The sequence below is a fragment of the Stylophora pistillata genome, chromosome 14, assembly GCF_964205215.1.
Source record: "Stylophora pistillata chromosome 14, jaStyPist1.2, whole genome shotgun sequence".
NCBI lineage: Eukaryota > Metazoa > Cnidaria > Anthozoa > Scleractinia > Pocilloporidae > Stylophora > Stylophora pistillata.
The window spans coordinates 16,165,889-16,287,378 of NC_142532.1; the positions used below are offsets into that span (position 1 = coordinate 16,165,889).

General features: G+C 38.2%; 9 protein-coding genes, 1 long non-coding RNA gene, 1 other non-coding gene and 5 pseudogenes across 15 annotated transcripts in view; 10 read left to right on the forward strand and 6 right to left on the reverse strand.

Moving 5' to 3' along the window:
- Positions 1–5,175: 5,175 nt before the first annotated feature.
- LOC111345703 (tripartite motif-containing protein 3) lies at positions 5,176–15,243 on the forward strand. Of its 2 annotated transcripts, XM_088745867.1 has the most exons (4): positions 5,176–5,365; positions 5,441–5,536; positions 9,551–9,757; positions 11,154–15,243. In XM_088745867.1, the coding sequence occupies exons 3-4, from the start codon at positions 9,566–9,568 to the stop codon at positions 12,006–12,008; spliced, it is 1,047 nt and encodes a 348-aa protein (XP_088601993.1). In that variant the 5' UTR covers positions 5,176–5,365; positions 5,441–5,536; positions 9,551–9,565; the 3' UTR covers positions 12,009–15,243. The 2 variants fall into 2 exon arrangements, with proteins under 2 accessions (XP_088601993.1, XP_022808720.1); XM_022952985.2 differs by lacking the exon at positions 5,176–5,365 and having other exon boundaries at positions 5,373–5,536.
- Positions 15,244–16,860: 1,617 nt separating this feature from the next.
- Positions 16,861–18,110, reverse strand: LOC111345699 (uncharacterized; annotated as a pseudogene).
- A 750-nt stretch (positions 18,111–18,860) lies between these two features.
- LOC148716815 (uncharacterized) lies at positions 18,861–23,030 on the reverse strand (annotated as a pseudogene). Its single transcript, XR_015995193.1, has 7 exons — positions 23,009–23,030; positions 22,493–22,697; positions 21,855–21,989; positions 20,888–21,287; positions 20,504–20,716; positions 19,495–19,746; positions 18,861–18,974 (listed from the first exon to the last, which is right to left on the reverse strand). The product of XR_015995193.1 is annotated as an uncharacterized LOC148716815 (transcript).
- Positions 23,031–29,671: 6,641 nt separating this feature from the next.
- On the forward strand, positions 29,672–43,401 carry LOC111345704 (uncharacterized). The gene is given in 20 exon segments (XM_088745865.1): positions 29,672–29,831; positions 31,559–31,765; positions 32,543–35,688; positions 35,691–35,857; positions 35,963–36,065; positions 36,627–36,772; positions 36,774–36,854; positions 36,944–36,993; positions 37,486–37,567; positions 37,758–37,928; positions 38,039–38,184; positions 38,500–38,611; positions 39,410–39,493; positions 40,163–40,343; positions 40,579–40,668; positions 40,786–40,854; positions 40,940–41,000; positions 41,587–41,655; positions 41,787–41,974; positions 42,243–43,401. Coding segments are annotated over 18 exon segments (2,691 nt in total). The 5' UTR covers positions 29,672–29,831; positions 31,559–31,765; positions 32,543–35,423; the 3' UTR covers positions 42,869–43,401.
- A 1,201-nt stretch (positions 43,402–44,602) lies between these two features.
- On the forward strand, positions 44,603–45,860 carry LOC148716816 (uncharacterized). Its single transcript, XM_088745868.1, has 2 exons — positions 44,603–44,866; positions 44,955–45,860. Exons 1-2 carry the CDS (start codon positions 44,634–44,636, stop codon positions 45,274–45,276), a joined length of 555 nt encoding a protein of 184 aa, XP_088601994.1. The 5' UTR covers positions 44,603–44,633; the 3' UTR covers positions 45,277–45,860.
- Positions 45,861–45,864: 4 nt separating this feature from the next.
- Positions 45,865–47,703, reverse strand: LOC148716817 (uncharacterized). The gene has a single exon (XM_088745866.1). The coding sequence runs from the start codon at positions 47,510–47,512 to the stop codon at positions 45,938–45,940; it is 1,575 nt and encodes a 524-aa protein (XP_088601992.1). The 5' UTR covers positions 47,513–47,703; the 3' UTR covers positions 45,865–45,937.
- Positions 47,704–47,737: 34 nt separating this feature from the next.
- LOC148716818 (uncharacterized) lies at positions 47,738–53,045 on the forward strand. The gene is made up of 3 exons (XM_088745869.1): positions 47,738–48,973; positions 49,748–49,874; positions 50,033–53,045. Exons 1-3 carry the CDS (start codon positions 48,767–48,769, stop codon positions 50,050–50,052), a joined length of 354 nt encoding a protein of 117 aa, XP_088601995.1. The 5' UTR covers positions 47,738–48,766; the 3' UTR covers positions 50,053–53,045.
- On the reverse strand, positions 49,917–56,135 carry LOC148716819 (uncharacterized; annotated as a pseudogene). The gene is made up of 6 exons (XR_015995598.1): positions 55,832–56,135; positions 54,485–54,620; positions 53,558–53,748; positions 52,899–53,043; positions 52,619–52,678; positions 49,917–51,661 (listed from the first exon to the last, which is right to left on the reverse strand). The product of XR_015995598.1 is annotated as an uncharacterized LOC148716819 (transcript).
- Positions 56,136–62,441: 6,306 nt separating this feature from the next.
- Trnas-acu (transfer RNA serine (anticodon ACU)) lies at positions 62,442–62,514 on the forward strand. The gene has a single exon. It is a non-coding gene; the product is annotated as a tRNA-Ser (tRNA).
- Positions 62,515–65,107: 2,593 nt separating this feature from the next.
- LOC111332126 (uncharacterized) lies at positions 65,108–67,796 on the reverse strand. Of its 2 annotated transcripts, XM_088745871.1 has the most exons (4): positions 67,661–67,755; positions 67,140–67,234; positions 66,370–66,468; positions 65,108–65,727 (listed from the first exon to the last, which is right to left on the reverse strand). In XM_088745871.1, the coding sequence occupies exons 3-4, from the start codon at positions 66,461–66,463 to the stop codon at positions 65,486–65,488; spliced, it is 336 nt and encodes a 111-aa protein (XP_088601997.1). In that variant the 5' UTR covers positions 66,464–66,468; positions 67,140–67,234; positions 67,661–67,755; the 3' UTR covers positions 65,108–65,485. The 2 variants fall into 2 exon arrangements, with proteins under 2 accessions (XP_088601997.1, XP_088601996.1); XM_088745870.1 differs by lacking the exon at positions 67,140–67,234 and having other exon boundaries at positions 67,661–67,796.
- A 7,136-nt stretch (positions 67,797–74,932) lies between these two features.
- On the forward strand, positions 74,933–77,641 carry LOC148716821 (uncharacterized; annotated as a pseudogene).
- A 9,869-nt stretch (positions 77,642–87,510) lies between these two features.
- LOC111332100 (uncharacterized) lies at positions 87,511–96,758 on the forward strand. Its single transcript, XR_002694983.2, has 3 exons — positions 87,511–89,760; positions 95,054–95,192; positions 95,674–96,758. It is a non-coding gene; the product is annotated as an uncharacterized LOC111332100 (long non-coding RNA).
- A 2,642-nt stretch (positions 96,759–99,400) lies between these two features.
- LOC111332125 (tripartite motif-containing protein 2) lies at positions 99,401–103,232 on the forward strand. The gene is made up of 3 exons (XM_022937409.2): positions 99,401–99,784; positions 100,643–100,827; positions 101,491–103,232. The coding sequence occupies exons 2-3, from the start codon at positions 100,648–100,650 to the stop codon at positions 102,187–102,189; spliced, it is 879 nt and encodes a 292-aa protein (XP_022793144.1). The 5' UTR covers positions 99,401–99,784; positions 100,643–100,647; the 3' UTR covers positions 102,190–103,232.
- Positions 103,233–106,580: 3,348 nt separating this feature from the next.
- LOC148716822 (uncharacterized) lies at positions 106,581–108,196 on the forward strand (annotated as a pseudogene).
- A 2,682-nt stretch (positions 108,197–110,878) lies between these two features.
- LOC111332115 (uncharacterized) lies at positions 110,879–116,882 on the forward strand. The gene is made up of 5 exons (XM_022937389.2): positions 110,879–111,224; positions 112,328–112,399; positions 112,638–112,689; positions 113,340–113,376; positions 116,654–116,882. Exons 1-5 carry the CDS (start codon positions 110,970–110,972, stop codon positions 116,739–116,741), a joined length of 504 nt encoding a protein of 167 aa, XP_022793124.1. The 5' UTR covers positions 110,879–110,969; the 3' UTR covers positions 116,742–116,882.
- Positions 116,883–117,944: 1,062 nt separating this feature from the next.
- LOC111332116 (acylphosphatase-1) overlaps positions 117,945–121,490 on the reverse strand; it is a 5,349-nt gene continuing 1,803 nt past the window's right edge. The window contains exon 4 of the mRNA XM_022937390.2: positions 117,945–118,204. Coding sequence (XP_022793125.2) covers positions 118,090–118,204 — 115 coding nt within the window. The 3' untranslated portion in view covers positions 117,945–118,089. The remainder of the gene's footprint in view (positions 118,205–121,490) is intronic.

The following is a 121,490-nucleotide window of genomic DNA, read 5'->3' on the forward strand; positions in this document are numbered from 1 at the left end:
GCACCTCCGCCAATGTAATCTATTGCATAACTTGCACTTATTGCAAAAAGATATACATCGGCGAAACAGGCAGAAGACTAGGTGACCGATTCCGAGAACACCTTCGAGACGTGGAAAGGAATGACAAGGACACATCGAAACCAGTCGCCAGACAATTTAATTTACCCAATCATTCTAAGCAACACATGGCAATCTGCGGTCTTTCCTTGCACTTAGGTGGCACGGAAAGCCGTAAAAATCTTGAACAAAAGCTCATCTTTCAAACCGGCAGTCTAAATCCCACAGGGATCAACGAACGCTTTTCATTCCACTAATTTATTCATGTTTTTCTCGTTCCCACCAATAACGTAGCTCCATTTTCTGCCTTTAAAAGCACACATAACCCACAATTCCTCTATTCGCTCCGACGAAGGGCTAACGCTCGAAACGTCAGCTTTTGTAATCATTGCGGTGGCTAATTTACCATTTCAACTTTGTTGATATATCCATATTATTTCTTCCTCAGTATTATTCCCTCGACTTTGTTGCCCCATTTCGATTCTCTTCGCTTGTTTATCCGACAATTCCTGTGCTCTAGCGTAATCTAACGCCTCCTGAAGGCGAGTGCGGCTTACTGTGCAAGCGGCGTCTAACTATCTTCGATTTTCCCTTTTCAATTAGCTGCATTTGTATTTCAACTTCACGCTAACCCTCTGTAAATTCGCACGGAGCCGCTGCTTGCTTTAAACGCGTGGTGTAATCATCGTACGACTCCCCTTCCTCTTGGGCTAACTGCCGAAATTGGTATATGCTAAAAAGATGATGTCTTTTAGGCTCAAAATACTCTAGAAGTTTCTCTCCTGCGGTTTCGAAGTCTTCTCCCGTATCCTCTAGTGTGTCGAAGATGTCCTGTACTTTAGGACCAGCACAGAGTAAGAATAGTGCTCGTTTTCTCGCTTTTTCCTTTATATTCATCGCTACAGCGTATACTTTGAATCTTTCGAGAAATTTCCTGAATCGAGTGCCGACCGATGTCGGATCTAGGTCCGGGTCAAAAGGTCCGAAGTTGAGGTTTGTATCATATGCGGCCATTCGCAGAGATTTCTTAATCGAAACAATTCGATCGAACGCCAATGAGATGATCTTCGTCGCCAATGTAATGTTCTGGAGTTCGCTTATACAGTTCGCTTATCGTTCGCCTACTTTGTTCGTTATCAAAAATATCTCACCCCACGTTCTCACTTACAGCGCATAATAAATACTACGTCTCCTGGGGCCTTGGGCATGGACTTGGAGGCCTGGACACTACAAAAAGAAGACAGCCAGCATAGTTGCGTATGAGAATAACTTTGCCCCTTTGATCTTATTAACGGCCTGTCGAGAAAAAGTTGAGCATTCGAAGAAATTAGCTATCATTACGACGTTCGTAATATGCGATTGTCACTTTGGGGTAATGGATTTCATTGCATTTCACGCATACGTTAAATTGAAAGTAATTTTTTTCTTCTAGCTCCAACAAGATGGTGTCTCAAAGCTTCCTTCCAATTTCCTGATCGAGCAGCTCATGGAAGTAAGCCGCAATCATACCCAACGCGAACCGCACAGAAATTGTGAGAAACACCCGAGAGAACCAGTAGATCGTTACTGCGAATGTGGGGAAGTGATATGCAACGCCTGTACAGTGATAAATCATCGTTTCCACTCGCATAAAGGTATCGGCGAGGAATTTTCTTCAGCTATGTATGTAATAAATACACTTGTACAAAAAGCAAAACCGCAAATTTCTGCTCTTAAAGGAGAAATTACTTCCAGGGAGGGTATCGAAAAAGCATTACAACAAAACTGTTTAGATGTTAACGAACAAATTGACAGCTTCATCAATGCCAAAACTGCTCAATTGGAGAGTACAAGGGCAAGATTGAAGATGGATGTGAGAGAAAAGTCCGCATATCTACGCAGTAGCCTGAGAAACCAAAATAACGCTCTCCTTTTGCTTCTGTGTAAAGTGGAGAACGTTGAATCCATTCTCGAGAATAGCAGAGGACACAGAGGAGACGAGGCATATAGAGTGGAACTATTGCGTAGAAAAAAACAGTTCACCGAGAGCCTAAACGAAATAAGTTCAATTTCTCTTAATATAAAGCCTTGTAAAAAAGTTGCCCTCCAGCTTCAGGAAATCAACCCACTGACGATAATCCCTAACGGATCGGGCCAGCGGGATCAGGCAAAAATTCGAGTTCTAAATCCGTCTGTTAGACTATCTTTTTCAGATGTTTTCGCCAAAATTAATACCTGGCCGATCATTGCTTTCTTCCTAATGCTTGTAGGTTACTTTATTGGGTCTCTAAGGTGACTTAGGGAGCAAAAAATGCTACACCAAATTCAAATCCAAAGTCTAATATGTGGACATGTTTGCGCTAACGAGTGACGATTAAACTTGGAAGACACAAACAATATTTTGTGCCAGTATATACTAGTGGATATTTTTGAAGGCGCGCTCTTATTGGCTACTCAAACTCAACCTTGACCATGGCCAATTGGTTTTTCCAATGTTTTACGATTCAGCTGTTTCTAGAAATCTTGCTGGAAAAGAAAGGACAAAAGTGCACGCGACGATCTCGACAAGTAGTCTGGGTATCTGGTTGTAGAAAAATACGAGCGGACCCTTCTTTTCGGCGAAGTCCATCGCGCGAGTCCCAAAAACCAAGCGAAAACAAAATTGACGTCAATGCGCTGCGGGAGCTCTGTTAGTGATACGATAATTAAAGACTAAAAACACGGCTGAGTGATTTTCAGGCGTGAAATTTTAATCCCAATTCGGCGTAACTAGTAATATTCCTTATCCTAATTATCAGTTAGTCGTCATGTCATCGCAACGCACTGTTGATCTCTGATGCATAGTTAAACCATTTAAAATTTTGAGGCGCACAAGTAAGGATGAGTCTCACGAACAAAACTCCAAAGAAGATTATTAGATAGGACAGGCCGGTTAAGGAACCAGCATGGGACGACTTTTACCGTATGTGAGTGAAATTTGTCTCCAGAGATGGCATTTATGCAGTCTTTTTCCTGTTTTAATGAATAAACGACTGGACCACGATGCTGTTAAACGGTAAATCGGCGTCAATTTTTGTGGCTGTGGTTTTGGACTTACGTGACGCACTTCGCCGAAAAGAATAGACCGCTCGTAGTCTAGGTGGCAGCGATTGCCCTTGCATTTGGATGAATACGTGAATTAATAGATTATTTGTATTCATTAGATAGCACATATAACCGCAGTCACGTGATTATCGTTATATATCATTGTATACGATTAAGTCCGTGATATCCCATTAAAGCAGTTGTGTAGAGGTCTTGGTCTGATTCACGCACCACTCTATAATAGATAATCAATGAATTTTTCAATGAATCAAATGAATTAAATAATTGATCAAACCTGCTTTGCCTCGTCCTTAAAGTAACGTTTTCTCAGATTTCCCTGAGATCCTGGTTGAGGAACCGTGACCTGAAAACTACCCACAGTACATCTCGGAATTGCCCCTTCCCTATTTATGCTTTTGTGGCTCCTGTCTCCCATGGGAGGCAAGGCCACATATGTCTTCGAGATAAGTGAGTGAGTGAGTGTAACAATACAACTCTGATCTTGACCTAATTTTGAGCCGATGTTTCCCGGTAAATAGTGCACAAGGCGAACAATTTGATACATCATGGCCGTTACACATGCGAATCGCGTTACTTTGTGGACTTACATTGTAATTCGGCGCGTATAAAATCACATAGAAAACAGTGAAAACTGGACTTACCGTGGTCAAAAGCTTGCTTTCATAACTTATAGATAACACTTTTGTCAGGTTCCCAAATCCAGTTCAAGAGAATAATGTATCCCCTTGCCTTTGAGCAATGAGTCGACGGTTCCAAACACTTTTGAAATTTATTCCGACCTGTTCCAGAGAAAATCCGCCATACTTCTCCTCTATTTTGCCTTAAATTTGTCTGAACGTGCTACCTTAAAACCTTTCAGACAAGTTCTCTGTAGCTCATGTATGATGTCCCCAATTCTGCCACGAAATCACTGGCAAGCTTGCCAAATTTAATGTCTCTCTGCCTTGTGAGTAGGCACACTGGTGGTGTATATAATAAACCGCCACCTCAACTTTGTTCATTGAGTAAGCGAAAGTAGTTTACAATTCAATAGTTACGGTAGACACAATGTAAATGATACTGTTTTACTCTAATTAAAATGAGAAGTTAAGGATCCTGTAAATGCCAAAAACCAGCTGGCGTGTTGCTTTGCTGCTGCTGATATTGGGGATTCAGGTTGCACTGCTTATGCTGATTATGCTGAGGACTCTGCTGCATCGTCATCACCAGAATATTGAATCCATTCTGTATTATAACATAACCAAAGTAAAGCGCGCGCTCTGATTGGTCAATTTAGCGTCCCCCATTTGCCCATGGGTGTACGCTGCTGACGTGAGCAAATGCAAAGACTATTTTTCCGCGCGCGCTTGTTTTTTTCTGGTCGCGTAAGATTTGTTAAATAAAAGGGAACTCTTTAGCTACAATGTATCAATGTTATGTTATAAAACAAATGGTAAACACCACAGCGTACACTATTGAGTTATGGATGCACTTGGGAGGTTTGCTAAGCACTCAAGAAGCTAGAGTCGCTCGAGGCGATAGCCGAGAGCGACTCTTAGGCTTCTTTCGTGCTTAGCAACCTCCCGCGTGCATCCATAACTCAATAGTGTACGCTGTGGTGTTCACCATTTGTTAAATGTGTAACAGAAAAACTTTGCGTAATTTTGTTCCATGTAATCTTCCTCTGACTATTCAAGCTGATCGATCATCCTCTTTTTTAATTGAAGTTCTTCGTGTCTCGGGGCTAACATTTTTTTCTCTGTTGTGGTTTTTGTAAGCTTGGAATATTTTTACTCTTTCAATTTAGAAATGAAATTTTTCTTGCATCAACAGCTGCTAAACTGCATCGTTGGCGCTTTCATCCGAGGTAGTGATTTCACCAGTGTCATCTTCCCATGCAGCTTCATTTGCTGCCAAAGATATTAGCCCCGAGTCACTATCCACAGGATTTTTACCACCGGGTATCTCTTCTGCGGTCTCAATGCCATTATCCAAAGCTTCAACAGCCGGGCATCCAGACCATAGTTCCATTACATTGTAATGTTACCAGTCTCCCCCTCCGCTTCGTCTTTCAGCATTTATCATTTGCCAATAACCGAACTTTATCCTCTTCAACTTGACAATGATCTTGTCTTGGGAGAAGCAGTAGTGCTGTCTCCTTATCTCTCCAAGCTAAATATCGGTTATCCACACTCTAGATGCAATTTTGCACTTGGTTAGGCAGCGCTCTGCGCATGAGGAGAAGGTATAGCCAATGACAAATATCGAAAACTTCATTCTGTTAGCAATTCCATCTGAACAGAACAAATATTTCTCACAGTTCCGCGTGAACAGAGTGTCTAGTCAAAGATTCGTTCGCCAATTCGAGAACAACACAGTCGTTAGAGAAGAAAGACCCAGTATTTGAACAGCTAAGGTAAGTGTGCTTTGAGAATTTGAGCTTTTCACGCGTGGTTTGTTTGGATCAAACTTGAAATTAAGTTATTTTTACATTCACTCGGTTAAAGCGCCGAATCTATGACCCCATTCACACCAGTAGAACATGTTTAGTCAAATCGGCTTTAACTCATTAAAACCAGAAACAGACAACTGAAAGACTAAATTTATAATATACTTCAAGTAATGTGGTACATTTGAAGTTTGGCATTGGTTTAAGCAGCCTATATGAGGAAAAAAATTTACATCGTGTTTAACAAAACAGTTTTAAGACATGTTCGAGCTTTGGTGTAAATAGGGTATATGTCGTGGTAACTTAACTTACCCTACTTAACTTACTTAACTTAAGTTAACTTATCCTTGGATGTCAGCTAAATCAGTTGTATATATGCTGTAGCTTTTTCAGCATTTTCTCAATTAATTATCAATCATGAAACGGGAGGCTGGTCATTTTCTTAAATCATTATTCATAGTGACTGTTCTCGACTTTTTGGACATTTCATATCGGGTAACAGCAATAGGAAATCGCATATGAGATGAGTGTTGCAGATAACTATAACCTATCGACATACTCAGGAAAATGTGGTGCTTAAGTTATAGTGCTCAAGTTTGCCATAAACTGAATATTCAACTTGATAACTAGCGATGCATGTCATGTTTTCTTTAAGACACTAGCCACGGTTTGACGAAAAATTTGCATAATTCCGGCTAACCTATATAACTAAACTATTGATGCTCATCATGCATGTTGAAGTTTTAAAGCCCTCAGAGCACAGTTTTCGGTTTCTATGTTTCATTCTCATGTATGAAGACCCAGAATTTTTTTTTATGGATATGGCTGTTTAATTCCGAACGTGTCAATCGTGTTACATTAAGTGACGCTCGATGATCCTACTACTTGATTTAATTTTTTTAAAATCTAATTAACTCAACTTTAATTATACAGATCTTGATATATAAAATGTAGATAAATAAACAATTAAAATAAATAAAAAGCAAAAATTACAATGACAAGATCTGAATAATTAGGTCAGTCTATTCAGAAAACGAGGATTCCTTATAAAAATAAACTGCCTCAATATACATATATATATATATATATATATGTATATATTGTGGGAGGAAAAAGACAAGCAAACTACAAGTTCATCCCTACAAGCCTGTTTCGTGGTCGCCCACTCATCAGGGGATTTAATGAGAATAAATTTTACCATTGCTTATATACAATATAATTTGCATGATCTAACTAGTCTAATTTATGCAGCGCGAAATTGACAGTTTAGTTGTTGCGTCGGAGGGCTTTGCTTCTGTGGCGACAAGAAGACACGAGCTTATTACGTTTGTTTAGTGTTGATAGTTTGGGCCGGCAGATGATTAGGAATTTTTCTTTGAGGCAGAGGTTACATCTTTTACTTGAGCTGTACTTCGGGCCGGCAGATGATTAGGAATTTTTCTTTGAGGGAGAGGTTACATCTTTTACTTGAGCTGTTGTACGGCTCAAGTACAGCTCAAGTAAAAGATGTAACTTCTGCCTCAAAGAAAAATTCCTAATCATCTGCCGGCCCAAATTATCAACATTAAACAAACGTAATGAACTCGTGTCTTCTTGCTGCCACAGAAGCAAAGCCCTCCTACGCAACAACTAAACTGTCAATTTCGCGCTGCATAAATTAGACTAGTTAGATCATACAAATTATATTGTAGATAAGCAATGGTAAAGTTTATTCTCATTAAATCCCCTGATGAGTGGGCGACCACGAAACAGGCTTGTAGGGATGAACTTGTAGTTTACTTGTCTTTTTCCTCCCACAATATATACTTCGCTCTACTTCTATGTATTGAGCACTGTTCTACAAAAATCAAGTCACAATTTATATATATGTATATATGTACATAAAAAATTATACAAGTTTGCTCCAATAGTGTGAATATCATGACAATATATTGATAATCAATTATAAAAGTCTATTCTTATTTATGTTAAATTTATTAACATAAAATTTGTCAACACTGTTCTTAAATGATGGGAAATGTTCAACTGTTCTGATATCTAGTGGTAGGCAATTCCACAGGTCTACAATACAATTGACGAAAGAAAATTTAAAAGCATCAGTTTTGAAAAGGCCTTTCACTAGTGTAGCTTCTCTATTTCTGATGTTATATTTGGGTGTCTTAAAATTTACATATGACAAAACATTGAAATCAATATAACCTTTCAGGCTTAAGTCAGTTTTCAGGATAAATTTAGTTGCACGTCTTTGTACACGCTCAAGTGCAGTGATCTTTAATTTAGTGTAAGGTGACCAGACCTGTGAAGCATACTCCAGCTGTGATCGAACAAGTGATTGGTATAAAATTATCAAATGAATGTTTCCTGATCACATTCATTGGTACAAGTTCTTTTGATCATGCCCAGCATCTTGTTGGTAATACTGATGATGACGTCAATGATGTGATTATTCCAAGATAACTTGGTAGAAACATGCACACCATGGTCTTTCTCAGTTGAAACTTACATAATCTGTGAGCCATTAAGTGTATAGGTTTAATCGGCAATATTCTTTTTCCTTGTGATTCCAAGATATTTGCATTTGTTTGAGTTAAACTCCATGAAGTGATCAGCTGACCAATCGTTTAGATTTGACCAGTTACTTTGTATTGTTGAACATGATTTGGTGTTATCTCTGATTCTGAAGCATTTCACGTCATTAGCATACAGTTGTACAGTGGTGCTTGAGTGTATAGCTTTAGGAGCTGTATTCATATCAATTATGTACAAAAGTGGTCCTAAAATGGACCCCTGAGTTATGTTTATTCATAATGAGTAAATGATGGTATAATTAAATCGTCTCCCTTACAATGTAGTCTCTGCGAAAACCACAATAGCTAATTATATACGTACATGTAAAACTAGAGTAATCTTCTAAGTAGTTTTTAATACATGTTTCTATCTTTCAATCAAGCTAAGTAGTATTTTCAAGCGGGATTCTATACATTCATTAAACTGTCAGTTATGGCATGAACCGCCTCCCGGTTAGCTCAATTGGTATAGCGCCGGACTGTTGTGCGGGAGGTCGAGAGTTCAAATCCGGCCGGACCAACACTCAGGGTCTTTAAATAACTGAGTAGAAAGTGCTGCCTTTAAAAAATGTCTGCAAACGGTTAAACTGCCGCCTGATTAGCTCAATTGGGAGAGCGCCGGACTGCTGTGCGGGAGGTCGAGAAATCAATACCAGCCGGACCAACACTCAGGGTCTTAAAATTAATTGAGAAGAATATGCTTCCTTTCTTTAACATCAAGAAATGGTTAGATATTCTAGTCATCTCGAATAGGGACGAATAAATGGAGGTCCCTTCTCCTGCAGGGTTGGTGTAGGAGACGTTAATTTCCCACGCACGAGATTACTGTGTGATAGATGTCCTCCCTGGGGTGGGTTGGGTGGGTAGGTGAAATCGCTACGGACTAAACACGGCTGCCAGAGGCGCCTGTCTGATTTCAACCTTAAAAAAATTGTAACTAAACACGTATGTTGTTTAGAGAAATAGAGACCTTTACCTTTACCTTTGACTCTCTAGTATTCTCGGATAGGGACGATAAATGGAGGTCCCGTCTCAAAAGCCCTTATGTGTGATTTAAATTTGTGGGACGTTAAAGAACCTACACACTCCTTGAAAAGAGTAGGGCACGTAGTGCCCGGTGTTGTGGTCTATCCAGGGTGAATTTGAGGGAAGGGGTTGTGCCTCGCATGGACCTTGTGTTCCGTTCGCACCAACCCTTCCGGATCAAGTCACACCCGGTCAAGTCGTTAAAACAAAACAAAACAAAACAATAAAACATGAAGTAGCACTGTTTATCGTTTTTTATAATACCGCTATTGTGTGGAATCTGTATTAAGCAATCAACCTATGTTAAAGCGCCATTCACCTTGGGTGACTGTATTTGGTTTCTGGATCAAAGCTTCGTTGAACTTCATAAATGTTTTCCTCTGTTTAGAACAATCTGAAATAAATGGCTTCCTCGGTAGAAGACAGACTAGAGAAAAATCTGGAATGTGGAATTTGCTTGGAATCATTCCAAAAGCCTAGAATGTTGCGTTGTCATCACACCTATTGTGAACACTGCCTTCAACGAATTGTGTTTAGGGCTGCTGGTGGGCGTAAGCAGAAAATCACGTGTCCTGAATGCCGAGTGGAAACCAAGGTGAGCTATATGCACAATAGAGAGATTTAGCACCATGTTTACGTGAAACGTGAGCGGCAAGAGCGACCAAGTGACCTTGTTTTTCCCGCCTTTTTTTTCACGTTTGCCGGTTGTGCTTTGCCGTTTCTACGCACTTGAAAGTAACCTTTTCACACTAGCTGTGTACATTAGATTTTCTTCACTTTTTTCCTTAACAGAGTACAAGTTAATCGCCGGAAAAAGGGTACAAAAACTATTCCTTGTTAGTAATACCAGGGCGCTTTCAAATCCACTATAACGTGAACTCACGCGAAGCTAAAACAGCAAGGTTCATGCTATTCTACGAAAGGTCAAGCTGCCGTTTCACATAAACGCGACGCTGAATCTCTCTAATAGCCTCCGTTTGGCGCGAAAATATGCATGCACAGATATTTATTCGAGGCCACTTTAATTATCTGTTCCGAGATGCAGTCAGTTTCCAAGGGCGAGGCTCAAGGAGAACTGCATGTAAGCTTCGAGCATATTTTTGCATCACATGGGGGCTGTTGTGTCTATTATCCTTCAAATATTTTTCAACGCTCAGGATAAAATTTTATGAACAAAAAAGGTGTACTTTTTCTGTAACAACCGCACGACGCTTTCTCGTCTTGAATTAAATTTTAAAGCAGTCTCAGTATTGTACGAAAGTTTTGGAAATTGGGGAATTTTGGAAATTGTTTATCTAGGAATATCCCCCATTCAAGTTGGGTTGTACTCGACCATGTGATGTGCTTTGACCAATCGCGCGCGAGCTAAATAAGTTGTCGGAAAATATATATCTGAATTTCATACATATACATATTTATGTCCCATAAAATTTGCATAATAAGCGTGGCGGTAAATTTACATTCATGAAAAAAACATTTGTCTTACTGATTTGTCCAATATTCAGATATACCTCACTCTGCGAACGCATCGAGCACTCTACTGCAAGGATAGACTATAACCAAGAAATATATATATATATATACACATACACAAATTCACTATAATATATATATACATACATACATACATACATACATATATATATATTTTATATATATATTTGTGTATATATATATATATACACAAATTCATTATATTACGACGGGGCACTTAGAAAATGTAATGAAACAAACTGCGGTGTAAATGAGGATTGGGGGTAACTTTTCAGCACCATCGTCACATCAAAGGGCTACTGCACTTAAACAAAGCCGTTGTATTCTTACCGTAAACATTTAATTCAATACGCATGGAAGAATATTTTAGGACAACGTTTAGACCTTGATGTTAAGAAGTAATTGGGAAAGTAAGGAAATTAGCTTCCATTATGAAGACGAAAGAAAGAAAGAAGAGCAAACAATGTATGAAATTAGAGGTTAATTTTTTTTTCTAGCTGCAACAAGGTGGTGTCGAAAATCTTCCTTCCAATTTCCTAATCAAGCAGCTCTTGGAAGTTAACAATGACGCCCAACTTGATGCGCAAGTTAATTGTGAGAAACACGTGGAAGAACCAGTAGATCTTTATTGCTCATGCGATAAACCGATATGCAGAGCATGTACAGTGATAGACCACCGTTCCCACTTGAATCAACCTTTGAGTGGAGTATTTTCTCGTGAGAAAAAAAAGATAGGAAAACTGTTGGAAGAAGCAAAACCGCAGATGTCTGCACTTAAAGCAGAAATTACTTCTATAGAGGGTATCGAAGAAGCATTGCCACAAAACTTTTTGGAGGTCAAGAAACAAGTTGACAGCTTCATCGATAGTAAAATTTCACAATTGGATAGTGCAAGGGAAAGACTGAAGGAAGAGGTGAATGAAATGTCTACAGCTCTTGTCAATGACCTGAAAGAGAAAAGGGAGGCTCTACTTTTGTCAGTAAGCAAAGTAGAGACTGTTAAAGAAAGTTTCACCAGCTGTAGCCATAGTGGCGAAAAGAAAGTGGAATTCTTGCGTAAGAGAAGACAATTTGAGGAGCATCTAAAGGATCTAAGTTCAATTTCCCATGATATTCGACCTTGTAAAAAAGTTTCCCTCCAGCTTCTGAAAATCCACCCCGTAAACAGTGGCAGTGACCTTCAGAATCAGGCAAGAATTAGGCGTATCGAGTTTTCCGAATCTGAAAAACCTCCTTCAGTCAGTACTGATGACGTAACACTACCTAAAATAAGGATAGAGTTTGCTTTGCTTCTATTAGTGATGGGTTTGTTAATCGTGTTTCTTCTAGAGCAAAAGGTCAAAGTTCACTGAGAGGTACACAAATTTGTACCACGAGGTTTTTTCTTCAATTACTACGGCATTTTTAATTTGAAGACATGTTTGGGCTCATGAATCTCGATTTATCTTCAAAGACACAAGAAATGTCCTATACTCACCGAAAAAGCGTGTCCAAATAGATGTCACGGGTCCCTCCAAGAAAGAGTGAATTTTCGAGGAGGGTTTACTTCGATGAACGTAAAACTATTTAGATGAAATTTTGACTGAGGTCCAATCCAAGTTTAACAAAAATTCCTTAAGTGAACTTTACTTAAATCTAACTCATCTTAAGTGCATGGAAATATTTTTAAACCAATTATCCTAAAGACGTCTTTTTTAACTTGGAAAATACCACTGTCTTTTTTTTCCGGACCAAATTTGGACAACAAACCAAGTACTTAATGAACAAAGAAAACACAAACCTGGTGTAAGAAATGTGAAAACTGACGTAGAGAGTGTGGAAAATCTTAACTTTAAAGTGCACCTAAACCCAAAACTTTTTTTTTTTTCGCTTAACGAAATAAACTTATTTTTTGGAGTATTTCTGTACAAAATTTTTTTAATTTGCTCAAATCTTTAATTTTCTGTGCCCAGTCGAAATACGGAAAATCGGCCGCCATACTGCCCCACGACCGAGTTTAAAGAGGAATGGCTCTAGCGGATAATGTGACGTCAAATCGAGAACATGAAAGTCTACATTTCACACATTTTCACTTGTTTGGGGAGGTTGTCTTCGATATTGTTCCAAGTATGCCGACTAGGTGTATTGTATGAAGAATGTATGAAGCGCGATACCCTCTTGCAAATTTTGCACGTTACTACATCCTTCTACAACACACTCAGTTGGCATATTTTCGGACAATATCGACTACAAACTTCCCAAACAAGTGAAAATGTGTGAAATGCAGACTTTCGTGTTCTCGATTTGACGTCACATTACCCGCTAGAGCCATTCATCTTTAAACTCGGTCGTGGGGCAAGATGGCGGCCGATTTTCCATATTTCGACTGGGCATAGAAAATTAAAGATTTGAGCAAATTAAAAAAATTTTGTACAGAGATACTCCAAAAAAAAAACGCTTATTTCGTTAAGCGAAAAAAGTTTTTGGGTTTAGGTGCACTTTAAGCGAAGTTTTTCACAACGTTATGACATTGGTCAAGTTAAGAAAGTTTAGCTTAAATATGTTTTTCTCCCTATGGGGTCTTAAGGAAAACCCCCCTTTTGTTTCTGTGAATTGTGTTCAAATGCCCTTAATAAGACGGAATTGAAAAGAAAGACGTCTCAAAGATATTAAGCTAAAGAAGTCTGTTGGATATCATTATATCGAGGCAGAATTGTCACACAACAAACGTTTATATTCTGTTAACCTAACGTCCATAACAGGACAAAAACCACGCGTATACTTTGAGTACGTCCCATTAGTCCTCACACCAGTTCGGGCCATAACCATTTCTAGATATCGGTTTCGAGCTTCGTGATTGGGTGAGATCAAAACTAAAACAAAGCAAATTTGGCCGAGAGGTACTGGCAACAAGAGGAAGTTGAATTTTTCTATTTTTGTGGCGGCCATGTCTTAAGATGGTAGTAAGCCGAAACAGAATTCGCAAGTAAGGACTGGACGTAAGATATCATTAAAACGATTCATTTATTTCAAACATTCAACATGCATGCCCTCTACGTCCTCGCATTCTGGAAGAGTACAGTGGATTCAGTGTTTTCAAACAAGTTTTGCAATTACAGACAAGTCCCTCTCATGCTTGTAGACGAAAATTTCACACTCATCAGTCGGAGCGAAGGGCTAACGCTCGAAGGGCTAAGGCTCGAAACGTCAGCTTTTGTAATCATTACGGTGGCCAATTTACCATTTCAACTTTTGTTGATATATCCAAATTATAAGCTTGATAAGGTCCAATAAGTAATTATCCTTTTATTCTAAATTGCCCGGCCACAACGTATGGTTAAAATTTATGGCTTACGCGATACTCCGGCGATGGATCTGGACAAAGGGAATCCGCCTAGTAGTTTGCACAATAAAAGACTAGCTTTCAACATCCGTGCACTCGAACAAAAGCCTCGTGCACTCGAACAAAAACCTCGTGCACACGAACAAAAACCTCGTGCACTCGATTAAAATTTAGACAGATTGGAAGCAAATTTATTCTAGTTTTTAAAAAGATTTTTGTCAGGAATCCAAAAAAATGTTATATACCTGAAAACCTCAACTAAAGAGAGGTTACTCGTCAATCGAGCACTTCGCAACAAGCACCTCCACCCGACTTTTCATCTGAATTTTTCTGTCTCGTCATCGTGGCCGCCATCAATTCTTAGCTCGATGTGTATAATAGTTTGTCTTCAGTATTTTTGCAAAGTTTCATAGGATATGGCCAAGGAACAAAGTCGCTAGGGCTCGAATAAAGTAATTAATGGGTTTCCTCGAGGTCCCACCACGACACCTATATTGGTGACGTCATCAAGTATCCAGAAATGGCTATGGAATGGATGACCCGGACTGCACATTCTTAAAAAAAATGTGCAAGGGTTTATGAGGGACAGTGGGAGGTACTTACACCGTGAAATAAAATGAAATGAAATTGAAAAAAATAAACCTGAAGGCACTGAAATTAAGACAGATTTTTATCTTGGGCTTCTAAGGTCCAATTATATTTCAAGTCTTTTAAGTATATCCAGGCTATAGGAAGGAAATTAGTGTCGGGTTGGGATAGAGGACTAGCCTTTCATTTCAATTGCATATCGTTAATCTGTGTAAAATACTTCATGGTACTTAGTTTTATGTTTCATGTAATGAGAATCGGTATTATTACAGTTAGATCTTCTCGGTGTAAGGAATGAACTGTAATACAGCATCAATAATATAATGTGGAGAACTAATAGTAATGCGAAATGCTTATCAGTTGGTATCATTTTGCAAAAAGCGCACTTCGTAATAAAAATAAATACTCCTTGATACTTTTTTTTATGAATATCATATTATTATTGGAAGTTGTCCTTTCCGGGGTAATTTTTTTAATGGCATAATTGGTATGGAAAGGATCTACGTTCGTCCAAGGTGATGTCTTACAATCGTTTGCATGAACAATGCGTCTTTTTTTGCTTTCTAAATCATTTTGAATATTTACCTTTTAATTTAGTAGCAAATAAATCAATGGACGCATTACTTTTATAATAAAGTATATATTCACACAATTATTAAATCCTTAATCCATGAGAACGACTAGCATCTGATTCATCTTCGCTTCATCCCCCCTAGGGGTCACAAAATCAGGGGGAATAATCACTGAATAACGAAACTTCGGATTGTTAAACAAATTCTCCTTGTCAGCACCTTAGAAAATTTCTAGAGAACGCTATGAAGAATATGCGTACTTTTGTCAGGGTGTGAAGGTCTAATTTTCCTTTTTTTGTTTTGTTTTGACCAATGGAGTTTTTGAGGAATGGATCGACTAGTTAATCAATCTGGTTATCTGCGTGTTCTTGTTATTTACTAATTTGTAATCTTAAGGAACCATAGAGGCCCAGATGCGAAACATTGATATCATACACATCTGGCTGAAAAGATGGGCAAACTTGATAATAAATTAAACAGCTGTGCAAGAAAGAAATAAAAATTAACAGATGCAAAAGGAATAGCAATTTTAGAGAAATATTAGGGAAAGAAAAAGCTGATTTACTGAAAGTTTTGTTTCGTAAACTGCGGTATTTCAAATGATTTTCCAGCCCTGAGAAAAGTCGTAACTGCACCTGACACATATAAAATTACGATAACTTTTTCTTTGTGTTTGACCTCGGTAATAAGCTACTGACGCCTCATTTACATTTTGCACCACTCTGTCAGGTTGATGAATGCATGGCAATGCGTTCACCACCAATGCAGTTGACTTTTCTCTTCAGTAAAGGCCTACGGCGTTAATATTTACTTGTTTGCTTGTACATAAGGAAGCTCTCGGCTCTCATGTTGACCGCAATGTCTCGAACTCCCGAAGAAATCCCATTTTTTTACTTGAAGTATACAGCGAAATAGCCCTCGTTGCAATAATTTTCTCATCTTGCTTAGTTGACGTATTTGTTTTCAAATTCTGCTTACGGTACGGTTTCTCATTGACTACGAAAATTTGGATTTGATTTAGAGTAACAAACTGACAGATGCACACCCTGTCAATCTCATTATTGCCCAAGAGTTTTCTTTCTCTGAACGCTCGTGACAAACGCAACTGAATTCAACAAATTAACAATGGTTTAGCGTGGTCTGTGCTCTAATCTACAACGATATTCATCATCACAGTGATCAAAATGTTGTAGACTCACGGGATGCCGCACCAAATTTTGACCACTGTTATGACGAATGTCGTGGTTGATGGGGGTAAAGACCACGCTAAACCCCTGCCGATTTGTTATCGTTTTTTTTTTTTTTTTTCCCAGCTCCAACGTCGACCTCAAATGAAACGATTCTTTTAGTGCGTGACCCGTTGCATTACACGTTGACGCGAGTTGTGTTGTCTATACCTTAATCGGCAGCAGTAAATTGCCCAATCAGATTGGGACATTACTGCCAATTGTGGAAAAAGAGTAATTTTTAAACTCACAACCGAACTCAAGATTTATCTCTTCTTACCCTATCAAAAACATATTAAATGATTTCCAAACTAGCGTTTCGTGCAGTTGAATGCTACAAGTACAGTTGTGTTAAGACAATACACTGAGTGGTTTACAATGAAATGACATAAGATATAATGACTATGATTAGAACAGTGTCTCTTAATGAGGATTTTTAATTAACAACTTCTCATAAACATGCTATTTTCATTTTTCTTGACCAAATAGTGAGAAATTAACTAGATGCGGATCGGACCAGTGTTTCGACATCAAACGTACAGTCCTTGTACACAGTGATTTCAATGTAAATAATGGTGTACCGATCTCTCAGTGCTCTTAAAGCGATACAACTCGAAGGTCAGCCCCTGGCTGAGCTTAAGAGGATCTGAGTACCTGGAAACAATCTTGTGGCCTTCATGTATGGCACAGTAAGCAGATCCAAACATTTCGGTTGGGTTGAAAGTCAGCTCAAACTGGTCAGGGTTATTCTTTGAACTGGAAGAAACGGTCGCCGCGGCGGATTTCCCTTTCGTAAACGGTCGTTGCCATTTTGAAACGGTCGTTGCCATTTCCGATAACAGTCGATGCCATTCATTACAAAATGGCAACGACTGTTTGGACAAATGGCAACGACCGTTTCAAAATGGCAACGACCGTTTCAAAATAGCAACGACCGTTTCAAATGGCAGCGGCCGTTTACGAAAGGGAAAATTGCGTCGCCGCGACGTCTACATTTGGGTTTCGCAGCTCAGCTCTGGCGGACTCACATTCCATAGCTCGGTAAGGACCTAATGCGGAGTAATCGTGGTTGGGATCCAAGAGCTGAATTCCCACCGAAAGGTCCCCGTCGGATATCATGTAAGACATGGGATCACGGGCCTTCTAAGGCTCAGGTAAAACGACGCCGACCTTCATCTTGACAGTGATGTCTTCATTATAAGTCAACATGTCTCTGGGAAAGAGAGGAACCCTGAATACGTTCTCCCAGTTTGAGGAGTCGGGTAACGGTGTCGAGATTCAACCCATTCCCTTCCTTGGGGGAGTTCCACTCTGCAGTTTTACAGAGCCAGTCGGGGAGTATGAGGCGATGGTAGAGCAACTGGCAATGGTGGCGATTCTGAGGGTCAGCTGACTGAGTGGCTTGTCCAGCCATATACTTCTGAGCGTCTGCTGTCTTAGGGGCTTCCATGACTGTATTCTTCGTATTTTCTACTGCCTTACTGGCTTGCATGGTTGTGAACTATTTGCAAACCTCAGGAATAGAAGGAAACAATTCTCACAAAGCTTTTGCATCAGACGCCAGACAGACATGCAATTTTAAGTGTTTGGCAGAGGGTGTGGCTTTAATAGGTTTTACGTTAAAACAAAGGATTCTCTTTACAATTTACTGTTAATATTAACTTCGCGCAAATTGAAACCAGCCAAATTCAACTAATTAAACAACAAGACAAGAAAGCAGGCAATTAAGATCCAACAAGAACTAAGCTCTAGCCCAATCTGTTTTGCAGTCCACAAAGTAACTTCACATCATCAGACTGTTAAGAGCTGAGCAAAGAGTTTCCAGCAATCTGATTGGTCGAGCGGTTCCTTATATGACGCTATATAAACCGCTTATCATAAAGTGAGTCGTTGATTGGTTTTCCAAATGCCAGTAAAAGTACAGGCATGTTAAGTACCAAAGAAATCGCTTGGGGATTGAGTGCTAAGCTTGTTAGTGCACACGGAAACTCATCTGCCCATTGAGAAACCATTTTCTCCTCTTTCTCTCATCCCTTCCAGTTTTGTGCTGTCGTAATCTTTCTCATCGTTTCGGCTTTTGAAACCAAAAAGCCCCTCTATCACTACTTTCTGTTGGTATTATTAGTTTGTTAGTTCTGTCCAATAAATAAGAATTATGTTTGGTGGAAATTAGTGAATAGCAATCTCGAAATACAAAAAAATTAAAAAACAAAAAAAACAAAAACAAAATGAAAACAAAAACAAAGCCTAGGTTTAGTCCCAAACACTGGTTCATGATCGATTCACTTCTGGTTTTAAAACTGATTTAAGTGTAACTCTTGCCGCTGTTGAACAGTTATCATGGAAACTACACCTAAGATGTAATTAGCTAGACAAACAGTATTTTTCTTCACTTGACCTGTCTAGTCGACGGTCTGCCGATTTAGTACACGAAAGACAAATATATTTAGATTCGCATGTTTAGGTGTTCCGGAATTAAAAAGACGACTTTCGATAGTTTTTATAGCACGTTCAGTCAAGACGTATATTTTCCAAGTTTTCTAGGACCATCATTTTGATAGCCGTTATTCTTTATCGTCTTCGTGTGTTACTTCCCAAATGCTTCTGATCCTGCAAATCAAATACTTTGTCAGCATGGTTACTTCATTATTACTTCAATTTTACGTTTGGGTGTTCCTTATGATCTTAACAATTCTGACAAATTAATGGCACTGTAATTAATTCTATAGACAATGATATAACAATGGCTAAAGAATACCTTTGTGAATAACACAATACAGTAATTCCTCTTCAATGGTTTGCATAAATTTGTCAGTGCATTGATGTCAAAATCCAATTTTTGGTTCTGTCCTGGTGTACCGGTTCACAAGGGAATTACCATTGTTCTTTCTTTGTTTAGGAGTCATTAGTTAGCTGTTGTGTATTGTTCGGTCTTTTGTATCGGCTCTTGTGAACCGGTACACGAGGACAGAACCCAATTTTTCAAACCCATTTAAAACGAGGAGTAGAAAATGGGAAACTACATGCTTAGACTTTGTCCTTATTTTTATGTTATGTACTGCGGCATACAGTAACATATTAAAAAAAATAAACCAGTGTTATTGACTAACATCTAGACTTATATTCTCACCTTTTATAGTCCATGCTTTTGGTTTGGTAATTACTCCATGATAGCAGGCGTCAAATAGTCGTTTAGGAAGATTGGTGTGTATATTAATGACATGTGACAAAAATGAATGGAATTTAGCGACTTTCACATCGCCTAGTACTCCAGGAGTCGATATCACAGACCAATAAAAGTGGCATACACATGCCTTCCTGCATCTTCCGATTATTTCAGATCCTTTTTCTTTGCTCAATTTGATTAAAGTCTTCTGAATTTCTATGAGATAATGAAATGAGTACACTTAAAAAAAATGGGGGGGGGGCTTATTTTCAATGGTGTAGAGATGACAACTAAGTACATTTATACGTATGATGCACGATCCTCGCAGTAGATAGCGCTATTTAAGCAATAGCGAAGATCAGACCTGAGAAAAAGCAGGCCTGTACGGGACTCGAACCACTGACCTCTGCGATACTAGTGCAGCGCTCTACCAATTGAGCTAACAAGCCAACTGGGAGCAGGCCGTTAAGTTGATTCGTAATAAACCCGTGAAAGTGATAAATGAGATACAATGAATATATGAAGTTCATATATTTTGAACTGCGGTATTAGATACGTATGATGCACGATCCAAATATTCAAAATATATGAACTTCATATATTCATTATATCTCATTTATCACTTTCACGGGTTTATTACGAATCAACTTAACGGCCTGCTCCCAGTTGGCTTGTTAGCTCAATTGGTAGAGCGCTGCACTAGTATCGCAGAGGTCAGTGGTTCGAGTCCCGAACAGGCCTGATTTTTTTCAGGTCTGATTTTCGCTATTGCTTAAATAGCGCTATCTCCTGCGAGGATCGTGCATCATACGTATCTAATACCGCAGTTCAAAATATATGAAATTCATATATTCATTGTATCTTAAGTACATTTATACTAACATCTATTTCACAACGGAGCAGCTTGACACGAAAAAATTACAAGGAATGTGGATCAATGTTAGATCATTACTCTTACTTTTACCCGAATGACTTTTACCCGAATGCCATAGATCAAAGAAATGACGGACAATCGGTTTTCCTAATTCCCTGCAACGATTTGGTAACACCTCCCTCATCCATTTGGCAATGGATGCATGACGATCAGATACAAAGGTTAAGATAATCATGCCACTTGTCAGAAGAAACTCAAATGATCTTGGTGACCTAGAAACTCCATTACGGAACTACTTCCTGCCTCATTCGCCTGAAAACAACAATCATTTATTGGTTAACAGTAATTAATATCAGTGTGCGAAGTGTAACTGTGTGAACAAGCCCTAAAAATGAAACAACAGTTCCAGAAAATATATTATTACATTTTTTGATGTTGTTGTTGTTTTGTTTTTGTAACCCTTACTTGATGAAAATCACTAACCTGTACTAAAACCAGGTGAATTATAAGTCCCACTGTACAGCAATAAATGCTATAGGTTCCAAACTTTGCAGAATGGCTCATGCTATCATGGCGACCATCTCCTGCCAATATGACTTCTTTATCTTTCAGTGAGTGTAGTATTTTTGATTGCCACTCACGCCATAACTTAACAATAGATGGGATTAGCATTCTTCTTTGATTGTAATAATATGTAGCTTCATGATAAACAAGTATGTTCATATAATGAAATACGAGAAGTGTTTTCCTAACCGATGCTCCTGCACAAAGAATAGCAAAGCTAAGTAACAGATTTCCGACAGGGAATTTCATAAGCATGGGTTCACTTTGCCAGGTAAACATATTTTGGCATTTCCAGCATTTGTATTCCACATTCAGTATTGTTCCATGTCAAGTTCCCGATGCCGCACACACGTGGTGTTGGGCACCGGAGTTCGCCAGTATAACCAGTGTTGAACTTTAGACAAGTAGCAGCATCAAACTCTTCATTCACTTAAGCTGGCAGTCTTTGTACAGCACAGGCGGTAAAAACTATAGAACGGATACATGAAGGTTTGATATAAGGAAAACCGAAAGACTACGAAACTAGAAATGATAAAAATGAGGAATATTACAAGAGTAACTTACATCGGATCTTGACTCCGGGGTAGAGAACTCCTAAACTCTGTTCAGCTCCGAAATGGTTTCGCTACAGTGACTCCTCGCAACTGAACTACTTGCTAATAGAAGGCGAATTTAGTTCTTACACTTTGACGTAGGGGAAATAGAAATGAATAGTGCTTTGTGTAGCTAGCTTCGAGCGGATATTCGCTGGTCACGGAATAGAAATCAAACAAAGCGCGCTAACAAATTTAATAGAAAGTCATTTAGAGTTTCTTAGTGTCTTTTTGCTAAAAACGGAAGAGTTACATAAGTAAAAAAGATTAGAGCTCGTATCCGTAAACGTGATATTCCAACTTGGGAAACATCAACTTTAGGAATAGGTGCCAAACACTTGTTACAAAACTGGAAAAGCAGCAGGAGCTTAGATAAAAAGACAATTTCCTTTGGTTCCTCTCTTAGGTCTTTACCATCTACATTCAATCTGCAAATAGAAATCATATTGGTCAAAAATCTTGGAAGATATATTAAAAACATATGATAATTAACAATTGGTTCATGCATCAGCGTGCATTCATAGAGAATTCGACCACGCAGGAAGTTTGGAGAGCATGGAAGATGCCTCGAGCAACTCTTACCCATCTTTTACAAGCTATGCTATAGTAATAATTATTAAAAACTAGATCATTGGATAATGCAATTCAAGACTTTTTAGTGGCTTAGCCATTATGGTATATCAGCCAATATACCATAATCTACAAATATGGCAAGCAGGTGTCAGCTTAAAATTAAAAGGGAGCTAAAAATTTAATAAAATTTAATAATTTAAATGAACGTGTTTAATAAAACAATTATTCCACTCGCGCTTGTTGGATAGGAGATGATTATAGCCAACTCGGCGCTACGCGCCTCGTTGGCTATCTATCATGTCATATCCAACGCGCGCTCGTGGAATAATTGTTAAATAATAATAAAACAAGTACTTACCTTGAATTGTGACTTCCTCCGACATCATCATTCTTGTGGTGTTTATATTGCTCTTCAATATCTTCCTGAAATTTGGATGGCTTTGGTTGCTCGTTCTCCATCTTTGGGTTCCATGTTGGATCTTCATGGTCTGAGTCAGGGCAATCCATTTCTTCAGCTTCGGTAAGGGGATCCTCATCTTCAATAGTAGGTGCAGCTTGAACACCTACAAAATAGTGAAAAGGTTTTTATGCATATAATTTGCTTCAATATTTCAGATTTATAGTGAAGCAAACACATTGTACGACTATTTGGTAAGATCTACAATTTTTGCGTTACAAATAAAATTTATAACCTGTGGACTTTTTATTTGATTCTGTAAGTTGTTTGATTTACTTTTCCTTTTCCTGTAGGCGATCTTTAAGTCTTTTTATTTTGGTTGTCAGCGTGTCGATTGTTTTCTTCCGACTTCGGTTTTCGTCTCTCACAAACTTACACGCGTCGCAACTCTGGTGGAGGTATAAGAGAGTCTCTTACTAAATTGACCAAAATGGAGCATTTAATGATGCTATAATTTGACTCTGATACGTTGGAATTCCTTGACCTGACCATGTGTTGTTTATATGTACTGACACGATCGCGTGTGTTCGCATGAAAAATCTCTCTTCTTTTTACCTGGTAATGTATTGTTTCCTTGGCGGGAAACGAAGCCGCAAGCTCATCTGCTTCGAAATGAGAAACGGCAATTTCATCCGCGGAATTTCTCGTTAACTCTGAAGATGCTTCTTGATCCCTAGAAGCATCGTTATTCAAAGAACCAGAATCGGCAATGATTTCGGATCCGTTCGCGGAATCTGATGATGTAAATGTCGGTAGCTGCATGCAGAGATCACATAAGATCAATATGGACAGACACTGGTATTGTTTTAGAGACGACAACTTATAGTAGACAAAGCAACGTACAGCTGTGTACGTATAATGAGTTAAAATCAAACAGTTGAACATCACAATTACCTCTTTATCAAGTTCACTGTGAATACAATCAGTGATGTAATTTGCCGTGTTCCGCTCTGGACGCACTTCGCGTTCATGGTTTATCTCTATTACAGGGCTTGCCGCGCAGAGTGGCATCGCTGTCTTCGAATGAAATATCTCGTTCATAGCCTATATAGATCAATTAATATCATAAATTTTAATAAACATTTGATAAATACGAAGTTCGAATTTCGGTGGACAGTCACGTCTTTGCATTCTAATGAGTGGAAAGAACACCTCCACTTTGACAAACTGTCGAAGAACTATTTAGACAGATTTCCAGAATACTTAACTACAAGTTACAATAAACCAACGAACAACGAATGGTGAATGAAAGTTTGGAAAATTATACAGTTTTTGTGTTTTTTAGATATTTCCTACAGGTGTTGAATAGTTGAGAAAAATTGATTAGAATAGTCGACTCACCATGCGCCGATCCCTCGATGAAGTACTTGAGGTTTTCTCGTCATTACCGCGGCTTTCCCTCAAACTTTTCCAGATAATTGGTACTGATCCTGGTATCAATCTTCCCAATGCCCCTTTTAGATGGCATTTCCTTGAAAAACACGATTCTAAAAAATGCTCAGAGCAAATAACAAACCGGCCTTCGTGATCGAAGTTTTTTCTGTGGAGTCTGACAAAGTTCTTCCACTTCGCGGCAAGGTTTTTGTTAACGGGGGAGTTGTGTAGAGAGATTCCATCTTGTGGATTTGATCTATTGCTGCATCCCTGCACAGCGCATCGAGACGAAGGCATTATGATATGCCAGCTTTAAAATTAGAATCTTACTAAGATTCGAACTTTTCACGTTTCTTACTCGTATAAAAACCATCATATAAAACCATCGAAACAACACTCATGGCTTTGACAACTTTATGTCTTGGTTGATTGGATGACGTCACTCCCGGTCTCCCCATACTTCCTCGGCCAGGTTCAGTACATTCCAATCGGATTCAACAGCCTCGAGAAAGATCGCCCAAAAAATACTGCTTACCGTAGGAATTTAAACTCAAAAATCGATACACTCATTTCTTAACGTTTTGAGATCCCAAACACAAAATTTCATTGTGATCGGAGAAACTGACGTTTATCGTCACAGTCCCTCTTTAAAGATTCAAGCGAAATAAATTTGCATAGACAGACAGACAGACAGACATCTATATTTATACAGGATAGCCCCTTCAGTGTAGTAAACACTGGTATCAACGGGGGTCCTGTTACCCACCCAACCCACCCCAGGGGAGGACATCCATCACACAGTAATCTCGTGCGTGGGAAATTAACGTCTCCTGCCCCTAACCCTGCAGGAGACGGGACCTCCATTTATTCGTCCCTATCCGAGAAGACTAGAATATCTAACCAATTCTTGATGTTAAAGAAAGGAAGCATATTCTTCTCAGTTAATTTTAAGACCCTGAGTGTTGGTCCGGCCGGTATTGAACTCTCGACCTCCCGCACAGCAGTCCGGCGCTCTAGAGTCATACAGTCTATATAGTCAACTCGATCAGTGTTTTAACAAATTTTGTCGCAAAGAACACCAACACGTCGTATCAAGCACACAAGGAATACAAATTGCAAAGTTTAGACGTTTTCAGGAGCAGCCGTTTTGATCGAGCGGTGACATAAAGTGACGGTGCAGATGTCAAACTTACAGAGGCCGCAGAATGGAGAAAACGGAAAAACAGACTGAAACTCTGGACTCATAGGAACAGCTAAGAATATGATATTTGATTTAACCTTATTATATTTACATTAAATTGCTTAAGCATCAGAGTCGTGTTAACTTTTATTATGTCAATGTCTTGATGGTCACATTTACACAACAGGATAGCGTGATTTTTTTTTCTTTCTGAGCAAAGGCACATACTAAAATTTATCGTTGTTTTTCGCCCACCGTTTTACGCAACACGGGACAACCATAAGCTTTTGACCTCTCTTGAATACTGGAATTAATCTAATCTTTATGAAATCACGGTGATTAGACAATGACAAATTTTACAACAACTTGGAACTGTGATAGCTTTCTCTAGCGCAGTTTTTTTGATACGCGAGTCGAGTGAATCATGACCTATTTTGAATCTGTTCGGTGTCGCCAAATCGATCGGTGTCGCCAAAAATTGAAAGCGAAACGTTTTCGTTTTCTCGGAAGCAAATAATTTTTTTAAGGAAAAAACTGCACAGCAATTGTCTACTTTATAAAGCTACTTGTATGCAAAAGAACAGCGAATTTTAGTTTTTTAACTTTGCCATGCAATGTTTAATTTTTGCACGGATTTGCTCTTAATTACTCAGTGAAGAACATTTATTTTCAAGTGCAACATCCATAGAAAGGTATTCAATTTATGTGGCTGGGATAATCGAGCAATGAGCAATTTTGCATCCCCTTACCTACCCGAGTGCCAGGATTTCTTTAAGTACAGTTGTCGTGCACTCGGCCCACTCGGCCGTTGAAAGGTTTGTGCAGCTACGCTCAATGTCCTTTGACTTTTCCACAGCCACTATTAATGGCTGTCGAAAAGTAGCGTCAAAGACGCTTCGATGTAGTCCTCATACAGAGTGAAAAACCAAAATTCCGGTTACGGAAGTGTTGTGGAAACCTTAGAGAGCCAGTTCCTGTCTTTCACCATGGCAAAGAAGCATCCAGCAATGAAATAGCTCTTTCGGCTGCAGCAGAAGATGGCTGCCACTAAGCCATACGTCTCGTCAGTTTTTCCCGACTTGGTAGATCTCTCTCGTGCCTCATCCACCATTCTAGGGCATCTTCATCGTTGTCACTTCCACCTGATACTGTTATTGATCTTGGCAACACTACGATCAGATCATCCATATCTTCTTTTTCCACAAAAGGTAAAGTTTCCCATTTCGCAGACATCCGCAGAGGCTGGTAGGAGATCATTTACTATACCGGAATGGCAGTGTTGAGCAACTTTGAAGGACGCTATTTCGTTTGATAAATGCAGTTTGTAGCAAACTTAATAGGAGGTAACGTAACAGAAACCTGGCTGGACACACCGCAATGCGTATGTGTTGCATACAACTGTTGGACTCAGAGCCCGTTTCTCGAAAGTCCCGGTAACTTAACGGGCCCGAAGTCATGTTTTAAAATCAAGATTTAAAAAATAGGAAAGCAGGTTGTGGCACTTAAACCAGTCCCTTTTGTTTCTTTAGCTGATAATTTTTATCTATCGTTTTCAAACTTTTTAAATCCCCATCTTGAATGCAAACAAAACAGCTTCACGGCCCCGTTCAGTTAGCGGGACTTTCCAGAAACGGGCCCCAGAGTCGAATTGTCCTTGGTGTCTGCACAGTCGACCGATAGTCGTCTCCCATTCAACTGCGGTTAAATCTTACTTTTTATGCTGCAAATACATTGCGTTTTCGAAGATCATTCTGACTTTATTGCGAATCCAATTGCTCGTATTTTCAAAGAAAATGTAGACATGTAAATATAATACCGCTGTTTGTAGTAACGTCTGATGCAAATTTATGCAAGATACTTGGTGTAACAAAGGTTATCTCAGTTGAACTTCGCTTTCTTGTATGGCTAATTTGTTTAAATGGTTGATCGTTTGGTTTATTCCCGAAAAAATTCAGTATTGGATCACCTGAATCGAGGGATTCATTAATTCTGTTTTGTTCTTCTTATTATTATTATTTCACTGTCGCTCACAATCTTGTCAGGGTGAAGTCTTACCAGCAGAGCCCCGTTTGAAACAATGGAGACCAAGATCACTAAACTTTTCCTCTTTTTGAAGTAGGCTGTTTCCGGTGTTGTGGGCTTGCACTGAAACGGTGTTCATGGCTACCCCTATTAAAGTACAAGTGACAATTCATTTTAGACTTCTTCCCAACATAATCAAACCGGACAGTAGAATAGAAATTAGATAGAATAGTGGATAGGTGAGACTGAGATGCCTAGTGAAAAGCGTACCTGCTGAGCAGATGGCGCCAAAGACTCTAGGTGTGTTCTGTCAGGTCGTTTTTATTCTATCAGTACTATCTGCTCCAATTTTAATAACAACGTACAGTTTCATTCCTCCACCTCTGACTGACATACTCTGAACCTTTTACTCTGATTCTAACGGGCTGGCGGACTCTGAATGACTGACTAATTATTCTGAAGCACATGCTTTTATAGTCACTATCGATACGCATAAGTAGACATGTTGGCCAATTGACCTTAGACGATCAAACGACGTTTGTATCAAAAAAATTATTAAGCCCTACTCTTTGACAAGGATCTCGCGAATACCATGACAATACCGTACCTGTTGCTTTAGATTAAAGGACCATTCTTTGCCTCCTAAAGCTGAAGCAAGAACCCAAGATGAAAATCATTCCTAATTTGAACTACACAACAAAAGGTGTACTGTATACACATTGTGTCACGTGTTTCGCTGAAACATATGAAGGCTTCGCACGTTTTCATTGTCACGAAGCACTGAGGGTCAATACCTGTGGTTTTGTTAAACAGTTATTATTGAAGCTTTCTCTGCGATGTATTGCATTACCTGATATTACCCGAAGATTAGGGTGACAGAATGATTCACTGCTGATTTGCAAAGAGTGTATGAAATACGGTTTACTCTAGTTTTTAAATGGTCCTTAGATGACAAAGAACATAAAGACCTTTTTGGTTTTAAGTCTTCGAAAGATTATCTTAACAAACAGTAGGTATCTATCATTAACCATCGGTCAAACACATGTCTATTGCCATCAGAATTACGTTCTCGTCTAATGGGCAAGGCTATTCTGCCGGAACCAGTTCTACAACTTCCATTTCTATTTCAGTTCTATCTAATGATAGACGGGCTTGTAGAATTTTACAGTATAGGTCATCTGTTTTTTCCATATTTGATTCTGTTGGCGCTTTTGCATTTGACTGTTACATTCGAATTGACGACAATGACTATGCTCACTGACAGATTTTCAACATATCTATTGCATGTTATTTTCCTTAGAGTAGACCCAGAGCTAGAGGGGAAACTCCGTATGATCTTAGTGTTATTTTAAACTGGAACATTGTTTTGAATTCACCAGGTGCTGATACCCTATGGAATCCTGAAAGATTGCAGTTCAGCCACTACTAAACGTTTTAAACGTCGTGGAAGATTGTCTGGTACAGAGCTACTTTAAAGATTCACCAACAGTCTGAGAATGTGACCTTTCAGTTCGTAAAATATCTGGCGTGAAATCAAACAATTTAGACAATTACATGTCGCGCCCCCCTCACCCAGTTTTCTTTTCTTTTTTTTTCTTTTGTCCCTTCACTGGATGAACATCTGCAATAAATTTTTGGCTGTAGCCTTTTGAAGACAAGTCCTTGTCGTAATGTTACAATCGCAAAACTTTGATAACGCTGGGTTATAGAGTGAGGGAGATATTATTGCTGATATCCAGATCTTACATCAAGCAATGATCGGTCTACATCACTTAAAATATAGGAGTTAGACTGAAGATAAAGTTTGCTCAGCATTAATTTGATCACTCATAATAAATAATGATAAAATCAAAATCATTTCATTTGCATGATATTCAACGTGGCTGATAGTCTGACAGTTTTGATCTTGTTTCCTTTCAATGTACTAGTGAATACATTGCCCACTACAGTGTGCGACCTCCTTATAATGCACATCAAAAGTAATAGTTCAGCGGTTAATTCATATTGAACAGGTATAAATGTAAATTAATAGTCCTCATTCATTCCTCCGAAATGCTAAAAATGTTCGCATCGTTCGTGCCATGTTTATACCTTGGCGTTTACCCCGTGCCAAACAAGTCGTGGTGACTTGCAGCATTTAAATTTGTGTACAGTATGTTAACTCCATTTTAAGGTTATGTTTTATCCTCTTCCCCAGAAAATACTGAAAATAAAATGTTTAACCAAAGCTTGCTTATGTGTAGTCAGCGAATCTCTGAATATCTTAAGTATGAAATTGAATGCACAATAATTATAAAAAGTGTTTTGCCGACGGAAGAATAATGTTTGAATTTTTTTTATTTTTTTTTATTTTTTTATTATTATTTGTGGGAGATATCTCTGTAGCAAACATGTGCAGAAACTTCGGACGGCTGAAAATCCCGCCCGGTGCTCGTTGCCATATATAGCACTACCTATTCACGTCCACGATCTTATTCAGTGATCACTCGTTGTAAGTCATGCGCAAAAGAGCTGTTGATTCAAAGGCTTCCGGAAATTCCTGATGACTGCGACTGGTTTTTGATTTCTTTTGTGCCATAGATGACTTAAGAATATTAAATTTAAAATAAGAACGCAGTCGTTAAGGAAGAAAGAGTGTTAGTGGTGGAAAAATAAGCAGCTAAGGTAAGTGCGCTTTGATAATTCGAGCCTCCCACTGGTGACTTGTTTCGATCAAATTTGAAGTGATATGATATCTATATATCTTATTGGACGTTTGTTGTGTAGTATCGCTGAGTATTTTTACGAGTTGTGCCGTATTTTGACTCGCCCTACGGGCGAGTCAAAATACAAAATTGTTATTTCAGTTTTATTTACGGGGAGTGCGTGACAGAAGTATGCGAAACGGAACGGAATTGGCGCGTTGTCGTGTTGCTGTTTCTATTTTCTTCAATAAATGAAGAAATTTCCAGGTCGTCTAGCTGTTTTTCTTCGTTCGATTCATGTAATAAACTTAGATGTATATTTGCCAGCCATTCTGACTCTTCGTCGTCGGAAATATGATTCAAATTGTCAGCCATTCTTTTTCGTAACTACAATTCAATTCTTCGCTTGCGCGATGCGAGAAAACCTGTCTAACCGGTACTCTAGAGTACAAATACCGCGTGATATTTGTACTCGTCTATGGCGTTATTTGTACTCTACGAAGCGTAGGTGGATAATAACGGCATTTATTCGATTAAAGCGCAGAATCTATTACCCCATTCACATCAGCAGAACTTGTTTAGTTAACTGAATGAAAACCAGATGGCAGATAACTGAGAGAATGAATTTTTCAAAGGATTCTATTGAAGTGCTTCATTTGAAGTCGACAAACATCAGTTTAAACGGCTTTCATGGAAACAATTCAGAATAGCTTTTGGTGTTAATGGGGAAGTGTCTTAGTAACTTAACCTAATATATCAGCTAAATCAGCTGATATACTTTTCTATGAATGTGCGCTGTAGCCTCTTGAACATTTGCTTAATTAATCATCAATCCTGAAACAGCCGTTCAGCTGGCGGGAGGCTGGTTTGCGCAGATTTATTCATAACTGCTGTCCTTGTCTTTTTTGATATTTCATATCACGGTAACTATAATATGGAATCACATAATTATAAGCAGATATATGTTACTGATAATCGTAACTTATCGACATACTCAGCTAGTAAATAAGATGCCTAAGTATAACAAAATCTCTCGAACGCCACAGACTCAATATTCAGCTCAATAACAAGCGATGCATGTCATGTTTGCTTTCAAACACAGTACATCAAGCGATACTCTGTCTGCATTAATTAAAATATACGAAGGAGTAAAAGCATCACTGTGTTGAGATGAGCACGAGCCTAGCAAATCAGTTGGTTCAATTCGAAGTAATATTCAATATGTTTTATTTGATATTTTACTTCCACCACCACGCCTCTTATGCAAATTTGTAAAGTATATCAACGATGGTAACGAATATTGTAGTCAATAAAATCCCCTGATGAGTGAACAATCGCGAAACAGGCTTGTAAGGCTAAAAACGTAGTCGTCGTATTTTTCTACTCAACATATATTGCGCTCTACTTTTATGTATATATATATATATATATATATATATACAAAATATTACATATATATATATATGTAACCGATTAGATTGCTTCTCATCAAAGAAAGACGATTTTTATTCAGTGAGTTTGCGCTGAGTAAATCTCACTACCGATGTAATAAACATATAAATGTTTGACTTATAAATGTTTATAAATATATATGTATATACACACACACACATATATATATACATACATACATAAATGTATACACATATATACATGTATTTGATTTCCTGATCAAAATTGTTCTTCATAATTATTTTCTCTGTATAGAACTATCTGAAGTAAATGGCTTCCTCGGTGGAAGAGAGACTAGAGAAAAATCTGGAATGTGGAATTTGCTTGGAATCATTTCAGGAGCCAAAAGTGTTGCGTTGTCAACACACTTATTGTAGAAAATGCCTTGAACGAATTATCTTTAGGGCTACTGGCGAGCGTATGCAGAAAATCACGTGTCCTGAGTGCCGAATGGAAACAAAGGTGAGATATAGTGTATGTATGTATGTTTAACACCTGGTCGGGGGGAGGGGTTGGGGGGGAATATTTGAATATTTTCGGTGAATATTGAACTGAGTAAACATCTACACGAATATCGAGACCTGAGATTAACGACGTTTAAGGTGATTCCTCAGTATTGCTCTGTGCATGCTCTACTGTACATGAATAAGGCGAGTAAAGGTGCTTATATTCCGCGGGCATGGTATTGTTTCTCAATAAATAGACGAAGTGACAGTTACGATGGTCTTTGGCTCCTGAACGAGGTACAGTGACTTATTGCATCATCCCGGTGTACAAATAATCCCCCTTAAATTAGGAAAATTATTAAAAAAAAAAAATTCAGAATAAAAAAAAGTTAGAGTTAAAAGTGGGCACGAACCCGTTGCTCAAGGATGCAAAAATGACCTCGGGAACAACGACTCAATGAACATTTTAACTCGATATCGCTTAAAATTGCGTGATTTTTCCATAAATCAAATCTTATATTGTTGTACATGCTCGAGACTTGCATCGGCTGCCGCAAAATTTCTCGTTAACTGATGAAATAGCGCGCGTGGTTAGTACTAGTAAAGGCATAAATGGGGCAAGATTAGCCCAATCGTGTCTTGACAAAACACGGTGACCCCACAGTAATTCTCGAAACAGGTATTGCTTGGCAACAGTTAAGAAAAGCTGCCTCCCATTTAGACGGCTCTAAAGATGCGATTATCTCAGGAATGCAGTGGCACATGTAATAAAATTTAAGCCTTTTTTTTCTAGCTCCAACGAGGTTGCGTCGCAAATCTTCCTTCCAATTTTCTGCTCAAGCAGCTCTTGGAAGTTAACAATGACGCCCAACTCAGTACGCAAGTTAATTGTGAGAAACACCCTGAAGAGCCAGTAGATCTTTATTGCGATTGTGGCGAACCGATATGCAGAGCCTGTACAGTGATATATCATCGTTCCCACTCGAATCAACCTTTGAAAACGGTATTTGCTCTTGAGAAGAAAAAGATAGCAACACTTTTAAAACAAGCAAAACCGCAAGTGTCCGCTCTTAAAGCAGAAATTGCTTCCATCGAGGGTATCGAAGAAGAATTTCAACAAAACTGCTTAGATGTTAACGAACTAATTGACAGCGTCATAAATGCCAAAATTGCTCAGTTGGAGACTGCAAGGGAAGGATTAAAGAGAGATGTGGGAGAAATATCCGCATCAAAGATCGGTAGCCTGAAAAAACGAAGGGATGCTCTCATTTTGCTGGTGAGTAGAGTGGAGAATGTCAAAGACATTGTCACCGACTGTAGTCGTAGCGGGGAGAAGAAAGTAGAATTCTTGCGTAAGAGAAGCCAGTTCGTGAAGCATCTAAATGATCTACGTTCAACTTCCCATGATATTCGGCCTTGTGAAAAAGTTACCATCCAGCTTAAGAGAATCCACCCCCTGGCGATATATCCTAACGCATGGGGCGACCTGCGGAATCAGGGAACAATTACAGTTAACGAACGTGGAAAGCCTGTTCAACCATCTCTTTTTGAGGTATTAAATAACTGGACGATGTTTGCTTTGATTATATTCATGGTGGGCCTAACTGTCGGGTCTTTTGGACAGAAAAAATGAATAAGAGTTACACGAATTTGCATCATGAGGATTATTCCTACAATACTACGAGGGTTAGCTTCGATTTCTAATTTCGAAACACATATTTAGACTCGTGAATCTCAATTAACGTTGGAGTACAAATGATTTATCCTTTACTCACCGGAGTAAGCGTGCCCAAATAGACCAACACGACAACTTCAAACAAAGAGCAAATGCATGAAGGCGATTTACTAGAAGGAACTTCAACGAATTTTTACACCAATTCATGTGGAAATTTCATGAAAGTCCACGCCAAGTTAAACAAAAACCCTCAAGGTAACCTTCTCTTCCATGTAAACTCATCTTAGAATGCAAACATTTCAAAACCTAGTAACCAAACGCGTCTTTTGAAATTTAGAAAACGGTTCTGTAATTTATATGTGCCGAACCAACTTTGGATGCCAAAGTTAAATGATGAACCAAGAAAACGCAAACCTGGTGTAAGAAATCTGAAAACGGACGTCAAGAGTGAAGATATTTTAACTACAAAGCGAGATTTTCCACAAAGTTTTGGCAGTCATCTAAATAGACCTGTTTAGCCTGAATATTTTTTTCTCCCGATGGGGTTCTCAAAGAAATCCCCTACCCCCTCTTTCTGTCTTTTATGAATTATGCATACATAAGCACTTGGTAGGACGAAACTTGAAAGAAAGTGCTCCCAAGAGTATTCAGCTAAAGAAGTCCCGAGGGAGAAACAGATAGGTACCCTCCCCCTTCCGCTCTGTTTCGGCATGTTTCAATATCTTGATATTTTTTTATCATAAGTGGAGAGCAGAAGAATTGTGATAGAGCCACAATCAACATTGAGATCAAAGTCTTGATAGGCATATTTTTTCCTTACTGAATGGTATTGATTGATTGGTACCGGCTTTACTTTTTCTGACCATAGTACAATTAATTCTACAAGTGAGCCCTGATCCATTGCATAACGCAATTTAAGCGAATGAGTTGATTACTTTATCTATGTATCTATCTTTCTTCATTTTCGTTGATTGTGCCTTTGTTTTATCTTATCTTATCTGCAAAATATAACTATATAAATATGTAAATTATCTCGCGAAGTGAACAGTGTGATTCAATTTACGTCTCTGTTAACCTAACTTCCATGACAGGAAGGAAACTGCGTGCTCTGTAAATACCTCCCGTTAAGCCTCAGACACTCTTAAAAAAGCTTTCGTAAGGATTTAAGAGGGATAATGGAATTTACTTACACATCAAGCGGTCATAAAAAAAAAAACATTCTAAAGGTATTAAAATTTATACAAATTTTGATATTGCGTTTCTAAGGTCCAATTTCAAGTCCTTTGAGCATACCCAGAGTAGAGCCTTTCTTTGTGTTTGCACATCGTTAATCTTTGTAAACTACTCGCAAGAAAAGAAATAACTCAGCGATTTCATGCCAGTTAGTTTTATGTTGCATGTAATGGTAATGAAATCGCTATTATCACAGTTGGATTTTTCCGATGTAAGGAATGACCTGTAAAACAGCGGAGATAATGTTGAAGACTGTAAAGTAAAATGTTCATCAATTGTTATTAATTTGCAAAAATTGCACGTTGTAATGAAAATAAATAACCCATTATATTTTTGTGGATATTGTTATTGCAATTTTTCCTTTCCAAGGCCATTTTTTGGAGGGTATCATTTGTATGGAAATGAATTACGTTCACCTCTATCGATGTCTTACAATCCTTTTAACAATGTACCTTTCTTTACTTTCTAAGTAATTTTGACTATTTACCTATTAATGTAGTAGTAAATGAACCAATTACCGCATTAACTGTATGGTAAAGTATATATTTATGCAATTACTAGCCCTTTGATCCCTAAGAGCTCTATATACACCCTACTTACACAATCTAAATGGCTAACACCCATATAATCTAAATTTAGATCAGTGGGTTCAAGCCGTGTCAAATGATCATCTAAGTCTTCCCAGTAGCTTATTAAATATGCATAAAGATTTCGACCAATCAAATCCCTCACTCATCGGTGAACAAGCCAAGGTGATCGCTGCGAAATGCGTCGGTTATAGCCCGTCTTCCTTGATGTGAAGAATATTGGGCGCGATGGAAAGAAAACCACTGTATCGATTCCGCTGAGAGTGGATCTTGGTAAGCAGCCTCATAAGAGTACGGAGGAAAATAGTCAGGACACCAACAGTCCAGTAGAACAAGATGTCCCTCTTGACGATCTCGACAAGCAGGAACTCTCAACTCAACAGCAAAATCGTGTTTTGAGTATCTCTGCTAACTGGGAAAAGGTACGGGAAAAGTTGCTGAACTCGTCATCGAAGAACAGCATCTTCCAGACAAGATTAACTGTGTGAACTGTCAAAAGAGTATCGCTACAACACGATGTGAATACTGTGGCCCTCACCAGTACTTCTGTGTTGAATGTGCACGAGCTCTACATGTCAATCGAAACAAGTTTCATGTACTTGAGCAATGGAAGGTGTGTATGAATATTTTGGGGCCGGTTGTATTCTAGCTACTTTTAGTGTAACATATCTGGTTAAACTGTACTTTTATCTACTTCTTACTTTCTTTATTTTATTAGGATGGGGTATTTTCTCCTTTGTATGCAGATGAGGCAACTGTTAGCTATGGCGATACGTGCAGAACCGCAACAGTAAAGCTGTTCAGACTCCTGGATGCCTCAGGTCAGCTTATTTCATCTATAGTGGTTAGAAAATACTAGAATGTTTTTAAAACGAAGCGTTCTTTTTCAATTTTATCTGCTCCTTTGTCACATTTTCCTGCCGCCTGCCTAAAATCAAGAACGCTGATGATAATGATACGATATTTAAATTCTCTTAATATGTCAGGGCCCATAATTGGCTGTCCAATAATTTCTAAGTATTGGACCGGGTAATGTCCTGAATGATTCCACATGCAATTAAGTTTTGTTATGATATGGCTTGCCATTAAGTCCAAAGAAAAACAATAAACTTGGCTTGCATCTATCTGTAAGAGCCTTTTCTGTCATGCTGGGAGAATATTGGCCCTTGGACTTTTATGTACAGACCTCGCTGCACTTGGTTTGTACTCTCAAGACCTTGGGCCAATATTCTCCTAGTATGGCCCTCGCGGTTGGTTAAGGTGTCTACATGGCCCTCAACAAAGTAAGAGGTATGTAAAGCTGTATGTAATGTTTCTTTTTTTTGTTTTGTTTTGTTTACTTAACTTCATAAGTTGTTCATTTATTTTTTTATGAATGTCAGGAAATCATCACCTCAAATATGTACAAGTGTGTGATTGTGAGCCGCATGCTGTCACACTCTTGAAATGTCAGTTCTGGCCAGGGTCACCAGCAAATCCCACCACAGGTTTCAGCTTCAAACTGATGGAGTTTGTGGAGAAGGTCTTTCTTCGATCTTCATTGTCAAGTGTCCCTGCTAAACATCACAGAAGTGATCACAGAACTCAATCCTCAGCTACAACCAACACATGTAGGTTCGCTTGCAAAGAGTCTTTTTCAGACATATGACCAGACTTTTTTTAATTGATTGATTTTGGTTGGACGGTATGTTTTTTTTAGGTGAGCTCAATTTACAGTATCCTTAATTCAGAATGCTTTGAAGAATTCAGGTATGTGTGGTTATAGGTTGAGAGTATCAAAGCTGCTAATTTGTGGACGTACAAGGTCTACTAAGGTATTATTGATATTAGAAGTAATAAAATTATTACTACTATTATTGTTGTTGTTCTTGTTATATTATTATTATTATTATTATTAATTAATATTATTATTATTATTAGTAGTAGTAGTAGTAGTAGTAGTAGTAATAGTAATAGTAGAGGTAGTCACAATATGATTTACAAGTGCTTCTTTATATAATTATTATATTTCTTTATTTATTATCTAGTTGCCCAGCTTAAATATATAGCTGTCAAGCTCATGCTTTGCTTTTGTCGCTTTTGTGTTCATATGATTCAAAGATACATTGACTGTTTGTTTTAAGGTGAACATTCCATTTACATTAATTTACAAGACATATTTCTTGCTGTACATGTACATCTACTGACTTGCTGTAAGAAAAGAATTAGTGCTAATTGACATTTTGTTGTTTTTACGTGAAGGTATTTCATGCATCAGTACAAGCATTGTACAAACTACAATGCAAATTTGTACAATGGAGCTTGGTGTCCTATATGTCCAAGGGTAACTATACATTGTAATTTGTTCTGAAGAGTAGCTTGCACTTGAGGAATATTATTATAGCATTCATTTTGGGGCACACAAAATGCACTCATCTTTACACTAGTGCTGTAGTTCTGCAGTATTCATTTTAAGTTGTTGTTGCTGTTCTGTTTTATATCTATTTTTCTCTTTTCCCCTCTCTTTTGAATAGGATGATGGTGTACTCATTGAAAGCATGGATGGGTACTTTGGATTGTGTAGAAAAAAGGACAAAGGGCATGATTTAGGAACACCCAAACATGGAACACTCCTATTTGCAGACCAGGATGATGTTGACAATTTTGTCAACAGTTATGGCAAAGCTGGAGCAGACATGGAACAGGTCTGTATATAAGGTGATGCAATGCTCAGATGTTAATTTGAGAACTGTATGATTTTCCTTTTGGCCCTTTGAATTCAAGATTTTCTGTTTTTGTCCCTTGTTTATCACAGAACTGCAGTAAGTTCCATGCTGGAGAGGTTCTTTCAGCTTTAAGATCAAAAGGCAAAAACAAACTCTTTGATGAGAAAGGTGTCTTTGGGCGAGTATGCAGACATGACTTTCCTAAAGGATTCCTTAACATAAAGCATGGTGAAAGGTATGGAGTATAATTATGTAAATACATTTTACCTAATGTTGTGCTCAATCCTACATGTATTGTCTGTTAGAATTACATGATAGAGCCATGATTATTGTGAATTTGTCAAGCTGACAATTAGCACACTTGTATATACAATGCAGGAGCATCCTATGATTTTTTACACTAATAGCATCATCATTGTATAACTTTGTTTTAAATTTGAATGTCATATAATAGGAAATATATTAAATTTGTCTTAGATTTTGTGTAAAAAGATTTAAAAGAAAAAATTGGTTATTGATTCACCTTTTCAATAATCTTTTCTCTCTACAGAATATCATACTCTGTTTATGAGCTTAAGAGGCTTAGAAGTCTTAATGAGAGCACCAGAAGCAGAGTAATCATCATGTATGACATTGCTTGTCTATTAGCACACCATTTGAAGGTAAGTAAATTTTTTGAACATGACTGTGCAGGAGGCTAAATGGTAATTCTAAAGTGGTATTTAATTTTGTAGAACTGTCCAAAGTATTTTCTATTAAATTTGGGATGAAATAAAATAATTTATTACATGACTCGGGAAGTCAGAGGGCCAATAACCAAAATCAACCAATCGAAATGCTCTATTGCCGGTCAATATTCTCTCAGTATTGGACCAGGCACTTGGGTCCCTTTGAACTTCAGTCGTATAATAAATCTCTTATTAACCAAGCTTGCTCGGGACCCTACTGGAAGAATATCGGCCCTCGTTCTTTTTTGTACAGACCTCGCTGCGCTCGGTCCGTACTGTCAAGACCTCAGGCCGATATTCTCCTAATACGGCCCTCGCGCTTGGTTATTAAGATATATTTATTGGAACAGTCTGGAATTATGTGAACTGTGGGAATTAAATGAAGATGTAATCGACAGAGTTATGAAATGAATTTTGAGCAGTTGGCTCAATCAAATAAAACTTCATTTTTGCAGCTCACGTTAGTCCATTGCCTGTTTCATCACTTCCTCTTGTGGGTACTGGCTTGCTCCCAACATATGGCAGTTCATAGCTCAGTGGATAGAGCATTGTAATGACAATGTGATGGGCTGAAATCCCAATGGGGCCAGATTCGTTTCTTCTTTGTGTTTGGTTAAATTCCCATTATTGCTTACATTTAAATTGCATGAATATCTGTGAGGATCACATCTTAACTTCAGAATAGTTTGTTACTTCTTACACAATTTTCATTTACATGATTATATTTGTTAGTGTTCATCTCAGGAAAGCCTCTTGGAAGGTGTTGATGTTGCCATACCCATATTCCATTGCTATGGGCACAAGGCATCATGCCAGGTTAGTAATTATATATCAGTTTGACGGTAAATGGCTTGGTGACAATGTGAAGAAATGTGTGGCAATACCACAACATTGGTTAAATACAGGTGTAATTATAATAAACATCCCACGCTTACCAATGGGTGAGCAGTGTGGGATCAGAAATCTGACAGCAGTTTCCAAAATCGAAAGCAAAAAAAATTAATGATCTCCAAGGGTCAGCTTAGCAAGCGAGGTAAAATATTTAAGCACATGTACATGTTCCCTTTAAAAGAGTGGCCACCCTACATAAACCTATCAGCTTCGGAAAAGACCACCGGCCAGTGAACCTTTACTCGAGGTTTATTTTACCTAAATTGAAAATTAAAATTTTTGAGTATATAGCATGCAGTGTAGGTGGTTTTAGTGGTTGTTATCTTTTGAGTGTTTGTTTTACTGGAAAGTTGGGGCGAGAATGCAATGCGGGAGGAGGTCTCACGCCTACTGGCTTGGTAAACATAATTTTGCTCTAACTCTCCACTGTTTTCCTAATTCAAGATGGTGCTTTGAACACTCGATTTGGAAATATTCATTCACACTGCTAAAATCTGCCTGCACTGCAGGCTAGTACATGTATTGGCGAACTATCTCATGCAAGGTCCATGCCATATTGATTCTTAGGTTTATCTTCAATGTGATTGTCTGTAGATCCAATACAGTCCAAGAAGGATCAAGGGAACTGGATTGACAGATGGTGAAGGGGTGGAAAGGTTATGGTCCTTTCTGCGTAGGTTTTCCTCTGTCACTAAAGAAATGAGTGCTCACAAGAGGACAGATGTTTTGACTGATGGGCTTCTTTACTATGCCCAACATTTGTATCACAAATTTCGTATGGTTAATTTTATTGAACACATAACTTTCACGTTTCTGTAGGTTTTGCTGAAAAGTAAAAGATATATCAACTATTGACCAGAACTTTAGCTGGACAGCTTTATCTACCCTACGTTTTCTGTCGTATAAGTTGCAATTCTTCATGTTTTCAATAAGGACGTGTGTTAAAATGTAAGTCGTGGTTGATTACTTTCATAAGCGCACATTAAACTGATTCCTTTCAATGTTCACAGGTGTTACTCTAAAAGCAAAGTTTGCTAGGGCAGAAACTCCTCTACATGATGTAAGTGCAAAGCTTGAGGAACTCACTGAAAAACTTCCAGGTATATACATTTTAAACTTTTTTTTTTTTACTCATTACATTGAAAAACAGCACAATGACTTACATGCATGCGTTTCTGCCCGATTATTGCAATACAATTTGTATTTACCTGTACTAGGTGGTGATGATGATGTGATACAAGAGTGGCAAAAGGAAGAAGTGGAAGCGCTGAAACCAAAAGAACACGGTAGTTTTATTCCTCAGCATTTATTACAAATCAGTAGGGAAAACAGTTTTTTTGTATTCACTAATACATTATTAATCTGTCACAGGATTAACACTGCAGTGGGACGAATCATATGTCAGCTTGCTCCTTATGTCTAAAAAACTCAGGTAAATAGTGTGGAAGTACCACCTACCAAATTCATGATTTACATTATAGCGAGTTCCTGAGCTTTTCGAAAGTGATTAATGTTGTAAAAGGCGCAATTCCTACCTAACCAATCGTTGTGGTAGAGTACGTGAAACTAATCTTTTAGTTGATTCATGGCATTAGCTATAATCCTTTGTGACTTCGGCTTGAATAGAGATGTTTTGTAGAGCTTTCTTCAGTCAAACCCAGTCTGGTCAAGTCAGGTAAAAAACTAGTCAGCTCAGTGGTACTTAATAAATATACTTTGGAGCCAACTTTGTTGTTGTTAGTCATTGCTGCGAGGATAGTCAACAGCCGTAAGTAGATCTCGGCCTTCCTACAGCCAGCGAGTGCCCCCAGGAAAAACCTTTTCCTATAAGAAGTTTGTCGAGTTGTCCCCCGTCCGTCCGTTTATTTGTGAAGGCAAAAACCCGTTTTCACAATAATATAACAAACGTATTCGTACTTCCCTTTCTTTCCACCTTAGCTGATATAATTACTCAGTATTAAACTGAACATATCTTGTACTTATCTCCACCCACTTAATTTTTTTTTTTTTTTTTTCAGAAATGAATTGAACCATGTACAAGATGAAGATGAAGGGAAGGTAAAAGATGTTGATAAGAAAATCAAGCGGTAAGTCATAAAGATGCAAATTTCTTCCTTGCAGCAACGACTGCAATAATCAGGTTCTGCAGAGAGAGAATTAGGGGTGCCAAATTAAAGACAGATAGTAATTCTCTCTAACTTGCATTTATTGTACATAGGAACGAGAAGGCCATAGTAGCCATGGAAAAGAAGCATCACATCAAAGAAAGATGGTCCGATTTGTCCCGTGTGTTTGTAACCGTAAAGTCACGCCTCTACGAGAAGAGAAAGAGCGAACTCTTGTTGAAGTTACATTGTATGGCATCCGAAAGATGTTTCTTAGTGGAATTGAAGCGAAAATATGCTGGTAATAAACTGAAGAAATTGCTATGTAAAATATTCAGTAGCAGGTGTATTTTGGTGATCATGGTCTGCAGTAATTCCGTCGTTATGTTATTGCGTATGCCTCTTGTATTTAACTGCGAGGCTAGGCATTGTACTGCGATTATTTGAGAAGGGGTATGAGGGCTAAATTTTCCCAGTTTCCAAGTCTTACACTTTTACATTTTTCCGTCTTATCCATAAAACTGCCACTGCATTGCGTCTTTAGTTATTGTGAACTTTTTAATTTTCAGATGGCCAAGCAATTGCCATAAAGCTCGCAAAGCAGATCGACAAAGTCGTGAAGTCCATCCACAAAACTTTGTCTGAAGTAAATGGGTATCTTCTAAATGATGTACCCCAAATTCTTTATGACGATGCTAAGGATCCAAGGAGCAGCATTTACTCTGAAGTCCAAGAGGAAGGGGACACCGTTCCTGCTCTTGTTAGGAGGCAGATAATTGACCTTTTCTGCTTACACAACACGTGTCAGGAAGAGCTTGAGCTGTTAAAAGAGGAAATGAATCGCCTCGTCTCTTTTCTCCAAAACGAAATCAGGCTTATAGACGAATCAGTGGAAGCGCTTCTGCCTCTCACTGATGACCCTCTTCGTGCAGGAATGATAGCTTGCCTTAAAAAATGAAAACGGATGATTCACTGTAATCACATTTCCTCGCTGCTGCTTTTGTGGGGTGGTATCTTGGATTCCCCTCAACCTATTGATCATGCTGAGGTAGCAAAAACCTATGCTCATTTGAGTGGTATCGACTATCTTCCAGATGATGAGAAATCAGACGAATCGATGATGGAGGAAGATGTGGACGATGAGGCCTTTGTGTTGGAACTATCATCAGACAGCGAATTATTTGATGATGAATAAAGCTCATTTTGTCTCTGGTGCTTGCCAAAACCATACAGAAACAGCCGTTGTTTTATTTATGTGCGAGCGCTAATAGCGGGTAAACTTCTCGGAAAACCCAATAAATATCAATTTATTTTATTAGCTTCGCCAACCGCCAGGGACATCGCAACAGCTTGCGCCAATTACTGCGGGCCCAGTAAACCCACCCATCCCACCCCAGGGGAGGACATCCACTGACACAATAATATCGTGCGTGGGAAATTAACGTCCCCTACACCCAACCCTGCAGGAGACGGGACCTCCATTTATTCGTCCTTATCCGAGAAGACTAGAATATCTAACCATTTCTTGATTTTATAGAAAGGTAGCAAATTCTTCTCAATTATTTGAAGACCTTGCGTGTTGGCCCGGCCGGGGCTCGAGCCCTCGACCTCCCGCACAACAGTCAAGCGCTCTATCCATTGGGCCAACTGGGCGGCTATACATCGTGTAGGATTGTAATGACTGGCTAATCATCCAATATGTTTTAATAAATTCTCACCGTTGGCAAATTTCATCTTGGTGGTGATTCGTTGCAGTTTTACGTTATTAAGACTATACATAACATGTGTAGAGGGCATATTTTATACGCTAATCGGTGCCGAAGCTCCCTTAATTAACGGACACTCGTAAGTGGACAGCTCTACGTAGCCACCTAGTCAAAACCCCGTTTTACTAGACTCCCATACAGACTCCGCTAGGTTCTGATATGATTGAAAATCATGTTTGTATGGATTGGAGTTCACTGGAGGTACAATTGTAGGCGTGGAAAAGATGTCGGACCATGAGTCACCGTTGTCATGCAATTTTGAGAGGTCCACCATTATCGAACAAAAACAGTCATCTTTGTCGATCTGTACCAAAGGGAATGATAGATAAACAGAGATTAGCAAGTGTGGGGTGGGTGCCTCGAATATCTACATAAACTCTGTATTTTAATTATCGCTTTATATAACGTAGGTTTGAATACTCGAGTTGATGAGCCAAATACTGAACTCGGTCGTCGTCCTTTAGTACATTGTCAATTCGGACCATCCTTACTGAACTGAAATGACGCTTTTTGAGCGTTGCATAGTTTACGTAACCATCACCTGTCCAACAAAATTTTTTAGTTTTTAATTTCAAATTTCATTTATATCGTTGATCTTATCCATAGAATTCATGCGGTTTTATCTATTTATTAATTTTTATATTGTTAATGTAAATTGTTTCGATAACAGCTGGTCCACATCAGCTATTTTTAGCTGCCTTAATTCAACTGCTATACCAAATAAAGTGTATGTATGTATGTATGTATGTATGTATGTATGGATGGATGTATGTAGATATACCCACGGCACCTCCTATCATTCTTAGATGGCAATGGATCTCATTATGTAACCTTGCTATACAGTGTTTGGGCAAAACATATCTGGGTGACATCCATGAAATAGTCAATATGTGCCACATAATTTCCAATTTCTGTTATGTATGATATCAAGTAAAATATATCAGTATACGTCCTTTGTGAGGCCATAACGAAATTGACACACCCGTAACGAAATTAGCACGTGCCGGAATTACTGAGGAAAAGTTATAAGTTGTAATTATTTCAGGCGACTTAACGGATTATGTTGTTAAAATGGTAAACAGGCAGTCAGCGCTACTCTGTAAAAGTGTTCTGCAAATTGCGCAGAGGTTTAACGCGATCAATAGACCTTATTCATAAATGGCCGCCGCGCGGAAACGGCCTGGTTTCGAATGCATGAAAGCGAGGCTTGGTAGGCCAAGGTTCACAGATCAAAACAAAACCACAATGGCTTCTCACAGATCTTCTGATGGAACTGTGCGCGTGATACTCACAGAAGACGATATTCCTGGAGCTTCCTTAGCTGGTAGAAATCCTTCTTCACTGAAAAATGACGAGCTAAAGTTTTGGTTGAGATGTCGTGGCGATTCACTCAAGGGTCTTAAGACGAAAGCACAGCTCGTAAAACGGTGAGAGCTAAGTTCGTGAGTGATATCACATGGAGTTTAGAGTTTACGAAAACGTGCAGTTGAGAATTATTGCTTTATTATATTACAGAGTCCAAGACTATGTTGAAAATGGAAGGGATAAAATGCTGGTTGACCCTGATGGAGATAAAATTTACACGAAAAGGAAGGCAAGGTTTTCGAGTTTACTACCAAACGATTATGTCTCTCCTGTCACCTCAAGTGTGAAATACCCGAGCGATGGATGGGGAAAGTCGCTTGAAAGGATGCCGTGTTTCACAAGAGCCGAAATGAACCAGCACGTGGCAAATTCTGGAAAGCGAGTTGCAAATGCCGAGCACCACTCAATTCCAACTAATTTAAAGAAGGCAAAAACATTTCTGAAGGACGAATACCTTATAATTATGTATTGATGTATTTCACATACACCTAACTTTGATACAACTTGCCAATATTCACATTTTGTATCAAAGATCAGCTGACTTGCAAGCTCCAATCAATTATGACAGTGATTACCAGCTAAACTTCTTATAATCTCAATTGTGAAAGTGAGTGATCTTCAAAGGTAGACTCGTGTTTGATAGAATCTCTCAGCTGTAAATATTTATGACAACTACCAGTATATATATTCTTATAAACCTAAGAAGGTGAATTTGTTATAATAATATTTTATTAGAGCTTGATTGGTTGGAAAGAGTTACAGTTCAAATTTCCTCACAAAATATGATCAGAAAAATTTTGCTCAAGTAATGTCCTTAAACTATTGAATAGGAACAAATTTGAAAGAAGAAGTTATGTGGACTTAAGAAATGAAATGTATATGTTGTAGTTCAATTTTATACTTGGTTCAAATTTTATTTTCCTTTGTTCTCAGTCATGTTTATGTATGATAATGAGTTGGAAACAAAGGAAAATAAAATTTGAACCAAGGATAAAACTGAACTACAACATATACAAGTGTTGAAAGGCATTAAAATACATGTTGTGTTTACACCAATCTCTTGCATAGGAAAAACAGCACAAATTTTATTTTTATTAACAACGAGGGGTATTTATTAAGTTTATGTTAATAGGTCAAGCACTGATGAGGGGATCATGCATATTGCACAACATTGCACACACACACCACATTTGATTTACTACCCCAAAATAGGTGAATGGAATAACCCCATCAAATATGCGAAAATTCTTCACCTTGTTAATGGCCCTCTCAACATGGATTCGCAAGCTAGCAATTTCTTGTGTTGCAATCACATCTTCGGCTGACATCTGCTCAGATATTCCCAAGAAAGGGGGGATGTTTAAGGAGACTCCTAGGGGAAGAATATCATCAATGGTGAAGCCTTTGTCAGCCATCACAGTGTCTCCTTTCGAAAAGGGAAGATTCAAAAAGCCACTCCGCTCTACAATTTCCCTGTCAGATATGCTTCCAGTATACAGCTGCCCAATAAATGTGAAACCCCCTTTAGGTGAAATCCCCACTAATGCCTTTAAAGTGGTATGGTTCTTATATGAACTAAAGAGCTCACTATTTAAAAGGAGGCTACTAGGCATTTCACAGCGCACCTCTGTGCAGTCAATGATTACCCTTGTGGTAGGATACTTTGCCTTGAAATCATCAGGCATTGTCTCATTAACTAGTTCTCTGGATGGCCAGATATTAATATGGCCAAGTTTTAAATACAAAAAGTTTATCCAGGAGATAAAGATGCGACTAACAGTTGGCTGAGAAATATTAAATAATTGGGCTAAATGCAACTCAGCAAAACCTTGTCTCAACCTACACAAAGTGAGAAGGAACTCGTCCACTGGTTTTAAGATCCGTGGTCTTCCTTTTTTCACAGACTTGGGGGTGCTATCAAAACCTTTTCCAGACAGCCAATAGTTAATGTTCTCACCCTGCTCACCAGGATCCAAAAATTCGTACAGGACCATCATTGTTTGGTAGTTTGGAAAGCCGGTGTAAAATGCTACTAGTGAGTCATTTGAGGCGATGTTTTTAAAGGAAAACAACCGCTCCTCACATTTCTCGTATTTCCGCTCAAGATCCACAACTTTTTCTTTAAGTTTTGAAACCACTTTCTCCAGTTCTTCATTATTCGTTAGTGCTGCGGCAACTTTGTCCTTAAGCTCAGCTATGCATGAATCTTTTTCTGATTTCTTGACAAAATCAGTGCTGCACTCACGCTCCTGTGTTGTGTTTTCCATTTCCACTGTTAAGTCCGCCATATTTGTTGATGTAGCATGCTCACTGATAATTTCGCTGCATTCGGTGGAAGAATCCACAGCCTCCCTAACTTCAAGCGCTTTTTTTTTTGTCGCTGTTGTAGCCGTACAGCGTGGTGTCGGTGGTGCTCGTTTACGAGGCGAACTTCGCTTCCACACGAATTGACTCGGCACAGCTCCTGGTGTGGGGCTAACTTTTCCACTAAGACTTCTCTGCAAATCTTCTTTCCTGAAATGCCTGGAACAAACTCTAGTTGCCCCATTTAAGGAAAAATTCGCTCCGATATCTCTTCTTATAGCATGAAGCCATCGCTTTTTTAGGTTTTCCTCCTCTGGAAAACGGAAAAAAGAAATTTTTTCACCCGTCTCCTTGTCCCGCTTGTCCTTCTTCGTACAGAGCGGGACACAGCAATTTGTCGGCATCTCTAAGGCTCTTCACGCGGAAATCTTTCTTTAACTCAGGGATATCCCGTTTAGTGACTAAGAAATATTTTTCCTGCCAATATCCTCAAAACCTTTAGACTACTTCAACAATATTATTTGAGAAATTATACGGTCACAAATGTGCTCTCCAAGAATTTTCTGGCCTACCAAGCCTCGCTTTCATGCATTCGAAACCAGTCCGTTCCCGCGCGGCGGCCATTTATGAATAAGGTCTATTGCTAGCTAACTCTGGATCTTCGCTTTATTCGTTATGTTATCGTGTTATTGTACATCAAGTAGCAAATCAACCACAAGTCACACACGATGTCGATCGTCCTCCAACCTCCATGATACTAGACTGTTTCTTAAAATATCATTTTCCTGGCGAAGGTAATGTTCAGTAATAGTTTTTATCGACTGATTTCTTCATAAAATTGTTCTAAAGGTTTTTTTTGTTGTCCTTTTCTAGATAGTCCAGTAGTCAGGTTTAGCACATGATTTCGTTATAGCATATAACTACCGTATTCCTCTCCAGTGTTCACAATTGTGTGTACGGACGTATGTGTTTAAAGATTATTTTTGACGGTGAATTCATGTTTCTGCAAGAAGATATCATAACAGCTATTTACTGTGGGTTGGCTAACCATGTGAAGTATTTCTAAATTCTTTTAACGAGATTAGCACGAGCGCTGGTGTCCTTGCGCCATGATGACCATGATAATGGGAAACTTCTCCACTACATCGAGAAGCCATGTCTTTCCGGCAATCAAAGTAACAAACGTGGAAGAATCATTTCATCTAGGTAAAGTTGGGAAGGGGGGGGGGAGTTAAGGTGTGAGGCGTGGGAGGAGGGAGAAGGGGAAGGCGAGGAAAAAGAGACGGAACGGTGACGCACTGGGACACCGCGATTCATTTTTCTTTTTTCAATCGATTGCTGCTGGAAAAAAAAAAGAAAAAAAAGAAAACGTGTTGTGCGTGGCATATCTTCAAACTACATCTTTGAACTGAAAGACTCAGATCGAAGGCTGAGTAATGCTACAGCTGTCTACCTCTAACCTCAATGACCGGGAACCAGACCCCCACACAAGCCACAGGGAGGGAGGTCACGAACTTACGCTGCTCTTTGCACCCTTCGAAATGTATTTCCATTTCGAAAATGGATACGACCCTATCGATCTTGTTGTTCAATTTCGCTAAGAAAAGAAAGTGGCAAAGGATATTGGATTAACGCAAAGAAGCCACTTTCTCGGTTTAATGGAAAATCTTGTTTGCCATTTCCATGAGATCCGAAACGTGGAGTCGACAACCTCCATTCGTACAGGAATGTCAATGGAATTGATAAAGATGAAGATGTCCAACGAGGCCGAAAGCATTTTAAGTCACTTGAATGATCATAACCTGTCAAAGTTGCCACAGCGGAGGAAACGACTGAGGAAAAAAATTTATAATTACCCCTGCAGTGTGAGTATGACTAGCTTGTAGTTTTCAATGTAACGGACGAGACGGGGTCAGGAGGAGGGGTCAAGCAAGGTTTGGGGATTTTGATATTTTCTGTCCAAAAATTGTCATATTTGCCACCCCTGTCAGGACACCGAAATTGGTGAAAAAAGTGTCTAAATCCCTACCTTAGGGCAAGTGAGTGTGGTCATTTATAACGATTGCCAAAATTCATCATGCACCCAAGGGACATGAATGACAGAAAATCAAAATACCTACCTTGGGGACTGCCCTCACAGTCAAATTTCCATGGCTAGCCTGACAACCCCCTTCTCCTTGGGCTTTATGTTAAAAGGTAGATATGTAGCACTATGATGTATAACTGTAAACAAAAGACACCCATCTTGGTACTCAAAAGGATTCAAACCACAGAGGTGGTGGAGTCTGTACAGTGGTGTGAGAATGACATATAGAATTATACCTTTAAGATGTTGATATTGGTCCATCCCTTCCTATCATAAGAAAATACTTTGGGAAACAATCTGCAACATTGCTGGATTATTATTTTATTAGCACAGCAGTGTATGGGAATCTGGAATTTTATTTGCACAAAACAATGTTACATACGAATAGATCACTCTTTGTAGAGAGATATTTACAGGTGATATGTTGATGCTTGGCCTATCTAGATCTAATGATGATCTCAACTACCTGTCATTTTGCAATTAATTGCTAAGCAGTCATGATGATCCAAAATGAAATATTCGCATATCAATTTTGCTATAATTTTATTTCCAGATTTGCCAGAAGGAATACAATAATCTTTCCAACCATTTGAAGCATGCACATAAGCTGAGTAAGAGTGAAGTTGAGGAGCTAAATAGGGAAAGAATCAGGAAAAGGGCAAAGGAAATCAGGAAAATAGGTAATTTATGAAATGTCTTATTGTCCTGAGTCCTGCTTTCAAGAGGATTGTGTTCATTGTAGTTACATAGATTAGTGTTTTCTCTACTGTAAACAGCATTCTTAACCTTTTTCAATTCATGCTCATTTTGACACATTGCATTTTTCCTATATTTTCAGCAAAACCAAGAGGCGCATGAGATGTTGTCCACTACGGGGATGTACCTGGGTTGGCCGATGCTTCGATTACCACCTACCAAAAGTACACAATATCGGCAAAGATTCTGAAAAGTACTTGTCACTAGTACACAAAAGATGCTGAGTTTTAATTTTATGTTAATTTTTTTTTTTTTTGTAGAAGTGGTCTTTGTTACAAAATATGAAATGCATGTAACGTATTGTTATAATATACGACATATAGGTAATAAATTAAAAGTACTTTATACTACATTTTCTATTCATTTATAGAGTCACACACCACTTGGGTTGACCACTGAAAATGATCAACAAATGAACAAAAAAACTTCTAGGCTAATCATTATCTATAGTTTGATAATAGTAACAATTTAAGAACCACGATTAGGATTCTCTGTTTGTCAGCTGGCTATATCATTGAAAATTGGCTTTCTGACAGGTTCTTCGAAAAAGTATGTTAAATTAAAGTTTATGTTTGAAAAAACAAAAAAAAATGCTACCAGTTTGAGTTCCTGTTTTCTGTCTACATATACAGCAGTACTTACATATAATTTGGGGGAAGTCATTAGTAGCATAGTCTATAAAATTATATGATGGTGATTGATAATGATTTCAGTGATTTGAGTGGAAAATGAATTCATGAGCTTTGAGTTTTGATATTTTACATTGTTGGATGAAATGTTCCTTTTTTGTTTATGGATCTTGAAGTTTTGTCTAAATAGCAATTCAAAGATGTGCTCATATGTGGCACTAAAAACTTCTCAATGTTCTTCATGTGATTTATGATTTTATGCCTTTATAGTCTTGTGCCCACACTGAATTAAAGTACATAAATATTGTTAAATTTCAAATAATAGTGCTACTTCTTAAGGCAGCATATATTGCATTGTTAAATACTTCAGGTATATTAAAATACTGGTCATCTGAAATTTCTATCCTCTGCAAAAAATATAATGGCCCATAGGGTCCATTTTTGATCAAGTTGGCAATAGTAACACAATCCTGATGATTGTTAAGTAATTTGTAGTTGGATTGGCCTTGTAAGTCAAGCCAATACCCTTTTAGCTTGAAAGTACATGATGCTTTAACTAGTTTTGATGGATTCTGGATACTGTAGAAAAGCCAGAATTTCTCATCTTCTGACTCAGTAAACACTGGGACAATAAGCCCTTGTGCTTCTGTGGAGTGTTGAATATTAGCACCGACAGCAAGCCCATGCATCATCTTCAAAATAAAAACTATATTCATTTAATCTTAGTCTCTCTTCCTGGTCAAGTCTGAACTCCACAACCTCCAAATCTTGTTCTTTAATCTTCTCAGACAGTCTAACTAACGGCCTTTCCGCACATTGTCTGTCCACTATCCTGAACAGAAGAGTGACTACTATTTCAGGCTGAGTTAGAGAGGGAATAACATTCCTGTTGCTTTGCAAGTTGATATCTAAATTATCGGTAATCACAAATTTAATTTCGCTTTTTTTCTCCATTACGGCCTGGAGTTGCTTAGTGCCATAATGGAAGGGTTTCTTAAAGAAAATGCCATCTGGGTGATTTTCTACTGTAAAACCCCCACGTAGATACGGCACCCTGCTGCCTGGTTTCTTTATTGCTTCACCTACAGTGCAAAAGAAAGAGAAACATTGATTGGTAATGATAATAGCACTGACTGGAGTAAAATTTAGGAAGTAATTGGGGAAGTAACAAGCCTGAGTACCCCTGAAATGTATGACAGTAAGTCTTACTGACCATTTCCACATGTCCCATCATACACTTTCTTTGCTAAAATGTGAGACACAAGGTAGGAATAAGTAATTCAATTTCATTGGCTAGTGCCATTTTCCACTGGATTTTCATTGGCTGCATATTACTGTCAGATTTGACCTGTCCAATTACAAGCAGCTGTAATGATTATCACACAGGCCAAATTGGACAGTTTGCTTATTACAGTATTCAGATTATAAGGATCAAATAATCGCTGTTCAGAATCAATCAGGTTTGAGGATTTTGTTATAGACATCATCATCATCTTTATTGTTACCGCCTCCTAGTTAGTTCAATTGCTTAGAGCACCGGATTGTGTTGTGCGGGCTCGAGGCCCAGTCAGATCAATACTCATGGCCTTAAATACCTGAGGAGAATTTTCTACCTTTCGATAATATCAAGAAATGGATAGATATTCTAGTGTTCTTGGATAGGGACGAATAAACTGTAGGCCCCATCTCCTGCAGGGTTAGAGGTAGGAAATGTTAATTTCCCACACACGAGATTACTGTGTGATGGATGTCCTCCACTGGGGTGGGATGTGTGGGGGGAAACGTGAGGTCGTTACATGGACTGAAGTGGCTGGCAGAGGCGCCTGATAATGTTGACGTCCGATCTCAACCTTAATAACATTGTAAACCTTAGCAATTCAGCCCATGCTGCCATTAAGGTATATATCGAATAAGCCATTCACAACCAATCAGCTAATAATAATAATGATGACAATGATGATGATGATGATGATGATGACAACAATTACATGTTAATATCTGTACTATAAAGTAAATAATATGTATATTTTTAAACTTACTGTATTTGGAATTGAATAGCTGTTGTACATCTTTGTATGTGAACCTCTCATTGGTGCAAGCTAAATAAATAAAGAGAGAGGTACTATGTAGTTTCTGGTCTATTTTGATAACATATTCACCTTATTTACAATCATGAATAATCTCGTCAATTGGATGACACACTGAATAGTATAAGCTACTGATATAAGCTTCTGCTAAATACAGTTGCATGCCAAAAAATCAACAGAACACTTTCAAAGATGTTTATAATATTACTAATTCAAAGTAATAATATAATACCAAAGTGGTCTCGGAATTTGATGTTGATGTCAGGATTCAGGCATAAAAAAGAGTACCCTGCACTTGATCCAAAGTTGTACACTTGGCCTGAAGTGTCTTGAAAAATCAGAGAAGATTCACAGCCTAAGTCTTCCAGAAACATGATCTGTTGAAGTAGATGAAAAAGTAAAATGTGGCACGAGGATAATTACTCAAAAGGACACAAACATCTGCATGTTCCATTAATTACCACAGAGTATAATTAACAATTATTCGCCGAAGGAGAGGTGAATATCATCAAATAATCCCCGAGACGAAGTAGAGGGGATTATTCCACAATATTCACCGAACCTGAGGTGAATAATTGTTTTAGTATAATTTCAGAGCTGAACAACAGAGAAATTTCTAAAATCATAACATTTTAGTAACATTTACTAACATTTTATTTTAACATTTTATATGAACCATGCGGAGCGGTTTATATAGCGTCATAAAAGGAGTTGCTTGACCAATCAGATTGTTGGAAACTCTTTGCTCAGCTCTGAAATTATACTAACAACAATTATAAATTATTCACCCACTTTCAATAAAGTTTTAAATTATTCTGAATTTTCATGGTTTATGCTGCCTTATTGGAGTTTGACTTAGAGATTATTTCTTAAAGTGATTGAAATCTTTACCTCATTTAGAAGATTTTTCCTGTGAGCTGATATCAACTTAGATTTTTGAGCCTCACTAAGCTCTGAAACATCTGGGGCCTTTAAACTTTCTGCTTTTCCTTTGAACTCATCTTTTTCTGCAGATGTCATGTCATGCCACTTCTTGGCAGCTTCTTTGTTCTTTTGAGGCAAAGACAATTTCTTGCACTCATCTAGCAAAAAAAAAAAAAATTAAAGTTTTCATTTCCACGGAATATCAATTGAATTGGTTTGATTATTATAGTGTCACTACATGATTTTCAGTTTCCTCAGCAATCGAAGATCTAACTAAAATTGAAAATAAATTAATCAACCACTCTATTATGTTGTCAAAGGTTAAAAGAAGCTGAGGATGAAAACCCCTTTGGGTTACAATATAGAGCTCTGTTGGACCCCCACCCTTGCAAGTACCCCTCCTGGGGTTTAGAAACATTTAATAAAACCACTGTCCATTATTGATTTAAATCTGGTATTCTGGCACCAAAATAAAACTAACATCCAGCAGACAAAGTTAGGAGAGAAAGCTACAATATTCATTTCTTAGAAATAATTCACTGGTAGAGGTTTATTAATGATACCCATAGACGTACAGGCACCCTTGGACTTGGAGGGGGGGACTGTGACCTCCATGCCTGAAAAAATTACACAATTTCCTAATGTGTTATCGTTAAACTGATGCAGAACTGCCTTAAAATTGATTCTACTGTTGCCTGAATTCTAAGCATTTTGCCTGACAAATGCTGAAAAATTCTTTTAAATGGGGGGGGGGGGGGGGATTTGCAATCCCATCCCCCAGGATTGTAATGCCTCTAATGTAACCCTATAATTATTTTAGCAATGGTCTATAATAGTTACAATGCATGTAAATAATTTGTTCTTAGTGTTTGAAAACATTATCAGGCCCCTCACCTGACTTGAAATACTCTGAACAGAACATGTTGTAGGAGTGTGAGCCACATGAACCAGTCGGAATCTTAATTGGCTTTCGAGCTGCTTGTACTCCAGAACTTATCTTTTCCTTTTGTCTAGCATTTCCAATCCATTTCTATATAAATGTATCACATTAAAATAAAGTATTTCAAAATGCCTTAAGCTACAAGAGCAACCCTTCCCTTTTTGCCCTCTTTCCCTTGCTGGCCCTATAGAGGCCCAGCCAGGGTAAATTCCTGCAAGGGACATGGCCAAAAAAGTAGTGATAGCATAATATATGAAAGTCTGAAAAAATTAAGATCTTGTTCACCAAAATTCCGACAAAAACAACAAGGTGGAGAAATATAGACAAAATAATGACACCGTAGCTTTTTAAATTCAGACAAGCAACACAGGGAACCCCCTGGGAGGACCTGACCCTATTAATACCCATGCAAGCTGCACGCAGAAGCTCTGAGCTTGTATACTTTACTTGATCAATAGATTGTATTCGATCCAGAACAGAATGATTGGCTGGCAACAAATTAATAAAGGTAGATCTTCTTAGCATGTACATGGATGTCGAATGGATAATAAATGTAACATTCAACCACTCTAGATTGAGGATGTAACCTAAACTTTGAGCCAGGATTCGATCGTTAGCTAACAGGTTACCTACTATTAACACTTTTAGGTTAGCCTACTTGTCAGCTCCAATTAGCCAAACTTGTGCTCCGGTTAGCCTCAGAGCACTCAGGTTAGCCTAACTAGCTCTTAATTCTCTTGGCCAACAGGGCACTAGGGTTAGCCTACGTTTCACTAAGGTTGCTTACGTTAGCTCTCAATAGGGTAACACAAAATAATTATTCTTTATAATTTATAATAACGAATGAGTAAACGCCTATCTTCTTTTACCGGTATATTCTTGATCATTGATTACACTGCAGACTACAAGCGTATTTTCGAGCATAAAACGGTACAAAACAATTATTTAAAAAAAAAACATGGGAGCTTCCTTTAATTAACGAGGCAAACAATTACCACAACGCCTCATTATGAATAGTACAATCGTACAGTGAACTTCCTTGACCTTGGTGTATGACGGGCAAAATTTTGTTTAAGATTCAATCCTTTAAAAGATAAGTTGGTGCAGTACATAGAGTAAGGGAAGTATAATTCTGAAGGACAATATACCACTACATCATTTACATATGTCGGTGCGCTTTGAAGAAAGAAGCAGTCACCACAATGATCGCTATTATTATTCAACGAGATGTAAATAAGTGGCGGGGTATTCCGCATACATCAAACATGGTAGTGTTTCAGTCCAACTAATAAATATCTTACCTTTACTTGATCAATAGTCAGCCCAGTTTCCTCGGCTGCCACACCGATCTTTCCCGTATTATCAGAACTGCATGTTTTCATGCCGCCGTCATAATATTCTTGTAGTTTTGACTTTTGTACATCGCTTATTTTATTATATGTTCTTTTGCGAGCTCTACTTGTATCCTTGTCAGTCATTGTGACGAAGAAGCGCCAAAAGTACACGACAAAGCCGACAATACCTGAACGTCCAAACCAAGTAGAGCTAGCGAATTCGTAACTATTCGGTAAAGGATTTTCCCTTACGCATTCCAAGTGAAGGAATTTGATTGGTCGAAATGTTTATACATATTCAATAAGCTACTGGGAAGACTTAGATGATCATTTGACACGGCCTGAACCCACTGATCTAAATTTAGATTATATGGGTGTTAGCCATTTAGATTGTGTAAGTAGGGTGCTATATATATTGTCTATTGTAAATATGCAATCACTAGAACACAGACGATATTACCAATCTCTCGTCCTCCTTTTTAAAAGTGTAAAAGTTAATGGGCCTGACTATTTTTCTAATTTATTCGAACCTCGTATATTGTGCTACAGCGATCACAATCTCACTCAACCGTCTCACAATAATCGATGTTATCACAATTCCTTCACATATAAGGCTTCGCCTATGTGGAATCAGCTTTCCTCTTATATTAAAGGATCAACCGATTTGAGCGTGTGTGAATTTCGCAAGCTTTTAAAATCCTTTAATCTATCAGTCTTAAGAGCCAGTTGTAAATGTAATTACTGTGTATCTTAGGGTTTGCCAGGCTTTCCTAGTTTTTTTTTTTTTTTTTTTTTTCATTGATTCACTGGATCGCGGGTGGGTGCAGCTTTCTAAATCATCCTAATGTTGGTGGTTGTATTTTAATTGACTTCTTAATTGTATCGTTTTTAACGTAGTATTTTATTGTCATACGTTTTATACATGAGCCTCTGGCTCGGATGACCGGGGCAACCCTATCCAACGTTTTGACATTAATAAATTGATTGATTGATTGATTGATTGACTGATTAATTGAAGAACGACCGGCATCTAATTTCTCTTCGCTTCATCGCCCCCAAGGGTCGCAAAAATTAGGGGAAATAATCACCAACCGAAGATACTTCCAATTGGTAAACAAATTCTCCTTATCTGCACGGCAGGAAATTTCGAGAGAACACTATGGAGAATATACATACCGCCTTATTCATGTAAAGGATTACATTTTAATTCTTATTTAGTTTTTGACCTATGGATGTTTGGAGGAATGGATCAGCTAGTTAATCGATTTGGTTTTCTGCATATTCTTGTTATTTGCTTCGGTAATTTTTAGTTAGTACAGCTAATTGGTATTCTGCGGTAACTATAGAGATCCAGATGCCAGATATTGATATAATAGACATTGATAAAAAGATAGGCAAACTTGACGATAAAATAAACAGCTGTGCAAGAGAGAAATAAAAATTAACGGATGAAAAAGGGATAGCCATTTGAGAGTAGTGTTAGTGAAAGAAACAGCTGATTTACTGAAAGTTTTGTTCTATAAACTGCGGTATTTCAAATGATTTTCCAGCCCCGAGGAAAGTCGTTACTGCACCTGACACATGTAAAATTACGATAACTTTTTACCTGTGTTTGATATCGGTAATAAGCTGCTGACATCTCATTTGCATTTTGCACCACTCTGTCAGGTTGATGAATGCATGGCAAAGCGTTATACAATACAATACTTTATTCAAGAGAGAAAAAATAAATAATTACAAAAATATCTCTCAAAAGGGGCTATCTAGAGGTTAACCCTATATAAAAGATTCCCCGAAACAAAAAGTGAAAAGGTTAACCAAAACATTATATACAGATAATTAAAAACTATTTACCATATTCTCAGTCAATATTCATGTAAATCCCCAATCTATTACGAAATAAAGTCAATGAACCTGCGTGTACAATATCTTTAGGCAAATTATTCCACATATTAACGATCCGTACAAAGAGAGAAAATTAGCAATTTAAAATGGCTACTTTTACATATAGCTTATAAGCGTGATTGGCTCTAGTTCGTTTACATTAAGTAAGTTAAAAAAATCCGAAAAAGGAAGACTATCTATTCCCAGAACTATCTTATAGCACTAGTACAGTTGACTTTTCTCTTTACTAAAGCCTATGGTGTTAATATTTACCTGGTTGCTTGGAAGCTGTATAAAAGTTCTCGGTTCTCGTGTTATATCTCGAACATCCCGAGAAATCCCATACCTAGTCTTTTATGTGAAGGATACAGTGAATGGAACAGCCTCAGACTAGCATTAACATATAATGCTCTTGTATTAAATCTCCTTATCAAGACAGATATCATGGCGCATTATTTAGAAGCAGGTTGAAGACAGAAAAAGAGCAAAATTGATATTTAGTTGTTTGCCTTTCACCTGTTTTCGAAATATCTCGTGGTAACGCTTTAAGATTCTCAGTGGCTAAATAAGGATCATCAACGAGCTGTCTTAGTATAGATAAACGGTGAGACCTTTGATCGCAAGTTCTGAATTTTTAGGGTCGAAATTCCTCGAATTTTTTTGGCAAGGTGCTACGCAGATGGTCATGACAAGTGCTTGCATCATTCCTTCCAATTCAAAAATGTCCAGTACCTCGACTGAATTTTTTCTGAAAGGCATCAGCTGTGATGCGTCGGACTTCTTCCCATCGCAATCCTTTCAAATTGCTAAGTCGAAGTACGTAAAATCCATTAATTCGTCGAACAGAGTGAAAGCGTCTTAATACCGGCGGTGAAAGTAAAATACCGTCGACTTTAGTTCTTTCTCCATCAAAACATGAAAACAATCAAACAGACAAGCAAAGACAAAAACGAAATCCCCGCTGATAACGAAATGCACCGACAGGCTTTACATGATGAATTGGATGAAAGAGAGCTGAGTCATTTGCATGAATTCTAGAAAGAGATCTTAGTCACTTAAAAAGAAAACCTACCCATTCTGTCCGCGTATTTCTCGACAAAAAACTCGTTTCATTGTGGATCGATATCAGAGGGCAAAGGTTAGAAAGAGGGCCCAAACTCTTTCGAAAAGCTTTAATTCTGACCAGAGACAATAAAATCGTCCTTTGTAAAAGGCATCGATCATAAAAAGAGAGGCATTACTCAGGATTTTAATGCAATTTTTTTTAAAATGTAAAGCAGTATTTGCTCTGATTGGAAACTACGTTTCTTTTAAGTAGCCCTCGTTGCAGTACTTTTCTCATCTTGCTAAGTTGACGTATTTGTTTGCAAATTCTGTTTGCGGTTTATTATTGGGTACGAAAATTTGGAATTGATTTGAAGTAACAGATGCACTCCCCTCAATCTCATTATTGCTCAAGAGTTTTCTTTCTCTGAACGCTCCTGACAAACGCAACTGAATTTAAGAAATCGACAATGGTTTAGCGTATTCTGTGCTCCAGTCTGCAGCGATATTCGTCATCGCAATGATCAAAATGTTACAGACTCACCACATGACGCACCAAATTTTGACCACTATTATGACGAAATTCGTGGTTTATAGGGGTACAGACCACATTAAACCATTGTCGATTTGCTTTTTTTTTACCTGCAACATCGACATCAGATGAGCCGATTCTTTCAGTGCGTGACCCGTTGCGTGACACGTTGACGAAAGTGGTGTTGTCTGTACCATTATCAACAACGGCAAATTGACCAATCAGATTGTGACGTTACTGCCAATTGTGGAAAATAAATTTTTTTAATTCACAACCGAACTCAAAATTTATTTCTTCTTAACTTTTTCTTACATATCAAATGATTTCCAAACTTGCGTTTCGCGTGGTTTAATGTTACAGTAACAGTTGTCTAACTGTTGTAAACCCCTGACTGGTTTACAAAATGACATAAGATATAATGACTGTGATTAGAACAGTGTCTCTTAACGAGGATTTTTAATTAGCAAATTCTCATAAACAGACTAATTTCATTTCCCTTGACCAAATAGTGAGACACTAACTAGATACGGATCGAGCCAGTGCTTCGACATCAAACTTGGAGTCCTTGCACACAGTGATTTCAATGTAATTTATGGAGTACCTCTTAGTGCTCTTGAAGTGATATAACTCGAAGGTCAGCCCCTAGCTAAGCTTGAGAGGATCTGAGTACCGGGAAACAATCTTGTGGTCGTCATCTATGGCGCAGTAAGCAGATCCAAACATTTCGGTTGCCTTGAAAGCCAACTCAAACTTGATCTTTTCTTAAGTGCTCCAAATGCAATTTATTTAGTTGAAGAGCGCAGAAAGATTAAAAAAAGGTCATTGTGCTCGTAAACGAAATAAAGATTGGCTCAAGTCACCTGGTCGATTGGTTACTCAATAAATTATTTTATTATTTTGATTTTCTAATTTTGATTTTTATTATTTGATCATCTAACAAATTATCCTTTCACCTCTTTGCTGACGATTCTAACATTTTCTATACTTCAGATGACATAAATGATATCGAATCAGTTATGAACTGCGAAATGACTAGGGTTCTTAATTATTGTTCCATAAATTATATGTTAACAGGAAAAAACTAACTTCATGTTAATAACCTGACCACGTAAAAGAGTCACTCCTATAAATATTTGAGCAGAAGGCTTGTATTAAGTACCTAGGTGTTTATATTGAAAAACACCTGAATTGGAAACATCAAATTAGCCATGTTGAAAACAAAGTATCCAAAAATATTGGGATCCTGTATAAACTAAGACACTATGTGAGTATACACGTCCTCAAGTAACTTTATTATACACTGATATACCCTTATTTAAACTATGCAGTCGTAGTGTGGGGAAATACTTATCCATCGGCGTTTTTTATGCCTCCAGGTTTGCTCAATGGATAGAGCGCTGGACTGTTGTGCGGGAGGTCGAGGGTTCGAGCCCCGGCCGGACCAACACTCAGGGTCTTAAAATAATTGAGAAGAATATGCTACCTTTCTATAACATCAAGAAATGGTTAGATATTCTAGTCTTCTCGGATAGGGACGAATAAATGGAGGTCCCGTCTCCTGCAGGGTTAGGGGCAGGAGACGTTAATTTCCCACGCACGAGATTACTGTGTGATGGATGTCCTCCCCTGGGGTGGGATGGGTGGGTAACAGGCCCCCCGTTGATACCAGTGTTTACTACACTGAAGGGGCTATCCTGTATAAATATAGATGTCTGTCTGTCTGTCATCAAATTTATACAAGTTGTGCTCTCTTTAATTTAATTTAATTTAATAATAAGTTCTTATATAGCGCATTAAAATTGAACTCTATGCGCTTTACAATTACAATTAACAAAATTTCAATAAAAATCCTATACATGCAATTTTCGCTACTCTATCTAAACTAATAAATTATTACGTGTTATACATATATTTGACAATGTACGATATCAAAAAGAAAATCTGGTGGCTTAATTTTTGAAAAGATAATTTTTCAATATGCGTTTAAAGGAGTCAACAGATTCGGCGTTTTTTATGCATTCAGGTAGTTGATTCCACAAATACGGTGCAGCGTAGGAGAATGCTCTTTGCCCATACGTTTTAGTTCGAATTGTTGGGACCTCAAGTAGATTCATGTTTGATGAACGGAGGTTTCGTGCTGGAATATATCGACTGAGAAGTTCAACAAGATAGGTTGGAGCCATGTCATTTAGTGCTTTGTATGTTATCAACAGTATCTTAAATTGAATTCGTTTTGTGACCGGGAGCCAATGAAGTTTCATAAGTATAGGTGTTATACTGTCTCTTGATTTAGCACCGACTAACAAGCGGGCAGCTATGTTTTGGATCCGTTTGGAATTTTTTGATGTCACAAATCGGTAGACCGTACAATAGGCTATTACAGTAATCAAGTTTCGATGAGATGAAGGCGTGTATCAATCTTTCATTTTGCTGCGTCGAGAGGTATTTACGAACGCGACCAATATTTCTGATTGCTAGAGACGACGATTTACAGATGGAATTTATGTGCGAGCGTAAGTTCATCACAGAATCAAGCATGACGCCTAGGTCTCGGATAGTATTAGATAAATTAATGATATCATCTCCAATATTGATAAACAGAAAGGAGGATTTTTTGAGAAGCGTGAGAGGAAATGAATGATTTCTGATTTTGAAAGGTTGCACTGCAATCTGTTTTTCTTGGCCCACTCCATGATTGCATTAACACATGATTTCAATCTTTCCATGCCCAGCATTCTGTCGGAGGAGTTTATCTTAATGTAAAGTTGGGAATCATCAGCATATGTCATACAGTTTAGGCCATATACAATGAATATATGAAGTTCATATATTTTGAACTGCGGTATTAAATACGTATGATGCACGATCCTTCGCAGTAGATAGCGCTATCTATGCAATAGCGAAAATCAGACCTGAAAAAAATCAGGCCTGTACGGGATTCGAACCATTGACCTCTGCGATGCTGGTGCAGCACTCTACCAATTGAGCTAACAAGCCAACTGCTCCCAGTTGGCTTGTTAATACCGCAGTTCAAAATATATGAACTTCATATATTCATTGTATCTGATTTATCATCAGGGGTCTATTACGAATCAACTTAACGGCCTGCTCCCAGTTGGCTTGTTAGCTCAATTGGTAGAGCGCTGCACTACTATCGCAGAGGTCAGTGGTTCGAATCCCGTACAGGCCTGATTTTTTTCAGGTCTGATTTTCGCTATTGCATAGATAGCGCTATCTACTGCGAAGGATCGTGCATCATACGTAGTTTAGGCCATGTTCAGCAACAATGTCTTCTGTATAAAGGCTGATAGTTTCGAAAGAAACTGTTTGGGGCTGCGTCGGTGGGAGTAACGAAATAATTTGGATATATCAACAAAGTTGAAATGGTAAATTGGCCACCGTAATGATTACAAAAGCTGACGTTTCGAGCGTTAGCCCTTCGTCGGAGCGAATAGAGGAATTGTGGGTTGTGTGTGCTTTTAAAGGCAGAAAATGGAGCTACGTTATTGGTGGGTGCATGGCAACGCGAAAAACATGAATAAATTAGTGGAATGAAAAGCGTTCATTGATCCCTGTGGGATTTAGACTGCCGGTTTGAAAGATGAGCTTTTGTTCAAGATTTTTACGGCTTTCCGTGCCACCTAAGTGCAAGGAAAGACCGCAGATTGCCATATGTTGATTAGAATGATTAGGTAAATTAAAATGTCTAGCGACTAGTTTCGATGTGTCCTTGTCATTCCTTTCCACGTCTCGAAGGTGTTCTCGGAAGCGGTCACCTAGTCTTCTGCCTGTTTCGCCGATGTATATCTTTCTGCAATAAGTGCAAGTTATGCAATAGATTACATTAGCGGAGGTGCACGTGAAGTGATCGGTGATCTTAATGGATCGTTTAGGTCCCGATATTTTATCAGTGTTGTGAATGAAAGGACACGTTTTGCATCGTGCACGAGCGCATTTAAAAGTACCTGGTTGCTCATTAGTCTGAAAAGAACTTCTGACCAAAAAATTGCCTAAGTTTTTGTCGCGTTTGTCTTCTGTAGGCGAGGTATACATTAGAAAGAGTAGTGGACCAAGCACTGATCCCTGGGGTATGCCGTAGGAGATATGTCGAGGCTTAGAGATGGAGTGTTTGATCTTCACTGACTGAACACGATGTTCTAGGTATGATTTGAACCATTTTAGTGCAATACCTCCAAATCCGAAACATTTCTCCATTCTTTCAAGTAGTATGTTGTGGTCGATCGTGTCGAACGCAGCGGAAAGGTCTAGCAAAACAAATACTACTTCTTCTTTTTGATCTACAGCTCTTAGGATGTCATTTGAGACTTTTAGTAAAGCAGTTTCAGTAGAGTAGTATTTGCGGTATGCTTACTGCATCGCTGTAAATAACTGGTTCTCGGCCATATATTTGTATATTTGATTTGGGACCACCCTTTCGATTGTTTTCGAGAGAAAAGATAGATTTGCAATCGGTCTGTAATTTGAGAGACAGTTCGGGTCCAATGAAGACTTCTTTAAAGATGGACGTACCAGGGATTGTTTTAACTGATCAGGAAACTCTCCGTTAGCCATGGAGGCGTTGATAATCTTGGTTATAATTGGCGTCAAGTGTGGAATTGACTTTAGGATTCGTGTTGGGATGGGATCCAGTTGACAAGATTTAGTTGGAGATTGAAGAATAAGTTTGTGAACAATATCAGCAGATACAGGTTGAAAACTTTGGAACGACGAGGTGACTGGATAATTGACGTTGATGTCGGGTGCTTGGGCAGTATGGGAGTCCAAATCCGATCTTATTTTCTCAATCTTTTTGATAAAAAAAATCGTTGAACTTTTCGGTGAATGTATCCAATGAATCATTATTAGGGAGTGCAGCGATGTTCTTTGAAAAGAATAGGCGAGATACCATCTTGAATCGTTGTGATTGGTCAGAGGAGCTAATCAGAGTCCGATAATAGTTTGTCTTTGTCGCTGTTAGAAGATCATTGTAGTGTTTGCAGGAATCAATAAATATTTCGTGGTGAATTTGAAGACCAGTTGAAATATATCTTCTTTCATGACGACGTTTGTCTTGTTTAGCCTTACGAAGTTCATCGATATATCAAGAATACATGTATTCGTCTTATATTTTTTGCTGATAGTAGAGAGTCATCTCAAGTTTTCTATTAACTTCTTGATATTCTTAAATTTGATGACATTATTAAACTGAGTACATGCGTACTTGCACATAAGATATTTAACAAGTCCTCCAATATTCCTTAACTGTTTCATGATTCCCTCAGAACAGTCTCTAGCTTGCACAAGTATAACACCAGATACGCCTCCAGAGTAATTTTCATCGACGAAAAGTAAGGAACAACACTAGCAAATTTACCTTTGTATTTGCAGCCTCTAAATTATGGGCAGCGGTACCAACAAACTTGAAACGGCTCTCATTAGTAACTTTAAAAAAGCGGTATAGAAATCATCTTCTCAAATGCCATTCACAGTTACGAATTTCCAACGAAGTTTCACTTGCAATCATATCTATTTTTGTTTTCCGACTTTTCTGTAAGTAATTTTTTAATGCAACACCTCCATTCTATTTTCATAATACTTCTTGCCATGTGAATTAGTTTAGTCATAATTACTATTTGTTTCCTTCGTTCCTTTCTTTACTTGTAAGTAAGCAGCAGCCAACTCGAAAGCTTTGCTACTTTGGCTCTTGCACACTAATTCAAAAATTGTAATTATATATCTATATGTATTGTAATTGTATATCTTCGATTATTTGTTTTCTATACTTGTTTTTTTTTTTTTTTTTTTTTTTTTTTTCTTGCTCTTTCTCTTCTACCTGAATAGAGTGAATAAAAATGTGGTAGTTGCCTTGGGCATGCTTGTTCCATTGGTTTGCGGTACATTTGACAAGAATTTATGGCAGAGCTTTGAAACACTGTTTGGGATACATGTGACAACCCTAACCCATTGAAATTGCCGATACGAATAGCATGTAACATGAAAGTTTTGCTAGCGCTGTAGATTCTTAAAAATGAAAACCATTGAAAGTTTGTAATGGCATACAGATCTTACTAGCCTTGTTGCTTCGTTAAATTTTTCCACTTCTATTCTGGTCTTTCCGTTTTCAACAGTTTTTTGTTTTCAAGCCCCTTTGTTTCACGCATTTAATAAAATCTACGGCATTTACAATCTTTTCTCTCGATGTCTAAATAATAATAACTTTTGGATATTTCGCACTGCATTAAGCCAGTGCAGAGCGGGTGTCCAGTGCATGCTAGAAACGGGCAGCTACAGAACACACCATGAGAATCAATATTACGTTCCAAGTCGCAGTTGTACCACTCTCCGTCAAATCTGATCCAGTTGTGAATTTTCCTTGGTATGGTCTTGCCTGAAATAGCTGAGTCTTAAGAGATAAAAATACAGAAATTTGAGTTGATAGAACCAGATAGATGAGTAATTTTTGGTCTTAAGGGACCATAGGCGGCAACAGGCTAGAAGAACGTTAGGAAGAAAATGAACTGAGACCTGTCTTGATTTTCGAGAAATGCTCAGAGTATTGGACTTCTCGAGCGGCAAAATTTAAATAAAAATCTCCAGTATAACTCGCAGTAAGTTTAAATAAAGACTGAATAAATTTTAGTTACGAGTACAATCTCATGATATGAAAATTTGATGACTCCAGAATATTTTTTTCGCGAAAAGTTGTAAAATCCACGTGCAAAGCTATTTTTCTGTACATCAAATCTTTTCTTTCAAAACGGGCATCATTTCCGTCACCGCCATGTTTTAAGGCTACTGATTACAAGTAATTGGTGATGATAACGACGGCGATGACTGCGAAAGTGGTAATCGACGGCGGACAAGAACAAGTATCACGATACTGATATTAAAGACCCTGAGAGCCATCAACTCATTCAAGATCGATCGTTTTAGCATGATATGATGAAGTAGGCTTCGTCTAAGTACCACGATCATCCTTCCACTAAATTAATTAAGGCAGCGTACGAGTTTTAGAATGAAATTGTTAACAAAGGTGGCGAGTTACCTTCATGTATACTCTCATCGATTCTTCCATGTTCTGTGACCAGAGGTGATATAAATGCTAGTATCAATAACAAAACAACGCCCTTCATAGTCATTTAATCTGTTAGAAATCAAAGCGAAAAAAAGACAGAAGGAATAAACAAACAACAGAAATAAAAAAAACAAAAACAAAAGCAAAAACTCGATCACAAGGTGTGATTGGATACTTCATATTTATCAGGGAAATACACCGCCATGACAAGTAATTGCTAAACTGATGCCGTCATTGAATTGGCAGTCCAGCCAAGTACTGGACTTAGAAGATCAATCAGTGAAATCTGGACCTATTCAGATCCATACTTTGAGAAGAAATACTTATGGAAGTTAATTCACGTAATTATTATTTGATGTATTCTCTTCTTCATTTCTTTTAGTGCAGAGACGCGACCTGACGTTCTGCCATATGATCTCCTGCTAATAACAGTCTGCCCATCTGGAATAGCGAATGAATGTATTTCGCAATAGATAAAAATTGCTCGTGCATCTTCCGCGTAGAATAGCAAGTCTCTTCCCTGAGCCGTCAAAAAGAGACTGGAGGTGAAAATAGTTATGGAAGACAATCAATTATCGATCTAGGAAGACAAACGATTGATAATCTCGCATAAGGTAAATTATGAAGGCTTTTATTTTTTTACAAATGTCAAGACTTGTCACTGTCTAGCATGCCAATCATTTGCTCCCATAAAATAATCTATCTGCTCACAACTTATAAATCAATTTATTTTTCTTAACCTTGACCACAACTTGTTAGAACCGTAGCTGTCGTGACGACATTAAGACTCGGCAGAACAAGCGTATGCCACCAGATGATATGTTCCGACCTCTGACTAAAACAGTAGAAGCTGTTAATACATTTGGTTTCTTCTCAACTCTTTTTCTTGATTTTCCATGCTACTTTCAAAAGTTTCATGTTTACTGGATAAGTTTTCGAAAGAAGGATGTCACTGATAACGAGGCCAATGGATATCACTGTACGACGCGTAGAAATGAAAGATAATCCAAAACATAGCGATAGACAGGTTAATAACACTTGAGAGTTTAATCAGAACCAAACAAGTGACAGCCACAAATAACAATCGTAGATCTGTTTAAGAAAAAAGACTGCGAGAAAAAAAAAACAGTTCTTTTGTCGAGTCCATACGTACAACATATATTGACAGATATCAATAAAATTGCAACCCTCTCAAGGCTTTAAGTTGCGAATAAAAAGGTGATCTGCTGTGTACCAGGATGTCGAATTTGATGAACCTTACCCAACATAGCGTCCAAGCCTTTACTGCTTTGCTCCAAAAATGTCTGAACACTTCCAGGTTGATGAGAAATGATCCTTTTTTACGATGAGAGATATGAATACAATACGGGTACCAGGCGTTCTGTTGACAGAAATATACCTGCGTTTGAGTTGAGAGTAACAGGAGCATAACAACAAAACACGTTATTCTTGCCACAAAAACCCTATTCGATGCAGTAGTACGTTTTTTGCATTTAGATATGCCTCAATAAAATTTTTAGAGGGGACTTTTCATTTTTCAAAATGTAACCAGTGACAAAGAGCTCCGAATGTAATCCATGATCACGATGGTTTTGCGCAAAATTTAACAAGTGACTTAGAGCTCTGAATGTAATCCGTGATCATGATTATTTTGCCCAATAATGGTTTGTAATGGTCCAAAAAACTCTCGCAATGCTTTGAAACAATCTAAGAGAAAGGGGGGGGGGGTGGGGGGTTAAGAGCTGAAATGTTTTACAAAATAGTTCTCTGGTTTTTTTTTGTTTCTCTTAAAGATTCCTACATGCTTTGCACCTATGGCAAAAACAGATTAGTCAAAATACAAGCTATCAATAACCGTGCTCACAAAATACAGCTAGTATGTCGAGCTTTTCTAACGTCAAAATGAATGAATGCCAATCTGTAAGGAAAGAAGGATTTTTTAACTACATAGGTTAGGGTAATCCATAATTTTCAGAAATGTTGGATAGCTGCAAAGAAGACCTATGAATCCTTGTAACTCATTAAATATTTTTCCACGCATGCGGTTGGTTTAAACACATCACATGACCGAATATCTTCCAGCTCAAACTGGGGGGATATTTGAGTATACACCTCAAGTGATATTCCCCAATTTTCAAACTTTGCGTTCAATTAAGGAAAACCCTGTGTTCAAAATCTAATTCAGATGAGAGAGCGCCGTGGGGTTGTTACAAAAGAAAAGATTTGTTTTGTTTCGTTCAACAAGTCGTACCAGGGAACATCGAAAAGTGAGATACTACACCGCAAACGGTAAGGTGTTCGTAAACACTTTTCTTGCTTCAGTGGAAAGATATTTGAAGGATAATAAACATAATAACCTCCATATGGCCCGAAAATATGCACGGATATTTGTCCGCGGACATTAACTGTCCTAAGAAAGGAACAGTTTCTAAGAGCAAAACTCTGCCACTATCCCGCCATCTTGACCTCATCCTTGGTCCAAAATGCATTTGTATCAGCTTTGTCTTTGTTGGCTACTAGTGACGTCCCCTTAATAAATAAGCAGTTTGCTCCACTTTCCGTTCTTACTTTAGTCAAGTCCACCGTGGCATAAACTCGCTAAACTGAGCAATTTGCTCTACTTTCAGTTCCTACTTTAGTCAAGCCCACCGTGGCATTACTGGCGGGTCCCGATTCCGTAATACAGTAGTATGGCATATAGTAATGGAATAAAAAAATATGGGCATGTTAAAGATGTTAAATGATTGTTTTTAACTTAAAATTATCTTCTTCTCCTTCAGTTTGCAAGGAACCAAGTAACGCTCATGGATACAATGATTTTGAACCTACTTACTTCTGGAGCTTTACGACGTTCAAGCACCACGCTAGCGGCCTCTACCTGGGATGCGACAAAGGAAGTGCAAAACTGTTTGAAGTTGAGAACTTTGATTATCCGAGTCCTAAAATTCTTTTTGTTCTTAAAAAATTTGACTACAAGTAACAGCCGAAATAATCATGGCTGGTGGCGTTTATTCACTGCGAAGTCTGCTTTTATGCATCTGTTACCTTTTTGCAAAGTTTTTTTTTTTTTTTCTTTTTTCTTTTTAATTTGAATATTTTAACTATGGCCTATACAGATATCCTGCATAACAGATTCATATCAAATAAAAGCTGAAAAAATCTTGACTGTGAACGTTTACTCACTGCGAAGTTGGCTGGGCCCTATGCGTCTGTTATGTATGTATGTATGTATGTATGTATGTAAATCTTTATTTAAACACAGAAAATAATCACTTAGGCTTAAGTTAAAAACTAAGACTAATTACAACTGTTTTACATGATTGCAGTGTGGGAATCCGGTATATCAGCTACCTTCTTGATATTCGCTTAAAATGCTCAACGGATGAAGCATTTTTTAAGCTTTTGAGTAGGTTATTCCATAACATGGACCAGTTGTAAGAGAAGCTTCGTTTCAAATAATTGGTGCTTGGTTTCGAAAGGATCAGCCTTCCCTCAGAGTTTCTTAAGTTGTAAGCAGAGTGACGCTGAGAGAAAAGACTTTGTAGATATTTGGGAGCAAGGTCATTCACGGTTTTATACATCACTAAGGCTTTTTGTTTTTTTGGTCGAAGAGATGGCCTCTCCCAGTCGAGGGTGGAGAGAAGATGGTTTGAGCTCGCATCAAAGAGTGATTTAGTTGTAACTCTGGCTGCACGACTCTGTAATTTTTGGAGCTTATCACTCAAGTAACCACTCAAACAGTCCCAAATGGGGCTGCAGTACTCAAAATGAGGCATAATTAAAGCGTTATTAATTTAAATTGCAGTTTATTTGGATACAAAGGGCCGGACACGTTTTAGGGCGCCTACAGCTGAAGAGCCTTTCTTGCAAATTTCTTCAACGTGTTTTAGGAGGCAGCATGGTCGAGTGATCAGCGTGTCGGACTTGCAATCCGTCGCTGCCGGGTTCAAGTCCCGCCCTGGCCACTACTTGGATTTGTTTCACGGTAGCCCCGAGTTTCAAATCCTCGGCCATGCTTGTAATATAGCCAACTGGTTTGCCTTTCGCCAGTTGGGATTCTTAACAATGTTATTTTCAATTTGAATTATTTGTTTAAGTTGTTTCGTTGAAAACCAGTAAACTAGCTTTTAGCTAAGTGTTTCTCCACGTTAAACTGTTTATTATCATTATTATTATTATTATTATTATTATTATTATCACCCCAAGAGAGTTGAGCATCTATGGTAAGCCCCAAGGATTTGGTCTTATCGACTCTCCTCTCCTGACAATTTGGTCATCAATTCTGATATCTACATCGTGACATTGGGCAGATAGTGTTTGTCTTGATCCAATAATCACTAGCTCTGTCTTAGCAACATTTAGACTGAGCTTGTTAGCGCTAGCTTTCAGCCAACAGCTAAGGTATTTAATTTAAGGGTTAGAGCTAGCTTAAGCTCTGTTAATGTCTTAGCAGATAACGTAAGATTGGTGTCCTAGGCAAACATTCTTGATATGGCGCCTCGCAGGGAGTTGGGAAGATCATTAATGTAAATTAGGAATGGCAAAGGACCCAATATGCTACCCTGCGGCACGCCGCAACTGAGGGTACGAGCAGATGATAGCTTGCCACTGACACTACATCTCAGGGTTCGGCCACTTAAGTAAGACGAGAACCACTTTCTAGCTGGCAGATCGACACCCAAGTATATGACAACTTGCGCAAGGTGATCTCATGATCAGTGGTGTCGAATGCCCTAGTAAGGTCAATAAAGACAACGCAATTTAGAAGGCCATTGTCGATGTTTACTGACCAAGCATTTCTTGCCTCAAGCAAAGCCGTGAGTGTACTATGTAGAGAACGGAACCCTGATTGGCAACCTAATTGCAATTTGTTATCATTTAGATAAAGGAAAAGTTGACTGTAAACAATTCTCTCAAAAACTTTCGAAATTATAGGGATTACAGATATTGGTCTATACCTGTTAGGATCCGATTTAATTCCATTTTTAAAAATTGGGATCACTTTGGCTGTTTACCAATCGTTTGGATATATCCCCGTGAGAATAGACTTTGAGAATATTGAGGTAAGAGAGGGTGCGACGATATAAGCAGCCATTTTCAACAATTTACTCCGAACCATATCAAGACCGGTGGCTTTCTTTTCATCAATTTTCGACAAAATGTTAGAAACAATATCAACACTCAGAATTTGTAGAGAAAACAAATGATTAGCGGGCTCTAAATAAGACGCAAGATTAACATAGAGAACAGGAATATCTTGTGCTAATACTTGCGCAAAGTTTGTAAAGTGATCGTTTATAGTTTTCGCAATGTCCATGGGATTACTTACTATTTTATCATCTAATTATCTTGATCTCCAAAATATTCGTCGACCTACCACGCGCTGTTACGTAATGTTAGCTCGTTGATAACATTCCATGTTTTGCGTAAATTACCTTTGTTGGCTTCCAGGTTGTCAGAAACGTAGAAATTCTTTGCGAGTTTAATTGCGTTGTTTGCCTCGTTTCCTAAGTTCATCAATATGACACAACAGACTATTAATGTTAAGGGACGCATTGACTAAACCTGAGACAGTTGGACTTACCACGGTCGATACCCTTATGTTACTATTTGCAAAGGGTTTTTTCGTTTAGTTTTGTTTTGTTTTTGAATTTGAGTATTGTAACTATGGCCTATACAGTTACCTTGCATAACAGATAGGTATCTAAAATTTAGTCCGTGGGAATTATCTTGTCTTAGTCCGTTTTATTTGCACGTTTTAGGGTCTTCATGGTATACTCACTTTTATCGTAGAATTGATGTAGTCATAATGTTACAGGAATATTTAGTGATATTTTCGTGTGTTTGCATGAAGAACATTTTTATTTGTTTTTCAACATTCTATTCGTTTTTAACTCTTTTGACTTTATTTCCTTGTGATGTTTTTAAAAGATAAAAAGCCGCAGTAGTTTTGAATAGTCAACTAGCACATTTTTCTTTATCGCTTGTCTTCATTGTACGCCTTTGTTTACCCTTACTAGTGAAATTTTTGATAAATATAAGTCTTGATGGTCTTTCCAGTAGAAAATTGGTGCTCATGGTAGTTGGCAGCTGAGTTTGTGCTCGTAATTTCAATTTCTTTCACACGATAATTTTCCACGCCGCTGAGTCCCGAACGTAACACCAAACTAGCATAGAAAAGCGTAAATTTTTAATTGCTTTTCACTTTTATTTCCCAAGCTGCTCTACCGTGATTAAGATATTTATGTTTTTTATATCAGAGCTGTGGATTCCCACTTAAGTTTCCTATTTTTGATTTTTAAATTCTTTCCGTTGTAGACACAGATGGAATATTTAAGTAGAAAACATTTTCCATGAATCTTTGTCTGCTCTTTCGTGATACTATTCAAATATTGTAATTTGTACAACAACAATTATTGGAGGACATTGAGTATGATAATTATCCAGGCTAAACTTTTGTGTTATCTACCGAAGCCGAAGGTTGAGGCGGATAACACAAACTGAGGCTTCAGTGATAATAATCGCTATTATGCGAAAAACCGAACCATTAACTGTTTTATTGTGCATTTTCCTGAGCACCCAACTATTGTCTGTGGGTATGACGTCACTTCGACATATATAGAATCTATTGACTGTAGGTATAACATAAGAGAATATATAATAATAGGACTTCACACCAGTTCGTACTTGAGGAAATATATCGCAAATCTCTTGCGATTACAAAGTTGTGACGCTAGAGGCCATGGCGGTTGTTGGTATGACCTTGAAATAAACTATTGCGGAACTTAAGAGGCTGTCTTATCCTTGACGTCCGTACAAGCTCGCTTGAAGTAGATCTCCATGTACCAGGAAATCGTGACGGGTTTCCGTTCCCGCCGCTGAGTTGTCTCGATCGAGCTATTTCCCCCCGTTGTTATTCTGTTTCCCACAAAAAGTCAGTTTGTGGGCTAAAAAACCCATCGTCAGAGCTCTAACTCTAAAATACTGATGAACCTGAATCCATTGTCCTTAATCTCTTGCTAATCAATCGCATGATGCACTCTTGTCACAAATAATGTATATGGAATTGTCTATCTGACCTGTTTGATAAGACTGCTGATGACATATTAATCACCTTCCGATCAAAAACATTTTAAATTTCATACATACTGATTGTGGTCAGGTTCCCCAATGAGGAATAACTTAGCAACGAAGATTTCTGATAGTAATGGCGCCATTTAAGGAAGGACTGATCTTTAGTCTAGGCCTGAAATTTATTCAGATTTATTCTTATTGAAATTAACTTACGATAAGCTTGTTAAGACCATTCCTTTCTCGTTATATAGTTTTCTCATAAAACCTCTGGTTGGATAAAGATGAGTTGAAAAGTTGTCTATTTGAATGTAGGTAACACAACTATAACGGCCTCCCGGTTAGCTCAATTGGTTAAACGCCGGACTGTTGTGCGGGAGGTCGAGGGTTCGAGCCCCGGCCGGACCAACACTCAGGGTCTTAAAATAATTGAGAAGAATATGCTACCTTTCTATAACATCGATCACGAAATGGTTAGATATTCTAGTCTTCTCGGATAGGGACGAATAAATGGAGGTCCCGTCTCCTACCTCTATTATTCAGTTAATTTGGTTAGGCGGGGGACGTTAAAGAACCCGCTTTACGAGACTACTGAGATGTGGCCTGGCCTGATTACTGGGAATTGGGGGGGGGGGCATCTGTCACATTCGCCTTTATTTTATTATAAACTGCTTAGCAGTCTGGTAAAGTCCCCCATACAGTGTTGTAAAGCGCCATGAGCTCAAGATATGAGCGCTATATAAATACAAGTTATTATTATCATTACATTATTATTATTATTATTATTATTATTATTATTATTATATATTATCCATAACTAAGTATGTATTGGAATACTTTTCATTTGGCACAAAAGGTTTCTCGCGCCGTGTCTCATCATGTTTAAAGCATTTAGTTTCAAATCGGCTTTAAACGAGCTCCGGACATGAATGTTTTTACAACTGGAGAACACTGGTTTCAGCAGTTTTGCAGTTATGGGAGTAAAAAACAGCTATTGTTGTTGCAAATAGTAGTTAATGCCAAATTTGCAATTTAGGGCCTGTTTACATGGAGATAGGCTGACCCTTCTAGAAGGGGCACCCTCTTAGACGGGTAACCCTTGCTTATTGTATTTTTCGGTTTGGTTTACCTGAGAGGTTGGGTCACCCTAGGGGTAGGGTCACCCTAGGAGTAGGGTTACCCTATCTGCTTCCTACGGTAACCCTCCTGCGAGGGCCAACTTTTTGCCATGTAAACACTTGAGGTAGGGTCACCCTCCTAGAAGGCCACAAGGGTCAACTTTTGTGGGTTCGGTTTACTGTCAGATTGCCGCGAAACTCTGTAATGCCTTCGCGCGCGTATAAGCCCGGGGAATATTTTCGCCGTTCTATGGTGGCCAAATCGTCTGAACAGAGTTCGAAACAGTCGGAGGACAACAGTGTGGACGAGAGTACTATGCGTCAACAGCGTCGACGAGAGTACTATGGAAAGCCGCTGGACTCGGAAAGATATGGAAGAGGGCTTGCCACGTGAAAAATTAAAGAAGTCACAGGGAAAACGAAAAGCGTCCTTCGCGTCTCAATCCGCAACAAAAAGGCCTAAGAAGTGGTCATGGACATCAGAAGCGGTGGAAATACTCCTGAAGTACATTAAAGAATTCAAAACCAAGTGCGAGTTTAACGGCGTGGACTTCGAGGCCGATCTATCCACAATGTATGCAGAAATACGCCCATGCATGGCGGTGGATTTTCACGAAGATTTTGGCCCAGAAATTGTTCAGGAACCGGGAAAAGAATTTCAAGATATGAACAGCGAGGAATATGAATTTTACCGAAAAGAACTGGAAGAACAGAAGAAGCAAATCCAAAACGGCTATCAAAGAATCAAAGAAAAAGTCAAAAGTGTCAGGCAAGACTACCGCAGTGCAGTAAATAAAGGCACCAGGAGCGGAAGTGGAAAGGTGGTTCAAGATAATTACGGTTTATTGACCGAAATATGGGGAGGCTCGCCATCCACAACGTCTCTCTCATTTGGCATCGATGGTGAAATTGCTGAACTATCAGGCACCATTTTCGGTTTAGAGGACGAGGGATCCGCTGGTAACCGTATTTTCAAGGAAAAATATTTTCTTTATTTGTGAAAAATATGTGGACGGTGCATTGACATAAGCTTAGGTGTAGTCATCGTTTCACAAATATATTAACAATTTATTTGGATTCCCAGATGCCTAGATAGTATTGCGTTAAGTTAAAATAAATACGAGTAATAATAATATTAATGATGATGATGATAATGGTAATACAATGATATTAAGATAAGAATATTATTAAAAAGAAGTAATATTTTACAATGATCACTAGGAGTATTTTAGTCTGAATATTTCTTAGTTATATCATTGAAAATCATTTAACTTATACTTGTATGTGATTTATCGTAAAAAAGAAAGTGGATTTCATTTTCTACCTCATTAGATGAACAGTGTCAGCAAATTCTTCGGTTTTCAGAACGTTTTAGCACACTATGTTTAAGAAAAACCTTAGTGCTTGTTATTGTTATTTTCAGAAACCTCCCCATGCCCTGCTGACACCTCAACTAATTCAAGTAAAGAAGAATCCACTAGTAGCAAAGGAAAACAAAATATAACTGTTTCAAATATTCCTAAACTTGTTAAACACATGGAAAAGAGCTTATCCCAAGCACAACGGGACCAGTTTCTGATGTCTACTGCAAAAGGAGATCTCCTAATGAAAAAAGATATACTACAAGCATTTGAACGGTCTTACAAAACATTACATGAGTCAATCTCCAAAATGACAACATGTTTAACATCTATCGGGGAAGGCATTTCATCAGGAATGCGAATGCTAGCCATGGCCCTGGCTAACCAAACTGGTGCTAACAGCCTTCCTGCACACCACACACAGCAACATTACCCTCCACGTCCACAGTTTGGTAGCTATGGCAACTTCACTGCACCTTCCACAGTGGCACATAATACACACTACACAGCAAACAGAGATGTATTCCCTTCTTCCCAATTCCACTGCATTGAAAATGATCAAGGAAATGGACAGTCTAGCCCTAGGAGTACAGGACCTCTTTTTTGTTGCCAGTCAAGTCTTGTTTGACACTGACAGCAATGACAATAGTTATAATTACTAAATAACAGTATATCTTCTTAAGATTCATCAGTTTTGATAAGGAGCACACAAAAGTCAATGTTTACTTAAAATTAAATGATCATTGTATCTAACTTGCATGGATTATCAGAGGGTGGGGTAATTCTAGGATGTTTTGTTTCTCATCTCACTCATCAATCACTGTACCAGTGTTCAGAGGTGCCCCTTCAAAACATGTTACCGTTTAGATTGCAAGTGGTGCTGATTTAAGTCAATTCCACAACGATTGAGCCATAGACTAAAACGATTGCATGTTCATTGAAATATGCTGTGTAGTTCCAGAAAACATCCATAATCCTCCAACCTCACACCTTGGAAGGTCACTGAAAATTGGGAGAGAGGGACTTCAAATGGCAATTTTTTTTAAAGGAAAGCACTAAAGGAGGCCAGGTTAGAATTTCTTAAGTGGAAGGGAGAGTTCAAAGCAAAAGTCTTAGGTGGGAAGGGTATGGTATTTTCTGGGACAGCAAGTGGTGCCTATTTAAATTAAGCTATTTAAATCAGAGAGTTTTTTAGGTTGCTGTTTACTGACAATGCTATTGCATTATCAATGTGGGATATACGTATGATGCACTATCCTCGCAGTAGAGAGCAATGTGGGATATGTTCCTTGCAAAAGAATGTTATAATGTTCCTAACATGAGCTCCTTCAGCAGTATTAAATGAGTATAGCCGATCAGGAGCATTCTCAGGCTGTATTCTATCCTGTGCCACTTGCCTTGCAACTGCATCGGTCGTCTATGGTCATATTTTGTAATTCCCAAAAGTTATGAAGGACATAGCAAGCATAAATGATGCATGGAACAGACACCAGCCCCATCTCAATTCTTTTGTTTAAGATCTGCCATCTGGCTTTCAGCCTCCCATAAGCACATTCTATGGGATTCCTTTCACTTCGGAGCATGTTGTTAAATATGGCTTCTTCATTTGTGTGAGCATTAGGGTATTCCTTCGTGAAATATGGCAGTAGGGGGTACCCAGGATCCCCTGACAAGGTAACAGGTATCTTGTCATACCCTGGAAGAGGGACAAGGGTAAGGAAAACAAGTCTTAGCCAAAGTAAGGAACTAGATGTCTATCTATACATCTACATACATAAATGACTTTTAGGTCCATGTCATTAGTCTCTTCATCATTTCACCATTTCAAGGTTTTCATTCTATCAAGTCTTCTTCTTTGTTTTTACATTATTCAGAAGGCTAATATCTTCCCGAAAATGGTGCATCTAAACTAGTGAGCAGCAACTGTCTTGACTCTCAAGCGGTCTGCCAAAATCCCTTGGGAAAAAAATGGATCTTTGATATTTGGGTTGAATGCAACTTAACCATTGTTCCAATAGCTTAGCACAGAATTTTTCTTTTAATCAAACCTTGTGTTGTTTATTAAGAAAACTCCCTCGGATGGAACTATTCAAGATGCAAGTCGCTTTGAACCTGTGTACTTTTGGGGCTATACAATGTTCAGAAATGATTATGATTACTGACTATTGTCTGGGATGTGACTACATTGGAAAAACAACTTTGGTTGAAAAAGGGACCTTAACTATCCTAACCCTCAAGCACTTTTTATTCTTAGTAAAGTTTGATTTGAAAGACCTGAAGACTTTGGAGGATGTTGCTTTTGGCTAACTACACAAATAGTACTATCATTTACGTTTTTCTCATCAATATTAGGAATAAATATAATTGAGAAATTCTTGTGCATTAGGGTTCGATGTACTACTAATATAGAGTAACACGTGTACAGACCAAGTGCTCAACACAACTGCTTTATTAGAACACTAATGAACTTAATAAACAATGACAGATATATGGATAATTACGTGACGGCGGTCAAGGGTGTGCTAACAGAATATTAATTATGTAATAATTAAGGCATTTAACCAATGGGAACAAGCACTACAGATATAATAGAGATAAATCTGATATTTTATATCAGCCTAATACCTGTATTGGTAACCTCTTTCCCAGGGTCTCTCATCTTCCCGCCTCTTCTCTCTCTCCAGGGGACGGGAAGATGCTGGGAACGAGGTTGTTATAATGGTTGGCTTTCAGCAATTTGAGTAGCTGCTAATCAATGGGATCATCAATCTCACGTGTCTCAGGAAGATTTTAGACTATTTTCTCTAATCATAATCTACGTGCTTATTTTTTAAAGTGCAAATATTTCTGTTAATCTGTGCTCTCACCCTGATTCAAGGGAGAAAAAATCTCGTCCTAGGTCATAAAAATTGTCTTAATCAATTAGAAAAAAAATATCAACAGACGATATTCAGCTTTAAGAGATGTCTCTGGTTTTCGTTTCAAGTCTGCTGTTTTTCAGTATTGCCGCGTAGGATTGTTCAAGCATGATTTTTTAAATAAACCAAAACAAATCGATGTTTTTGTAGTCGGCATCATATATCACGAAAAAGCTTTCACGGAGCCTTTTAATGTCGTTTTGCGCATTTGTAAACCGCATGTTTGTTCACTTGTGAAATAAAGGCCACAAAAAGAGTTAGATCTCTGCAAGTTAAAATATTTGTTTCTGAGTTGATGTTGTATTCCTTTTCCCCTTTCTATATAGAGCAATAAGTGAGTAATTTAGTTTTCAGGTCCTGCCATGTTGTCAGAACTTCTTTGGCGACACTTGAATTGTATTGGTGCAATTTTTCTTTGGTCTCGAATTTAAGTGTCGCCCGAACCTTTAGTCCCATGTTAAAGCTCTGCGCTGCTAATACGTAGGTTTACTATTTTCTCACATGCCAAAAAATGACCCCTTTGAGGAAGACATTTGCCCGAGACTGAAAGCTCCTGTACAGTTTCAATGAGCGGGCTCTGGGGCTGAACAAAGAAGACAAAACAAAATGGCTGCTGAAGGAAGGTTTTTCTCGCGAAATAGAAATCCACATTGGTATCAAAGCCGAGAAGATACGTCCCAAAAAAACAGAAAAAGTAGATCAGGAGAAAATGTCTCCAATTGAGGTAAGTACGGAGATTGCTTAGATGATTTTTCCTCGTAACGTAATACATGCGGTATAAAACCTCACTTCTTCTGAGGAATTTTAACTTCTTCCGAAGGAAATAAGTTCATTAAGAGATAAAGGAATTTACAAACTTCATAGTTTTCAGTTTAACATGAAATGATAGCATGTTCGACCGTAGTTAGTGAGAGTTATTTGGCTCATCTTTCTTGCCGCTATGTAAGTAAATATATGATATTTATATGATATTTAGCAAGTTAACCTTAAAGTGAAATTTCTTCACCTCAAATATTCATGATTTAACTGGGATCCGTCTGAAAAAATCTTAAATCGTTTTATGTCAGGAACTTTTTGTCTTTGAGCATTTCAAGAAAGTACTAAAAATTACCGTAAGTTATACTATATAAGTGAATCATAACAGTCCTAAGATAATAATAATAATAATAATAATAATAATAATAACGGTTTATTCACAGTATATCCACTTAAAAAGGTGTGGCTCTTCATCTGTGAAGGCCTACGATACTAAAATTTAAGATTAAAACTAATTTATAATGACTAACTAAATTGTAATAGAAACTATACATGAAAGTAAATATGCAGAATATATTGGTTGGTTGTGGTGGTTGTTTCTATATCTTTACAAGGAAGACAAAGCGCGCGCCTTCAAGAACGCCTTGCAGAGCCTGCAGTATTCTTTAAAATCTGTGCAATTCCTTATATTTGCTGGCAATTCGTTAAAAGTCATGGCTGCTGAATGCTGAAGGGTGCCCTGTACAAATGGAACATAAAGCCTTGGAGCAACACTGGAACGGAGATGCCTAACGGGTTTAACGACTTGCAAATTTAAATGGGAAGGCCAGTTATCAGAATACAGTGCTTTAAAAATAGTCTTTTGTAGTGAGTAGTCCCTTAGCTCCAGGATAGGTAGCCAGCCAAGATCCAAAATGGTAGATATACTGTTTACATATTTACAAGTGATGAAACTAGCCATAGCGAACTGGAGCCTTTGTAGTCTAGCTGAGAGGAACTTTGGTAGCGGATAAAAAACAATGTCACAGTAGCTTATTTTAGACAGAATTAATGTTTCTACCAAATGTTTCCGTAGTTTAAAATTAGTAAAGTTCCTTATTTTTCTTAAGGTTCTCAGAGTCGCATAACAAGATTTAAGAATAAAATTGGTATGAAATTCCCATTTAAGGTTTGAGTCGATGTGTACTCCCAGGAGTTTTGGATAATATTTTCTTTGCAGATTATTGACCGAGACAAAATAGAAAATAAAGTGAAAATTCACTTTATTGGATATTCAAGTGATTTTGATGAATGGGGAGATGGAGATGACTTAGTTGACAGAGAAAAAAAGTAGTCTTGGTTGCTTGGTACCACTATTCATACCAAGTGAAGATTCCTTGTCTGACAGGGCCTCAGCTTTATTCAACCGCCTCGGCCAAAAGGGAGTCACCGGAGGTTCGGATTCCCTGCAGATTGACATGGATATCTATAAAGTATATTTAAAAAATATTGGATTTGTAAAAAAGTCAAGAGGACGGGAAGTACATTGTGTTGACGATAACTCTCATTTATGCGATCTGCTTGGTAGTAAGTGGTTTGAGAGAATTCAAAATGTAAATGGAGACTTTTGTTATGTCATTCCCGTAACTGTAACATTTTGGCTGAAAGAGTTTGTTTATGTCGGCGATACTATTGTAGAAAGCAACATTGAAAGTGACTTGCAAGTCATTGTTACATTTATGACATGTAGTCGTTTGCCAATATTGTTACCAACCCCAGAAAGTTTAACTCGAATCTTATGATTTTCTTTGAAAGCAGCGTTAGAAGGACTATTTTTCATAAGAGTCTGCAACCTTACTTCTAGTCATTCCTTGATGCTCTACCGAATCCCACAAGTATCATTGGGAGTACTTGACAGATTCCACTTACCGTATTTCTTCACCTATAAGCCGAGCGATTTTTTCAGTTTTCGACCCAAAATTTTGGGAGATTTTTCACGGAGAACGGGGTTCGGCTTATAGCCGAGGGTTTTACATTTTAAAAATATACAGTTGCTGAATAACTTTACCCCCCCGGCTTGTAGTCAAGTTAGCAATGAAGCAGAAGTAATAAAACACAACAAAAATAACTTCTGAATATTGGTTATTCACTTTTATGAAATTGGTGGCTCCTAAAGGAGCCGTTTGACGGATACGTGCAAGGGCTTTCAACCCAATGGTTTACTCGCCATCCGTTTCGTTTTCGCTGTCTGTGTCGAACTCGTTCTCTTCTATGTATTCATCATCTACTTCTGGGGTTTCCTCAGAGTAGACCACGTCGTCCTCTGTTCCGTCCAAGGCATTGGAAATACCGCAGGTCTTGAAGGATTTGACAACCATCTCTTCGGGTATCTCTGCCCATGCTTCCTTGATCCACCTGAGGACAAGATTTCTGCTTGGCGCCTTCTTCTTCCCAGCTGGGGTAAACTCAAATGGCCCAGATGTCATCCACGCCAAGTACTTTCGGCGCACATTATCTTTAAATGGCTTGTTTAGGCACTTATCCAAGGGCTGTACAACCGGGGTTAGGCCACCAGGGATAACTGCGACGTCAATGTTTCGCTGCTTCAGGTCATCTTTCACGGAATCGGTCAAGTGAGCTCGGAATGAGTCCCACACCAAAAGGGAACGCTCGGCACGGGGCAAACTCTGTCGAATCCATTCTCGGATGCCCTGTTCATCCATCCACCCTTTCTTATGGAAGGAAACACGAAGAGGATGCGGCACAACCAGATCTCTCGGTGTACGGACGCCTTTGAAGATGACTTTCGGTGGCACCTTTGCTCCATCGGCAGCAACAGCAAGAACGACGGTGAAGCTCCGCTTTTCCGCTCCGCAAGATTTTACTGGCACTGTTCGGCTTCCACTGAATTCCAGTGTTCGGTTCGATGGCAGCTCAAAACGCATGGGTGTCTCATCCATGTTGTAGATGCGGGATAAAGGGTAGTCGGCGCGTCTTCTTGCTGCAATGACGAAGCGATGAAAGCACACAATGTTCTCTTCGAGATCGGCGGGCAATCGCTGGGCCAGAGTTGTTTTGGTTCGCATGCTGACCGAGTGGCGTCGTTTCCATTTCTCGTACCATCCACGGGAAGCTTTGAAAGCAGGATCATCGGAGAGCTCTTTAGCTTTAAGGCGAAGGATCAATCCACTCACCGCAATACCTACGAAAAATAAAATAACAATCTTATTTTGCTGCGAGATAACCGTAGATTCGTGACTGCAGCACTCTTTTCGTGACATGTTATGAAATTGTCATGACAACAACATATTTCTGACCAATCAAAGTCTCTGTTTCCCACGCACTGAAAGACGATATCATTCAACTCTTCAAAAACTCTTAAAATTTTAGACAGAAAAGTAAATACCAACCTTGTTCTCTTTGCTGTGAAAACCACTCCATCACTTGCTGGTCTAGTTCGGGATATTTCGGAGTGAAACGGCCCATCGTCGCACGTTTTGCAGACATCTTCAGCTCTCCGGAAAGAATAGTCGCCTGGTCTCTTCTCCAGCGTCGTACCATGGACTCGCTTAGTCCATATTCTCGAGCGATTTCCGAGTTGTTTTCTACCGCTTCAGCTTCCGCGATAACTTTTATCTTGAAAGCCATACTATACGAGGAACGGCGTGCTTTAGGCATGATGATAAAAAGTGACAGCGACGAAAGGTATACTCGATAGATTGATACTTTGAAACGTTTAACTGAGATTATTATTGTTGTTGTGGTTAATCTGTTGTCGCGTGGTAGTATTTATACAGTTCGTTGGATCAATTGATATTCATATCTCTTGATTGGTTCGCTTTTTTTCTTTTGTGTTTATTGTAATTCATTAGGTTTTGTGTTTAGTGAGTCAATTTCTTATGTTTTCCGTGAGGTTCGCTTGCTCAAATGGCCAGTTACAATCAATAATTTCGCTCTCGGCTTATAGCCGATGGTTTTACCTTTTTTTTTGGGCAGCTTGAGTGTAGCGTAAAGACCCTGAAAGTCAGGGTCTCGGCTTATAGCCGAGATCGGCTTATAGGTGAAGAAATACGGTACTATTTAAAGCCTTTGTCCTCTCCTTGAATTTCCGTGACCGAGGTAGTTCCTTGCAAATCATAGAAAGTTCATGGTATGCTTCATTTGATATATTAAATCTTTCCTTTGTGTACAGCAGTAAGTGTCCCGGCTCGAGATGAGTTTTGAATGTTATTGTTTTCAACCATTGTGAGAGTTTCATACTCTTGAGTGTTCTCATGGAAAATTTCAACTTTAGTGGCAACAAAATTATGAAGTCCAAGAAATGAAAATAAAGTTTCATTCTGTGACCATTTGGTTTCGAACTCTAGTTTGATGCCTTTTGCTATAGTCTACAAGTGTTTTTCTTTTGGTAGGACCCCTTGATTTCTTATCTTTTTGTAGTTTTATTAATTTCTGGACAAGGCCTTTAAATTTCTTTTGAAATTTGCTAGTACTTTCTTTGTTTTTAGCAACAGCTTCCCTCATTTTCTGCTCAATTTTGGCCTTCTTGCACCTTTCCTCTCTAAGATCATCTTCAAGCTTTCTTTTCTGTCCCCTCAATTCATTATTTTCGTTTTGGAGCATAACACAGTCCATTTCATAATAATATATCTTAAAATTCCAAGTTGAAAACTTACCCTTTGTCCACTTAGAAAAGAGTTTTTTCACCCCATTGCCTACCATAGTTTTGGCTTTGGCTAGTGCTTGATTTAATCGCTAGATCTTTGTTTTAAATTCTTGGATCAGCCTATGATTTATTATTACACCAGGGATCCCGAACTCCTGTCCGATTTTTTGTATAAGTATCCTTAAAGCGGAGTTTCGTTTGCCTAAGCTTTCCTCTGGATCGAGTTCTTCATCACGGTCAGCCACTTGTTGTGAAGATTTGTACAATTACTACAGAAGTTTACTGCCAACAAACATGTAGAACATTTATCAATTGCTGAACATGAAATCGGGCGCAATTTCATAAATTTATGACAAATTTGGAATCTATAGATTCAAAGATTACTTGTTTATTTGGGTCTGAAATGATGGATTTTCTTTGTGGCTGTAATTACCGCTGTCGCTGTTTTCCTTCTTTTCTTCGTCGTTTGACACGGCCTCCACTGCACAAAACAACACAAACGTAATGCAAATTACAAGAAGAGCCCGGGCACTGGGCAACATCGCCAACATCTGCAAAGAAGTACTTTTCAATCGCCCATTTACATATATTTTTTCCCTCCAACACGTACGAATTTGGAGCCAATATGTTCATGTTCATTAGATCTTAGGCTTTCCAGATCAACCCCTACATACGCATGTTTAAACGACTGGGCCGCTTGAAGTGATGACTATGTTTTGGCCGCGCGGTGAATGTTAGTCACGGCTTTTTTCAAGTTTGACGACTTCGAAGCCCTATTTACAATTAATTTATTCATGTTTTTCTCGTTGGTATGTTCCCACCAATAACGTAGCTCCATTGTCTGCCTTTAAAAACACACACAACCCACAATTCCTCTATTCGCTCCGACGAAGGGCTAACGCTCGAAACGTCAGCTTTTGTAATCGTTACGGGAGCCAATTTACCATTTCAACTTTGTTGATATATCCAAATTATTTCGTTACTCCCACCGACGCAGCCCCAAACAGTTTCTTTCGAAACTATCAGCCTTTATCAATTTTCATGGTTTATTTTTCACTTTCCCAAAGTATTTTGCGACTTCTAGATAGAGTAATAAATATATATCGTAAATCTTACCGTACATTTAGATAAAGTGATCGTTAACTTTGTCTATTTTTGCTTTTCGCTAAAAATTAGCAATTTCCACAATGATTTTGTGTCACTCTTGTGGGGCTTGGCAACGAAAAACAAAATTAGAGGTAAATGTCACGTAATTTTTTGGAATCGGAGTTTCTCAGCTTTATCAATCTGATTTATTTTTTCTGCGCCGAAGTCGACTATAGGATTTACCAAAGTTGTCTGAAATACCCTGATCTCTCTGTAGTTTTGATCTTATAACAATAAATCTTCGCTGGTGGAAATGTAGGTGTCAGTAGTTGTTAAATTATTTTTAAAATAGCAAGCAGAAAGAAAAAAACAAAATTAAAAAAAAAACCTCCTAAAACATTTCCGTTGAGTAAATGACGACCCCTTCCACGTTCTAAGCAGCAATTGGGAGGCATAATTCCAGGAAGTGTAAGAAAAGGTGTAGTTTTAATTCCGTCTTCACACAGATTGGAATTAAAAATACCCTCAAAAAATATTAAAAAAAACCGTTTCAAAGTCAACGTAAAGTGGAAAGATTTAAGACAGTAAGGGAATTCTGGTGCAAACATTTAACGTCAGAGGAAATTTCGCAACCTCAATTCCATGGCCTCTCTTTTTTCTCCCTCTCCCTACTCCTCTCTCTCCCCATTGAAAGAGAGAGAGGGAATAGAGAGAAGGAAAGACGAGAAATTCCTCCAGTGCCTCAGGATCAAAATGCAATTCGAAGAGAAAGACCAGGAAGTCTTAATAACAGAAGTGCTGCAATTTGACATGACCAGACGTCGTTCTCTGTTTCTTTCAAGCCAGCTTTAGCGAAGGAGATTTATTGAGACGACGTAGGTGTGTTGAAGCGTTTGATGTAAGTTACAGTTAACAGGAAAAGTCACACAATTTCATCAAAGGCCAACCCAGCTCAAGGAATTATAGCTGAGATTTAATTACAAAATTGCGAAGCGATTAATAAGACGATGAACCAACTTAAGATCTAAGATACCATGATCTTCGAGTCTTTTTATATGCATTACATAACTAATGTGTTGTGGGGAAAGGACCAACTTACAAAGAGACTACTCAAACTTAGTTACCTCTCTTCTGGAACTCAACTCGTCTTTAGGTAACACTCATGATCAACTCAAGCTGTAACTTTGTCTTTCGAGTCTTTCCTACTATACAGGCAGTCGAAGAAGTACGGTCACACATACAAATTAAAAATGTTGCCGCAAACTAAAAATATTACCTACAAATTAAAAATAACTCTGCAAATTAAAAAGGGTACATGTAAATTAAAAATTTTACATACAAACTAAAAATATTACCTACAAATTAAATATAGTACATTCAAATCTAAAATGGCACAGAAGAGTCACACATACAAATTAAAAATGTTGCTGCTGCAAATTAAAAATGAAAAGTCGTGCGCGCGCATCCGATAAGACCTGGTTCGAGGCGCACGACCTCGCCTTCAGCCTTCATCTATGTTTGGAGCGTGAAAGGAAGAGATTCTAGTTGAGCTTTTTTAATGATGTTCCACTCATTTTGTGGCAAAAAATGTGTGATAAATTACCATCCGCGTGCCAGCTGAAGTTTGGACTGTAACTGAGATATTTCCTCCGAGAAAGTCAGCGCCTTCTTCTCTCCTGCACTCCCACTGCGTCGACTTCCCGTAAAATAAATGCAACTAAGTGGCGAGGGACATGAATTAATAAATAAATAAATAAATAAATGATTTAGCAATGGACATCCACTGGGTGGCTATTCTTGTCCACTGTTCCAGATCGAATTGGAATTTGGAATGTTGGTTTTTTCGGAGGGAGGAAAACCGGAGGACCCGGAGAAAAACCCTCGGAGAAAGGACGAGAACCAACAACAAACTCAACCCACATGAGACGCCAGGTCCTGGAATCGAACCCGGGCCACAGTGGTGGGAGGCGAGTGCTCTCACCACTGCGCCATCCCTGCTCCCCGTGAATGAATTTGATGAATTTGATGTACTAGCCTCAAAGAATGCCACACTGCTCTGTATCCTAGTGATTCACCAGAACCACTGATTTCATTCCTGATTATATCACTCAACTGGTCAACATGGACCTCGTTCCTCTTCTTTTCAACCCATAATCTCGCAGCCTGCGTTTAAGAGTACTTAAACTTATTTTAATACCGTGGTAGTCGACCAAGAATTGCAAAATAACCTCATTTTCATACCCAAGATGAAAGTACTTTTGGATTAGCGATCGTTCGTCGTCCTCCCTTGCAACATATCAGCGCTCTCCCCAGTATCTTATGGATGCCAATGCGCGCGCACGACTTTTCATTTTTTAATTTTTCACGTATTCTAAATTTTTTTCACATCTACTTTGCCACCTGCTTAGTTTAACAACTGATTCTGATAAGGAAATGTAGCGCATTCAAAATTAGAATATCTTACCATGGAAGAGGTCTCTTTCAAGAATCATTTTCAAATATGTAGGTTCTACTTCTATCATGCTTTGGATGGGTTAGGAGGAAGCTCAAGGTTTATTAATATGTCTGCACTACAGAGTCTGAAACTGCTGTAAGAGTCTCTGAAACTGCGCACCAACAGAAGTTTTTATTTTTAACAAAAAGGAAAGCAAACACATATAATTATAACCCTTTCATTTCTAAGAGTGACTAGTGTAGTGTATTGTACCAGAAGTGTGAAAAGGTTGTGTTTGTAGGCATCTCGTGATGCCTACCAAACTGAAGTTGTTCTTGTGGTACTCGTTGGCTGCCATGTGAATAGTGTGTGGGTTAAAGTATTGAAATCAAAGAATATCAAAGGTTTTTGTTGCCGTATATCCAAATATCACAACTAGCATCCAACTTCTCCCTATAAAAAATGTGAAGAGAACTGGAGAAAATAATTATATACCAATGTAAGGGTGTAAATGTCAATAGATTGCATGCCTGCACTTTAATATTGATTAATTGTAAACTTCAAGCTTCCTTAATATCTCATTGCAGTCATGACTGTACGCCTGAAGACGGTGTGCTCCAGGCTGAAAAAAACTAGTCATACACAGTGTGCAGTACATCAGTTTCATCGAAACTGACACCACGAACCATGGTTTGTATCCTCATGTAGCAAGTAGCAGATATGCGATTAAACTGATAGCTGGTACAAAGTTTCCTTCACTTCCATCGTTCCAAAGAAGGTGGCACACGAAGTAAAGGTCACGAGTAGGAGAGACGTGAAGAGAGACCCAGTGATTCGCAATAATAGCCACTATTTTGATCTTTCCACCTAGATGACACATGGTGTCTCCTATTGGGATCGAAAAAAGGGGGAGGCAAAAGTTACACACGCAGAATTTCACAAGAGATCATGAACAATAAATTCGGTTCGACGCCACAAATAACTACAGAAAGCTCTGTAGCAACAAGCAAATGGCAATTGGTTCAAAATTTTCACATTCTAAACAACTTGTTAGGAATGTAAAAGTTTTGCTTTGCGATTCATCTCTCTCTGTAGTTCATTGATACATTTCTTCTTTAATTTTACCTCTATGGGCCGGGTGCCTCGTTTTCAGTCAGCCTGGCAACTATTATGCTTTTCACACTTCAAAGTTAAACTTGCGATATTTGGCCCCATCGTGCAAAATAAAATCTTGCTTATTTTTGCTCGTGATACATAATTTTCCGGCTGTCGTTAATTAGGCTAGAAGAGAAGCTATCATGTTCTTTTATTTCTTTTTTTGTCTTGTTTTGTTTAGTTTTGTTTTCGCCTTGTGCTCTAAATCTAGAGTTCTCCGCACAAGGATTGTTCGTCCTGAGAATGGAGGTGCAGTTGAAATCTTACAGGATTTGATTTTTGTGTCACAAAATAGGGGGCCTGAAGTGGATTATGGAGACGCCACGTATGTGGTTTCAACAATTTATATCTACAAAATCTGATGGAAGTTATCCCGGAAAGGTTTTATGCATATAATTATCTTTATGCTCTTAAAGCTTTTCTTCTCATCCGCGTCATTAGCAGCAGTATCTCCATCACCATAATTACTATCAATATCATCCTAATTGTTATCATTATTATCGTTGTCATCCTTATCATTTCAATAATATTGATTTTTTTATTATGACTACCGTTGTTGATATTATTATCACCATCTTTATAATCCCTTTTGCAATAAGACGTCTGGTGAGGCAGAAAGAGAGACCTCAATTCAAGTCCGTCACATTCGTCTTTGGAAGGCCTCTTCAATATTACAAGGCCTCATAAGGTTGTGAAAAACTCCACATACCTGTTGTGGATCCCACTTGGCAAGATCAAAGTTGTTTCAAGATGAAGCCGAGAAAAGAGAGTATTGTGACTTGCAATGGAAATATTGACGAGTCCCAGAATGATGGTGGTACGTATAGCATTCACAATATAAGTGAGATAAATTCTTGGCGCACTTGAAACACTACAGAATGTAACGTGACATAGCATGTTCGTGTTTTTTTAGAAATTTTACTACTCTCTCCTATCTCCTCCGTGACGTAGGCTCTACCCTCTGCCCCCACCCCTGGCTCTTTACCGACATTTTGGACAAAATGTTTGGTCCTAGATATAACAGCGGAGACTGATAACTTATCGTAGTTCAGGCGAAGATAAGTCTACATATTAAATAAACTAACTGGGTCAGAAGAAGAGGAGTCCAGTTTTTAATCATATTGATCAAAAATCGCCTTTTCATCTACCTGGGGTTGAGTTTAAAATGTTCTTTAAATCAAGTATCACTTCTGAAGTCTTTTAATGTATGGAGTACCATCTAGTTGCACAAAAGAAAGAAAGAAAAAGGAAATCACCGATCCCAGTAACCAATGCAGAAACTCTTTTGTATTTAGGCCAATTTAAATATATACCTGTACCCTTTACTGGAATCATAAGATTTAGGCAAACCATGGGAAATTGCTGGGAAATTGCTAGGAAATGGGTTTCGTGTCCTCCCGATTTCAGAAGTTGCGATTAGCAAAGTAATTCTGTTTCAGTAGAGTGTAGGTACACAACATCAAACGATCAACCATTCAATCCCTCAATCAAAAGTTTTAGCGCCTTTCATTTCAGCATATGAAATAGTACGCAATGCAATATCTGTGAAAGTAATGACCAAAGACCATATATTACCTGATCATTTAATTTCTGGATTACTGTTTTAACTTGTTCTATTCAGGAGCCTATACATTATGCTAATAATATTTTAATCCAAACGGAAAATAATAACCCATTAGGTTGCTTACATTAACCCTTTTATATAACTTACATGAATTAAGTCCCCTTCATATCCTCTTTACTGCTTCCTGCGAGACTGAATAAGTAGAAAGAAACAAGCACGCGAAGTAAATAACAGAGCAAAGTTCAATAAAAAAGAGAAATGCTTTCTTAAAAAGAACATTGTAGACAGTGTAAATAGTTTTACCTGCTGTAGACAGTGTGAAAAGTTTTACTTACTGTAGACAGTGTATATTGTTCAGTGTGATGCAATGAATATGTGAAGTTCATATATTTTGAACTGCGGTATTAGATACGTATGATGTGCGATCCTCGCAGTAGATAGCGCCATTTATGCAATAGCGAAAATCAGACCTGAAAAAAATCAGGCCTGTACGGGACTCGAACCACTTACCTCTGCGATACTAGTGCAGCGCTCTACCAATTGAACTAACAAGCCAACTGGGAGCAGGCCGTTAAGTTGATTCGTAATAAACCCGTGAAAGTGATAAATTAAATGATCAGGTAATAGATGGTCTTTGGTCATTAATTTCACAGATATTGCATCTCATTTATCACTTTCACGGGTTTATTACGAATCAGCTTAACGGCCTGCTCCCAGTTGGCTTGTTAGCTCAATTGGTAGAGCGCTGCACTAGTATCGCAGAGGTCAGTGGTTCGAGTCCCGTACAGGCCTGATTTTTTTCAGGTCTGATTTTCGCTATTGCATAAATGGCGCTATCTACTGCGAGGATCGCACATCATACGTATTGTTCAGTGTAGCTGCTGTAGACAGTGTAGATAGTTGTAACTGCTGTAGACTGTAAATACTTGTACCTGCTGTAGGCAGAGTAGGTATTTGTATCTGCTGTAGACAGCGCAGATAGCTATGCCTATTGTAGACAGTGTAGATACCTGTACCTTCTGTAGACAGAGTAGGTAGTTGTACCTACTGTAGACAGTGTAGATAGTTGTACCTGCTGTAGACAGTGTAAATAGTTGTACCTGCCGTAGACAGTGTAAATAGTTCTACCTGCTGTAGACAGTGTAAATAGTTGTACCTGCTGTAGACAGAGTAGGTAATTGTACCTACTGTAGACAGTGTAGATAGTTGTACCTGCTGTAGACAGTGTAGATACTTGTACCTGCTGTAGAAAGTGTAGATAGCTGTACCTTCTGTAGACAGAGTAGGTAATTGTACCTACTGTATACAGTGTAGATAGTTGTACCTGCTGTAGACAATGTGGATAGTTATACCTGCTGTAGATAGTGTAGATAGTTGTACCTGCTGTAGACAGTGTAGATAGTTGTACCTGCTGTTGACAGTGTAGATAGTTGTACCTGCTGTAGACAGTGTAGATAGTTGTACCTGCTGAAGACAGTGTAGATAGTTGTACCTGCTGTAGACAGTGTAGATAGTTGTACCTGCTGTTGACAGTGTGGATAGTTGTACCTTCTGTAGACAGAGTAGGTAATTGTACCTACTGTAGACAGTGTAGATAGTTATACCTGCTGTAGACAGTGTAGATAGTTGTACTTGCTGTAGACAGTGTAGATAGTTGTACCTGCTGTAGACAATGTAGATAGTTGTACCTGCTGTAGACAGTGTAGATAGTTGTACCTGCTGTTGACAGTGTAGATAGTTGTACCTGCTGTTGACAGTGTAGATAGTTGTACCTGCTGTAGACAGTGTAGAGAGTTGTACCTGCTGTTGACAGTGTGGATAGTTGTACCTGCTGTTGACAGTGTAGATAGCTGTACCTGCTGTAGACAGTGTAGATAGTTGTACCTGCTGTAGACAGTGTAGATAGTTGTACCTGCTGTTGACAGTGTAGATAGCTGTACCTGCTGTAGACAGTGTAGATAGTTGTACCTGCTGTAGACAGTGTAGATAGTTGTACCTGCTGTAGACAGTGTAGAGAGTTGTACCTGCTGTTGACAGTGTGGATAGTTGTACCTGCTGTTGACAGTGTAGATAGCTGTACCTGCTGTAGACAGTGTAGATAGTTGTACCTGCTGTAGACAGTGTAGATAGTTGTACCTGCTGTTGACAGTGTAGATAGTTGTACCTACTGTAGACAGTGTAGATAGTTGTACCTGCTGTAGACAGTGTAGATAGTTGTACCTACTGTAGACAGTGTAGATAGTTGTACCTGCTGTTGACAGTGTAGATAGTTGTACCTGCTGTAGACAGTGTAGATAGTTGTACCTACTGTAGACAGTGTAGATAGTTGTACCTGCTGTAGACAGTGTAGATAGTTGTACCTGCTGTAGACAGTGTAGATAGTTGTACCTGCTGTTGACAGTGTAGATAGTTGTACCTGCTGTTGACAGTGTAGATAGTTGTACCTGCTGTTGACAGTGCAGATAGTTGTACCTGTTGTTGACAGTGTAGGTAGTTGTACCTGCGGTTGACAGTGTAGATAGTTGTACCTGCTGTAGACAGTGTAGATAGTTGTACCTGCTGTAGACAGTGTAGATAGTTGTACCTGCTGTTGACAGTGTAGATAGTTGTACCTGCTGTTGACAGTGTAGATAGTTGTCCCTACTGTTGACAGTGCAGATAGTTGTACCTGTTGTTGACAGTGTAGGTAGTTGTACCTGCGGTTGACAGTGTAGATAGTTGTACCTGCTGTAGACAGTGTAGATAGTTGTACCTGCTGTTGACAGTGTAGATAGTTGTACCTGCTGTTGACAGTGTAGATAGTTTACCTGCTGTAGACAGTGTAGATAGTTGTACCTGCTGTTGACAGTGTAGATAGTTGTACCTGCTGTTGACAGTGTAGATAGTTGTACCTGCTGTTGACAGTGTAGATAGTTGTACCTGCTGTTGACAGTGTGGATAGTTGTACCTGCTGTAGACAGTGTGGATAGTTGTACCTGCTGTAGACAGTGTAGATAGTTGTACCTGCTGTTGACAGTGTAGATAGTTGTACCTGCTGTTGACAGTGTAGATAGTTGTACCTGCTGTTGACAGTGTAGATAGTTGTACCTGCTGTTGACAATGTGGATAGTTGTACCTGCTGTAGACAGTGTGGATAGTTGTACCTAATGTAGACAGTGTGGATAGTTGTACCTAATGTAGACAGTGTGGATAGTTTTATTTACAGTAGAGAGTGTACACTGTAACTGCTGTAGACAGTATAGATAGTTGCAGCTACTTTAGGCAGTGTAGATAGTTGTACCTGCTGTAGACAGTGTAGATAGTTGTACCTGCTGTAGACAGTATAGATAATTGTACCTTTCGTAGACAGCGTGGATAGTTTTACCTAATGATGACAGTGTAGATAGCTGTACCTACTGCAGACAGTGTAGACAGTTATAGCTACTCTAGACAGTGTAGATAGTGGTACCTTCTCTAGACAGTATAGATACCTGGCCTACTGTAGACATTGTAGATATTTGTACCTAGTGTAGACAGTGAATTTAGTTTGAATTCTTCATTTACTACAAAACGGAAAGTGCTGATCTTTTATGATTACCTTTTTGTGTGCATAATGCAATGATCAGAGATCGACTTGAAAATAACACTTGCCATTTCAAAAGACTGAAATTTCCTTTTTTCCCTATATAAACTTCTTTTTGTCAGCTTTATTTGGTTCTCGGCTTGCTGCTGTTGTTTCTGTTTGTTTCTTTGCATGTTTTTTATTTTTTTCTCCCTAAATATATTAGATAAATCATATATGCTACCGAGAAAGAAAAAAAAACAAAAAAAAGACTTGCGTATCAATCGCTAGTTTTACATTATGCTGCGAAGCTAATAAAGCTAGCTGTCTCTTGCAGCGATCCTTTTAACTGAAACACGAGTCGCTCTTTCTTTACACTTGCAGTGTAACTTTCTCATAGAAAAAAATTAGAAAAGCCTTGAGATTCTGAGGCAAATGATACAACATTTATGGATGACTGTGGCACTGTCTACAAATGTGACTAGAGACTGCGTTGACGTTAAAATCTAGTTTCTTTAGCGCGATGCTAATCGACCATAATCCTCTTCTTGCTCTTTACCAAAAATCGCTCATAACCTTTTTTTCTAGCATATATTTGAACGCTGACACTAAATTGTAAATGTGCCCGAAATGATGGGTGACTGAATAAATTCACTTCAATGTTGTTACTGTACCTCGATTACTTTTCATGGTAGTACGTGCTTTTTCACAAAAGTATTATCGAGCTACGTAATTCTGCATAGATTGGAGTGACGTCATAAAATGATTCGTGTCGGGTTTTCAAATGTAGACGTCCCTCCCTTCCGTTTCTCCTTAGGGGAGAAGGGTACGGCTACTCGCAGCCTACTAGGGGGTATTACTGGGAGAATGAATGGAATTTCTTTTCATTTTCACTTCACTTCATATTTAAAATGAAATCTAAAGGATTGTGTTAATTACGTGTCGTCGCTTGAGCAGCCTTTTCATTTGAGTGGTTTGATGAACTAGAAATTGCTCTCATTTTAGGCATTATCCACATATAAGTTGTTGATGAGTCGAAACGGAATACGTATTATGTCGCCCTCATATTCAAGGACACTGACACAGATCCGGAAACGTAGTGACTAGTACTGGACAAGGGAAAGGAAAGCAAGTCTTAGACAAAGTAAGAAACTAGATGTCCATCCATGCATCCACTCATTATTCGTTTTTTCTCTCGTATCGTTAAGTTATTCACTAATATGTACAGTTTTTTATATTTATTTTTATATATGTTCTTTTTTGTTTCTCTTTTCCTTTGGGGGGGGATGGCTCTGGCTGGTTATTTCAAGAATATTTTGGTCCATTTATTTATTCTTCCCATCATTTCACCATTTCAAGGTTTTCATTCAATCCGGTCTTCTTTGTGTTTACTTTATCTAGGCTAACATCTTCCTGAAAATGGTGCATCTAAACTTGTGAGAAGCAACTGTCTTGACTCTCAAGCGCGCCAAAAAACCGCTAAGGAGAAAAAGGAACTTTGAGATTTTGGGTTGTGCAACCAGCTTAACCATATTGTCCCAATGCCCAAATTTTGTCTTTAATCAAATTTTGTCTTTAATCAAGCGTTGTGTTGTTTATTAATATAAGGACCTTCCATTATGTAGAACTATTCAGGATGCAAGTCGCTTCGAGCCTGAACACTTCTGGGGCTGTACAATCTTCAGAAGTCATTCCTTCCCCTACTGTTATCTGGAATGCGAATACACTGGAAACACCACATTGGTTAAAAATAAGTACCCTGACTATCCTAACTCTCAAGCACTTTTTATTCTTAATATGGTTTCATTTGACAGACCTGAAGACTTTGGAGGATATTACTTTTGGCTACCTGCACAAATTCTACCATCATTTAGGTTTCTCTCTTCAATATTAGGAGTAAATATAACTGAGAAATTGTTGTGTATTAGGGGTTCGATGTACTACCACTAAAGAGTAACACGTGCACAGACCAAGTGCTACAAAACTGCTTTATTAGAATGCTATTTAAATTAATATACAATGATAGACAGATATATGGATAATCACATGACTGCAGTCAAAGGTGTGCTAACCAATAGAATAAAGATTATGTATTAGTTAAAGCAGTTACCCAATAGGAACAAGCACTACAGAAATAATAGAGATAAATCTGATATTTTATATCAGCCTAACACCTATATTAGCAACCTCGTTCCCAGGGTCTCTCTCTCTCTGCCTCCTCTATCGCTCCAGGGGGCGGGAAGATAGGAAATCCTGGCAGCGAGGTTGCTATAATGATTGGTTTTCACCGATTTGAGTAGCTGTTGATCAATGTGATCATTAATCTCACGTGGCTGAGGAAGAATTTAGACTATTTTCTCCAATCATAATCTACGTGCTGAGTTTTTAAAGTGCAAATATTTATGTTAATCTGTGCTTTCATCCTGATTTAAGGGAGAAAAAATCTCGTCCTGGGTTATAAAAATTGTCTTAATCGGTTAGAAAACAAATATCAACAGAGGATATCCAGCTTTAAGAGATGTCTCTGGTTTTCGTTTCAAGTCTGCTGTTCAAGCCTGATTTTCGAAATAAACCAAAACAAATCGATCTTCATTTTTGTAGTCGGCACCATATATCATGAACAGGCTTTCACGACACCTTCAAATGTCGTCATGGGTATTTGTAAACCGCATATTTCTTGACTTGTGAAATAAAGGCCACAAAAATAGTTGGATCTCTGCAAGTTAAAATATTTGTTTCTGAGTTATTGTTGTATTCTTTTTCGCTTTCTATAGCAATAAGTGAGTAATTTAGTTTTCAGGTCCTGCTTCGTCGTCGGAACTTCTTTGGCGACACTTGAATTGTATTAGTGCAATTTCTCTTTGGTCGCGAATTTAAGTGTCGCTAGAACCTTTTTGTCCCATGCTATAGCTCTGCACTGCTTCTATGTATGTTTTGCTGTTTTATTTTCTTGTTTTGTTAATCTGATTTTTTCCTGCGCCTATGTCGACTATATAATTTACCAAGGTATGTCTGAAATACCCCGATCTCTATGAAGTTTGATTTTATAACAACAATAAATCTTTGTCGGTGAAAATATTTTTATCAAAGTTTGGGAAGTAGTAAGTAGCTTTAGGTTAGTGGGAAGTAGCTGTTAGCAATTGTTAAATTAGTTTTAAAATGGCAAGCAGAAAGAAAAAACCAGTAAATGACGACCCCTTTCACGTTCTAAACAAGAATGAGGGGATATCTCTCCCGGAAGTGTGAGAAAAAGTGTAGTTTTAATTCCGTCTTAACCCTTTGAATACGAAAAAGACCATATTTTTTCAGTTGTAATTTGGCGATACAAACTTAACCTCACTTTGTTGGTCCTTATATGGATCATCCGTTACAATATTTGCGGTTTTGAGACACCATGGGCTCAGACCTTGGGGTCACATAACCTAGATCAACAGTTCGTGTTCGGATGCGTTCAAATCGATTCGGTTTCTCGCTTTTCTGGCCGTTTATAAGTGTTTTTCGAGTCATTTTCCCTCTACAGAAGCCCTCACGACGGCATTATTAAACTGGAATGTGGGTAGAGGCAAGCCTCTGAATGAAAACAGAGGTGAGAGATGGTTTCATGTAGACTGGACCGCCAACGATGCTGTACTGCCAGCTTTGCGAGTTCACAAGTGAAGTTGTCTCTCGGGCCCATCTGTGGATGGCTTCCAGGAACTACCAAGGCTATGTGGCCAAGTTTTGACCGGTAAAAATTTCAATCGATGCGATATTTTGCTGGTAGGACTGGATGGCCCGACACGATTCTAATAATTCTTTGAAATGGAAATGATAGGAGTTGCCTTTTCGAGTTATGGCGGAATTACCCAGAACTCTTTTCGGGCATGAAAAAGGCAACGGTAGTGTTCGCGACACTGGCTTTCATCAAATGGAGAAACAAGTGCTGGCAGATAAAGTGAGAAGGAATTTTTTTGCCAAACTCCAAGATCTGGCCCTGAGGTGTGATTTGAACGCAAACTTTTGATATTTTTTAGCAAGTCTTTATCTTAAAAGATCGACATGTTTTTGGTGTTGCTCTTGGAGCAAAATACTGAACTTTGGGATTTGCTGCCATACGAACGGTTCACTGCAATGAAAATCAGGAATCATTGTGGGCGTTTTAGGTTGCAATAGGTGTCACATCAACTAGCCGGCACAATTTACACACTTACATAATATTGTGTCTTAAGTTCGACAAGAAACAAGTATCAAAAGTAGTAACGGTATTATCTGGACATATGTGCCACTTAGTATGCAAAGGGTTAACACAGAATTAAAAATGCCCGCTTAGAAATTATCAAAAAATATTGAAAAAAAACTTTCAAACTCGACATAAAGTGGAAAGATTTAAGAAAGTAAGGGATTTCTGGTGCAAACATTTGACGTCAATGAAAATTTCGAAACCCCGATTCTGTGGCCTCTCGTTTTCTCCCTCTCCACACTCCTCTCTCCTCCCATTGAACGAGAGAGGGAATGGGGGAGAAGGAAAGACGAAAAACTTCCTTCAGCCTCCCTCAGGATCAAAATGCACTTCGAAGAGAAAGACTGCGAAGACTTGATGATACGCGTGCTATAATTTGACATGACCAGATCTATTTCGCTGATTCTTCGGAGCAAGCTTTAGCGAAGGGAGTTTATTAAGAGGACGTGACGTAGTTGAATTGATTCGTTACATTTAGGAGAGAAAGTCACACAATTTCATCAACCGCCAACCTAGCTCGAGGAATTATAGCTGAGATTTAATTAAAAAAAATGCGAGGCGATTAAAAAACAACGATGAACCAGACTGAGATTTCAGATGCCATAGATCTTCGAGTAAGAAACGCAAACTTAATTACTTCTCTTCTTGAGCTCACGTCTTAAGGTAACACTCGTAATCAATTGAAGCTGTAAAGTTATCAGTTCAAGTTCTTCCTACTATAAAGGCAGTCGCAGAAGGTTAGGTAAAGGACAAAAATATTCTCAAGGAAACGAAATATGCCTACGTTAATTATTAGAGAAGCATAAAACTTTCTTTTCAGCAGAACAGGAAGTCACGAACTTAGTAAAGCAACAAGAGACAACCATTGTTATTAGAGGAAAGTAAACAAACCCAAACAAAGGCAAATTGAAGTATGTTTAAATCTGAATTTCATTTAAATTGATAGAGTTTGATACCTCTATACGATTTATTGGCTGAGCGAGTGAATTTGTTTCGGTATGAAAAGGTATGACAGTTTAAGTTAGCACCTTAAAGCTACAAACTATACTTTTGAATGAAATCATCCTCCGGTCTACTTCGATAGAAGAACATGTTAACGCCTGAGGGCGATGCTGACGTGACGTTAGCTCCAAACATTGAAATTCCTTTTCAGCAATTCGGGATGCAGTGAAAAGGGAATTGATGATATGAACACGCGAAATTAAATGATGATGATATAAACAAGGGAGGCGATGATGTTAGCTACAAACATTGAACTTCCCTTTCAGCAATTCAGGATTTTGATGAAAAGGGAATTGATTATATAAACACCCTAAAATTTGGCGTAAGTAGAACTTTTCTGTCAGTACTAGTTGATCAGTTTTCGATGGATTCTCGTTGCAGTCGCCCGTCCTGCGTAAGGTTTGTGACTGAATTGGTTATTTGTGAAGTACATAGCTGCAGACCCTTCCAAGACGGATTGATTATCGAGGCTTTCTTCGCTTCGTAGTATAAAAAGCCGAGTTAAAGTGTCCTGGGTAAGTCTTGTGCATAACGCTGACAAAAAATATTATAATTGTTTAATTAGAAGTACAGAAACTCCTTCTTACAGGCTCTTTCGGCGGCAAACTTCTCAGAAATGAATTATTTTGGGAGGGGAATAATTGAAAAGAATGAATTGGTAGCTATGTAGTGGGTTATCCTGTGACTTCGATCACAATCAACGGTCAGGTAGTCAGTTCAGTTTAACATACAAGCCGCAAAAGTCAGAATACATAGATATGAGGAACGATGCAAATCAAGTAGATGTAGCCTCGGAGTATTACCCCGGGGTTGTACTCGATATATTCTTGGGTGGGGAGATGCAGCGCGGCCCCTCATACCCTGACCCTGTTTAAGACAAATATCGCTGATTTTCCTTCCCTGTTTAAGACAGAATTCCGATTTTTGATACCCTGTTTAAGACATTTAATGTGCCTGGTATCAATGCCAAAATCAACGGAATTCAATATTAATTAAAACTAGAGCTTGTAAAAATTTTGCTGTTTATCTTCCAAGAAAAGATATCCTGTTTAAGACAAAAATTGATAAATCGATACCCTGATTAAGACAAAAAATGATAAAGTCGATACCCTGTTTAAGACAAAAATCTCGAAAAACATACCCTGGCTGGCCGCAGTCCCCATTAAGCCCTTATAAGGAAGTACCCCCCCCTCCCGAGTATCACTCGCTCGTTTGATTGATGATACACGTGTGTACACGTACATATAATTCTTCTATCCACTGAAAAACTTCTCATTTGATTCTTGAGTTGTTACCGTATAATCCAAACAAAAAGGCTTTATTAACACCTCATGAGTGTGTTCTGAATATATGTCATATGTATCTTTCAACAGCTGATATGAATGACAATTTAGAAAAATTACTTGAATGTGAAATTTGCCTCATAAAGTATGAGGAGCCAAAAGTGTTGGACTGTCAACACATCTTCTGCAAACATTGCCTGGAGAGACTGGTGACTCAAACTCGAGTCGGTAGACATTACAAGATCGCATGTCCCGTATGCAGGAAAATAAGTAAGGTACGTATGAAATCATAAACTCTTGAGGAGAAGGGACCTCTAATGGCTAATTTACAATATGGTGTCGCATAACTAAAAGCCAATTTATCCACAGGAGGAGGATGTCGGGCCCATGTTGCACGACAAGATTGTGCAAAACTTTAAAAATACTAAATCTATGTTACGTCCTTGCACACCTGGGACTATAAAATTACCATCCAAATAAATTGGGGGGGGGGAGGGGGTAGGTGTATTGAGCCCCGCGTGAATACGTGGTTGTTACTGGGATACTTCACCTTTTCCTCCAGGATAACAGCCAAGTTAGCCCTCCTTTGTTTGCACGCGAAAGTCAATGCTCACTGTAAAGATCAATAGTTGGCTACTTTCTGGAGTAATTTGTATTCCATTAAGCCCCATAAATTAAAAACTTATTTAATAGAGAGGATTTTATGATGTATACGATCATTTATATCTCACAATGGGTCTTAACAAGGCATTCCACAAATTTCTATTGAATATTTACTAAGTTATTGCACACAACAAGTTCTAAAAAAACCTCAGGCCTTCTGAGGGCAGAAGACGAACATCATTCTCTACTTGGTCTTTTCACAACAAAGCATTATTTTATTTTGCTTTCCATTAACTAACATTTCCAACTTTAATCTACCTTCCTTTTATCGTCAGGTACCCAATGGCGATGTAGCAAACCTTCCGTCCAACTACCTCATAAATCGTCTGCTGGATTTCAGAAGCACGGCAAATTCCAAGCCCTCTTGTGGTAATCATGAGGGCAAAATTCTTAAGCTCTTTTGCCTGACTTGTCAGCAGTTGATTTGTCGGGACTGCACTTTAATAGATCACCGCGGCCACAACTACGATTTTGCTAAACATGTATTTCCCGGTGAGAAAGAAAAGATCTTAAATGCAATGCGGGAATCAAACGAAAAGATCCTTACTTTAGAAGCATCCATGGATGATTTCGAGGAGCAGAAGAAAAGTCTAGATCAAAACGCAGAAGAGATCAAGCAGAAAATTGACGATTTCTGCGATGAAACGATTCAGTTCCTTAAAAAAGAAAAGCAACGCTTGAAGGATGATCTGCAAGAATCAGTAAAGACCCAGAAGGAGAAACTTTATTTAGAGATGAGGTATTTCTTAGATTCACTCGACTATGTAAAGCAGAGACTAGGGGTTACAGAGCACATTCTCGCTAAAGTAAGCGACGAAGATGCTCTATTGGCAAAAAATGAAATACTCAAACAACTTGATGATATTAACTGTGTTTTACCCCATTTAATGCCAACCCCTCTGATGAAATATGACTTTGGAGCCGATGACATGTTGGATGTGATCAATAAAATAGAAGCTTCTTCCCTGCAATAAAATTTGGAGAGATTTGGTTTTGCGACTGATTTGTGATAATTAGAATGATAGTGGCAGGAAAAAAACACTGAGGTTTTTCCTAAACAACAGCAAGTTAATTAGATTATGGATTCTACATTCAAACTTGGTGAGATAATCAAATTAAATTTATTCATATTGTATTAGTGTCCCCATTTAGTGGTTATGTACTGCTATTTTAGTCTGACACTTAAATAAAGGTATTCATTCATTCATTCATTCATTCAATATGGTTTGTTTACATGTAAAGGCAATTATTGTAATTATAGCTTCACAGATGTTTTTTAAGTAAAATAGAATGTTTCAATAGCTTTAATCCTTCCTCTTCAAAATAAATTACTGTTTCTGGAATAGAATTAGAGGAAGCAGGTTATAAAAACTTTTGATTCAGCTCCTTATTTGAATACATGAGTAGCATTTGATGTTTTCTAATGAAACAGGATGGGTCGGCTGAAGATACCCCATGAGTAGTGAACTTGACAGTAACAAAGGTGACTAATTGATAAAACTTGAGCACTTAGAAATTATACCTTAGCTTAAAACTTTTTTTTGTTCCGGGAATTACAGTTTAATGAGATCATTAAAATGCCAGTCTCTATACAGGAATGCACCTTCCTTGACCTACACAGTCCTAAACAATGAGATAACTGATAAAAAGGTTTGTGTGTTTGGAAGAACTACTGTAAGTGCAGTGGCACCTAGTGACAAAAATTAATAATTTCTTGTAAGTATGAATGTATGTAAGTTATGTAAGAAATTGACCCTTTTTTGATGATTGTGGTGTTTTTCCTTCAGAATCTAGACTTTCAACTTTGTATTAATTGTAAATTTTTATCATATTTATTCCTTGTACTTTAAGCCCTTAAAATTTGTCGCAGGGGAGTCTGTTACCTGACTTCCTTTGTCTATAATTGTGTGATTACATCATGATGCATAAAGTTTTCAGTACTGTAAATGGTAACATTGTAGTTGCCAGCAATGCAATTTGTAATGCTACTTGGATGGAATTAAATACTCGGACCCAAGCTCTAAATAGTGCATGGTGTTCTTACAAGTGCTGATACCCAGACTAAATATTGCAAGGCATTGGTCACAAGTTGTGTAATTTTTAAATTATGGGAATCTGGAAAAGCAAGGATTCTCCCTGGTACAATTAGAACTAAAATTAATGGCCAACCCCCTCTTTTAACTCGTGTTTTTACTGCCTCCTTCCCTTCAATGTTTAGGGGCACAGAGATGAAGAGTACCTTTTTCGTATTTTGACACATAAAGAAAATGGCCGGGTAGAAATATATTCATAAAGATTTGCCAGCTTGTTACAGCATATACACGTGCAATATATAACTTGAGTTGTTGCACGAGTTATCCAATTTCGGACAAATACCCAGGCCTTTTCATAAACTTTCATGTTAACATTTTGTCGTGGTGAATTGCATTGGTGAAAGTCTTAGTAGATGATCAAATGAATACTTTTTTCAGATCAATACAGTTTACTGTTGTGTTTCAACAACAACAATAACAACAACAAGCTTTATTACCAAGAATAAGATTTAAACTTAATTCACAACACAATCTAGTAATACAGGAGAGGTGACATTTACTCAGAATAACTATAAAAAGCTAATCGAGTTGAATAAATCAAATAATTTGGATATATCAACAAAGTTGAAATCAGGGTAAACTGGCCATCATAACGATTACAAAAGCTGACGTTTCGAGCGTTATCCCTTCGTGTAGCAATTTTTCTTTTATGCATTACATTAACGACGAACTCAGACTTATTCAAAATCGCTCAAAAAAAAACATTTTTGAGGCAAAGGGACGACTATACACCACAGGTAAAGTAATTCAACGTTTATTTATCAATGATTTATGTACATAGTCAGCAATATATCACAAAAGGTGAGGCAAACGGTAAATCTGGTACATTCACTATAAAACAACAGTTGGCTACACAAACAGATTGTATGGGCCCCATGTGGTCATACTAGCGACATCAAGAAAAGAGGCCCATAGACTTCGGCGTAATTTGTTTCACTGACGCAGTGTTCTCACGCGAATACCCTACAATCGACCGGTGATATCTTAACTAGAAGTCGTTTACCGTCGTTCTTTCAATTTTGGCTCATTTTCCCGAACCGAAATTATCATTCACGCTCAACAGAATATCAGTTCAAGTGATCCTGACATCTTGACATCATTCTTCAGCTGCTTGAAAATACCGCTACATGTGTGTTGATGGCTTTGCAAGTTGTGAGAGTTGTACCTCGGTTCCAGACCCCTTCAATCCCCCCTCCCCTCTCCCGCACAGATGGTCCCTAAGTCCCCAAATTAACCTCTTCGACAGCCAGTGCTGAGAATGAATAAAATAAATTTACTGGAGCTACGCTTTTAGGCTCGGCTAAACCTCTATATTTTAAATTGTAGTTGACGTAGCAACATCTATCTCTATGTCAAATTCACGACCACAGAAAAAGGTAACAGAAATTCTACCTGTAAAGTAAGACCGCTAAAGAAATAGGAAACGATCAACTGTAGCTTATAATGGATTTTTACTGAATGGATTATTGTAACATAATATTTCCATTCATTTTCCCAACACGAACAAATGGCAGCTCTAATAATGCTTTCAAATAAGATATAGATCTATTTTTATCAGGCGTTTCACAGCATGAACTTCCCATGGAACTTTCTAGAACTTTTTTGTCAGGTTTTGTTGTTATAATTTAATAGTACCAAAATAGTTATGTTACAAGCCATTGGAATGTTCCGGAATACTTTGTAGATGTTTATAAAGATTCGGTCTTGTAGAAGGAGTGGTTGCTTTGTTTGCTTTGTAGATGTTTAGAAAGATTCGGTCGTGTAGAAGGAGTGGTTGCTTTGTCGAGAGTGACCGACTGTTTGGATAACTATACTTAGAGAAAGAATTGCTGTGGAAGATTGTTAATTTCAAGGAACTTTAGAGGAAACTGTGAGTTTGTGCAGCGGTGAGTTTAGGTATAGTTGTACAGGGCTTAAAAAAGTTCTTCAGGATACCAACATCGTTTCAAATTCTTAGAATCATGTTTGTGTCGCTCGCTCTAATATTTCCTTCTCTGAATAAATAATGTGGAGATAAAACCTACCTTCTTCGTCCATCCAGCCTTTTTGTGAACTGAAACTTGCATCTCGATGGCGTGTTGATATTCAGCTGTCGAACACCTTTGAATGTGACTTTCGGTGGGAGTTTTTCGCCATTTGCTTTCCCCGCCAGGGCAACCGTGAAACTTTCTTAGATCCATCACACCTTTTGTTGACTCTCAACCTTTTGGCGCGTCTTATAACCGAGTATTTTCAAGAAATTTTTAGTCTGAGAACTTGGCTTGACTAAGTTGCTAAGTTTGGGAGGCGTGCAAATGCGTCTTAATCGTGAAACTATACGGTAGTCAGTTGCTACATTGTCCATTGGAGTCGCTCCTAAATTAGAATATTACAACTCATTTAATAATGTAGTTGTGTTTATAGGATTATAGTGTTTTTCTGTCTGTTGAATTATACCGTATCGCATAGTATATTTTTAACAAACAATTATACAATCTTCTTTTATTTGGCCAGTTATATGCTTTGGTATGGAAAATTTGTACAAGCACACAATCTGATTGCCGACGGAATCCGCACACTTGACATCATAATTGTTATGTAAAGCAAAATCCGTGTTTTGCGCTGAACACAATGAAAACAAAATTGTTCAGGCTATCACTTAGCTAAGGACGAACCAACTCAGCAAAGGAAGAAGCAACTCAATGAGCAATACTTCTCTTCTGGGTCTGAATCATACCATAGTTAGTAGAGGGAACTACTAACTATGATCATACTGAGCACAAAAACGGGTAAGTATGATGCACGATCCTTCGCAGTAGATAGCGCTATTTATGCGATAGCGAAAATCAGACCTGAAAAAAATCAGGCCTGTACGGGATTCGAAACACTGACCTCTGCGATACTAGTGCAGCGCTCTACCAATTGAGCTAACAAGCCATCTGAGAGCAGGCCGTTAGGTTGATTCGAATCAACTTAACGGCCTGCTCTCAGATGGCTTGTTAGCTCAATTGGTAGAGCGCTGCACTAGTATCGCAGAGGTCAGTGGTTCGAATCCCGTACAGGCCTGATTTTTTTCAGGTCTGATTTTCGCTATTGCATAAATAGCGCTATCTACTGCGAAGGATCGTGCATCATACGTATTTAATACCGCAGTTCAAAATATATGAACTTCATATATTCACTGTAACCAAAAACGGGTAACCCGTTCAGACTTATTACATCTTGTTGTGGCACGGCAATTGAAAACTTATCGGCCTTTACTGAATTTTATTTACAACCACTTGCTCGAAAATTACCGCCATCGTTTATTCAAGACACTACCGACCTGCTTAACAAAATAGAACATCTTAACACAAGCGGTCCGTGATTTCCAACTGGCACCTTACTGGTCTCGTGGGACGTGGTTTCAATGTTCCCTAGCAAACTCGGCCTCACTACAGTAAGGAAGGCTTTGAATACTAGAGAAAACAAATTTCCATCCACGACTTGTATTTTAGAAGCCGTAAAAATTTGTTTTGAAAGCAACCATTCTGTTTTTAAAAAGAATTTCTTTCTTCAGATCCATGGCACAGCTATGGGTCCGAAGAATGCTTGTAGCTATGCCTATCTAGCCGTGGGCGAAATTGATCACAAAGCTAAGTTTTCTGGTCCGATAAAGCCGTCCTTATGGTGGCGATATCAAGACGATGTATTTGATCTCTGGCAGCAGGGCCTTCCTGCCCTACATCAATTTACTGATTACATCAACTCTCTGTATCCTACTATTAAGTTTGAGCTAGTTTTTTCTGAGCGTGAGCTCCACGTACTTGATCTCACTTTACATCTTATCGATGGATTTATCAGGACAGACGTCTATTCCAAACCTACAGATAGCCATTTATATCTTCCGCCTTCCAGCTGCCATCCTAAGCACGTTTTCAAGGCTATTCCTTTTGGAGTAGCCACAAGATTGAAAAGAAATTGCTCTGAAGAAGTATTTTTTTGCCGAGAGAATAGCTGAGTACAATGAGTACCTTGTTAACCATGGTTACCCTTCTAAATTAGTTTCTAAACAATTCTCCAAAGCCTCCGCCATCCCTAGAAATAATTTACTCATGCACTCGTGGAAAAGAAACGAAGAAACTATTTCCATTTGTTATTACATTTAATCCTAACTTGCCCGACGTAGGCAACATAATCAGAAAGCATATTCTGCAATCTAACCCCAAATTGAAAGAACTTTTTCCTCGAGGTTCTATCATACCATCTTTTCGTCGATCGAAAAATTTCAAAGAATTGTTAGCACCATCTCGTTTTAAAACTGCCAGCGAGAGACAAACCATTCCTCATAACAATGGCTGCTTTAAATGCGATAGGAAAAGATGCGACCTCTGTCAGAATTTCTTTGTTGAATCAAAATCATTTCTCAGCTTTCAGACGGGCAAATATTACACCATTCACTCTAGAGTTTCCTGTGATTCTTAAAATGTGATTTACTTGGCTTCTTGCAAGAAATGTCGCCTGCAATACGTGGGATCTACAACTACCGACTTTAAAGTGAGATTTCGAAATCACAAATCTGCTATGCTCACAAACAAAACAACTTGTGAAGTAGCGATACACTTAAACAAAACCCTACACACCCTGGACGATTTTTCGTTCCAATGCATTGATCAGGTACAGGCCCCTAATGGCTCTGTAGAGATCGATAGGCTTTTAATCACAAAAGAGGCTTATTGGAGTGCTCAATTGTTCTCTTTGGCACCCCATGGTTTGAATAAAGGAAAGAAATTTCATTCTAAAAATAGAATTTGCTATAATTAAGTTTTCATCTTATATTGGGCGCTACTAATTGATCGTTCAAAGGCCCTTTTCTCTGATTTTGTCGAACCTTTAGGTGTGGATTGAACCCAGAGGCCCTGCCAAGGGATCTTATTATGATTAGTATCATTTAAGGACCCCTCCAGGGATTTTGTTGCTAATTTTTCCTTTCGGGCTCCAAAGGCCTTGTTTTGGGATTTTGTTACGGTTTACAGTTGTAGTTAAAAGTGGGCCTCCCCTTTTTTAATGCTTGCCGCATTGCTTCTCTGCAATTGGTTACGCCACTCATTTTAACATATTTAGTATTCTTATGTCTTAGTTTTTAGGGTTTGTTTCTTGTATTTTGTCTATTGCTTTCCTTGTAACTAGGTTTTTTGTTATCTTTTTATTAGCACCAGTTCATTAGTCGTTATCTATAATTACGTAATCATTAGCACTTCGATCCTATTTAATGTTCTTTTTTTTTCAAAAGTTATAAATAACAGAAGAAGGTCTTTGAACGAAACGTTTTTTATTAAAATTTTTTATATTTTTGACGTCAGAAGTTGTTCATCCTCGCAATTTTTAAACTTTCTACGTATGTATATATATATATATATATATATATATATATATATAGGAAGTCTGTAAGTCGATTTTCGCGTGGAACAGTGCTCAATACGTTGAAGCAGAGCAGAATAAATATTACGAGAGGAAAAAAGGACGTAACTACATTTCCCGACAAGCCTGTTTCGTGAATCGCTTCACTCTTCAGGGGTTTAATATATGCAGTTATATATATATATATTTTTAAATCGTAAATATTCGAATTGAAACTAAAGGTGATTATTTCAAATTTTTCGGGGGAGCGCTAATTTAAGCGGAAGGGGGGGAAGGGTAGTCTCCTTCGCAGCCGCTCGGGCCGGAGTCACGCAACGCTCCCCGTCCTCACGCGTGGGGACGGGGAGCGTTGGTGACTCCGGCCCGAGCGGCTGCGAAGGAGACTACATGTGACGCTATATCTCCAGAGATGGTACTGTACAACAGAATATTTAAGACAGGCAGCGAGACGATGGGAAGTTTGTGGCAACGGCGATGGTTACGACTATGCCAAGAGTTAGTTCTCCTTTGATTATGTTCGCCGATTGCGTAACTGAAAGTGGATTTTCATGGAAGGGTTGTGCTGTTACATATTACACAATAAGGACAAAGCAAGCTCTATTACGTGACCAGATGATCCGCCATTTTCCTGTAATCACATAATTTCCAGTGCAGTTCGAGATAAACAACTTCGTGTAATTTTTTTAAAGCGGAGGGACAAAATTGCACCAACCCGCTGGGTAAATACAAGTTTTAGTGTTTGAAAAAGTTTACGACTGTTTACCTATGGCAAATGGCACGAGAAAAATCATGTGATTTCTTATCAATGGTACAGTTCGATTAACTTACCTTTTGCACCGATCGCCTCCATTCTTCCCTGCGTTAACTGAAAACTAAATTTTTCTGAGCTAGTCAGAATAATTTTTTTTCTTGTATATCATCAATAAAAAGTTGATAGATAAATTTTCTTTCGTGACCCTTGAAATGGAAAGATATGGCTCCTGACCTCGTTACGGTCACCTTACTTCCGGTACCATGGTGGATGAGCTTGACGCTCGTTTTATAGACGGAGATCGTGTTGTCATGATTGGTGTTTAACCCAGCTCTTATTTGGTCTTGTCACGCAACCAACTGCTGTCTCCTCCTGCGTAACCCCCAAATAGCAGAAAACTCGTAGATGTTGCGGCGAGTTGCGTAAAAAAAAAAAATCGCTTATGCAAGGAAGAAGGCCATAGTTGTGTAACAGTTGCCCAAGTAAGATTCTCAGTTAGGGGAGACAAATGAAAGAGGCTGGAAAGTAAATCAACAGGGTTTTCAGAAAGAAGAGCTGTCGTTCTTCCCTCTCCTTAGTCCCACTCATCATAATCGTAGTTAGTGTTTTTGATTGAGCGCACCCAGTAAAAGAGCCTGAGCTCAAGGCAACCTCGTTCCCAGAGTCTCTCATCTTCCCGCCCCCTGGAGCTCGCTCTAGGGGAGGGGCGGCTGTACACAGGCTACCCTTGTATGACTTACAAGGACTTTTTTGGGTTACCTTTTCCATGGCCATTAACTTCTACTCTGTGAGAGAAAAAGGAGAGAAAATCTTCCATGCACGGCAAACGCGAAACAGGTCACTTTTACGTGGAAACGTCAAAGCGCGACCGGCAAACGTGAAAAAATGGCGGGAAAACACGGTCAACCGCCAAAAACGCAATATTTTCACCGTCAACCGCAAGCGAATGACTATGTTAGCCATCAAATGCCTCAGATATCCTTAATTAAGGGTCAAGTTCTGTTGTTAATGAATAACAGTTTGAAGCACTTCCGGTGTCGTAAAACTTGATTCATTTCTCAATAAAAGGTGTTATGAATTAACAGTTCTTTACAAACGCTTCATTATTAAAAAAAAATTTACAGCCAAATTCGCGTGTTTAGTTCGTTTAATACACGACATTCAAATGAAGGCTAATAAGTGCGACTTCCGTTCCAAGATTACAATTGCACACTCCCTCCTCTTAAAATTGATTCTGTTAAAGAAGTACAACAATTATTTGGGCCATGTTCACTCAGTGGTACACTACCGGCAAAGTCCTTCATTCATAAGAAAAACGTTTTTTCCGCTTCTATATTTGTAAGGGGGGCACTTAGAAGAGTCCCGAAACCGGTGGATATAAAGTGTCGAGGAGTCCCGAGGGCTCTCCTACTATAAATGAGCCGCCGTTCCTGAAAAGCAGCAGTTGTAGTTTGACAAATTTCGCTAAGTGCAATTGAAGAGTGACAAGCTGACTGCGGCTGGACATCTTTCGGTTTCGAGGAGAGTGAAAATGAAGTTGCTTTCTGTAATGGGCTTCTTGAGCCTCCTAATGACTATACATGTCGCTATCGGTGATGAAGAGGCTGTAGAGGAACCAATGCAAGAGCCGAAACTGTCGCAAGAGTCGGAAGCCAAGTCAAGCGCTAACGACGCGCGATCGGAAAAGGTCAACGCAGAACCTCCAACGGATTCAGCAGAAAACTCTTCAGAAGAAGACAAGACCTATGCACTGGGATCTCTATGTAACTATTGCACCTATTGCAAGGTAGGTATTCTAGTTAAACTCTATGCTTGGTTCTGTATGTTGAAGAATGGTAGAAATTTTCGCGCACGGAATTTCTGTTTGGTGTGCACCACGCGGACTTTGATCTCGAGATTATAGTGAAGTATGAATCAATCAAATTCCGCATAGTACTCCTTTACAAACGATCTTGAAATAGGATTTGGAATAAGCAATGCAATTAATTCTTAAAGTATGTAGTCTTTGTCTTTGAGGACATTCTTGTTTCCGTATCACCCCCGCTCTAACTTGATCAAATTATTATACTACAAACTGACTTTCTAGACTTCATCAGAAAATTAGTTACAACATTAAAACAAACGGCAAGAATTAGCTGGGTTTGTGAGTTTTACAACCCTGTTTTGTCTATTTTGGTCTCATGATGTTTCCGGGAGTATTGGTCTTCAGTTCATTCAAAATGAATTATTCATGTGTGCGCAAATAATTGACAATTTGAAAGCAATAATGGTCATGGAAGATACTACCTGTCCTTATCTGAAATAAATACTTCTTCCTAACTGAGTTCAGGTTTCATGCTGTCAGTTATAAAGGCCTAGTTTTTTCTGCTTGGATTAATGCCTAAAGCGTAGGGGCCATATACAGTGAAGTACAGTATGCTAAATTGACCAATCATAGCGCACATACCAACTGAGAGGTACAATACTAGATTTGTTCAAGCTTTGCTAACTGGAACAGGTTGTTCAAAGCTGGGTTTGGATAACTCAGGGTTAATGTGAAAATCTGATTTCAGATCTGAGAGCTTTAGAAGACGATTCACTTTAGTTCTTTTTACTCTACAATTTGATGATCCAACAAAAACTGAGAAAATTATCCCAAAAAGGCTTTTGAACAAGGGAAGGAAGAAACTTGGATGAAAATTTCACTTTTGGTTAGCGCTAGTTGCCCTTTGAACAACTGGGCTCCAGTCTCTTTCATAGCAGGCAAATAGAAAATCTCTGGTAAAGATTTCATGCTTTAACCAGATCTTAAAGTGTACACTATTTGAATTTCCCTTTTTCAATGGGCACATTAAATTTGCTTATACTGTTCATGTATTAAGTGTGACAAATCATCTGTTTTCCTCGTAGTTTTGTGAATTATGTGACAAGGATTGTCCTTGTGAAAAAAGCAAGAAAAAACCAAATTGTCATTTGTGCAAGGTATGTGAAAGATTTTTTATTAGTAGATCATCCTTAGCAGGGTTTTTTAGCTGAGTAAAAATAATAATTATTGCCTTTCAGATTAACCACTTTCATTAATAGTTCACATGTTACTAGAAAGCATCATACTAAATTTCAAACAAGGAATATTTTTTAAAATCATAGTATGTATAATTAACAGCTTTATTCTCATTTTTTTAATCAATTGATTTGTTTGTCTTTGTGTTTGCATTTACAGTACTGCAAATATTGCAGCCTTTGCAGTGTTTGTGATACCGTTTGTACTCCAGGTTAGTTCAGAGAATCAATTAGATAATAAATCCTATTAATAAAGCATAATGGGTTTTTTTTATTATTTACTTTTATCCTTGCTGGATGGCAGGCCTCAAGTACTTACAATAATTTTATGAAAATGAGTTAAATTAAGTTCTTGTACACTGTCACAATTTTATACCCTTCAAACTACAACATTTTCAGTTTCAAAAGAATAGTATTTAAAACATAGATTGAATAAATGGAAATGCTTAATATAAAACGAAAAAGTTGACAGTTGCCAGCAAAATTCTGAGTACATTTAAACAAAAAAGAATGACAATTTTTGCTCAAAGATTCAGCCTCTGCAAACCCTGAGACAAGTTATAGCTTTAAGTACCAAGTGGTCTCAGTTTGTCAAAACAAAGAGGTATTATTCATTTTGTTACATTTCAGCACTGTGGTCTAGCCCCTGGCACCTTACTTTTGTTCTTGGGAAACTTGGGAATTTTAGTTTTTTCATATAAAAGCATGCGCTGGGCACCCTTTATTTCAAAGTTTCAGAGCAGTGGGTTCCCTTCACTTTTTATTAGAGCAAAGCCTTGCATTTAAACACTTGCATCAAGAACATTTGTTAGAAATATGTTGTACAAGACAATGATTCATTTTTTTTCTGTTTTTATCACAGGGGGTGTTGTTGACGTTGTGAGTTCAGCTATTTATAAGTAAGTTCCATTGGCCTATTAAATTTGTGCCCAAAAAAATTAGTTCTAGTCAAGTGGCCTCAGGTTCAAAGGCCTTTTGTTGAGTAATAACCCTTATGGGAAGAACTAAAAACTGGCACACAACAGGGCTCGAATTTAATTTTTGGATCACTAACCCTTTGGTCTAGTAGACATCTTTTTTACTAACCAATTATAAAGTTTGGTATCCAAGCTCACAAGTTACAATATCTCAAATATTGAACATTTTGATAATAATGACTAGGACAAATTAAAGAGTAGCTGAAATTGCATGGTGACCTCAAAAACGTTGACAAGTATGCACCTATTTTATTTCCCTCTCGTTTCCCATGATTAGTCAAGAACAGTTCATTTACATCACATTCTCTAAAAAGAGTTAAGTTGACTTAACAACTTGAGTATTCTAAGTATTCCTCCGAGAGTAGGGTCAACGTGCTCTTTGTCCTGAGGTCTACCAATGTTTAAATGTGTTAGAAAATTTTACTAACCATGTCGGGTTAGTTGGACAAATATTTAGTAACCAAACGTTGAAAATTACTAACCATCAGTTAATGGGTTACCGTTAATTTCGAGCCCTGCACAAGGCATTGCACACTGCATCACTTATGTTCTTGCTAAATTACAGGACTATACTTGTGTGTGTGAGAAGTAATAAGAGAGGCTGACTATTAATGCATTTTGATAGATTCCATATTGCCATGCATCTGTTTCAGCAATACAACAAATTTTTCCAGGCTCTATACTGTGATAAAGCCACGCGCAATGTTGGGAGATTATGAGGAAAGCTTTCAAATCATGAGACAAAGGCAAGCTTTCCAAGTGTTCTCATAAGAGCTTGGAAAAATGTGCTCAATTTCTTTTATGGTGTAACTAGTTATATCCAGGCTCTATAATCTAATAATGCATTCTATAACCTGATAAAGCATCTGCTTGGAAACTGAATTTACCAATCAGACAATGCATACTATGTTCAGTATGTTATAAGTAAAAGATCATGGATGATGTCAAAATGTGGTGAGAGCAAACAAGTAGTTTACTAGTAATTTCAATTCTTTTAGACCAAGAGTATCCACGAAAATGGGAAAATCATCATTCAAATTCTCTGGTTCAAAGATCTGGGAAACCATAATAATAATAATAATAATATTAAAATTTATAGTGCGCAAATTCCATAAAATGTTCAAATGTGCATTACAAGATTAAAAATTACCATTAAAATAGACTTACAATAATTTTAAGAAACAATTAAAAGTAAACTTAGAATGGCTAAAAAAGCTATAAAAATGCACTACGAAAAAGGTGAGTCTTAAGTTTAGCTTTAAAAATATTTACTGTTCCTGCGCTCCTAATATCCAGCGGTAGTTCGTTCCATAGTTTCGGAGCAGCACAGGTAAAGGAACGGTCCCCCAGTGTAGCTTTCGATTTAAATGATGGATGGCTAAGTAAAAGCTTATCGCTGGAATTTCTTAAATTATATTTGGAGGGGGGTCTAAGGGAAATAAGAGAGGATAGATAAGAAGGGGCTAAAAAATTAAGAATCTTAAAAGTAATTAACAATATTTTAAACTCAATTCTATATCTAATTGGTAACCAGTGTAACTTAAAAATTAAGGGCGTAATATGACAAAATTTCTGTTCTTTAAGAATCAGTCTGGCACAAGCATTCTGTACTTGTTGCAGCTTATTCAACAAGCAGTCCGGTAATCCATATAATAGGCCATTACAATAGTCCAGGCGGCTCGTTATGAATGCATGGACAAGAGTTTCAGTTGACTGCTGTGAAAGGTACTTTCTGATCCGAGGAATATTATAAATGTAGTAAAATGAAGAGGCACAAATTTTCGTGATGTGTGTTGCCATGGAGAGCCTTGAATCAAACCAGGAACCAAGATTTCTCGCAATTGGCACGGGGTGTATGTCTGAGTCGCCCACACGTATACTGATATTGTCGAGCTTTCCCAGCTGTTGTGATGTGCCAATGATAAGGAATTCAGTCTTGTCGTCATTTAATTTAAGATCATTATTCAACATCCAAAGACGAATGTCTCTGATGCAGTCCTCCATACTCCTCACTACAGCAAGTTGTTCAGCTCTGTCGTTGGGACTAAATGAGATGTAAACCTGTGAGTCATCAGCGTAACAATGAATCGTGGGCAAATGATATTCAATGATCTCAAAAAGCTTGCTCGTATACAACGAAAACAATAAAGGACCCAGACAGGAACCTTGAGGCACACCGCATTCTAATTTAAAAGGTTCCGATAGCGAATCGTTAATCATGATCCGTTGAGTTCTACCAGACAAATAGGACGTAAACCAGGAGAGGGCTTTCCCCTGTATACCAAATGATGACTCAAGTCGACGTAGCATGGTGTCGTGATCAACTGTGTCGAAGGCAGCACTTAAATCGAGCAGAATAAGCAGAGTAACACGTTGACTGTTCATGTTAAGGAGAATGTCATTCGTAACCTTAAGGAGTGCAGTTTCTGTGCTGTGGTTCTGTCGATAGGCGGATTGAAACACTGGGAACAGATTGTTGCCATTCAGATAATGCTGTAGCTGCTTGGCAACAACAGTCTCAACCAGCTTTGAGATAAATGCCAAATTACTCACGGGTCTGTAGTTCCTAAAAACAAGAGGTAATCCATCCTTCTTCAGCAGCGGCCGTACTAGAGCACTTTTCCAGATGCGTGGAAAATAACCAGAATCAAGCGAAAGATTTATTATTTTCGTGATCGGAGGTAGTAGACATACCCACTAATCTTAAATATATGCCTTACAATACCTTTAAGAAAGAATGGAAACGCCAACTTTTGTTTAATCAAACTTTGTTATTTTGCTTTAATACTGCTGATTTATTTTTAGTATAGGCTGCTATTTATATGACCATTACAGTGTCCTTACTAGAAAGTTCTTGCTACCTTGGACACCATGCACATCTCAACCTTATTTTTATGGCCAAATATTACCTTTATTTTTTTTTCTCTTTCTCATATTTAATATAAACCCTGTAAATGTCATTTATAGTGTGAAATAAACAAACTTGAATTGAATCAGTGATACACAATTGAAAGCACAGTTGAGTGTGTCACTGATGTACTTTCTGCAACAGAAACAGACCCACGGTAAACATGGAATCTATTCTTATTAGAATATAATAAAGCTAAGAGGACAGTGCCTTTCTCTACCATCTACCAATAGTTAAGTCATTGCAATACATAACATAACCCTAATAATATATATTTACTTTTCCCTACAGCTCTCTTCCATCTTTTGACAAAGAAACAAAAGAAAAAGTTGACGAGGACATCAAATCAGCCAGGAAATGGATCAAGGAATACCTCTGATGATTTTTCAAAAGTACATTCCATTGAAAAAATGTTGGCACTTAAAAAAGCGTGAAAACACCATCAGTTCATGATGAATGATGGTAGCCATCCACACTTTTCTGGAAGAAAAGGTTTATAATAAAGGGTTTTTTATGATCAGTGAGAAAGCAAATCAGTGATTGGAAATCAATGAGAACATTAGGTTTGCTCCTTCTTAGATTGTGCTTTTTGGGTTTCGACATTTTTGCAATTGAGTGTATACTGATCCAATGTAGGTTATTCAGGTTTTCAAAATTTTTCTTATTATACAAATGTTGCTGACCTTTCTTAAGGCCTGTTGAATGCTAAAATGTTTGCTTTGTTATGTAATATTGAAAACATTATCTTTGAATTCATTTGTAGAAGAATTTGTTACCTTTATTTTAAAAGAAGCAAAAAGAGCACATTTATGAGAAATGCAACTTAAAGTTAATTACTAAAAATATTGATTTTATTTTGAATTTGTATTTGTATTAATCATTATTATTGAAAAATCATCAATAAATGTTGATGAAAGAAACTTAACCTCATTAGAGAGCACTAGCTGTTAAATGAGATTTGGGTATGAGAAAATATAACCTAAAATGAGCTGTGCTCCCAACTTGGGGCTTAGTAGCTCAGTTGGTGAAGACCTCCATTTTTTTTTTTTTTGTGAGGCACAGGTTGAAATACCATCAGAACCTCAACTTTTTAATTTTTCAGGTCTTCTTTTCTGTCATTGCTCAAATTACAGCTTGCTAGGGGGATGCTGGCTGTATTCAATTCTCCCAGGTCAAATGAAATTTATTTCATAACAAATTGTCCAATTATCTATGGCAGCTGAAAAAAAATATCCCTCCTCACTATAATTTTAGGTGAAAAGATTTGCTTGTCTGCCCCCAATCAAAAAGCTCATGGGACTCCTATTTTTATTTTAATGGTTCCAGTTGACTTCGGTCACTAACTGAAAGACCATTGACCATTGTTGAAAAAATACAGTTCCTTTATTTCAATCATCTGTTTGATGCTGTCAATCTTCAAACAATAAGAATTAGTAAGAAACCTTTTGCACGAAAAACTGCCGACATTTTGCACTTTTTAGACCAAAATTTCAAAGAATAAGTATTCTACTGTTTTCTGGAAGTCTCCTCTTGGTAGGAAAAATGTGCTAATCTAGTATCAGAAAATTGTTCTCACCGCCTCTTTATAAACCAGATTTTTGTAAACAATTTGAGTTGGTGGTTTTTAGCTAAGTGTCCCAACACGAGGTTAACTTGAAGTCTACAAAGCAGCTTCTCTGACCAAGTCATACACAAACTGATTTAAAGAAAACCTTCTGTGTATGACTTCATTTCTTGATGGTGAATTCACTGAATTCCAGCACACTGATGGTTTTTTCATTCTTGAATTCACATCTGTCAATTCTTGATTTTGGGCTTCCTGTTACTCTTAACCACTTTCTCCTAGGATGGAAAGAGAAATGATTTGAGGGTCTTTAACATCCTTTCAAGCATTGAAATCAATACACCCTTTCCCCTTCCCCCATAGGGTCATTAATACTTTCATGGTAGTGTTACGATATCTGGTTTGGCAAATTACATGATGTGAATTAAAACTGCGAAAATTGTGAAAACCAAATCTATTCAATTGTTTTTAAAATAAACCACCGTCAACCCTTTCACTCCTGAGATCTGAATAGTAATTCTCCTTACTGTCTGCCATACAATTCTTGTGATATTAGTTTGAAGAAATTGGTGTTGAATCAACTAATTATCCCCTTACTGATATTTTTCTTTATTCCCTTCACTTGTCTGCTTGACAGCGGGGCTCCCATGTGCACTTTGCACGCATGGGGCAGAGCCACATACCCATGGAATATGGTCAACCTCTTTTTGTTTGGTTGTCACGTGACTGACCGAGCCTACGGACGTACATACTTACATACATGCCTTCAGATTGCACGGGTAGGGTAGGGGAGACTATCAAAATGAAGAGAGGGGTGTCTCAGGCGAGTCTTGACAAATGCACATCTTTTATGTTATCATTAATATTACGAACTTGGGAGCTCCGCTTTTAGGCTTGGCTAAATCTTTATAACTATTATTGTACTGATATAACAGAGTTGTGGATAATAGCCGGAAGCCAGGAAAATTACCCAATTCCATTGTCCTACCTAATATTACTTATGCTCTATCTGTGTATGGGGCCCCTGAGTCAGAGCTAACTATAGCCCAGCAGTTTTTAGATCGTTGTTTTAAACGTAATTACATATCTAAGAAATTAGTGATAGGTGACTTACTTAATCTGCAAGATCACAAAATTTGTAGCAGGTTTCTACTATCCTTAGCCACCCTCTTAGAGCCTACTTCCCTGAAACCAAGATTACAAGATCTAATTTAAGAAATAAATCCCCTGTAATGCCCGCCATTCCCGCGAACCATTTTAAGAATACATTTTTTAATAAAATTGTTTTTAAGTACAGTGTAGCTTTGTAAAAGTGTACTTCTTGTATTCGATTTTCGTATTTGTTTCTACATATATACTTATCTTATTTAGAGATACACCTGAGCTTAATTACATTGTTACGTGCACGAATGACCAACAAATGTCCACTAACAGAGCATATATGAAAATAGACTCCCGAGTACGATATATGGCACGCAACAAAAATGCAACAACAAGCAGTTACCCATTTTAACTATTATTTAATTAGTTTTGCATTGTCTAATTTACTTAGGTTAGAGATTAAGTTAAGCAGTTCATAAAGCAGGCTTACAATCCTTTATGCCGTAGAAGTGTTCATCGTCTTGATCAACCTCCAATTCCAACTTCTGCCGACTGAAGACCACAGCCCTTGGCTTTCCTGATTCATGACTTTCTTTCCGTGTACACAAATTCTTCCGGAGGACTTCATAGTGAACTCTGTATTCTTTATCTTCTTCCCTTCTCAGCTATCGTCTTTTTCTTCTCTTTCTTCTCTCCGGATATCGCAAGGTCAAAAGGTCATAGCCTCGTCATATCATAGCTTCCAAAAGTTCAGTCAGCAAGCCACGAGGGTAAGCCCTCGGGCAAATCTCGTTTGTACTTCTCACAAGCCAGCTTTTATACATTTACTTTAGTTATCTAGAATGTTCTATTACTATTTATAGCGTATTACAAGTTGTACTATTTTTGGAAACTGCTGAGTCACATGAAAGAAGTTTCTGGAATATTACAGATTATAGATAATTCTAGAAAAGTCTGGGATTGCGTGAGAGATTCAGTAAAAATAATTCGATCCTCGTAACAACATCCTTTTTTTAATGTAACATAAGATATGTAATTTTATCTTTTGAACAATAAAGACACTATTATTATTATTACAATGCAAAAACAGAGAAATCATGCAGAGTCAGATCTAACTTTTATCGTTCACCAGTTCTTTAAATTATTTATGAGAAAAATTGAAACAAATGCTGAGTCTTGAAACTATGAAACTATTTGCCTATTGTCTTTATTAATCCTCAAATCATTTCTGTCCTGAATGCCCTTGATTTTGCCCCCAAAATCAAGGAAAATGCATCTCCCAGTGCATGCATTTTCAAAATTTCCTGTGGGGGCATGCCCCCAGATCCCCCCCAGGTATAGCGTGCCAAAGGTATGCTAGAGTGGGCCTTCAACCCAAATACCCACCTATCATTGCTAGATTCCTGCCTGTTAAAATCTTTAGCTACATCGCTGTATAGTGAGGAGAAATTCTGTCTTGGTCACTTTTGTGAGTAAAAGGGTTAAGGTGATTCATTGGTGGTTTTGAGGTTTGTGCTGACCCATGTGCTGAGCCTTACAGAGGGAACTTTATTTTGATTGATCACTACCCAATATTTACCTCTTAACTGTTAACTCCCATAAGTGGCCAAGAAAGAATATCTCCCTCTTACAGTATCAAGACAATTTCAAGAAGACAAGTGATATGAATATTAAGGAAGTTATAAGTAAGGGGATCATACTTGATCTAATACTGAAATCTCTGAACTAACATCACAAGAATTGTATGGCAGAGAGTAGAGAGAATTACTAATGAGATCTTGGGAGTAAAAAGGTTCAGGCTGGTATGCCCATGTGACAGAGTGGAAGTGTACAATACAATATACAATAATTATTCTATATTTAACAAAAGTGACATAATTAGCCCAATGAGTTATCTAACTTACGGCCTTCACAACACAAACCCACCATCCCACCCCAGGCGATGACATCCATCCCACAGTAATCTCGTGTGTGGGAAATTAACGTCTCGTAAACCCAACCCTGCAAGAGACGGGACCTCCATTTATTCATCCCTAGCTATCCGAGAAGACTAGAATATCTAACCATTTCTTGATGTTATAGAAAGGTAGTAAATTCTTCTCAATTATTTTAAGACCTTGAGTGTTGGTCCGGCCGGGCTCGAACCCTCCACCTCCTGCACAACAGTCCAGCGCACTATCCACTGGGCTAACTGGGCGGAGGTATGTGAGTCTTACATGTAGTGAGAGTCATGAGAGCACTTCCAACCTTATGAAAATCAAACATCTTAGCCATAAGTGGAGTCATAAGCTCTACAAAATCAGTGTCAGACGAATCAGAAATGTTTCATTTTTTCTGATTTCACTCGTAACCCCAATGCTTATGATACAATGAAAACTAGATTGTGGGAGTTGCAAGGAGAACTGGAAGAATAAACTAATCACATCATGGGTTCTCAGGCCATTCAAGGGCTTACGACACTGA

Bases quoted from the DNA above. Each gene is read 5' to 3' on its own strand.
- LOC111332125 (XM_022937409.2), top strand. From the start codon at position 100,648: ATGAATGACAATTTAGAAAAATTACTTGAATGTGAAATTTGCCTCATA. The intron at 100,828-101,490 runs GTACGTATGAAA...TTTTATCGTCAG, and splicing joins TATGCAGGAAAATAAGTAAG to GTACCCAATGGCGATGTAGC.
- LOC111332126 (XM_088745870.1), bottom strand. From the start codon at position 66,463: ATGACTATGAAGGGCGTTGTTTTGTTATTGATACTAGCATTTATATCA. The intron at 65,728-66,369 runs GTAACTCGCCAC...TTATCTCTTAAG, and splicing joins CGATGAGAGTATACATGAAG to ACTCAGCTATTTCAGGCAAG.
- LOC148716818 (XM_088745869.1), top strand. From the start codon at position 48,767: ATGGAAAATCTTGTTTGCCATTTCCATGAGATCCGAAACGTGGAGTCG. The intron at 48,974-49,747 runs GTGAGTATGACT...TTTTATTTCCAG, and splicing joins TTTATAATTACCCCTGCAGT to ATTTGCCAGAAGGAATACAA. The intron at 49,875-50,032 runs GTAATTTATGAA...CTATATTTTCAG, and splicing joins AAAGGAAATCAGGAAAATAG to CAAAACCAAGAGGCGCATGA.
- LOC148716816 (XM_088745868.1), top strand. From the start codon at position 44,634: ATGAAAGCGAGGCTTGGTAGGCCAAGGTTCACAGATCAAAACAAAACC. The intron at 44,867-44,954 runs GTGAGAGCTAAG...ATTATATTACAG, and splicing joins AAAGCACAGCTCGTAAAACG to AGTCCAAGACTATGTTGAAA.
- LOC111332115 (XM_022937389.2), top strand. From the start codon at position 110,970: ATGAAGTTGCTTTCTGTAATGGGCTTCTTGAGCCTCCTAATGACTATA. The intron at 112,400-112,637 runs GTATGTGAAAGA...TTGCATTTACAG, and splicing joins CAAATTGTCATTTGTGCAAG to TACTGCAAATATTGCAGCCT. The intron at 112,690-113,339 runs GTTAGTTCAGAG...TTTTTATCACAG, and splicing joins TGATACCGTTTGTACTCCAG to GGGGTGTTGTTGACGTTGTG.
- LOC148716817 (XM_088745866.1), bottom strand. From the start codon at position 47,512: ATGCCGACAAATTGCTGTGTCCCGCTCTGTACGAAGAAGGACAAGCGG.
- LOC111345703 (XM_088745867.1), top strand. From the start codon at position 9,566: ATGGCTTCCTCGGTAGAAGACAGACTAGAGAAAAATCTGGAATGTGGA. The intron at 9,758-11,153 runs GTGAGCTATATG...TTTTTTTTCTAG, and splicing joins AATGCCGAGTGGAAACCAAG to CTGCAACAAGGTGGTGTCGA.